The 144,179-nt window shown below is 42.0% G+C and overlaps 1 protein-coding gene across 2 annotated transcripts; it reads left to right on the forward strand.

The window, feature by feature from the left end:
• Positions 1 to 230: 230 nt before the first annotated feature.
• Positions 231 to 102,923, forward strand: NPR3 (natriuretic peptide receptor 3). Of its 2 annotated transcripts, none has more exons than XM_070743487.1 (8): positions 231 to 1,497; positions 21,635 to 21,757; positions 34,762 to 34,928; positions 84,193 to 84,328; positions 89,548 to 89,642; positions 96,231 to 96,363; positions 99,294 to 99,381; positions 102,602 to 102,923. In XM_070743487.1, exons 1-8 carry the CDS (start codon positions 753 to 755, stop codon positions 102,711 to 102,713), a joined length of 1,599 nt encoding a protein of 532 aa, XP_070599588.1. In that variant the 5' UTR covers positions 231 to 752; the 3' UTR covers positions 102,714 to 102,923. The 2 variants fall into 2 exon arrangements, with proteins under 2 accessions (XP_070599588.1, XP_070599589.1); XM_070743488.1 differs by having other exon boundaries at positions 99,297 to 99,381.
• Positions 102,924 to 144,179: the final 41,256 nt, after the last annotated feature.

A 144,179-nucleotide genomic window follows, 5' to 3' on the forward strand; every position in this document is an offset into this window, starting at 1 on the left:
CCAATCATGCTAGCTCAAGAATTCTGGAAGTTGAAGTCCACAGGTCATTGCCTACCTCTGTAGCCAGACAGAACAAAAGCGGCCGGGAAAAACAACAACCAGAGGGCAAAAGGCAGCGTGTGAAGCGGGGCGGGGAGGAGCCAAAGAAGGCGAGGGGGCGTGGCCAGCCGAAGCAAGGAACGTTTGGGAATGGCTCCTCCTCACCCCCCCGCCCCCCACCAAGCGCAAACCCGGCCTCGCCGCGCCGCGTGTGTGGCGACCGGGCGCGCGGGCTGCCGCCGCAGTATTTAAACAGAGGCTATGAGGCCCGGAGCGGCGAGGACGGTGGAGCCAGCTCACTCGGGAAGCAGCGAGACTGGGGAGGCGGGCGGGGACGACGAGGAAGAGGAGGAGGGCGAAGAAGAAGGAGGGCGAAGAAGAGGATGAGGATGCCGGCGCCTCCGTCGGCTCTCCCACTCCGACGGTTCCATGGAGGACGGAGCGCAGGAAAATCATAGCGGGGCGACCAACTGTCCCTTCAAAAAGGCGCGAAGCCAATTCACCTTCTGTTCCTGACTAGCCTCGAAGAGGGGAGACGCAGAGCGCCCCTTCCGAGCGGAGCCCTCCCAAAACTTTCCCGCCGCGCTCGCTCGCTCTTTCCTTAGCGGTCGCTCACCTCAGGCGTCTCTTTATCTGAATAAAAAATTTTAAAAAGAGGAGACTATAACATTTCACGCGCCCGCTCTGTCTTTGCCCCCCCTCCCCCGCGCGCCATGTCTTCGTCCCTTCTTTTCCTCAGCTGCTGCTTCTGCAGCCTGACGGCTTGGCTGCTCTTGGCCGCCCCCGGCAGCGGCGCTCCGGGCGCGGAGAAACAGATGGTGGCGGCGGCGGCGGCCGAGGAAGAGGACCAGACGACGCTGCGGGTGCTGGTGCTGCTGCCCAAGGACGACGCGTACCTGTTCTCGCTGACGCGGGTCAAGCCGGCCGTCGAGTACGCGGTGCGGAGCTTGGAGGCCAACGCCTCGCTCCTGCCGGCGGGCTACAAGTTCCGCCTTTTCTACAGCGACTCGGACTGCGGCAACCGGGCGCTCTTCAGCCTGGTGGACCTCATCGCCTTGAAGCGGCAGTGGCTCGACCTGCTGCTGGGGCCCGTGTGCGACTACGCCGCCGCGCCCGTCGCCCGGCTGGCTTCCCATTGGAACCTGCCCATGATCACGGCCGGCGCGCTGGCGGCGGGCTTCAGCCCCAAGACGGGCGAGTACTCGCACCTGACCCGGGTGTCGCCGGGCTACGCCAAGCTGGGCGAGATGTTCCTGGCGCTCTTCCGCCACCACAAGTGGAGCCGCGTCCTCCTGGTTTACCACGACGACAAGGAGCAGCGCGGCTGCTTCTTCGCCGCCGAGGGGGTCCACCTGGTCTTCCGGGAGGCCGCCTTGCACCTCGACGACTACGCCTTCGAGGAGAGCGGCAAGTACGCCGACGACGTGGTGCGCTCCATCCACGCGGGCGGCGAGAGAGGTGAGGATCGGCGCGGGTGGGGGAGGATCGCTCGCGGAGTTTTTACGCGCCGGGTAAACTTTTCCTAGCGGGCTGCAAACAAACCCCCAAAACAACGGAGCGTCCGGTGGAAACGGCGCGCAAATCGCGAGCATGATCGAAATATTGAAATATGTGAAAGGGTTAAATAAGGTCCAGGAGGGAAGTGTTTTTAATAGGAAAGTGAGCACAAGAACAAGGTGGCACGATCTGAGGTTAGTTGGGGGAAAGATCAGAAGCAAATATTATTTTACTGAAAGAGTCGTAGATGCTTGGAACAAACTTATTGAATAAATTGAAATTGAATAAATAAACTTCCAGCAGACGTGGTTGGTAAATCCACAGTAACTGAATTTAAACATGCCTGGGATAAACATCCATCCTAAGATAAAATACAGGAAATAGTATAAAGGCAGACTTAGATGGACCATGAGGTTTTTTTCTGCCGTCAATCTTCTATGTTTCCTACCGGTATGGCTAATTGCGCGCAGCTCTGGCCCGCAAGTGTGGGATCGTCGGCAATTTTGCTGAAAAATCTCGCACGGGGACGCAGGTGTGCGCGCGTTTGAAGAGGGGTTTTTATTTTTTATTTTTTGCTTCCCCGCCCTGCGAGGTTTTGCTACTTGCACAGGTGCGGGAAGCAAATTTGCACCCGATCCCGCACTCGCACGCCAGAGCCGCGGAGCTGCGCGCAATTAGCCTTACCGGTAGGAGTCCACTGCTGAATTGGAGAGGCCACCGCTCCCGCGCCGGATACGTAGGTGGGGGAGCGTGTGGATGGGAACTTGAATCGAGGATCGTGCGCACGGTGAGCCCGAACGAGCTCGGGAACCTGCATCCCTCTCGATGGATTTGAAGACCAGAACCGTTCCGATACGCCAAAGGGTTTTCGGAGTTGTAGTCCAAAAAGTCTGGAGAAGCATCGGCTTGACCTGCGGTTCCTCTCCATTTTAAGCGTGGTGCTATATTCATCCTTGGGAGGGTGCCACCTCTAGCCGTGTTTGCAGAGCTGCTTGCAAATATTTACTCAGAAGGCACTCGGACCGAGTTCAGTAGGTCAGACTTATTCCCAGGTAAGAGGACCCGTAGCCATGGCAGCTTCTGGGCTTCTGACAAATTCTCTGTTGGGGTAACTCGGGCTCCAGCCTCCAGGTAGGTAGGTGGGAAGGAAGGAAGGAAAGATTTATGATTTACAGAAAGCTGAAATATGAACAGAGATGCACCTTGAACCAGACTCAAAGATCTCATTCAAATACACCTGAGAATTCATGGGATTCTCCTTTATCCTTCATCTGTTACTCTCTAGGGATGCTAAGTGTGAAAAAAAGGTTTCCTTATCAGATTTAAACACAATAGGGGGTATTAATTAGCAAGGTTTTATTTCAAAAAGAAGGAAAATGGAATTTATGACAATAACAGGTTGCTTCTTTTTTCACATTTCGTATAAAGGTGTCTTGATAGGTGCCTAACCAAGGAGGAAACATGCACTCAGTAGGAGCATTGGTGCAAAACAGGAACTCAAATTTATACTGTAGCAACATGGGTATTACGAGAGTAGGAGTATAGCATCACCAGTTGCATCTTTCTCCCAAACAAGGCACTTTGCATTGAATTATCATTCACTGAATTCACATTAATGCTGTGACTTGCATGACCCAATAGGGGTTCTTGATGGCTTGATATTCTATGATGCCACGTAGAATGACAGGCTGAAGTAGATATGTCCTATGACATCAAGTCTTGTGTATCACATAACCCATTAACTATTCCTATTGGATTGTGCATGTAGCATCACTGATGTGATTCAGTGAATGTGAATTCAGTGGCTAGTGCTTTGCTTAAGATAAAGATGTGACTTGTACACCATAGTAACTTTGCAATTGTTAGCAAGCAGAATAGTTATTCAAAAAAGGCTAGAGACTGTCAGCATGTCAAAATTTGTACTTGATATTAGCATTTGATTTACATATTTATATTTTATTTACATTTGATTCGATGTATTCTATTAGAGTAAATAAAGAACATGAAAAAATGTCTTCAATAACTGTTGTATAATTTGCCTTAAATTACCTTGTATATAATTTCCAAAATCCCTATCCAGTACATTTTTGTTTTACTTATCTCCTCCATTTAATTTGTTCACGCCAGAGATAGGTGGTGATCTTTTATCAAATTCTCAACATGACTTATGAGAAAATATAAAAAACAAAGGTATGCTGATTTTCATGCAATGTTGCCATATGCCCGTAGCTCCATCAAGTTGCCCAAACTCTACCTCCAATTAAGGGACTACACAGAGTCATAAAACAGAAGGTTTTTTTGTTATATGCCTTTTTTGTTTACAATGAAAAGTGATCTCCAATAAGATTGACTATTCATTCAAATGCTTGAAATTAAGGGTGCAGATAGATTATAATTTTTATCCAGTTATTTTTTTAAAAAAATCACTGTTCTTGTATGCTGCTCCAATCATATGATTCTGAGCCATACCAAGTTGGAATTCTGGTTTATACTTTTCATAATGTGCCTGCATTTATAGAGTTGGTACAATTCGAACTACAAATGAAGAAAGTCAAAAACACCAATCAATGGAGAATTCAGTAAATTGTTTCAAAAAGCCAATTCTTAAGAAGCCAAGTTTAATTCTGTCTTTGTAAGGAGGAGGGAGAAAGTACTTTTGAGGTATTGTAAGGGATTGCAGTAAGATAATATGCATATGTAAGTGACTATATTGTGCAGATGTGTGTGTTAACTCCTTCATGTACTTTTCCCTTTTATAGTGCATTATGCTTCTGTATCTTGGGAAATAATAGAATGGGAAATATTTGGAGCTGATCATTTGGAAAAATGCTCTGGGGTTTATGTTAGGCTTATGTTAAGCTATTACTTATGAGAGGTGCTTCTCCATGACTACTTTGAGTTCCATTACATATTAGGAATGTTCAAATGGAAAATTGAGAATTCTTATTTATGGAGTTCCACTCTGAATGTATTCGCCATTCATTTGACTGAATTTTTATTATGAATAATTTTAAGAAAACTTGTATATTTCTCATTTCATAATGGATTCTGTTCATTTGTATCATTGTTATTTTTATCCATGCTTGTTTACAGTTCTATTTAATAGCATTTAGATTGTATGAAACAAGTGGTTAAACATAAACAATTGCTATGAATTTCCACCTATAATCGACACGGGATAAGCCTCTCACTGTCTCTAAACTCAAACAAAATCCCATAATTTCAGATAAAAATCCGCTTCTGCCTTTCTTTCCATTTTTTTTTCTTTTGGGAAGCTTGCTTTGAAGTGCATAGTTCCTCCCCCACCCCCCTTTTATTGCTTTGTTACACAAGTGGAAAACCAGAAATGTTTGCACATTTACAAGAAGTACACTTGGATTATGATCAGTAAGCTCTCTTGCTCCCTGCTTTATAACACAAGTGGTAGCTACAATAGCAATTTCCTGGAGAAGAAACTGGCTCTTATGAGACAACAAGATAGTAAAGCAGTCTATCTCATCAAGAAGAAATCACAAAGAGAATCCTATTTTTTTTTTTAAAAAAAAATGTTCCGGATGATCAGATAAGACGGAGTTAACTTCAAAGTTACATTCCTTTCCTTCCTGTGTTACCACCTCAGAATTCCTGTTCCTCCCTTTGCTGTCTTCTCCTATTTCCATTTACTGTTTATATTTGTCAATGAAGAAGTGAGCAGGATTTCCCTCCGTTTCTTCCTGTGCTTGCCCTTGGCATCTGGCAGATACAACAGGCTGAGTTCCCCCAAAGCTTAGCTCATTGTCATGTTATTTACCTGCCTGGATGTCTTGCCCAATCTCCTGCCATTCAGATGCGATGGATGACATCCCAACTGTAGCAGGGCTGTGATACCTGGATCAAGACCAAGGGTGGGCTACTGCCTGGACAGAGGGGGGTAATGCAGGGGGGTAGCAAAAATGGAGCTCTACCCCAGAGCACCCAATTTGCACCGAAAGATGTTGAAAGAAAATACAGGGCGTCCAGCGGTGGGCTACGAGCCAGAATGCTAAATTACACTCGCCGCCGTGGTTCGTAAGTTCTTGCAGAGCCAGCGCAATTTTGCTGCTACACCAGTGGAGGCAGCAAAATCGTGCAGGTGTTTCGGCGAGGTTTTTTTGCTTCTGCGCATGCCGAAACATGAGCACACCTGTGGCTCCATGCGTGATTTTGCTGCCTCCGAAGGTCAGCAGCAAAATCGCGCTGGCCCCGCAAGAACTTATGAGCCGCCACGGCGAACGCAATTTAGCGTCTCGGCTTGTAGCCCACCGCTGAGGGTGTCCTGCATAAGCCAAACCCACAGTGTGGTAGTAAAAATTTTGATAGCCCTTCACTGATCAAGATGATGCAAAGAGTACCTTCTGAAAACCATATTATTATTTGCCTTTGCTTCAAGTATTTCTATCAGTCTTTGTTTTCCTCCCCCTGCCTCCGTTTTTCCTGTTTTTATTCAAAATAGGAAGTTGTTCTCCGGTAAGTCAGACATGGATGACTTTTGGGCTCCTTTAGTTCAGCAGGCGAAATAAGCGAGGAAGTCAGTTTTACAATAAATGGCAGATTCTGCTGGATAGTTCGTCGCATGGGCTTGTCAACCGATTGCCTGAAATAATAACTCTTTCCAGAACAGCCCTATTATTTTGTTGCAGCTGAGAACAAGGAGCAATCTTGGTTCATCTAAATACTCAGACATTTATTGAAGTGTAAACAACTAAGGAAGTGGACTGTAGTTCACAAAAGCTTGTGCTGTAATAAATATGTTATTCTTTAAGCTCCCCGGGAGTCCTTTTATTTATGAAATGTGGATCAAGTCACAAGGGTTGAATTCATAGCTGCCCATAGAGCCCATATCTTTAAAAGGAGTCTCCCAAACATCAGACTATAAGAAAGATGCAGTAGTATCTGACACATATCTTATGCTCACTATATCCCTTGAGTAAGCCAGCCATTTCTTCCCACAACTAGTTTAAAGTTGTATCCACATCCATTAAAATCTACAAAAGGTTTTATAAGTATCTGGAATGGATTTAAATTGCAGGTAGGCCTCAATTCACAACCAATTGTTTAGCAATTGGTTACAATTGAAAAAGACAGACAAAATGGGCCAAGAAAAGCTTTGACCATTCATGCTTAACTGTCTGGATGAAAGTTTTCTATTATTATTATTATTATTATTATTATTATTATTATTATTATTATTATTATTTATTGGATTTGTATGCCGCCCCTCTTCGCAGACTCGAAGCTTGAAGCTCAGACTATGAAATAATTGGACACATTTCTAAACTTTTGCAAATATGACAGATCTTGGCAGAAGCAATATTTGCCACTGTGTGGTTTGTCTAGAGCAGTGTTTTTCAACCTTGGCAACTTGAAGATATCTGGACTTCAACTGCCAGAATTCCCCAGCCAGAGTTGAAGTCCAAATATCTTCAAGTTGCCAAGGTTGGGAAACACTGGTCCAGAGCCATGATGGCAAACCTATGGCATGTGTGCACTTTTTAACAGAGCCAGCATATTGCCCCCACAATCCGGGTCCTCATTTTACCCACCTCGGAAGGATGGAAGGCTGAATCAACCTTGAGCCGGCGATGAGATTGGAACTGCTGACCTACAGACCTACAGTCAGTTTCTGTGGCCTGTAGTACAGCTCTCTACCTGCTGCGCCACCTCTGCTTTTTTTGGGGGCAATATGCTTTACTCTCTGTAAAGCGCTTAGAGCAGTGTTTTTCAACCAGTGTGCCGCGAGACATGGTCAGGTGTGCCACGAAGCTCAGAGAGAAAGAAAGCAAGAGAGAGAGAAAGAAAGAGAGAAAGAAAGCAAGAGAGAGAGAAAGCAAGAAAGAAAGAGAACAAGAGAGAAAAAAAGCAAGAGAGAGAAAGAGAACAAGAGAAAGAAAGAGGGAGAGAAAGAGAGAGAGAAAGAGAGAAAGAAAGCAAGAGAGAGAGAGAAAGACATAGAGGGACGTAGGGAGGGAGAGAGAAAGAGAGCAAAAAAGAGAGGAAGAAAGGAAGAGAAAGAAAGAGGGATGGAGAGAGAGAGAAAGAAAGAGGAAGGAAGGGAGAGAAAGAGGGAGAAAGAAATAGAGCGAAGGGGAGGAAGAGAGAGAGATAATTTTTTTGTCCAAACTTTTTTTAGCCCCCCACCCACCCACGGCTCAAAGTGCCCCAGGGTTTCGTAAATGTAAAAAATGTGTCACGGCTCAAAAAAGGTTGAAAATCACTGGCTTAGAGAGGCTGTGAAGCACTTTGAAGCAGTATATAAGTCTAAATGCTATTGCTATTGTAGGTCGTCTAGTCCAACCCCCGCACTCAAGCAGGGGTCCTTACACCATTTCAGACAAATGGCAGTCCAATTTCCTCTTGAAGGTCTCAAGTGCTGGAGCTCTCACAACCAGGCAAACTGTTCCTCTGGTTGATCTCTCTCACTGTCAGAAAGTTCCTCCTTATTTCCAGGTTGAATCTCTCCTTGTTCAATTTCCATCCATTGTTCCTTATCTGGCCTTCTGGTGCCTTGGAAAACACTGACCCCCCCCCCCCCTCCTGTGTATGGCAGCCCCACAAGTATTGGAACACTGCTATCATGTCTCCCCTGGTCCTTCTCTTTGCTAGACTGTCCATGTCCAATTCTTGCAACCGCTTTTCGTATGTTATACACTGGTACCTCTACCTAAGAGCGCCTCTACCTAAGAACTTTTCTAGATAGGAACCAGGTGTTCAAGATTTTTTTGCCTTAAGAACACAAGCCCGGAAAAATTTCCCAGAAAATTTGAGAGCGGCATTAAGGCCCGGCCAGTTTCCTGCCATTCCCCCTGGGTTTCTCTCTTTGGCGCAATGTATGGGAAGCAGCCTCGGGCCGGGTGTATGGGAGGTGCATGCTCCTTGCTGCATCAGAGTCCTCTTTTTTTTTTTAAGCCTTAAAGTTTTGGATTTTTTTTTATTCCCCTTACTTCACCTTCTTCCTTCAGCAGCGACTGTCCTCCTCCTTTTCTTCTTCCTCCTCTTCCTCCCACCCAAATTCCAAGCTTTTATTTCTTTCCTAATGGGTTTGCACGCATTATTTGCTTTTACATGGATTCCTATAGGAAAAATTGCTTCTACTTAAGAACGTTTCTACTTAAGAACCTGGTCACGGAATAAATTAAGTTCTTAAGTAGAGGTACCACTGTAGTCTCCAGTCCCTTGAGGCTGAAAGGTTTCGTCATCACTAGAGGAAGATCAAGGTTTTCAAATGATATGTGAATTTATCATAGAATCATAAAATTAAAACTGATCTCAAGCATAATAATCTTTGTCTGGGGGCCAGTTCTGCTAAAGGATTTTGATTAGCCGGCCTCTTTTTACACCTCCAAGGAACAGGAACACAACTGCTTATGAGGCAACCAATTCTTGCCACAAGAAAATTCCCCCTGATGATTCCTGCTGTATGGCAGGAATCTCAACTCGTTGGATCTCAACTCGTTGGATTTGCATGGCTTGCATGACACTTGTATTAAGATATATGAATACTGTTCTGCCTCGGTCGACTCTTCTGCAGGTTAAACATAGATTAGATTAGATTACTAGAGTTGGAGGGGACCTTGTAGGTCATCTAATCCAACCCTCGCCCAAGCAGGCGACCCTACCATTTATGACAGATGAACCTATTAATAAAAAGGGCTAGAAGTTCTGATGTTGTCAGGCTCATCCCAAGAATGACATAGAACAGAGGTGTCAAACTTCCAGCCTATGGGCCAATTCGTCACATGCTGGCCAAGTGCATGCCCAGTTTAGCAATGGGGGGGGGGAGTCACGATATGTCATGTGATGATGCTGTGACGACATAAGTTTGACACCCCTGACATAGAACAGTATAGTCAAAGTTGAGTTCTCTATTTGCTTAGACACAATAATATAATACCTTCCATTGTTCCTTATAGCAGGGGTCCCCAATCCCTGGCCCAATGGGCTTGCAGCCCATTCAGAACTGTGACATGGAAGTGGTGGGTAAGCACACTCATGCATAAAGCTGCATTTGTAAAAGCAACATGCACAAAACTATCGCCCCCCCCCCCCCCCTGCCCTGCCACCTCTGCTTGGTCTACTGAGCAAGAAGACTGGGAGACTGCTGGCTTATAAGATTTGTTTGTTTGTTTGTTTGTTTATTTAATTGGATTTGTATGCCGCCCCTCTCCGAGGACTCGGGGCGGCTCACAGCATATACAAAAACAGAACAATAATATAAATTCAATTAATGCTACATTCAAAACAACCATTAAATTCAATTTAAAAGAAAGTAAAACCTGTAAAACCAATCATTCAACACTCATAACATTCATTGATCAGGGGGAAGATCTAAAAGTCCCAAGCCTGGTGGCAAAGATGAGTTTTTAAGCTCTTTTGGAAGGCGAGGAGGGTGGAGGCAGTGCGAACCTCTGGGGGGAGCTGATTCCAGAGGGTCGGGGCTCCCACAGAGAAGGCTCTTCCCCTAGGTCCCGCCAGCCGACATTGGTCGACGGGACTCTAAGGAGGTCAACTCTGTGGGACCTCACCGGTCTCTGGGATTTGTGCGGCAGAAGGCGGTCTCGGAGATAATCTGGTCCTATTTGATTTCCAGTCTCTTCATTATCTTGATGGCTCCTCTCTGAACTTAATTTATTGAATCCTTTTTAAAGCTGCAATGCCCAGAAGGACTGACCAAGGCAGAGGGGAGAGTAAGACAATTTCTGTACTTCCTATGTTCTGATTCTATGCTCCTGCATTTTAAGACGGCATTTGCCTGTTCAACTACAGCACATGGTTCAAATTGTGGTGTACAGGACCCAACACCCAGATCTCTTTCGCACATATTATTGCTAAACCATCCTACTTGGCTGTTTCATTTTTTTTTCTCCCTAGTTGCAAAACTTTGCATTTCTCCCTGTTAAATTTTAACCTGTTCATTTTGACCTTGTGTTCAAGTCTATCTACTCGTTATTTTTAATCTTTTTCTCCTCTTAAATCATTAGCCATTCTTCCTAAGTGATCTGCAAATCTGGTGAAAATCCCCACAATTCCTCTATCCAGATTGATTGCAACTTTATACCACTTGGAAAAGTTTGACATTCTACTTGGGGCTGCTCTGATCTTGACGTGCTGGGTGGACTGTTTGAAAGAGTACTCCATTGGTGTGATCAGTCAGATAGGAATCCATCTAATAGTTGGATCATATAGTCCATATTTTGCCATTTTATTAATGGGGATATTCACAAAATGATGATGATGACACAATCCATTCAGTTGCATCCAACCCTTGGTAATTCTATAGGCCAAGTCTCTCCACATCTTCCAATCTTGGACTTTTTTTGAGTTATTCTACGCTCTGGTTTAGGACGTGGTGGTTCAGTGGCTAAGACGCTGAGCTTGTTGATCAGAAAGGTCGGCATTTCAGTGGTTTGAATCCCTAGCGCCGCATAATGGAGTGATTTCCCATTATTTGTCCCAGTTTTTGCCAACCTAGCAGTTCGAAAGCACATAAAAATGCAAATAGAAAAATAGGGGCCACCTTGGTGGGAAAGTAACAGCGTTCCATGTGTCTTTGACATTTAGTTGTGCCATCTACATGGCCATGGAGATATCTTTGGACAGTGTTGGCTTTTCAGCTTTGAAATGGAGATGAGCACCGCCCCCTAGAGTTGGGAACGACTAGCAGGCATGTGCGAGGGGAACTTTTACCTTTACCTTATGTTCTGGCTGGTGTCAGCTTTGATGGTGTCCAGCCACTGTGTTCTTTGGTGGCTTTTCCTTTTACCACTAGCTCTTCCAAGCATAATTGCTCACTCCAGTGAATTTTCCTTCATGACATGGCCAAAATAAGCAAGATGCAGTTTTGTAGAGGGTTTTGCCTTCCGGTGACGTGTCTGGTGGATATTCCAAACATTTTATCAAATGTTTTGCTGAGATCCTCCATGTTCAGAACATAACCTAAGATAGTAACTTGTTCGAAAAAGGAGATAATGGTAATCTGGAATGCCTTGTTGGTGACAATCCCATGCTGGTTTTATAAATAGCCATTCTACCCAAGTGCTCATAAATATTTATTTATTATTAATCAGATTTCTATGCTGCCCTTCTCCTGGGACTCAGGGAGACTCACAATAAACAAATATTAAAACGGAGAAATCTAATATTAAAGTATATTAAAATATCATTACTAAAACACACAGAGAAATCTAGTTTAAATAATATTCTAAAAACCTTTACATATTTTAAAAACAAGCATCCACATTCATTCTAATATTCTTCACTCATCGGCCGGGGTAGGTGTTTAAAAATTCTCAGTGACCCCAGGCCTGTTGTCAAAAATGCATTTTGAAGGCCTTGAGAAAGACTGGGAGGATGGGGGCAGTAAGAATCTCCGGGGCGGGGAGTTGATTCAAGAGGACTGGGGCTGCCACACAGAAGGCTCTTCTAGACCCCGCCAGGCGGCACTGCCTGCCTGACGGAACCTAGAGAAGGCCAACTCCGGGACCTATGCTTGAGGACTATAGTCATCATACTGACAGGCCTCTAATTTCCTGATTCCTTCTCCTTCTCTTTTCCTCAGGCAGGGACAATAGTCTTCTGAGCACTTACCAGTTCTCCAGAAGTTGCCAGAGATTACAATTAGCGGTCTTGCAATCATCTCAGATAGATTAGAATTGCCCTCACAGTCCTTGTCTTTCATAAACTACACAAGACCCACCTATACCGCCAGGCATGGGGGAGTTGTTTGGTTTTTAAATATGATAGGGTTTTATGTGCTTCTTTTTTAATATTAGATTTGTGTTGCTATAATATTGGAGAGGGGTGGCATACAAATCTAATAAATTATTATTATTTATTATTACACGAGCCCCCACCCATTGCTCTTCTGTTTTCCAGTGCGCCAGCCAGCTGGTCTTCATGTGCGCGGGAGCACCAAAAACTGGATGAGCAGGTGCATATGTGCGCTGGGAAGATCATCTTCCGATTTCCAATGGGCACCAGCCAGCTGGTCTTCACGCACACATGTGTGCCAGAGGGCAGAGGACCAGGTAGTCAGTGCGCATGCGGGTGCCGGAAACCGGAAGATCATATTCCCGGCACACACATGTGCACTCGGTGCCTGCGCTTTCATTTTCCAGCACACGCATGTATGTGCCTCCATTTCAGCACTCAATGTTGAAAAAGTTCACGAACACTGCCCTAAGAATATATAGTGGTGCCTTTACTTACGAACTTAATTCATTCCATGACCAGGTTCTTAAGTAGAAAAGTTTGTAAGAAGAAGCAATTTTCCCTATAGGAATCAATGTAAAAGCAAATAATGTGTGCAATTGGGGGAAACCACAGGGAGGGTGGAGGCCCTGTTTTCTCCAGGAGATGATGATGATGGTGATGATAATGATGATGATGATGATGATGATGATGATGATAATAATAATAATAATAATAATAATAATAATAATAATAATAATTTATTAGATTTGTATGCCGCCCCTCTCCGAGGACAAGGAAATTGTCCCCTCTTTCAAGGAAATATGAAAGCTGTTAAATGCAGAAGATTGAACAAAGGAAGAAGACATATATGTTCACCGGTGCCTCTACTTACGAACTTAATTCATTCCATGACCAGGTTCCTAAATAGAAGTTTGTAAGAAGAAGCAATTTTTCCCATAGGAATCAATATAAAAGCAAATAATGTGTGTGATTGGAGAAACCACAGGGAGGGTGGAGGCCCTGTTTCCTCTCAGGAAATTCCTGGAGAGGCCCCACGGAGGCTTCTCCCCACCTTTTCCGGTCCTGTTTCCTCCCAGGAGATTCCTAAGAGACCCCACGGAGGCTTCTCCCCGCCTTTTCCGGCCCTGTTTCCTCCCAGGAGATTCCTACTTTGTAAGTGGAAAATGGTTCTTGAGAAGAGGCAAAAAAATCTTGAACACCCGGGTCTTATCTAGAAAAGCTTGTAAGTAGAGGCATTCGTAGGTTGAGGTACCAGTGTAATTCTTCTGGCCCAAGAAACTTAAATTACAGTAGCTTAAGTTAGCTAAATATTATTTTGCTCACCACTTTGTAAATAGCTTAAAGATAAACACAGATAATATAGTGCCCGCCAATTAAAGCAGGTATTTTTAATAAGAGCAGTTAATTTATACCAGGTTCTTTTTATCATCTGAATCAAATACAGTAGAGATTAAGATTGGTGTTGAGGGCATCTCATTCCTAACACTCCTGAACTTAGAAGCGTATAGATAGTTCTCAACGTACGACCACAATTGAGCCCAAAATTTATGGTGTTAAGTGAGCAAATTTTAAAAGTGAATTTTGCCCCGTTTTTATGACTTCTCTTGAGACTTTCTTGAGTTAAGTGAATCACTGCAATTGAGTGAGCCTAGCTTCCCTGTTGACTTAGGTTGTCAGAAGGTTGCAAAAGGGGATCACCTGATCACAGGGCACTGCAACCGTTGTAAATATGAGTCAGTTGTCAGGCATCTGAATGTAAATCATGTGACCATGGGGATGCTACAATAGGCATGAGAGTGAAAAATGGTAATAAGTTAGTTTTCTCAGTGCCGTTGTAACTTGTATGAGCCGGGGTGGCGCAGCAGGTAGAGTGCTGTACTGCAGGCCACTGAAGCTGACTTGTAGATCTGAAGGTCAGCGGTTCAAATCTCATCACCGGCTCAAGGTTGACTCAGCCTTCCATCCTTTGGAGGTGGGTAAAATGAGGACCCGGATTGTGGGGGCAATAGGCTGGCTCTGTTAAAAAGTGCTATTGCTAACATGTTGTAAGCCGCCCTGAGTCTAAGGAGAAGGGCAGCATAAAAATTGAATGAATAAATAAATAAGTAAGCAAGCAAGCAAGCAAACAAACAAACAAACAAACAAACTTCCAACGGTTCTAAGCCAACCGTTGTAATTCAAGGACTACCTTTATTGTACATTGTGACAGCTACCTCGAGATGGGAATTTCTGGGTGCAATTCAAGGTACTGGTTATTATTATAGATTATAAGCCTTTGGGGCGCATTGGTTAGAGTGCAGCACTGCAAGCTGATTCTGCTGACTGCTGGCTGTAGTTCACTAGTTCAAATTTCACCTGGCTCAAGGTTGACTCAGCCTTCCATCCTTCCAAGATGGGTAAAATGTTGGGGGCGATATACTAACTCTGTAAATCACTTAGAGAGGGCTGTAAAAGTACTATGAGTACAGTAAGTCTAAATGCTATTTCTATTGCATATCTTCAGTTCCATGCCAGGACATTATTATATTAAGTGGAATAACCTTATTCCACTTAATTAAGTGTGGTCTGGCGGTAGGGAAAGCAAGTAGGATGCTTGGCTGCATAGCTAGAGGTATAACAAGCAGGAAGAGGGAGATTGTGATCCCCTTATATAGAGCGCTGGTGAGACCACATTTGGAATACTGTGTTCAGTTCTGGAGACCTCACCTACAAAAAATATTGACAAAATTGAACAGGTCCAAAGACGGGCTACAAGAATGGTGGAAGGTCTTAAGCATAAAACGTATCAGGAAAGACTTAATGAACTCAATCTGTATAGTCTGGAGGACAGAAGGAAAAGGGGGGACATAATCGAAACATTTAAATATGTTAAAGGGTTAAATAAGGTCCAGGAGGGAAGTGTTTTTAATAGGAAAGTGAACACAAGAACAAGGGGACACAATCTGAAGTTAGTTGGGGGAAAGATCAAAAGCAACGTGAGAAAATATTATTTTATTGAAAGAGTAGTAGATCCTTGGAACAAACTTCCAGCAGACGTGGTTGGTAAATCCACAGTAACTGAATTTAAACATGCCTGGGATAAACATAGATCCATCCTAAGATAAAATACAAAAAATAGTATAAGGGCAGACTAGATGGATCATAAGGTCTTTTTCTGCCGTCAGTCTTCTATGTTTCTAACCTGGGGTAAGTTTTTTATTTATTTATTTATTACTTAGATTTGTATGCCGCCCCTCTCCGAAGACTCGGGGCGGCTCACAACATGTAAAAACAAATCATAAGCAATCAGACAAATTTAAAATATTTAAATATTTAAAAACCCCATATGCTAACAGATACACACACAGACATACCATGCATAAATTAAACGTGCCCAGGGGGAGATGTTCAGTTCCCCCATGCCTGACGGCAAAGGTGGGTTTTTACTGTTTTACTGTTTTACTGTTGTTTTTCAAACTAAGGATAGCTTCTTCTTGACCTAAACCATTCCTTTGGTTGATCTACTTTCACATTTCTTAGGCCTTCTTTTTTAAGGCCTTTGGTTCAAGGAATGTTAAAACTCCAGGCGCTTACCCAAAAGGAAATGTTGGAGGGACAGCACAAAAATGTGATGCTTAACCTTTCATTCTTTTATAGTGATGTTGCTCAGAAAGAGGGTGTGAGGGATGCTTCCTTTTGGCACTTCTGAATAGGGAGTTTTCCCCTCCTGTCAGTCTGCAATATCCCACAAAGTATTAATAAATAACAAAAGTATTTTGCGGAAACTGAGTGGTGACATGGTGCAAACCATGTCAGAGAGGGGACAAAACGGCATTTTTCGGCATTTCATATACAGCAAAATAAAATATGTGCACTTAACGTTGTTGTTTTTTTTAAAGACTTTATTAAATATATACATTAAAACAGAAAGATAACAAAGGACAACAAAATGACAATATATACACAACATACAAATAGAAAAAAGAATAAAGCATCTTGCTTTATACATGGACTATTTGGTATCATAGCTTAGTGTCTTCACCACCTAAAAAGTGGTGTGATTGGTTTGCAGCTTATATATAATACAAAAAGGAATATCTTCCTTTTAAAAGTTATTACATATATACAGTGATCCCTCGATTTTCGCGATATCGTTCTTCGCGAAACGCTATATCGCGATTTTTCCCACCCGATGACGTCACTCTCTTATTTATTTATTTATTTATTTATTTATTTATTTGTTGGACTTGTATGCCGCCTCTCTCCGAAGACTCGGGGCGGCTCACAACATGTAAAAACAGTCACAACAATCCAATTAATTAAAATTTAACGATTTAAGAAAAGAAACCCCATATGATAACAGACACACACACAAGCATACCATGCATAAATTGACGTGCCCAGGGGAGATGTTTAGTTTCCCCATGCCTGACGACAAAGGTGGGTTTTGAGGAGTTTTCGGAAGGCAGGAAGAGTAGGGGCAGTTCTAATCTCTGGGGGGAGCTGGTTCCAGAGAGCCGGTGCCGCCACAGAGAAGGCTCTTCCCCTGGGACCCGCCAACCGGCATTGTTTGGTTGACGGGACCCGGAGAAGGCCCACTCTGTGGGACCTAATCGGTCGCTGGGATTCGTGCGGCAGGAGGCGGTCTCGGAGATATTCTGGTCCGATGCCATGAAGGGCTTTAAAGGTCATAACCAACACTTTGAATTGTGACCGGAAATTGATCGGCAGCCAATGCAGACTGCGGAGTGTTGGTGAAACATGGGCGTACCTAGGTAAGCCCATGACTGCTCTCGCAGCTGCATTCTGCACGATCTGAAGTTTCCGAACACTTTTCAAAGGTAGCCCCATGTAGAGAGCATTACAGTAGTCGAACCTCGAGGTGATGAGGGCATGAGTGACTGTGAGCAATGAGTCCCGGTCCAGATAGGGCCGCAACTGGTGCACCAGGCGAACCTGGGCAAACGCCCCCCTCGCCACAGCTGAGAGATGGTTTTCTAATGTGAGCTGTGGATCGAGGAGGACGCCCAAGTTGCGGACCCTCTCTGAGGGGGTCAATAATTCCCCCCCCCAGGGTGATGGACGGACAGATGGGATTGTCCTTGGGAGGCAGAACCCACAGCCACTCCGTCTTATCCGGGTTGAGTTTGAGTCTGTTGACACCCATCCAGGCCCCGACAGCCTCCAGGCACCGGCACATCACTTCCACCGCTTCGTTGACTGGGCATGGGGTGGAGATGTAAAGCTGGGTACCTCTTCCTTCCTTTCTCATCTTTCTTTCTCTCTCTCTTTCTCTATCTTGCTTCTTCCTCTCTCACACTCTCTTCCTCCCTCTCTCATCTCTTTCTTTCCTTCTCTCTCTTTCTCTATCTCTCCCCCTCTTGCTGGCGGGCGGCGGGCGGGCGGGCGAGCGGGGGCATCAGCGAGGAAGACCCAGGGAAGGTTCCTTCGGCCGCCCAGCAGCTGATCTGCTCGGCAGCGCAGCGAGGAGCCGAATCGGGGTTTCCCCTTTGCGTGGGCGGCGGGGAAACCCCGATCTTCGTCTGCTCGCTGCTGCTGCGCTGCCGAGCAGATCAGCTGCTGGGCGGCCGCAGCAGCAGCGAGCAGACGAAGATCGGGGTTTCCCCGCCGCCCACGCAAAGGGGAAACCCCGATTCGGCTCCTCGCTGCGCTGCCGAGCAGATCAGCTGCTGGGTGGCCGAAGGAACCTTCCCTGGGTCTTCCCTGCCGCCCACGCAAACTCCACCATCTGCGCATGCGCGGCCATGAAAAAAAAGGGCGCGCATGCGCAGATGGTGTTTTTACTTCCGCAACCCTACATCGCGAAAAATCGATTATCGCGAGGGGTCTTGGAACGGAACCCTCGCGATAATCGAGGGATCACTGTATTACATATATATATACAACCTTTTGGTTTTCTTGTTAGTGTATCCATTTTATTTCATTTTCTCAATGGTATAGGGATGCTTTGTATTATTAATATTTTTTCTTAATATCAATTTGATTTTTCTCTCTAAATTTAATTTTTAAGTTCCCAATTTTATGTGCACTTAACGTTAATGACAACAACGTCAAATCAAGTTATACAAGTGCTGACAGCAGATCTGTTAGGTTAAGCAAAGGTCAATTTTACTTATTTTGTATATTTCTTTTACAGTACAGATCCAATCAAAATTGGACAGTGAATGGGGTACACAACAAAACAAAAACATAACATGAAAACTAAGAAATCATCTGGTTAACCAGGATGTTTTTTAATGACCGGGCCAGATGGACAGAATTGGGTTCAGCAAACCATTGCACAATTTATCCTGGGGCTGAACATCAAAGGGCTCTCAGAGGAATAACCATCACTTTCAGGTGGACCTTGAAGCCTCTTAGCATCCAATGCAACAATTTCAAAATCAATGTCTTTTCTGGTTTGAGGGCATTGTTCCCTGAAGGGTTTAGCTGCTGCTTTTTGTACATGCAGTATAGCAATAGCACTTAGACTTAAATACCGCTTTACAGTGCTTTACAGCCCTCTCTAAGCGGTTTATAGAGTCAGCATATTGCCCCCACCAATCCGGGTTCTCATTTTACCCACCTCGGAAGGATGGAAGGCTGAGTCAACCTTGAGTCTGGTGAGATTTGAACTGGTGAGCTACAGCCAGCAGTCAGCAGAAGCTGCTTGCAGTACTACACTCTAACCAATGCGCCACCAAGGCTCATCTTCCAAGTTGCCTCCAGTGGCATTCCTGTAACTAGGACATGTCGCTCTAGTCTAGTCCAACTAAATGATGAAGAAGATATGACTCTTGTTGTCAAATGGCATCATAAATTGGTGTGCCAGCAAAACCAGAGAAAGCCTTCCCTTGCTGTGGCTTCTACTTGTTGCCTAAATAGGTGAGAGTGCAGGAGAATTACAAGTCACTAATCCACTATTTTACTATTCATAGTAACTACCAAGACTAATATTAATAGATCATTTTGATGTTTGTTGACAGCAAGCAACTTCATAGTCTTCGGAGAGGGGCGGCATACAAATCCAAATAATAAATAAAATAAATTATTGGCTTCATGTTTATTCTGGGGTTGTTTTCCTTCAGCAAGATTCTCTGCTTTAGCTGATTCTTCAACTATTAAATGTCCAACTTAAATGTTGTGAAAGTCATTATTTACCAGATAAATTGTCATATAGTTAACTATGTTAAGACCAAGTAACTTGGAGTCATTGAGTTGACAAGCCCCCAAAGTTTTTGCTCAGGTGAAAACAAATTCTAACAATCTATTTTGAGATTTAACTCATCTTTTTCCAAAACATACTTTTCCTTTGGCTATGCCTTTAGCCATAGATATGAAAACTGAAAAAGCAGATTATAGTAGTTGTTGGTATGTCTCGGTATAGCTAGGCTATGAGACCTTTGACATACACTGAGCAGAGAATTTTAACAGAGTGTGGATGTGTGGTAAAGCCAAAGAAAAAGACACAGACTTAGTTATGCTTAATAAGTACTATTTACATATATACAAAATAGAAACAAGCCATAACAAGCACTAAGCCATCCAATATAATAAGTACTAAGCAAATACACTCCCCCCTCAAGGCAAAGCAAAAGTGAATGAGCGTTAAAGGAGTACTGAGGGAAGGGAGTACTGGCGCCCTCTTATGGTGAACCAGCCCAAAATATTTAAAGTGATAGTACAAGAGACTACAATAGGTAGTTTACAATGGCAAACCCTAACAACCATGTACCTTGTACTAACAGTAGTGTTAGAGGGAGGACACAAATCTGAAAATAAGTGGTACAAGGCAAATCCTGGGGAGCACTGGGCCATGAGGGCAATCTTGTCCTTCTCCAAGGCTTGTATTCCTTGGGAATGACAATGACGTGGCCTTTTTTGTGTGGCTGTGATGGTGCTTGGGCTGAAGTCGAGGCCTGGGCCTGGACTTCAGGGTTGGCCTCGTCATTGCCACCAAGTGCTCTGCTGTTCAGGATGGCCTTGATGGAGGGGAAAGAAATCATTATTTTCTCATTTCTTTTTGTTTTGTTTTTTTTCTCTTTCTCTGTTTGTTTGTGTGTGTGTGTGTGTAAAACAGAGACAGAGAGACATGCTAGCAGGGTCTATCCACCTTAAAAAGAATCCAAACCGCACATACGAACTGAATAAACAATCTCTCACTGCCAACCCACACTCAGTAAAAGACCTTGGAATACTAATATCGAATGACCTAAGTACTAAAGCCCACTGCAACAATATCGCCAAAAAAGCTTCTAGAGTTGTTAACCTGATCCTACGCAGCTTCTGCTCAGGCAATCTCACACTACTCACAAGAGCCTACAAAACTTTTGCCAGACCCATCCTAGACTACTGCTCATCTGTCTGGAACCCATACCACATCTCAGACATCAACACCCTTGAAAATGTCCAAAGATATTTCACCAGAAGGGCCCTTCACTTCTCCACTCGAAACAGAATATCCTGCAAAAATAGACTAACAATCCTGGGCCTAGAAAGCCTAGAACTAAGGCGCCTAAAACACGGTTTGCGTATTGCCCACAAGATCATATGCTGCAATGTCCTACCGGTCAATGACTACTTCAGCTTCAACCGCAACAACACAAGAGCACGCAACAGATTCAAACTTAATACGAACCGCTCCAAACTTGACTGTAAAAAATATGATTTCAACAATCGAGTTATCGAAGCGTGGAACTCATTACCGGACTCAATTGTGTCAACCCCTAACCCCCAACATTTCTCCCTTAGATTCTCCACGATTGACCTCTCCAGGTTCCTAAGAGGCCAGTAAGGGGCGTACATAAGTGCACTGGTGTGCCTTTGGTCCCCTGTCCAATTGTCTTTCCTTTCTTTCACCTATCATATATATTCTCTTCCTTTAATATGTCCTCTCCTCTAAATTCACTTTTACCCTTATATATATTACCACATGTCTATTTTTCTTCCTATGTATTTGTGTATTGGACAAATGAATAAAATAAAATAAAAATAAAAAATAAAAATTGCCTTTCCTTCTTCTTACTAAACTTTGCCAAACATGTTTTTTTCCCTCGAGTCCATCATCTGTTCATATCGCAGGTCCAAATAATGCTTCATCTTTATTAATATTTATTTTATTTTAATACTTGCATAAAATCAGGTGCTTAATGTTTGGTTAACTTAGGAACTGCCATCCTGGTGAAAGTTGGCCTTTCATTGACTGTGTTTTTTTCACATTTAATATCCTGGTGTTGTCAATGTCCTTTGTATAGCCGTGAATTAAAAACTAAAAACAAAACAACCAGAGGACCGTCTATGTCATTGTCTCCAGCTTTTCAGAAACTTGACAGTCTGTTTCTGGTCTTTGAGGAATGGCTCCTTATCTCTGTTTTCCATTTATTTCCACCAGTTGTGATCATGTGTGCCAGCAGTGACGCAATACGGAACATCATGTTGGCTGCACATCGGCAAGGAATGACTAGCGGAGATCATGCTTTCTTCAATATTGAACTTTTCAACAGTTCGTCATATGGTAATGTAATTTCTGTCTTCTACTGGATTGCAAGATTTTTCTAAACATGCTAACGATTTTAGTGATGGTGTCAGTTTTTAAGCAAGTCGTGGTAACTTTTCAAACAAGCATTTGAATTATGACATTTGGCAAACATGAAAAGAAGCAAAAGTAGGCAGACAGATCCATGGTTAATTCAGTGAAAATTAATTTTGTTCATGGTTGCTTCCCATGTTGTTTTCAGAAAATTGAGCTATTCTGTAAAATTGTTTTTTATCTGAATCCCAGCCTTCTCAAGAAAGCTGAACCCTGAAACAATTAACATTTCAAAAGTAACTTTTATTGGAAGGCAATGATAGCAAAGACACTGTATCACACTCTGATTGACTGAGGCATCATTTGGTCTTCTTAAACTATAAGAATTATTTGTTTGTTTGTTTGTTTGTCCAATACACAATAATACACAATGAAGGTTATACAGGATATAGTAGAGAAGAAATACGAGATATAGGAGAGACTATAGGACAGGGACGGAAGGCACTCTAGTGCACTTATGTACGCCCCTTACTGACCTCTTAGGAATCTGGAGAGGTCAACAGTGGATAGTCTAAGGGTAAAATGTTGGGGGTTAGGGGATGATACTATAGAGTCTGGTAAAGGAGTTCCACGCTTCGACAACCCGATTACTAAAGTCATATTTTTTACAGATGTTTTAAAAGGCCCACCAGATTAGCTTCCCCTAGTTAATGGGCACAACTTTTCCGTTTGCTTTGTAGCAATATGCAAGTGATTTGTGTTTGTCTTTCAACTTTTCAATTTGCCTGTACTCTTGGACGTTCATTGTAGTCTCCTCCAGATGCTAACCAGGGCTGATCATGCTTAGTTTCCAAGCCAAGAGAAAGGCAGGTGATGTCATCTGCTGAGACCTGAATACTGATTGATGGATTGATTGGTTGGTTGGTTGGTTGATTACCATTAAGTTTGTTTATTTATTTATTTATTTGTTTATTATTTATTTATTGTTAGAGTTGGAAGGGACCATGTGGGTCATCAAGTCCAACCCCCTGCCTAAGCAGGAACCCTATAGCATCCCAGCCAACTGGCAGTCCAATTTCCTCTTAAAAATGTCCAGAGTATTGGAGTTCACAACGTCCGCATAATCAAGTTAATGTTGATTATTAGCAACTACATCGATTGAGTCTCTCCAGAATGATCTGTCCCAACCTGGCTAAGATTTTTCAATGGGGACTTTTCACTGTTGCAGTCAAGTTCATCTGCCCTGCTGTTGGTGGTCATCTTATCTTTCTTCTCCCAACATTGTGGACATCTCTAGAGGAACGGGGGCACTCTCATAGTGTGTCCAAACTTTATTACCGTAGTCTGGGCTTGTCATTTGTGCCTTAAAGGATAGCTCTAGATTAATTCCCTCTGTTCTCCTGTAATGGTTTGTGGGAATAACCTTGGGAGACAGGAGATAGTGATGGTTGGATAACAGGTCAGCAATTGAGCCCACAGAAGGAATGGGGATATGGCAAATGTCTCAGAAAGGATTTTATCCCCCTCCCCCGCAAAGAACAAACGTACTTTCAGATTTTCAAGATTCTGTTAATGCAACTTTGGGATAAAGATGGAGCTAATACTTCTGGGTAGGTTTCTTGTTTGGACTACCTTGCAAGGCTGACATTTTTAGCGATTTTTAATTATTAGATTTGTTTTAATTATTAGTCACTCATGCCCTCATCACCTCGAGGCTCGACTACTGTAACGCTCTCTACATGGGGCTACCTTTGAAAAGTGTTCGGAAACTTCAGATCGTGCAGAATGCAGCTGCGAGAGCAATTATGGGCTGCTCTAAGTATGCCCATATCACTCCAACACTCCGCAGTCTGCATTGGTTGCCGATCAGTTTCCAGTCACAATTCAAAGTGTTGGTTATGACCTATAAAGCCCTACATGGCACCGGACCAGAATATCTCCGGGACCGCCTTCTGCCGCATGAATCCCAGCGACCGGTTCGGTCCCACAGAGTTGGCCTTCTCCGGATCCCGTCGACTAAACAATGTCGTCTGGCGGGACCCAGGGGAAGAGCCTTCTCTGTGGCGGCTCCGACCCCCTGGAACCAGGTCCCCCCTGGGATTAGGATTGCCCCCACCCTCCTTGCCTTTCGCAAACTCCTTAAAACCCACCTCTGCCATCAGGCATGGGGGAACTGAAACATCTCCCCCTTGCCCATGTTGTTTTGGTGTTAGATTGACTGTATGCATGTTTTTAATATTCTGGGGTTGTTTTTTATGATTTTTTTAGTTTAAAATTGTAATTGGATTGGTGGGTATTGGATTTGTTATTATGTATTGTTTTTACCTTGTTGTGAGCTGCCCTGAGTTTGCGGAGAGGGTCGGCATATAAATCCAATAAATCTAATCTAATCTAATCTATATATTGTATTATTACTGTTGTGAGACGCCCCGAGTCTACGGAGAGGGGCAGCATACAAATCTAATAAATAATTAAAAATAATAATAATTTCCAGATTTTTAATTTATTTCCTTCTGGAGAGTTAAGAAAAACTATTATACGTGATGAAGCAAAATTTGAAAGTCTCACTGGCTACTCATAAAAACCTTGGTCAGAAAAGCACCATTTATTCATTTCTATTTGATGACTTTATGCGGAGAATTATAACTATTTTGCCCTTTAATATCTTGTTTGGGTTATACTTTTAAACTTGCATTACTGGAAATTAGCTGAGTGTTCGGCAAAAAAAAAAGTTTAAATATTTGAGTTTTGTTTCATTTTTACTAGCTCCTTCTTTTGATAGTAAGTTTCAGTGGAGCGATATCCATGGTGCAGTTTGAGGAGAGAGACCGGGTCATTTAACAAATAAAACTTCACTTTAAATAGTGTACTTGCACAGGAATTCCCCAAGGTAGCATGTTTAGATGCAGGAAAAACTTGCCATCTAAGCAAGTGTGTGTGCGGTTTGTGGGTCTTGCAAGTTATTTAATGGACAATATCCAAGGCTTGACTTTAGTGTTTGGCTTCATTGAAAGTTATTTCTAGGAAGTGAGCTTGTTTGCTTATGTATGTATTTATTTATTTATATCATATTTATAAATTACCCTTCATTAAAATATATCACAAAAATGTGTGTGTGTTTCTCTCTCTGTGTTCTTGTACATATATAAATAAATTGCATACCTATGCGACACCATTACTTTGAGTACTTTGCAAAATAAATACCTTAGCAAAAAAAATAAATCATAAATTAAAAGGCAATGAAAATACCGTTTGGTATAAACCCTACCATCTTAAAATGTACCAGGCAAATAATAACAAATTGATCAAAGCTGAAACGCTTGAAAAGACTGCTTTAGTTTTGCTTCTGTAGGACAGGTGTTCTATTAACATTTTGTCAAAACCAAGAGAGCTCTCTTCCTGTCAGGTAATATATACCAGCTGAACCGTTTTGGTTAGTGGTTAAGGCAGCAGGCTAGAAACTAGGAACCTTGGAGTTGCAGTCTTGCCTTGGATATCAAGCTAGCTGGGTGACCTTGGACCAGTCACAGGTTCTCAGCCCTAGGAAGGAGGAAATGGCGAACCACTTCTGAAATCTTGCCAAGAAGATACTTGTCCAGGTAGTTGCCAGGAGTCAAAAGCAGACTTGATACCCCAGTATGGCTTAAACACACTTTATCAAGGCAATTCTATACGCCATCTGTTCTTGCAATCCAGTCCTAAATCCAGGGATGAAATGCTCTCGGTTTGCTTGTGCCTATCAGTCGTCGGAGAATCAGTCGCGAAGGGAGTGCAAGGCTTCACCCAGGCGCCGCCATTCTTTTAACCTCTGTGCATGCACAGAATGATTTTTGCATGCGCAGAGGGTAAAAGAACCCATATGGTGGCATCCGAGTCAGTGGGCGGAACCTTGCACTACCTTTGCGACCGGCTCTCCAACTAGCGATAGGCATGAGCAAACCAGGAGCATTTCACCTCTGCCTAAATCTACTAGGCCACTGGGTACTATGGCCTTACTATTCCTATGGACAGTTTTTTTGGAGAAAAACCACATAGTGCCGCTCAAATTACAGTGGTACCTCTACTTAAGAACTTAATTCGTTCCGTGACCAGGATCTTAAGTGGAAAAGTTTGTAAGAAGAAGCAATTTTCCCCATAGGAATCAATGTAAAAACAAATAATGCATGCGATTGGGGAAACCACGGGGAGGGTGGAGGTCCTGTTTCCTCCCAGGAAATTCCTATAGGGGCCCTCTGGAGGCTTCTCTCCGCCTTTTCCATTTATTTATTATTATTATTTATTACTTAGATTTGTATGCCGCCCCTCTCCGAAGACTCGGGGCGGCTCACAACATGTAAAAAACAAATCATAAGCAATCAGACAGATTTAAAATATTTAAATATTTAAAAAACCCCATATGCTAACAGTCACACACACAGACATACCATGCATAAATTAAACGTGCCCGGGGGAGATGTTTTAGTTCCCCCATGCCTGGCGGCAAAGGTGGGTTTTAAGGAGTTTACGGAAGGCAGGAAGAGTAGGGGCAGTTCTAATCTCCGGGGGGAGTTGGTTCCAGAGGGCCGGGGCCGCCACAGAGAAGGCTCTTCCCCTGGGGCCCGCCAACCGACATTGTTTAGTTGACGGGACCCGGAGAAGGCCCACTCTGTGGGACCTAATCGGTCGCTGGGATTCGTGCGGCAGGAGGCGGTCTCGGAGATATTCTGGTCCGATGCCATGAAGGGCTTTAAAGGTCATAACCAACACTTTGAATTGTGACCGGAAATTGATCGGCAACCAATGCAGACTGCGGAGTGATGGTGAAACATGGGCATACCTAGGTAGGCCCATGACTGCTCTCGCAGCTGCATTTTGCACGATCTGAAGTTTCCGAACACTTTTCAAAGGTAGCCCCATGTAGAGAGCATTACAGTAGTCGAATCTCGAGGTGATGAGGGCATGAGTGACTGTGAGCAATGAGTCCCGGTCCAGATAGGGCCGCAACTGGTGCACCAGGCGAACCTGGGCAAACGCCCCCCTCGCCACAGCTGAAAGATGTTGTTCTAATGTGAGCTGTGGATCGAGGAGGACGCCCAAGTTGCGGACCCTCTCTGAGGGGGTCAATAATTCCCCCCCCAGGGTGATGGACGGACAGATGGGATTGTCCTTGGGAGGCAGAACCCACAGCCACTCCGTCTTATCCGGGTTGAGCTTGAGTCTGTTGACACCCATCCAGGCCCCAACAGCCTCCAGGCACCGGCACATCACTTCCACCGCTTCGTTGACTGGGCATGGGGTGGAGATGTAAAGCTGGGTATCATCCGCATATTGATGATACCTCACCCCATGTCCTTGGATGATCTCGCCCAGCGGTTTCATGTAGATGTTGAATAGCAGGGGGGAGAGGACCGACCCCTGAGGCACCCCACAAGGGAGAAACCTAGGAGTCGACCTCTGGCCCCCCACTACCACCGACTGCGACCGGCCAGAGAGGTAGGAGGAGAACCACTGAAGGACAGTGCCTCCCACTCCCAACCCCTCCAGCCGGTGCAGAAGGATACCATGGTCGATGGTATCGAAAGCCGCTGAGAGGTCAAGGAGCACCAGGACAGAGGATAAACCCCTGTCCCGGGCCCGCCAGAGATCATCCATCAACGCGACCAAAGCGGTTTCCGTGCTGTAACCGGCCCTGAAACCCGACTGCTGGGGACCTAGATAATCGGCTTCTTCCAAGGACCGCTGGAGCTGGAGTGCCACCACCTTCTCGACAACCTTCCCCATAAAGGGAAGGTTGGAGACTGGACGATAGTTGTCAAGTACGGCTGGGTCCAGAGAGGGCTTCTTGAGGAGGGGGCGCACAAGCGCTTCTTTATAGAGTGATGGAAAAACTCCCCTCCCCAAGGAAGCGTTGGTAATCTCCTGGGCCCAGCTCCGTGTCACCTCCCTGCTGGCCGAAACCAACCAGGAGGGACACGGATCCAGTAAACAGGTGGCGGAACTCACAGCTCCGATGACCTTGTCCACTTCATCAGGTGTCACCAGATCAAACTCTTCCCAGACAGGTGGACAAGTACGTGCCCCAGTCACCTCGACTGACTCGTTGTCAGTCGACTCTGTTACACATCCCTGTTTCCTCCGAGGAGATTCCTAGAGAGGCCCCACAGAGGCTACTTTCCACCTTTTCCAGCCCTGTTTCCTCCCAGGAGATTCCTAGAGAGGCCCCACGGAGGCTTCTCCCCGCCTTTTCCGGCCCTGTTTCCTCCCAGGAGATTCCTAGAGAGGCTCCACAGAGGCTTCTGTCCACCTTTTTCATCCTTGTTTCCACCCAGGAGATTCCTAGAGAGGCCACACGGAGGCTTCTCCCTGCCTTTTCCGGTTACAGTTTCAGAGGCTTGGGTTTGTAAGTTTGTAAAAGGGTTCTTGAGAAGAGGCAAAAAAATCTTGGACATCTGGTTCTTTTCTAGAAAACTTTGTATGTAGAGGCATTTTTAGGTAGAGGTACCACAGTTCTTGGCAACATTATTCCCGAGTTACACAGCTGATATTTTTCAACTTAATGGTCTGTTATCCCAGACAAATGATTTAAAATGCTATTTTCTTTTGGAATAAATAAAGTCATTTTGGAATAAATACTTAGGCAATGTAGACAGTCCTTGCCTTACAACTACAGTTGGGTCCATAATGTATGTTGCTAAGCAAAGTAGTTGCTGAGTGAATTGTGCCTAATTTTCTAACCTTTTTTTTTTGCTGCAGTTATTTAAGAGAATCATGTGGTCATTAAACAAATCCAGGTTTCCTCCTTAACTTTGTTTATCGGAAGCTGGCTGGGGAAAGTCATAAATGATGATTATATGATCTCAGATTGCTGCATGCATCATAAATACATGCTGGTTGCCAAGCACCCAGATTTTGATCATGTGATCAGAGAATGCTGTAAGTGTGAGAATTGGTTGTAAATTACTTTTTTAGTGCTGTTTTAACTTCAAATGGTCATTAAGTGAGTGGTTGTAAGTTAAAGTTGCCTATAAATTGCAGTGCCTTGAGTGATACATGTTATGCCAAGCCATAAGCTGGTTGGGTTCACACATTTATTTTATTCCAAAAACAGCAAACCGTATTATGATTTATTTTATTTATTTTATTTTGTTGGTTTTGTCAAGTATTGATGGTATACAAAGATATAATAATATTTATATACATGATACTAGTAAAAGAGAAACATTAGGACAGGGGATGGAAAGCATGCTGGTACACTTATGCACGCCCTTTACTCTGACCTCTTAGGAATCAGGAGAGGTCAACAGTGGATAGTCTAAGGGTAAAGTTTTGGGGGTTAGGTGATGATACTACAGAGACTGATAGTGAGTTCCATGCATCAACTATTTGGTTACTAAAGTCGTATTTCCTGCAGTCAGGTTTAGAGCGTTTTACTTTAGGATTGTATCTGTTGTGTGTGCTTGGGCATTGTTGTGGTTGAAGCTGAAGTCGTCGTTGACAGGAAGGATGTTGTAGCAGATTATTTTATGGGCCATGCTTAGGTCATGTTTAAGGTGACGTAGTTCTAAGCTTTCTAAACCTAGGATTGTAAGTCTAGTTGCGTAGGATATTCTGTTGTGAGTGGAGAGCTCTTCTAGTAAAATATCTCTGGACATTTTCTAGAGTGTTTATGTGCAAAATATGGTGTGGGTTCCAGACAGATGAGCTGTATTCAAGGATTGGTCTTGCAAAAGTTTTGTATGCTCTGGTTAGTAGTGTGAGATTACCGGAGCAGAAACTACATAGGATTAAATTAACAACTCTGGAAGCCTTTTTGGTGATGTTTCTGCAGTGGGCTTTGGCACTTAGGTCATTTGATATGAGTATTCCAAGGTCTTTTACAGAGTGAGGGTAGTCTATAATGTCTTGTTTATTCAGTTTGTATTTGGTGTTCTGATTCTTTTTGCCAATGTGTAGGACAGAGCATTTTTTGGTTAAATCCAGAAATGAGTTCTTTAAAATGCTTCTCTGTATACAGACTGGATTTTTGAGTTTATAGATATTTGTGGAAATACTCTTGCAAGTTTTGGACTGAATGCTTTTTTTTTGAGTTACTGAATGGACGGAACAAATAGGAATAGTAGCAGAAAGGCAGTTGCAACATGGTTAACCATGTGTCAGCATTAATTTGTGATTCTGCAACTAACATCTAGTGGCACTTAACACTTAACATTGTTTCAGCAAACTAAGCATTCAGCATTTGCATACCTTTATTTCTAAGTGGTATCTCATGGTCATTCATAATCATGCTCTTTTACAAAAAAATAAAAAATTCAAAGCATGAAGACAAGATGAAAGAATTCATACCGCAATATTTTGGTAGTGAAATTATGCTTTCTGTATAACTGCATCTTTATTTCTCACATGGCTTGCAAGGTTTCCACGTCTGTAATAAGCTAAGAACAAGCATAAAGTTTTGCAATACTGTATTAGGAACCTATTGGTGTGTTGTGAGCTTTGCCTGCCCGCTCACATGGTCTTCTGTCTTAATAGAAAATAGCTCACATGAAAGAATTTTTGCAATAACTCCATTGGACCTGCCCATTTCTGGCAGTTGATATAAGACACACAACTCTACCACATGACAGGCCTTGCTAGTGAGAATTATTTTAATTATGTATTTGATGGATTTTAAGGCCACCCAAGTCAAACAATGTGACTCTGGGTGGCGTGGAGCGAAAAGCAAACAATAAACCAAAGAAATAACCACATAACTTTCAAAACCCTGGGCAAAATATAAATTGATGGCCAAACATGCTAATTAAACAACTCCATTCAACTGGATCCAAACACTAAAAAAAAAGCCAGGTCTTAATAGCTTTTCTGAAAGCAAACACAGGTGAGGCCTTTGATGTATTGGAAGCAAGATCATGCCAGAGCACAGGAACAGCCACCGAAAAAGCAACATGGTAAATTCCATGAGATGACAAAATCTAAAAGAGGGATCCCGTAGCACAGGGATGTTAAACCCGATTGCGTCACGGACTGTTTTGTGACGTATCGGGATGCCTTTTGCCATTGTGGAGCAATTCCTTGTGTGTCCAATCACACTTGGCCAATAAAGAATTCTGTTCTGTTCTAGTCTATATTGAAGGCCACTGAAAGATTAAGGAAAGCCAGGATGGGCAGAGGCACAGCTGTCTATAAAAACATGGCACACTATAGAGTCACGGTGGTGCAGTTGTTAGAGTACAGCACTGCAGGCTACTTCAGCTAACTGCTAGCTGTAGTTCAGCAGTTCAAATCTCACCACCGGCTCAAGGTTGACTCAGCCTTCCATCCTTCCGAGGTGGATAAAATGAGGACCCAGATTGTTGGGGGGCAATATGCTGATTCTGTAAACCACTTAGAGGGGGCTGTAAAAGCACTATGAAGTGGTATATAAGTCTAAATGCTGTAATTCTATTGCTATGCTATATTTTGGAGGAACATTAAACGTTTTTGAACTTTCCATTTCAAAAAATGTTGAGATTCCACCAAGGCCAGTGGAATTGGTATAGTGAAATTTAACCATTGTGGATGCATCAGAGAGGGCCAAATTTTGGAGGAAATACAGTGGTACCTCTACTTACGAACTTAATTTGTTCCGTGACCAGCTTCTTAAGTAGAAAAGTTTGTAAGAAGAAGCAATTTTTCCCATAGGAATCAATGTAAAAGCAAATAATGCGTGCGGTTGGGGAAACCACAGGGAGGATGAAATGCCCTATTTCCTCCCAGGAGATTCCTAGAGAGGCCCCACGGAGGCTTCTCTCCGCCTCTTCCAGCCCTGTTTCCCTCCCAGGAGATTCCTAGAGAGGCCCCACAGAGGCTTCTCTCCGCCTCTTCCAGCCCTGTTTCCCTCCCAGGAGATTCCTAGAGAGGCCCCACGGAGGCTTCTCTCCGCCTCTTCCAGCCCTGTTTCCCTCCCAGGAGATTCCTAGAGAGGCCCCACAGAGGCTTCTCCTTGCCTTTCCCAGTTACAGTTTCAGAGGCTTGGATTTGTAAATGAAAAATGGTTCTTGAGAAGAGGCAAAAAAATCTTGAACACCCGTTTCTATCTAGAAAAGTTTGTAAGTAGAGGCGTTCTTAGGTAGAGGTACCACTGTATCTTATTTTTCTTCCCAACTGTGTATATGAAACTAGGAAGAAAGTAAGGGACTATCCTTGACTTCATAATAGAACAAGTACTCTATTATCCAGATGGTCTCTCTCACGCTTACCCTCACTTGACCTAGGTGGGATAATACTTCAGCAATAGGAACAAATGACTGTTTTTCGTACCTGGACTGCTGATTGCAACCTCAGTTCATTCTGTTTTGACACTTGAATCTTGGTATTTTTAGACATGTCTGGAGTTTTATGTCCAAAGGTATTAAAGAGACAGTGTGACCTTTTCTCTTAATTTTTTTTTGAAAGGACACTTTATCCCCATATTAAACTCAAAGCCTCTTCTCTGCTTCTTTCTGATTTTTTTAAATTTAAATGCATGGCTACCCACTGTCAATCCTGTATTTTATTTTGCTTAATGTAGGAAACAATTCACAAGGATTTTCCATTAGACTGAAGATAAAAAGAATCATTTCCTGTTTTTTCCTCTATTTTTTTCTTCTTAATTGGAACAATTTTACCTTATAACCGCCCCGTCGCCTTTTGGCAAGATGGGCAGCAAAATAAGTTAATAATAAATACATTTTACAAGGTTAGAAAAAAACCCTAGACTTACAGGTCCAATAAATCCAATAAATCTAAATCTACAGGTCACTCTTTCTTTTCTAGTCCTAGAGGATATGTATGCTTCTTTTCATTCGTATTTTCTTTTCATCCAGAATTTTCTGCAAATAATGATCCATTATGATCTATTTTGCAAATAATTACCTAATGATCTCTTTTTGAAGTCATTAAACAATTCCTTTTTGATACAACTCTTTATTTCAGGAATCCATTATGAATTAATCTCATTGGAGATAATTACAGTTAAGGAATATGTAATTTAATTGCATTGAAGTGGATTGAATATGGACCAGTTTAAATTAATACATTTAAATGAACATGGATTCTGCTCTTAGAGCAGGAAGGAGAATCTTTGGCCCAAAGGTGATAGATAGAACTGGTAGTGGCTGCAGGAAACACTCTTTGGGGACCCTGAAATGCTCCCATCAACTTCACAGCCTCCAGAGATTCACTTGGAGCAATGCTCTCTACATGGTGCTACCTTTGAAAAGCGTACAGAAACTACAAATTGTGCACAATGCAGCTGCGCAAGCAGTCATGAGCTTGCCCAGACACTCACATATTTCTCCAACACTACGTGGTCTGCATTGGCTGCCCATTGGTTTCCGGACTCAATTAAAAATGTTGGTTATGACCTATAAAGCCCTACATGGCATCGGGCCAGAATACCTCCGAGACCGCCTTCTCCCGCATGAATCCCAGCAACCAGTCAGGTCCCAAAGAGTCGGCCTTTTCCAGGTTCCGTCAACCAGACAGTGTCATTTGGCGGGACCTAGGGGGAGAGCCTTTTCTGTGGGGGCCCCAATCCTCTGGAATCAGCTGCCCCCAGAGATTTGCACTGCCCCCGCCCTCCTCGCCTTCTGCAAGAGTCTGAAGACTCACTTATGCCACCAGGCCTGGGGCTATTAGATCTTTGCCCCCTGCGCAGCATATGCGTTGAGAGTATGTGGAGTGAATGGAATAATTGTTTTCTATGGTTTCTGGTTTTTTTTTTAGATTTTTAATTAGATAATTGGATTTAAGATATTGTGTACTGTATACAGTATTTTATATGTTGTGAGCCGCCCCGAGTCCCTGGAAAGATTAATTTATCCAATTAATAAATAATAAATAATTAAATAAATTCAAGCTTTAATCTGAAGCAAGTCTCCTAGCATTTCCCAATGTGTTATCGGTTACTTCTTACTAAGCAAAGCAACACCTGGGAAAACACAGTCAAAGGAGAAAAGAGAAAAACAAGCTCTTTATAGTCCCTGGTATGGAATTTGTTAGAATAATAATAATAATAATAATTTATTAGCTTTGTATGCCGTCCCTCTCTGAAGACTCGGGGCGGTTCACAACAATAATAAAAACAATGTTACAGTGGAACAAATCTAATATTAAAAGAGAAAAAACACATAAAACCCCATCATTTAAAACCAAACAACACATACTATTATTATTATTATTATTATTATTATTATTATTATTATTATTTATTAAATTTGTATGCCGCCCCTCTCTGCAGACACGGGGCGGCTCACAGCAGCAATAGAAAACAATATGCAATACAAATCTAATATTACAAAGTTAAAAACCCATAATTTAAAAAACATGCACACAACATACCATACATAAACTATATAGGCCTGGGGAAGATGTCTCAGTTCCCCCATGCCTGATGGCAGAGGTGGGTTTTAAGAAGTTTACGAAAGGCAAGGAGGGTGGGGGCAATCCTAATCTCTGGGGGGAGCTGGTTCCAGAGGGTCGGGACCGCCACAGAGAAGGCTCTTCCGCTGGGTCCCGCCAGACGACATTGTTTAGTCAACGGGACCCGGAGAAGGCCGACTCTGTGGGACCTGACTGGTCGCTGGGATTCGTGCGGCAGAAGGCAGAATATTCATGAAGTGGAAGAGCCAATGGTAAACAAGATCAGCCAATGAATAGGCTTAGCAACTAAGTCAGCCAATGGGTGCTCCACATATCTGAGTTTGTGCAGAGAATCGAAACTGAAGCTAGAAGGCTGGGTGTGGCTGAGCCCACTCTGTACTCTTTCTGTCCATTCTGAACTCTGAACTGAAAGCTTGTCTGCTGCTGGAAATGAAACTGTTTGTAACTGTTGCTACATTGAAGAAACAATCTACTTGTGGTATTGTATATATATATTACTATGTTCATAAATAAGTTAATGAATCCAGCTGAATCAGTGATCTGTGTATGTGTCTGGTTTTGATTCATACAACAAACTGATAGCATTATAAATATTTTCATTTCTCTCTTAGGGAATGGTTCATGGAGGAGAGGAGACAAATACGATCTCGAAGCCAAGCAAGCATACTCATCCCTCCAGACAGTTACACTACTGAGGACAGTGAAACCCGAGTTTGAAAAGTTTTCTATGGAAGTAAAAAGTTCTGTTCAGAAACAAGGAATCCATCATGACGATTATGTAAGTACCTGATCAAGAGTATCAGAATTTTAGCATCTCTAAAATACTACTTAAATTAAATCCAGGATGATAGTGTGGTCTTTTCTAAACTGAATCGAAGTGTACTTCTATTAGTTTTCCCACGTCCTTGCTTTTTTAAAAAAATGCTATTTCTTGTTCATAGTCATTTTTAATAGACACTGGTATCAGTGAGATGGGTGGCATACAAATTTAATAAATAAATATACTACTTCTTCTCCACCCCAAGAAATGGGCCTTCTAAGATATGAAGTCATGAAGAGATAGAGTCCATAACCTAAAGTACAGTGATACCTTGTCTTACAAACTTAATTGGTTCCGGGACGAGGTTCTTCAGGTGAAAAGTTTGTAAGACGAAACAATGTTTCCCATAGAAATCAATGGAAAAGCGATTAATGTGTGCAAGGCCAAAATTCACCCCTTTTGCCTGCCGAAGTGCCCGTTTTTGCACTGTTGGGATTCCCCTGTGGCTCCCCTCCATGGGAAACCCCACCTCCGGACTTCTGTGTTTTTGCGATGCTGCAGGGAAATCCCACCCCATGCCCAGTCAACGAAGCGGTGGAAGTGATGTGCCGGTGCCTGGAGGCTGTTGGGGCCTGGATGGGTGTCAACAGACTCAAACTCAACCCGGATAAGACGGAGTGGCTGTGGGTTCTGCCTCCCAAGGACAATCCCATCTGTCCGTCCATCACCCTGGGGGGGGGAATTATTGACCCCCTCAGAGAGGGTCCGCAACTTGGGCGTCCTCCTCGACCCACAGCTTACATTAGAAAACCATCTCTCAGCTGTGGCGAGGGGGGCGTTTGCCCAGGTTCGCCTGGTGCACCAGTTGCGGCCCTATCTGGACCGGGACTCATTGCTCACAGTCACTCATGCCCTCATCACCTCGAGGTTCGACTACTGTAATGCTCTCTACATGGGGCTACCTTTGAAAAGTGTTCGGAAACTTCAGATCGTGCAGAATGCAGCTGCGAGAGCAGTCATGGGCTTACCTAGGTATGCCCATGTCTCACCATCACTCCGCAGTCTGCATTGGCTGCCGATCAATTTCCAGTCACAATTCAAAGTGTTGGTTATGACCTTTAAAGCCCTTCATGGCATCGGACCAGAATATCTCCGAGACCGCCTTCTGCCGCACGAATCCCAGCGACCGATTAGGTCCCACAGAGTTGGCCTTCTCCGGGTCCCGTCAACTAAACAATGCCGGTTGGCGGGTCCCAGGGGAAGAGCCTTCTCTGTGGCGGCACCGGCTCTCTGGAACCAACTCCCCCCGGAGATTAGAACTGCCCCTACTCTTCCTGCCTTCCGAAAACTCCTTAAGACCCACCTTTGCCGTCAGGCATGGGGAAACTAAACATCTCCCCTGGGCACGTTAATTTATACATGGTATGCTTGTGAGTGTGTTTGCTATTACATGGGGTTTTTCTTAAATCGTTAAATATTTTAATTAATTGCATTGTTGTGACTGTTTTACTTGTTGTGAGCCGCCCCAAGTCTTCGGAGAGGGGCGGCATACAAGTCCAACTAATAAAATAAATAAATAAATAAATAAATAAATCCCACCATCACAAAAACGAGCGCTTCGCTGGCAACGGAAGTCCAGAGGTGGGGTTTCCCAGCGAGGGGAGCATCAGTGAAATCGCAGCATCGCAAAAACAGCGAAGTCCTCGAAATCCCACCTCCGGACCTCTGTGCTTTTGCGATGCTGCGATTTCACTGAGGCTTCGCTGGGAAACCCCACCTCTGGACTTCCGTTGCCAGCGAAGCGCTCGGTTTTGCAGGATTCCCCTGCAGCATCACAAAAACACAGAAGTCCGGAGGTGGGGTTTCCCATGGAGGGGAGCTTCAGGGGAATCCCAGCACTGCAAAAACGGGTGGTTCGCTGGCAACGGAAGTCCGGAGGCAGTGCATCCCAGTGGCGGTGGTGGGTTTGTAAGGTGAAAATAGTTTGTAAGAAGAGGCAAAAAAATTTTAAACCCCAGGTTTGTATCTGGAAAAGTTTGTACGACAAGGCATTTGTAAGACGAGATATTACTGGACTTTCCTAGTTCCATTTTGTTTTTGTTTTCAAATTTGTTACCAAATTGCCTGGGGCACATGTCTCCAAATACACCTGCAAACCTATCGGAAGAACTTTGCCAGAGCATAAATGATAGAGAAGAAACTTACCTAAATGTGGTCCAAGGGAGATGTATGGGTGGTTTGCAATGAGTTGACAGCGATTTATGACTTCTAGTGCTTTTACAATTGAAGCAAGAAAATGTTTCCTCTTTGTTTACATTATCATGTATTTGGGGTAACCATGAATGGATTGTTATGCAAATGGAACATAAGTTCCAATTAGTATTGATCTCCTGTACACAGATTTAAATCAAACACTTAAAGAGTGTGGCTTTAGGACTAGGCACAGTTGACAGATTTTAACAGTATAGTAGAACAACAATAAAACAGATTCTACAAATATGACTACCTAGCAGTAGGGGAGAATTCTACTCTCCAGGAAGAGAATGGGGAGTTCGTGCCTCATGCTAAGTTTTAGTGTGATTGTTTGTGTTTTAATGTGTTCCATGAACTGAGTTAGTTGTGATGTATTAAAAGAGCCTTGCTGGCACAGTGGTTAGAGTGCAGTAATGCAAGCCACTTCTGCTAATCACCGGCTGCCAGCAGTTTGGCAGATCGAATCTCAGTAGGCTCAAGGTCGACTCAGCCTTCCATCCTTCCAAGGTCGGTAAAATGAGGACCCAGAGAGGACTGTAAACTACTGTGAAGCAGAATATAAATCTAAATGCTATTGTTATATGCTATTGCTATTTCTGTTAACCATGTCGCAAAGGTGCTTTTTCAACTGGACTTTCTTTGTTTTTCCTTGAAAACGTTTTGCTTCTCATCCAGAAAGCTTTATCGGTTCTGGATGAAGCTTTTTGAATGAGAAATGAAATGTCTTCAAGAAAAAAACAAAGGAAGTCTAGCTGCCTTTTGAAAAAGCACCTTTGAGACAACCAGGACCTGGATGACTGAGAATTTCCATAGATTTGTTAGCCATATCTTCACTTAATACAGTATGTGAGCCAAGTCAGTAGCAGTTGGCTATTAGGAACTTGACGCAAAAGATTGGGAAGCCAAGTGCATAGACTTAGAATCACTTACTGAAGAGCACCACGCACAATGTATGATGCAGCCATGGAAGGAAATTAGAGCTTGAAGAAATGATAGTGGATAGCATATAAAAATGTTTCTCATGGCAGATTAGTAGACAATGTATGATGTGAAAAGGGGACATCTATTTGAAGTCAAGCTAAATTCCAAGTGATGTGATGGATGCATCCAATTTTCTTAGCAATAATATGGACGTTACCATATTTATCATTTCCTTCTTTGGGGATATTTCTTTCAGCTACTCAGCCTAGCTTACAACTTAGAATTACCTGGACATTCTTATGCAAGTGCTAACTTTATTTGATACAGTAGGGTTATGAGCCCAAAGTCAACAAGATGTTTCCACCATTTAATAGCTTCTATAGGTTCTATGTTCTATTGGAGCTCCATTTTTGTGTTCATGAAAATAGAGCAAGTGTGTCAAACTCTATTTCATTTAGAGCTGCATCACGGTTGTGTTTCACCAGGATAGGCATGGATATCACTCATGTCTGATGCATCTGTAGTAGCCCAGGGGGCCACCCTAGACTCCATTTTCAGCTGGGACAGCCTCCTGCAGCGTTCCGCCAGCGAAAATGAGCACTTCTCCGAGCTCTGTTTTCACTGGTAGAGGACTACATGAAGCCGCCAGAGCCGAAAATGGAGTCCCGGGTGTGTGTGCATGCATGAGGACCCCCCCTGAGCTTTGTTTTCATTGGCAGAGGCATTGCAGGCCGGTTCTTTGCTGTTTCCAGGGCGACCCGCAGGCCAGATGTAAGCACCCCATAGGCCTTGAGTTTGATACCCCTGAAATATAGCATTATATTTTGGGTAACTTACTGTTTGATTTGCTTTGTGAAGTTACATCTCTTCATACCCTACATACATTGGACCAGCTCCCATAAATTTTACTCCTATGGCTTAAATTTAACCTGATTTAAGGACAGTAGGTTCATATTTATGGATTTAAATTGTATTACTGGGTAATGGAGTGCAATAAAATATAATAATTGGCATCCATGTATGATAAATATATTTTTAGATAATCATTTAGCAAGCAATCGACTCAATAACAGTGACAATGGGTGCCACATTTGAAGAGCTGAAGGATCAGATTGTCTTGAACAAACTCTGTAAATGTGGTTGTTAAGAGGTGACGCTTGATGCTACCTTGATGTCACAAAATCAGTACACAGTTTAAAAAACAGTAAATAACAGATTTCAAATATTTAAAATTAAATCAAATTAAATCAAACTTTGGTTCTAATGCACCTTCAAGTGCACCATCTCCATTTTTGCTGCTATAAGACAATTGTTGTAATTAACCTTGGCTTTGTATTTGATTCCCCAAATGTGCTGTATGAGAAAGAAGGTGGCTGAGATTTTAAAACAATATCTATATCAGAGTTTTTGCCTATTCAAAAGACATTGAGATGTAGTCCCTGTTATTTCACATTTCACACATATAATATCTTTTGAGCTTCTTCAGGTGTAAAGTTTGATGGCATCATGGGATGGCCTCCTTTAAAGACTTTCATTTGCTTGGAAGTAAAAACCACTTTATATAGACTACACAAAAGATTACTGTATTTTTTGGAGTATAAGACGCTCTGGACTGTAAGGTGAACCTATGTTTTAGGGTAGGAAAACAAGGGAAAAAATCTGCCTCTGCCTCCCAACAATTTGTCTGCTTGCAGCAAACAGCCTGTTTCAGTTTCAATTTCAGCACAGCCTGATTAGCACAAAGGGGGGGGATTTGCTTCTGCCTCCCAGCAACTTGCTTCCTTGCATCAAACAGCCTGTTTCAGTTTCAATTTCAGCACAGCCTGATTAGCACAAAGGGGGGGGGGGATTTGCTTCTGCCTCCCAGCAACTTGCTTCCTTGCATCAAACAGCCTGTTTCAGCATCAGCACAGCCTGATTAGCGCACACACAAACACTGTGGGGAGGCGGCAATAGTCAATCCCTGCAGCCTGAAACAGCTGCTGGCCATCCAAATCAGCTACTTGTGTTAATCAGAGTGTGCTGAAACTGAAACGGGCTGTTTGCTTCTTTGCTGCAAGGAGGCAAATTTATTTATTTATTTATTTATTTATTTATTTATTTATTGGATTTGTATGCCGCCCCTCTCCAGAGACTCGGGGCGGCTAACAGCGACAATAAAACAGTGTACAATAGTAATGTGGTATTGATGATTAAAAATCTATTAATATAAAAACCAAACATACATACATACATACCATGCATAGAATTGTAAAGGCCTAGAGGGAAAGAGGATCTCAATTCCCCCATGCCTGGCGGCAGAGGTGGGTTTTAAGTTGCTTACAAAAGGCAAGGAGGGTGGGGGCAGTTCTAATCTCTGGGGGGAGTTGGTTCCAGAGGGCCGGGGCCGCCACAGAGAAGGCTCTTCCCCTGGGTCCCGCCAGGCAACATTGCTTAGTTGACGGGACCCGGAGAAGGTCCACTCTGTGGGACCTAACTGGTCGCTGGGATTCGTGCAGCAGAAGGCGGTCCCTGAGGTAATCTGGTCCAGTGTCATGAAGGGCTTTATAGGTCATAACCAACACTTTGAATTGTGACCGGAAACTGATCGGCAACCAATGCAGACTGCGGAGTGTTGGTGTAACATGGGCATATTTGGGAAAGGTTGACTCAGCCTTCCATCCTTCCGAGGTGGGTAAAATGACGACCCGGATTGTGGGGGCAATAGCCTAGCTCTGTTTAAAAAGTGCTATTGCTAACATGTTGTAAGCCGCCCTGAGTCTAAGGAGAAGGGAGGCATAAAAATCAAATAAATAAAGCCCATGATTGCTCTCGCAGCTGCATTCTGCATGATCTGAAGTTTCTGAACATTTTTCAAAGGTAGCCCCATGTAGAGAGCGTTACAGTAGTCCAGCCTCGAAGTGATGAGGGCATGAGTGACTGTGAGCAGTGACTCCCGGTCCAAGTAGGGTCGCAACTGGTGCACAAGGCGAACCTGGGCAAACGTCCCCCTCGCCACAGCTGAAAGATGTTTCTCTAATGTGAGCTGTGGATCGAGGAGGACACCCAAGTTGCGAACCTTCTCTGAGGGGGCCAGTGATTCTCCCCCCAGGGTAATGGACGGACAGATGGAGTTATCCTTGGGAGGTAAGATCCACAGCCACTCCGTCTTGTCTGGGTTGAGTTTGAGCTTGTTGACACCCATCCAGACCCCAACAGCCTCCAGGCACCGGCACATCACTTCCACTGCTTCGTTGGCTGGACATGGGGTGGAGATGTATAACTGGGTATCATCGGCGTATTGATGATACCTCACCCCATGCACTTGGATGATCTCACCTAGCGGTTTCATGTAGATATTAAATAGCAGGGGGGAGAGGACCGACCCCTGAGGCACCCCACAAGGGAGAGACCTAGAGGTCGACCTCTGACCCCCTACTAACACCGACTGCGACCGACCAGAGAGGTATGAGGAGAACCACTGAAGAACAGTGCCTCCCACTCCCAACCCCTCTAGTCGGTGCAGAAGGATACCATGGTCGATGGTATCAAAAGCCGCTGAGAGGTCAAGAAGCACCAGGAGAGAGGACAAGCCCGTGTCCTGGGCCCGCCAGAGATCATCCATCAATGCGACCAAAGCAGTTTCCGTGCTGTAGCCGGGCCTGAATCCAGACTGCTGAGGACCTAGATAATCGGCTTCTTCCAAGGACCGCTGGAGCTGAAGTGCCACAACCTTCTCGACAACCTTCCCCATAAAGGGAAGGTTGGAGACTGGACGGTAGTTATTGAGTATGGCTGGGTCCAGGGAAGGCTTCTTGAGGAGGGGGCGCACAAGTGCCTCCTTATAAGGAGCCGGAAAGGACCCACTCCCCAAGGAGGCGTTGACAATCTCCCGGACCCAGCTCCGCGTCACCTCTCGACTGGCCGAAACCAACCAAGAGGGACTCGGATCCAGTAGACAGGTGGCGGAACCCACAGCTCCAATGGCATTGTCCACTTACTTAGGTGTCACCAAGTCAGACCTCTCCCAGACAGATGGACAAAGACGTTTAGCCCCAGTCACCTCGACTGACTCGTTGTCAGTTGACTCTGTTTTACAATTGGAGTCGAGGTCCGCTCGAATCCGAGCAATTTTATCAGCGAAAAACGTGTTAAAATCCTCGGCACTACTCTGCAAGGGCTCGCCAACTCCCCCCTGGTTAAGAAGGGAGTGGGTTACCCTGAACAGAGCGGCCGGGCGGGATTCCTCTGATGCAATCAAGGTGGCATGATATGCGGGGAGGCAGAGGCCAAAGGGTGGGGGACAGTGGGTGGGCAGGACTACATTCGGTATATAAGATGCACCTAAATTTTCACTCTCTTTGCGGGGGGGGAGAGGTGTGTGTTATACTGTGAAAAATAAGGTACAGTGGTACCTCTACTTACGAACTTAATTCGTTCCATGACCAGAAAAGTTGGTAAGAAGAAGCCATTTTCCCCATAGGAATCAATTTAAAAGCAAATAATGTGTCTGATTGGGGAAACCACAGGGAGGGTGGAGGCCCTGTTTCCTCCAGGAGATTCCTAGAGAGGCCTCACGGAGGCTTCTCCCCATCTTTTCCAGTTACAGTTTTGGAGGCTCAGGTTTGTAAGTGGAAAATGGTTCTTGAGAAGAGGCAAAAAAATCTTGAACACCCAGTTCTTATCTGGAAAAGTTCGTAAGTAGAGGCGTTCGTGGGTATAGGTACCACTGTACTCTGACAGTATATCTCTGCATTTCTGATACTCTTCAAATGCAAATCACTTTCACTTGTAACCTTTCAAACCTGCCCCTCCCTTTCTTTTGCAATATAACAATCTTGGGTTTTATTGCATCCAAAGAGAATCTAAAGGCTACCCCAGGAACTGTGACTCTTTCTCCTGACTCTTTCTTAGCAAACAAGAAAAAAGTTTTATTTTTCCTGCCTCTCAGCCAGAGACATTAATGTTTGTATAGAGACAGAATTGGCCACTTAGGCTGTGCTTCTTAAAAATGGGGCTTCAATTAGATCTTGGGGTTTTTAGGTGCTGTTATAGGATGTAGCATAAATACCCAAACTGGTAGAAAAAGGAATCTTGAAATGGATCGACCTATACTTTTTACAGAAAGAGAGAAATGGCCCTTTGGAATCCCACATCTAACCATTCAGATTAAAGCAGTTAACATTATCCTGGGATAGGTATATTTGCTTTCATTCATAAAGACTTGAATGTACAATGTTGTAGATTAGGGGTGTCAAAATCTTGTCATCACGGCAGTGTCATCATAGTTCCCTCTAAGCTGAGCAGTGAGCAATCGCTCACTTAAAAATCATCATCAACTCAGAGTTTTTCAAACCTGCCCAGAAGCCGAGAGGGAAAGAGTGAGAGGGAAGGAGAGAGAGAGAGGAAGAGAGGAAGAGAGAGAAACAGATAGAAAAAAGAGAGGAAGGAAAAGAGAAAGAAAAAGAATGGGAGTAAGGAAGAGAGAAAGAAAATCAAAATCTAGTTTGAAACTAGCTCAACTATTTAAGTGGCATTTTGATATTGATAGAGTTGCCCTATTATGAGCTCACTGTTATAGACACACAGTACAGTATTTTATTTTGAAATTCTCTGAGGCAAAACAGGGTGGGTTTTTTGTTTGTTTGTTTGTTTATTTATTTAATATTTCTGTGCCGCCCAGTCCCAAAGGGACTGCCGCTCAGACACTATACTTTTCCGCCCACCCCCCAAAAAAATTAGAGGGAACACTGAGTGTCATGTGACATATTGGGACTTTCTCTCCCCCCTTTGCTTAACAGGGCAGGGGCGTGGCCAGCATGCGCATCATGTGACATATTGGGACTTCCCCGCCCCTTCACTACACGGGGCAGGGGCGTGGCCAGCGTGGGATGCATCTGGGCTGCGACTTTGACAGCCTGCTGTAGATTGAAACTACAGATACACCACAATCTATGAGAGTAATTGAGCTTGCCCATCAGGACCATAAGTCATGGTGGTCGTAAAATGGGCCATCCCTGAGAGAACCCAATTTTACGCCCTTTCTTGAAGCAGTTGTTAAACAAAGGCTGCAATCATTAAGCAAAATCCACAGTTACCACAGTTGTTAAGCAGACCAATGGTTCACTGTGGGCTGGTTTTGCTGAAAAACAGAAGTAAATGCTGGTGTTCAGCAGATGTATCGTAAAATTGTCTGACCACAAGATGCTGCAAAATGGCTGAAAATGCCAAGCAACTAAAATGAAGTCATGAGGCCACAGGAGGGGAGTGGCTGCTGGAAGTTTGGGACCAGGTGTCAGTCCTGAAGCTGGCCTGACCGAGGCCATTTTGAGGCTTCAGTGTTGCCACACTGGAGCTGAGGGATAGGGAGAGGAAAATAGAGATAGCTGGAGTTTGTAGCCAAAACAAAATACTTTCTCCTGGGAACCAAGGACATTCCCATAGGTGGTTGGAGAGAGGAGGAGTAAAGTTACTAGGCATTCGGATAATAACTTGATTGGACCATGTGACTGACTGGTTGGGGAAGGAGAAAAACCTTTACTTTTAATTAGGTGAAAACCATGGGAACATTCAGGGTTGGTTTTCATCAGCCTGTGTGAATATGATATACCAAAAATAAAACTATTCTTTGAGGAATCATCCTCCCTTGTGGTTTTATTTGCTATGGGTGTATTACAGTGGTACCTCATCTTACCAACGCCTCTTCTAACGAACTTTTCAAGATACGAACCCGGTGTTTAAGATTTTTTTGCCTCTTCTTCCGAACTATTTTCACCTTACGAACCCAAGCAGCTGCTGCTGGGATGAAGGGATTTCTTCCCCCCCCTTTTTTTTAAGAAAGAAAAGGGAGGGGCAGCTTGGAGGAGTAAAGATTTTGCATGCTTGCAAAAGCACTGAAACGGTGTCTTTTTAAGAAAGAAAAGGGAGGGGCAGCTTGGAGGAGTAAAGATTTTGCATGCTTGCAAAAGCACTGAAATGGTGTCTTTTTAAGAAAGAAAAGGGAGGGGCAGCTTGGAGGAGTAAAGATTTTTCATGCTTGCAGAAGCACTGAAACGGTGTCTTTTTAAGAAAGAAAAGGGAGGGGCAGCTTGGAGGAGTAAAGATTTTGCATGCTTGCAAAAGCACTGAAACTGTGTCTTTTTAAGAAAGAAAAGGGAGGGGCAGCTTGGAGGAGTAAAAATTTTGCATGCTTGCAAAAGCACTGAAACGGTGTCTTTTTAAGAAAGAAAAGGGAGGGGCAGCTTGGAGGAGTAAAGATTTTGCATGCTTGCAGAAGCACTGAAACGGTGTCTTTTTAAGAAAGAAAAGGGAGGGGCAGCTTGGAGGAGTAAAGATTTTGCATGCTTGCAAAAGCACTGAAACGGTGTCTTTTTAAGAAAGAAAAGGGAGGGGCAGCTTGGAGGAGTAAAGATTTTGCATGCTTGCAAAAGCACTGAAACGGTGTCTTTTTAAGAAAGAAAAGGGAGGGGCAGCTTGGAGGAGTAAAGATTTTGCATGCTTGCAAAGGCACTGAAACTGTGTCTTTTGAAAAAAGAAAAGGGAGGGGCGCCCCCCTTGCTTTTCTTCCTTCCCACTCACCCTTTAGCCTAGCCTTGCTTCTTCCACCCGCCCCCTTTAGCTGCTCCTCCCTGCCCTCTGTTCGCCTCCCTTCTAAAGTTTGGGATTTTCCTGAAGGATTTGCAGGCATTATTTGCTTTTACATTGATTCCTATGGGAAACATTGTTTCATCTTACGAACTTTTCACCTTACGAACCTCCTCCTGGAACCAATTAAGTTCGTATGATGAGGTACCACTGTACTTGGAACCCTGATACCAGGTGTACGTACCCGTTGTCTCAAGCCAACGACTGTGTAGCTCCACTAGTATGAAAATTACTTGATGTAAGCTGCCCCGAGTTCCAGGAGAAGGGCAGCATAGAAATCAATCAATCAAATAAATAAATATATAAATGTCTATTTTTATTTTGTTATATAAGAAATTGTCTTACATTATTATATTTTTTGTGATGCTGATGTACGTTGAATATAATTTTGTTTTCAGCTCCATTGTGCTAAGTGGTAACTCCACAACAAATAAAGTAACTATTATGAGTAAACTATTAGCTATAGGCATATCAATACCTGCATTAATTCTTTAAATGTCACTTGAAGGTGCCTTAGAGCAAAAGTTCTCAGAAATCCTACCCAAGTTATTCTTTGACTTTCCTGCAGGTTAAAGTTTCAAGGCATCTGATGTAAGATGTCTTACATTGGGGAAAGGCAGAATTTACTTATTTATTTATTTGAATTTATTTGCCGCCTGTTCCGTAACAAAATGACTCTAGGCTGGAATACAGAATAAAACGCCCTTGGTCTCCAAATTATAGCCCTCAAAGGCACATGAAACAAGGAAGAAAGTAATGAGGTCAAGGCAGGACACATACAAATTACTATGGTACAAACAAGTAATTAACAAGCCTCACCTTGATTCTAAAAACAGTTTGCACAAACTGTGATTCAAATAAGTGTGATTTGAAGGCTTGGTGTCAGATTTAGATTTGGAATTCTGAGGTCAATTTAACTGAGATGCCTAAGAGAGCATACTTCCCAATTGCCACTGTGCCTTCTAAAGAAAAATCAAGGGTCAAACCCCCCCCCCTCCCAAATATAGCCATTTGGCCAATACCTTATTATTACTCTTTCATCAGACCACAGATTGTGGGGTAGTCAAATTTTGACATTAACATGTTTTTCTGACTAGCCCTGCTCTCAGAATGTCCTTTGCTTGTATGCAGAATAGGAACACTGTATTCCTATGTTAAGCAAATGTAAAGCCGATCTCAGCTGCAATTAGAGTAGATACCTGTTTTTAGCTGCCTGTGAAGGAGGCTTCTTGTATCAATCTCCCCATGTTGGAAGTGGAAGTGATGTGCCGGTGCCTGGAGGCTGTTGGGGCCTGGATGGGTGTCAACAAACTCAAACTCAACCCAGACAAGACGGAGTGGCTGTGGGTCCTGCCTCCCAAGGACAATTCCATCTGTCCGTCCATTACCCTGGGGGGAGAATCATTGACCCCCCCCTCAGAGAGGGTCCGCAACTTGGGCGTCCTCCTCGATCCACAGCTCACATTAGAGAAACACCTTTCAGCTGTGGCGAGGGGGGCGTTCGCCTGGTGCACCAGTTGCGACCCTATCTGGACCGGGAGTCACTGCTCACAGTCACTCATGCCCTCATCACCTCGAGGCTCGACTACTGTAACGCTCTCTACATGGGGCTACCTCTGAAAAGTGTTCGGAAACTTCAGATCATGCAGAATGCAGCTGCAAGAGCAATCATGGACTTTCCCAAATATGCCCATGTTACTCCAACACTCCGCAGTCTGCATTGGTTGCCGATCAGTTTCCAGGTCACAATTCAAAGTGTTGGTTATGACCTATAAAGCCCTTCATGACACGGGCCAGAATATCTCAGGGACTGCCTTCTGCCACATGAATCCCAGCGATCAGTTAGGTTCCACAGAGTGTGTCTTCTCCGGGTCCCGTCAACCAAACAACGTCGCTTGGCGGGACCCAGAGGAAGAGCCTTCTCTGTGGCGGCCCCGACCCTTTGGAACCAACTCCCCCCAGATATTAGAATTGCCCCCACCCTCCTTGCCTTTCGTAAGCTGCTTAAAACCCACCTCTGCCTCCAGGCATGGGGGAAACTAAGATACACTTTCCCCCTAGGCCTTCACAATTTTATGTATGGTATGTTTGTAGGTATGATTGGTTTTTATATAATGGGTTTTTAACTGTTTTTTAGTATTGGATTTTGTTGTACTGTTTTACTGCTGTTGTTAGCCGCCCCAAGTCTGCGGAGAAGGGCGGCATACAAATCCAATAAATAATAATAATAATAATAATAATAATAATAATAATAATAATAATAATAATAATAATAATGTTATCCCTGCTTTGTCAGTCAGCTAACAGTAGACAGAAGATGAACAGATGAACATTATTCGTGTTATAAATATTTGCTGGGGGGTCTTTATATCCATCTGGATCTCCAGAGTTTACGACAGACAACAACCGTCTCATAATGTGAAGTGTTAATACCACTTTATAAGGCCACACTGCATTCAGTTTTGGTTGCCACGATGCAAAAAGGATGTTGAGACTCTAGAAAAAGTGCAGAGAAGAGCGACAAAGATGATTAGGGAACTGGAGGCTAAAACAGTGGGCCTTCTCCGGGTCCCGTCAGCTAAACAATGTCGGTTGGCAGGCCCCAGGGGAAGAGCCTTCTCTGTGGTGGCCCCGACTCTCTGGAACCAACTCTCCCAGAGATTAGAACTGCCCCTACCCTCCTTGCCTTTTGTAAGCTCCTTAAGACTCACCTTTGTTGTCAGGCATGGGGGAACTGAGACATCTCCCCTGGGCTTATACAATTTATGCATGGTATGTTTGTGTTTGTTTAGTAAATGGGGTTTTTTTAAAATCAAACCGGGTTTTTTTAAATATCTTAAATAATATTTGGATTTGTTATAAATTGTTTTTTATTCTGTTGTGAGCCGCCTCGAGTCTGCGGAGAGGGGCGGCATACAAATCTAAATAATAAATAAACAAACAAACAAACTGATGCAGGAACTGGGCATGGCTAGTTTAATGAAGAGAAGGACCAGGGGAGTCATGATAGCAGCGTTCCAATATGTTGGTTATGACCTATAAAGCCCTTCATGGCATCAGACCAAAATACCTCCGGAACCGCCTTCAGCCGCACGAATCCCAGCAACCGGTTAGGTCCCACAGAGTTGGCCTTCTCCGGGTCCCGTCAACTAAACAATGCCGTTTGGTGGGACCCAGGAGAAGAGCCATCTCTGTGGTGACCCCAACCCTCTGGAACCATCTCCCCCCCCCCCGGAGATTAGAACTGCCCCCACCCTCCTTGCCTTTCGTAAAGTTCTTAAGACCCATCTCTGCCGTCAGGCATGGGGGAACTGAGACATCTCCCCAGGGCCTATACAGTTTATACATGGTATGTTTGTGTGTCTGTTTGCTTTTAATAATGGGTTTTTTAGAGTTTTTTAAATTATTAGATTTGTTCTTACATTGTTCTTGTTATTGTTGTAAGCCGCCCCGAGTCTACGGAGAGGGGCGGCATACAAATCTAATTAATAATAATAATAATCATCATCATCATCATCATCTCAGGGGTGGCCACAAAAAAGAGGGAGTCAACCTATTCGCCAAAGCACCTGAGGGTAGAAAAAGAAGTAATGGGTGGAAACTAATCAAGGAGAGAAGCAACTTAGAACTAAGGAGAAATTTCCTGACAGTCAAAACGGTTGATCACTGGAACAGCTTGCCTCCAGAAGCTGTGAATGCCCCAACACTGGAAGTTTTTAAGCAGATGTTGGATAACCATCTGTCTGAAGTAGTATAGGGTTTCCTGCCTAAGCAGAAGGTTGGACTAGAAGGCCTCCAAGGTCCTTTCCAACTCTGTTGTTGTCGTTATATGAATCCCATTTCGTCATTCTGCTGAAATTATTGAAACTGTGAACTTTATCTTGCTCTGTCTCCAAACTTAATAGAAGCTCCTGTGAGACCCAGCTAGTAGCAAGAAATTGTGGCCAAAAACCCTTGAAGAACATCTACAAGTAGACAATGGAATTTTTGCACATAGATGTGCATAGTAAGTCTTGCAAAATCGGCTGGATGTGTGTAAAACTGAAATGTATTATACTAGATTACAAATAGTCCTGAACTTATGACCAGCCATTTAGCTACTGATCAAAGTTACGATGGACCTACCTGGGCGTACTTATCATCGGAGGTTTTGACAATTAGACCTTCCCTCCCCTCAAGAGCATTTTGGATGCTTCACAACTGACTTACAGCTATTTGCAGTATCCCTGGGGTCACATGACTGTTTTATGACAGTTTTTGGCTGAAAATTGACAAAACTGGCGGATCGCGAACCATGGGTTTAATTTATGATCACAGCATTTGCTTAACAAACCCTGGAAAAAAAGGTGATAAAATTGCATCAGTCATGTGACTGACTGGATTTACTACCGTTACACCTTACTATAGTTACAACTGTAATGCGCAGACTCCATTGCAGTCACAACTCAAGGACTACCTGTAATTATTAATTTCTTGATTAGCTATTTCTGCATCAATACATTCCAAGAATGCTGTCAAAAATGGCCCTTACTTTTGAGATAGGATATACAGTGTTCCCTCGATTTTCGCAGGTTCGAACTTCGCAGAACGTCTATACCACGGTTTTTCAAAAATATTAATTAAAAAACACTTCTCGTTTTTTTCCCCTATACCATGGTTTTTCCCGCCCGATGACATCATATGTCATTGCCAAATTTTTGTCTGCCTTTAAAAAACATTTTTTTTAATACATCTTAATAAATAAACATGGTGAGTAATAATCTAAATGGTTGCTAAGGGAATGGAAAATTGTAATTTAGGGGTTTAAAGTGTTAAGGGAAGGCTTGGAATGCTGTTCATAGCCAAAAATAGTGTATTTACTTCCGCATCTCTACTTCGCAGAAATTCAAATTTCGTGGGTGGCCTTGGAACACATCCCCCGCGAAAATCGAGGGAACACTGTACTCACAAGTGCCTTAGAATAAATTGCGCTTCTGAGTTTTATTTCCAAATCATGTACTTTCAAAACAGGAAAATATTAAAGCAAAACATTGTTGGCGGAAGTTACTACTTCTTTAGTAATACTCTGTTCTATTACTGTGTCTTACATCCTGAGAAGAGTCGTGGGAAATTGATTTATGGCACTTCTTCCATGACTTGGCGCCTACATTTTGGAACCCTTCACTTAAAAATAATGGTTTTAAAATGGAACTATGCCCAGAAGGGTAGAGACATCTGACTCTAACCCAAGCTACAGTACATGCATGGTCTCTTTCAAACATCATACAGGTAGTTCTCAAATTACAACTGCTGATTCAGCAATTGTTCAAAATTACAACAGTGCTGAACAAGAGGAGTTACGACCAGTAATGGGCAGTCAAAATTTTTACTGCCACACTGTGGGTTTGGCTTATTTTGTGGGTGTGGCTTGAGGGTCATGTGACTGGGTAGGGGTGGCTTGTCTGCCATGTGACCGGGTGGGAGTGGCTTGAACGATCATCATCGTTCAAGTGAACTGTTATTGCTGCACGATGCCTTTTCATCTCAGCTGTGGGCCAAGTGAGGGTTTCACGAGGGGAAAAAGACCGCCCTGACTGCTTCGGCGCGGTGCAGCTCTCCTGGCCTTGGGAGGTGGCCGCGTGAGGCTGGAGGGGAGCCGGGCAGGAGAGAGGGAAGCTCATCTGAGGCCAGGAAGGAGGAAAGAGGAAAAAAGCAAGGAGCGCACAGCAGGGGATAAAGGGAGAGCCGAGCTGAGACCGGTAATCCAGGAAGTTACTGCCGCCGGTCATCTGGAGCTGTGCATGCAGCTTCATTTCTGCCAGTGGAACTGCATTCCACCCTGTCCTGCCTGCTGCCCACTCCTGGTTTTGACCCCTGCTGACATAACGGCGGTTGCATAGTCCCCACAGTCACGGGAACAAAATTCAGGCACTTGACAATCTGCCTGTCCTTATACCAATGCTTCTCAAATAGTGGGGGGCGCCCCCCTGGGGGTGGCAGAGCAATGCTAGAGGGGGCACGTGTGACCCCAGGTAATATGTGGGGTCCCTCTCAATCAGTTCCCCTGGACAGGGAGTGTTTTCCCTGTTGCACGCTGCTCCAAGCCTGAAAGAGAAAGTGGCCAGGTGGGGCAGGGTGGCTATGTGGGTTCTTGTTTGTTTGTTTGTTTTTTATTTAAGTTTGTATGCCGCCCAATCCCATGGGACTCAGGGCGGTTTGTTCTTGGCGGGTGCCTTGGTAGCCAAGAACAGTGTGGTGAACCTGCTGCTGGAGGGATTGCCGACTTGCCAATCTCTTTCCAATATCTCATCTAGCCAAAGCTGCCTCGGCCCTAAAGGCTTTGACTTGATCCTTAACTACTATTCCTAATCACAGCACACGTTTCACTCACTCACTCATTTATTTGATTGATTGATTGATTTTTATGCCGCCCTTCTCCTTAGACTCAGGGCAGCTTACAACATGTTAGCAATAGCACTTTTTAAACAGAGCCAGCATATTGCCCCCATAATCTGGGTCCTCGGAAGGATGGAAGGCTGAGTCAACCTTGAGCCGGTGACCAGCTTTGAACCTCTGACCTACAGATCTACAGTCAGCTTCATTGGCCTGCAGTACAGCACTCTACCTGCTGCGCCACCCCGGCTCCTTTCTATTGTTCTCCAGTTGCTGTCAGGTTTCTTTTTCCCCCTCCAAATCTCTGCTTAAACAACCCACACGATCACTTAATGACCGCAAAGGACTGCTGTGTTTGACGCTGCTGATGCGCTCTCTGAGGCCATCATGGGCACACGCCTGTTGGCACGAGATTTGGCTTCTGTGTATGCACAGCAAGCAAAATCCTATGCTAGGACACATAATACGAGCAAGATTTCGGTGATTTTCGCCAATATTTTTGCTTCTGTGCATGCGCAGAAGGAAAAAAATGGCAAACATCACCAAAATCTCGGTCGCGTGAGCATCTTCACGCAAGATTTCACTTGCTGCGCATTATTTCCATGTACAACAATTATACTTTCTTCAAATATATGTTATATACGTTCTGTTCGGGAATGCTGCAAAACGAAACGTCTCCTACGTCTTACTTTCGGGGGATGCCTTATATTGGGCAATTCTACGAAACCTCTCCTATGTCTTACTTTCAGGGTTGACTTATTTTCGGGGAAACGGTAAAACGGGTCATCCTTAGGACTGACTTGATTTTGCAGCCTATTTTGCATTGGTCAATAAGTAAATGCCACAGTCGTAAATCTAATGCTGGAGTCATTAAGTAAATCGATGGTGATTCACTATGGGTCAATATTGCTGAAAACCAGAAAGAAACGCCAGCTTTTGGCAAAACAGTCATAAAATATGACCAGCTGAGGATGCTGTAAAGAGCCGTAAAGGTGGGGCTAGTTGCCAGGTGCCTGACGTGTAGTCATGTGATCAGGGGGAGTGTTCATTGGAACTTTGGGAACAATTTGTAAGTACCCCTGTTGTGGTTAGCTCTGGCCCAGCTCCTGCCCCAAGGACTGTGGATGTGGGGGAGACATCCACATGCTGCAGGCCTGTTTTGCCCCCGGTGGAATCTGCTGATGAAGGCTCCTCTGACCAAGAAGACATGAGTGACAGGGAGGAGGAGAGTGTGGCAGACAGCTCAGAAGGAGATCAATTATCTAGCTCCTCCTTGGAGTCAGAAAAAGAGTTAATGATACAGCCACGCATGCGGAGAGTGATGCATAGGCAGCAACAACTGAGAGATTATTATCAAAGAAAAGGAGGCCACCTGTGGTTGGATGGGGCTGTGGTAATTAGTGAGGCTGCTATAAATAGCCTGTGGGTTTGGCCATTGTGGAGGATTATCTGATCGTTGTGTTTCGTGACTGCTTTACTGACTTCAACCTTTGTGTGCTGACTTTTTCCCCGCTTTGAAACTAAACCAGAGCAAAGTGTGTTTCACTTTGTGAAAGAAGAAGGACTGTGAATTGCCTCCCAGCTGCAAGCTAAGTATCACAGAACTGATAAGGGACTTGTACATGGGCCTACCTAGGTATGCCCATGTTTCACCAACACTCCGCAGTCTGCATTGGTTGCCGATCAACTTCCGGTCACAATTCAAAGTGTTGGTTATGACCTATAAAGCCCTTCATGACACGGGCCAGAATATCTCAGGGACTGCCTTGCTGCCGCACGAATCCCAGCGACCGATTAGGTCCCACAGAGTGGACCTTCTCCGGGTCCCGTCAACTAAACAATGTCGGTTGGCGGGCCCCAGGGGAAGAGCCTTCTCTGTAGCGGCCCCGACCCTCTGGAACCAACTCCCCCCGGAGATTAGAACTGCCCCTACTCTCCTTGCCTTTCATAAGCTCCTTAAGACCCACCTGTGTCGTCAGGCATGGGGGAACTGAGACATCTCCCCTGGGCATATACAATTTATGAATGGTATATGTGTATGTATGTGTGTTTAGAAAATGGGGTTTTTTAAATGTTTTTAGTAGAAATTTAGATTTGTTGTAAATTGTTTTTTCACTTGTTGTGAGCCGCCCCGAGTCTGCGGAGAGGGGCGGCATACAAATCTAAATAAATAAATAAATAAAATAAATAAATAAATTACCTGTTTGTTTGGAGACGAGTGCTCTTTGCTATACCAAAAGAGGGCTTGGTTTAAGTGAATTTTCATTATAAAGAACATTGTTTTGAATTTTCAAACGTGTGTGTGTGTCTGAAATTTGTACCTGTGAATTTTTGGGAGGAGTCTGCCAGAGAGCCCGACAGAGGCAACTTCAAGGAGGTATGAGGCAACTTCAAATGGTTAGTTGCAAGTCAAGGTCTGTCTAAATCAAATCTCATTCATTCCAGCTCAACCTTTCTACGATGAAGTTAATTTTTGTATTTCAGTGGCTCAAGGAAGGCCAATAAGATTAGAGACAGTGCTCTAGAAAGTTAGATTCTGGGATGTGCAATTATTAAAGTCAGATTTGTTCCAGTTCTAATGCACAATTGTGATTGGACATTAAAATAATTGTAACTTGGCTAGACTTTTCCTTAATAAAATATTGTGTAATGAAATCGGTTCACTTTTATTTTATTTTATTATTAGAGCTGGAAGGTATCTTGCAGGTCATCTAGTCCAATCCGCTGCTGGTGCAGGAGACCCTACATCACACTAGTCCAATAGCAGTCCAATCTTTTCTTGAAAGTTTCTAGTGTTGGAGCATTCACCACCTCCGCAGGCAAGCCGTTCCATTGGTTGATCGTTCTTTTTGAATAACCATGTATTAATTAATTAATTAATTTATTATTTATTTATTGGATTTGTATGCCGCCCCTCTCCAGAGACTCGGGGCGGCTAACAGCGACAATAAAATAGTGTACAATAGTAATCTGATATTAGAAATTATTAAAAATCCATTAATATAAAAACCAAACATACATACATACATACCATGCATAGAATTGTAAAGGCCAAGGGGGAAAGAGGATCTCAGTTCCCCCATGCCTGGCGGCAGAGGTTGGTTTTAAGTTGCTTACGAAAGGCAAGGAGAGTGGGGGCAGTTCTAATCTCTGGGGGGAGTTGGTTCCAGAGGGCCGGGGCCGCCACAGAGAAGGCTCTTCCCCTGGGTCCCGCCAGGCGACATTGCTTAGTTGATGGGACCCGGAGAAGACCCACTCTGTGGGACCTAACTGGTCGCTGGGATTCATGCAGCAGAAGGCGGTCCCTGAGGTAATCTGGTCCGGTGCCATGAAGGGCTTTAAAGGTCATAACCAACACTTTGAATTGTGACCGGAAACTGATCGGCAACCAATGCAGACTGCATATTTGGGAAAGCCCATGATTGCTCTCGCAGCTGCATTCTGCACGATCTGAAGTTTCCAATTCCTATAAGAGCGTTGTTTACTTTACTTTGCTTTCATTTACTTATTCAAAGCTATCTTGGATTAAAAGCCTGTTTATTTAGCAACTAGATCTACATTTTTCATCAATAAATAATAAACCATTTTTACCACTCTAGTCTTTGCTCCTAAAATTGCTATCTATTTTGAAAAGTTAGCTCCAAGTGTTATATATACCGTACTTGTAGTGCAACAGTTAATTCCCAGGAAGGCAGTTTCATAATAGAATTTCATTTATTTAAAGAATTTAGCCTAAGTCACATGGCTTTTGTTTTAGAAGGTCTTATTGTTCTGCTGAGAAATGGAACGATAACAAAACTAAATCTGATTTCCTCCAGATTACATGTACCAATTGTGCCATTATAATTTGAGAGGTTTTTAATCCACAGATTTAAAGAGCCGTCTGAATAGAAGATATAACAACACAGAGATTTTAATTGAAATAGAAATAGCCAATTGTTTTTCTTCTTACATGCAGGAGCCGAAAGAGACATGGCAGATTTAGAAGGACCACTTTTTGAACTTCCTTCCTTCCTTCCTTCCTTCCTTCCTTCCTTCCTTCCTTCCTTCCTTCCTTCCTTCCTTCCTTTTTTGCATATTAAGAAAGATGTGTATATATTTACTGCTGATAAAGTACAGTGTCTTCTGCAAGTGAAATAAAACATTGGGAAAGTATTTGAATCTTAGCAGATATTGGTTGGATGCATTAAGCATGACAACCTAGTTACTTAAAGTTGTTTCTGTATTACATGTTGAATCCGGTGCAGTTTAAATGTTTTATAAACTCCATCCATTTGATAAATATGGGTGAATATGTTATGTGATCACAGAAAATGGGTTAATTTGGTCAATTTAAAATGTTATATGATATGAACCCAACCAATGGTTGTTGAGAAGGAAAAGTACTTCCCAAAATTTGTTCTTAATTATGTAATGCTGCTATTTGAGACCTTAGGAGTAAAAGCTGATATATTAAATAGTGAAAAAGGGGGAACTTCCCCCCATTAATTGTGCTATTCCTAACACAATTGAATTACATATAATAACAGAGTTAGACAATCTTCTTTGGAGTATTTGAGAAGATAATGTCACCAAATGGATATGTGGAAGGATAGAGAAATGAAAACATTTCAAGAGAACAAACTTAGAACTAAGAGAAATTTCCTGACCGTTAGAACGATCAGTGGAATGGCTTGCCTGCATAAATTATAAGTGTCTTGTCCCTGTTGGTTTTTAAGAAAAGATTACACAGCCACTTGTCTGAAATTGTATAGGACTCCCAGGTTCCTTCCAACCTGTTATTCTAAGTTATTCTGTTATAATTATTTACAGAATTGTTGCCATGGCTGCCAAGCCAAGTCTTATGAACCCATTATCCACAAAGTAAACAAACTACTTATTCTCAGGAAGCTTCTTATCATTGGAGTTATTAATAGTTTCTCTTCATAGGCTGAGAAAGTGCTGGCTGAAGCCACTGGCTATTTATTGTTTTCTATGAGTGCCAGTGGGGCCAATACCAGATCCAGAAAAAGCATTGTAAACACATTTCATGCAACCTGCCAGCTCTCCCTTTTAAAAGTTGGAAGCATTTTTTTACAATTGGTATCCAGAACGTGATACATAGCAAAGGAAGGGTTTATGGGGATCTTGTTGTCCATTTTTATTTTACAATGAACAATGTACGTAAAAGTAAGGTAGTCCCAGGGCAAAAACAGATGCTGTCGTATCTGATTGGCCAAAATTGTTTTTCAGGTCAAGTTCAGGCACAGCCTGCTTTTTATTAAATAATTCTGAACTTTTGCAGAAAATTGGCTTGGGCTTTACTTTTTCAAAAGTTTTTAATGCCACCTCTGTTACTGGTTTCAGGGGGTTGGACTTAATAAATGGTCCTTTTATTTATGACTCAATATCCTGAGCTGGGATGGTTTTATAACCTTGGCTATTTGGCCTTCTGAGGTTAGCAGGCAATCCATAGCTTGTTTTCCCTCCTCATTTAAAGCTAATGGAATTAACTAATTTAACACTGTTTTTGGGATGGAGAAATAAGTCGATTTTGGTAAGATCAATTCTTATTCCTCGGTGAACAGCATCCTTTTATTATTCTCAATAATGGTGAGTCAGAATAATGAGAATTCTATATCCGATGCTCTTTTTTTTAATGAACCAACTATTCCTCCATGAAAGAGGACAAAACTGACATTTTTGTGAAGCAACAAATAGTTATAGAACTTTGTGATCATTTTGCCCTCTAGTCCTAATATAATCTTATCTAGTTCGTGTTCTTCTTTCTGGAATCCATATTGTTCTGCGTCTTTTTTTGTCTAGTTTGATAAAAAGAAGAACTAGGGGTGACATGTTAGCAGTGTTCCAATATCTCAGGGGTTGCCACAAAGAAGAGGGGGGGTCAAGCTATTCTTCAAAGCACCTGAGGGTAGAACAAGAAGCAATGGGTGGAAACTAACCAAGGAGAGAAGTAACTTGGAACTAAGGAGAAATTATCCTGACGTTAGAACAATTAATTGGTGGAACAACTGGCCTCCAGAAATTGTGAATGGTCCAACACTGGAAGTTTTTAAGAAGATGTTGGATAACCATTTGTCTGAAGTGGTGCAGGGTTTCCTGCCTAAGCAGGGGGTTGGACTAGAACAGTGTTTTTCAACCAGTGTGCCGTGGAACATGGTCAAGTGTGCCGCAACAGGGGAGAGAGAAAGAGAGAGAGAAAGAGAAAGAAAGCGAGAGCAAGAGAGAAAGAGAGAAAGAAAGAGAGAGATAAAGAAAGCAAGAGAGAAGGGAGGGAGAGAAAGAAAGAAAGCAAGAGAGTGTGTGTGTGTGAGAGAGAGACAGAGATAAAGAAAGAAAGAGAGAATGGGGGAGAGAGAAAGAGAGAAAGAAAGAGAGAGAAAGAAAGAAAGCAAGAGAGAGAGTGTGTGTGAGAGAGAAAGAAAGCGGGAGAGAGAGAAAGAGAGAAGGAGAGAGAGAAAGAGAGAAGGAGAGAGAGAAATGAGAGAAAAAGGAGAGAAAAAAGGAGAAATGAGAAAATGATTGAGGCAGAGAATGAGAGGAAAGAGAGAGAAACAAAAGAGAAAGAGAAGTGACTCTTGATTTAAAGCATGTGATAAAAAGCACCCAAAGAATAAGAGAGAGAAAAACCCCAGCCCTCACCTGTTTTGGGAAATGGTTCAAGAGTGTGTATACACACACACACACACACACACAATGCAATATGTATAATATGTACTGTCTTAGAGTGTCATTTTGGTTGGTGGTGTGCCCCGGGATTTTGTAAATGTAAAAAATGTGCCGCAGCTCAAAAAAGGTTGAAAATCACTGGACTAGAAGACTTCCAAGGTCCCTTCTAACTCTGTTGTTCTATAGCTGCCTAATCGGCTGGATGGATAACTACCAAAATTAGCAAGCTCATGACCTGATCTGTGATTTTTCATGCCAAAATCTCCACTTCCTTCATCTTTTATTTTCCTCTCTAGCTATCTATCTTTTTTCCCACGTACAGAAACAGAGTTTATTGGGATTTGATTTGTCTGCAGATGGGAGCTGCAAAATAAGGGAGAAATTGTATCACTGAAAGAGAACACTAAAACACAACATGTTCAGTGGTGTGTGTGCACGAGCCTTTCCCCCAAACTTCCTAAGTCCCCCATTCATGACAGGCAGGCCTTTGTGTCCTGGTTTGAATGCATCAGAAGTGAAAAGAAAGAATATTTTAAAAGACTGTTGCTAAGGGGTAATTTGTCCAAATGAATAGGTCCATTCAATATCTAGAGTGGGTTTTTTTTTCTAATTGTCTCTGAGTGGGAGCAAGAGAAGAGGGAGGAAACAAGTCAAGCTTTAAACTCATGAAGAAAAGAAGAATTCTTCATGGTAATTTACGTATTGCTGAGTGAACCAATCTACTGGTCATTATAAATTTGAGATTTGACCCTGCAGTCATTAAAATCGCAGGACTTTTCTTTGTTGACATCTTTAGAACAGTTAAGCCAGAGGTTTTGCATGTTGTTCAACAGCGAAGATAATAATGTGGCTCTGCGGTTGTTTTTTGTATTCTGGTGTTTCTTTGTCCCTTGATATTTTGTTTATTTTAAAACAAAAACTGACATCCCCACTAACTGGCTGCCTTCTCCCCGGAATAGACTGATCTACTAATATATTTTTTTTAATTTTTATTTATTCATTTGTCCAATACACAAATACATAGGAAGAAAAATAGACATGTAGTAATATATATAAGGGTGAAAGTGAACTTAGAGGAGAGGATATATGAAAGAAAGAAAAGATATATGATATATGAGATAAGGAGAGACAGTTGGACAGGGGACGAAAGGCACACTAGTGCACTTATGTACGCCCCTTACTGGCCTCTTAGGAACCTGGAGAGATCAATTGTGGAGAGTCTAAGGGAGAAGTGTTGGGGGTTAGGGGTTGACACAATTGAGTCCGGTAATGAGTTCCACGCTTCGATAACTCGATTGTCGAAATCATATTTTTTACAGTCAAGTTTGGAGCGGTTCGTATTAAGTTTGAATCTGTTGCGTGCTCTTGTGTTGTTGCGGTTGAAGCTGAAGTAGTCGCCGACAGGCAGGGCGCTGCAGCATATGATCTTGTGGGCAATACTCAAATCGTGTTTTAGGCGCCATAGTTCTAGACTTTCTAGGTCCAGGATTGTTAGTCTATTTTCGTAGGATATTCTATTTCGAGTAGAGGAGTGAAGGGCTCTTCTGGTGAAATATTTTTGGACATTTTCAAGAGTGTTGATGTCTGAGATGTGGTATGGGTTCCAGACAGATTAGCAGTAGTCTAGGATGGGTCTGGCAAAAGTTTTGTAGGCTCTTGTGAGTAGTGTGAGACTGATCATTATCTACTAGTCCCTTAATTGCCATCAAAGTGACTTCAAAGCTTGTTTTTGTGCTCCATCTAAAAATACACTTTCCCGCATTATATTGTGTTCAGCCCGCTTGCCTGATTTGGAATACATGTTTTAGTTTGTTGGAGGTTGACACCAGCAACCTCTGGCCAATGAGTATGGAGTATGTTTGTGGTCTGAATCTGAATGAATTATTTTTAATGTTTTAATTTTTTAGAATGGTTTTAGATTAGTTATTTATATTAATTGGATTTTAGATGTTTCATTGTAGTACCTCTCCCAAAGAACGCCCTTACTTAAGAACTTTCGGGCTCGGGTTCTTAAGTAGAAAATGGTTCTTGAGAAGAGGCAAAAAAATCTTGAACACTTGGTTCTTATCTGTTCTGCCGGGCTCTCTGGTAGGAGCCTCCCGAAAATTCAAGGGTACAAATTTCAGACACACACACGTTTGAAAATTCAAAACAATGTTCTTTATCCCAAAATTCAAAATAAACTAAGCACTCTTTTTGTATTGCAAAGCACACTCGTCCCAAAACAACCGGGTAGTCTGTACAATTAACCTTAAGCAGTCATTAAGTACTTAGGTAGCAGCTGTGAAGAAACTTCACACCCCTTCTTCTTCCAACAAGGTGGGACACACACACACACACACGTTGCTCTGCTTTGTTTTCAAAGGCATGAAAAATCAACAAAGTCCAGCAACACAGGATTCCTGACAAACTGCAATCAGATACTCTTCCACAACGGCCAAATCCACATGCTGCTATTTATAGCAGCCCTAATTAGTGGAGCCCCACCCAAACACAGGTGGCCGCTCTTATCTCCTGTAATATGTCCTTACTTGGTCTCTTCTACGCATAATTCTGTGCTTGCATGGGTCCAAAACGTCTTCATTCGAATCAATGGAAGATAAGGGAGATTGACTGCCTGGGCTGTGTGCCAAGCCCCCCTCTGCCGAGTCACTCCCACCTTCTTCTTCGTCCGAGGAAACTAAACTCTGAACTGACTCTGTCGGCAATAACACAGGCCTGTGACATGTTGAAGTTTCCCCTGCATCCACCTCCACATTCCCTGGGGCAGGAGCTGGGCCAGAGCCAACCACAACATTATCTAGAAAAGTTCTTAAGTAGAGGCATTCCCAGGCAAAGGTACAACTGTATACAGTGTTCCCTCAATTTTCGCGGGGGATGTGTTCTTAGACCGCCCACGAAAGTTGAATTTCCGCGAAGTAGAGATGCGGAAGTAAATGCACCATTTTTGGCTATGAACAGTATCACAAGCCATCCCTTAATACTTTAAACCCCTAAATTACCATTTCCCATTCCCTTAACAACCATTTACTCATCATTATTACTGGCACTCACCATTGAATAAGACACTTAGTGATCCTGATATTTATAAACATAATTATTTATTAACAATAAATTTTTTTTTGTTATTCATTTGCAAAAATTATTAGTTTGGCGATGACGTATGATGTCATCGGGCAGGAAAAACCGTGGTATAGAAAAAAAACCTGTGAAGTATTTTTTAATTAATATTTTTGAAAAAACCGTGGTATAGGCTATTCGCGAAGTTTGAACCCGTGGAAACCGAGGGAACACTGTATATTTAAAATCAAAGCAAAAAGGGAGTAGTGGTTGAACCCAGGGCTGAAATGCTCCCAGTTCGCTTTTGCCTATTGGTTGGTGGAGAGTCGGTCACAAAGGGAGTGTGAGGCTTCACCCACACCACCATTTGGGTTCTTTTACCCTCTGCCTGTACAAAAGGCTTTGTGCATGCGCAGAGGGTAAAAAAACCCAAACGGTGGCATCCGGGCAGATGGACGGAGCCTTGCACTCCCTTCACAACTCCCAAAAACTGAAAGGCATGAGCGAACCAGGAGCATTTCATCCCTGTTTGAACTTCTCAGTCCAGTCTGTGTATGAACCCATCTATTCAGGATTTGCAGCATTGGGATCGTGCCCACATCTATTCTGCAGAATAATCTACCATTTATGGAAATGGCAAGATGGGTAATGCGATGCAATGAAATTGTGCCTTCTGTAGTACTAGATGTTAGAAGAGGCCAGAAGCATGTTACTTTGTGTGGCATTCATGCACTTAATTCCTGCAGCGTTTACTTCTGACCTAGTTGGAAATTTGTACTTAGCCGAGTGGTCCTGGATTTGTTTCTGTTCTTGGAAGGAAGCCCTGCAGTGAGATTTTTCAGTACTGTATGAACTTTGCTTACAGCCCACTGAAAAATATTGTAATGAGTGAGAGGTCAAAGCATGCCAGAATGTTCCAGCCGAAATTACGACAAAACAAAAAGAAAAGTTGTATGTATTCATGCAGTCATAGGATCATAAAGTCCAGGATTCTTAGGAGAAATTTTCATTTCAGAAGAAGGATCTTTGTTATTCTCGACAGACAAAATCAAGGATTACTTAATTCATCTTCAAGCAAAATTGAAAACAGACCAGGATGCACACAATCATTTGACAAACTTACTAGGACTGTGCAGAGATCAAAATTTGATGCACATGAAGGCCTGTATATAGTACCTGCACCATTTTCTGGGTTTGTGTACCTCCTCCGTAGCTGGCATCAACTCCCCCCCCGAGATCAGAACTGCCCCCATCCTCCTTGTCTATCATAAATTGCTTAAGACCCACCTGTATTGCCAGGAAAGGGTGGAATTGAGTTGAGACACCTCCCCCAGGCTTATATAGTTTATGTGTGGTATATTCTTGTTGTATGGTTTTAATGATGGGTTTTAGATGTTTTTTTTAAAATATTAGATTTGTTATATTGTTACTATTCTTGTGAGCCGCCCCGAGTCTTCAGAGAGGGGCGGCATACAAATCTAATATATTATTCTTGTTGTTGTTGTTGTTGTTGTTGTTGTTGTTGTTGTTGTTGTTATTATTATTTCCTAGGATATTTCATTTTTTTTAGGAGAGGGGTGGGTGCTAACTTCCTACAGAACCTAACCTGGAGTTCTGATGGCTCTCCCTCCCCTTACCCGAATCTCTTTGATCAGGGAGAAGCAAGGAGGCCAGATGTGAAAGAAGTGAGCCACGGCTTCCACCGTTCCTCTTCTCTCCAGAGAAACAACCTAACTGTTATTGATAGAACTGATAAACTGAGCTTTCCTTTGTCTCATTATGATGCCCGCTTGAGAGAGAGAGATGGAGCCCAAAAGTTTTATTACCTCTCATTGACTTTGTCTCTGGTCCTAAATCTGATGAAGAGGCCACTCAGGTTTCATCACCAAGTCAATAGACAGAACTTGGAGTGGAGAATTAAATTGACTGGTTGTTTGGCAAGTTGGCAGGGCAACTGTTGCCAGGATTTTACAGACATTTACCGGTTGTCTGATCCTTTTGAAAAGAATGTAGCAAATTGAAAAAAAAGGATTCAACGAGGGGGGGGAAGGGGGTGCTAATAAGATCTACTGTTTGTTCAGAAGGGAATTTGCATCCTCCTTTGTAAGCCATTTGTCACTGTGATATATTCTCCACATTTATTCTGCACAGTACTATTATTAATGAGAAGCAAGATGAATGCCTATTATTATCTGCATAAGAAAGACACCAGGGCTAAACCAAAAATTTGTCTGGTTCCTCCAAGTGGAGATGCACAGTCATAGAATGTAGAATAATAGAGTGGAAGCCCTCAAAAGTCTTCTAGTTCAACCCCCTGCTTGAGCAGGAGACCCTCTACCACTTCAGACAAATGCTTGTTCAGTCCTTTTTTGGAAAACTTTCAGTGATGGAGCACCCAAAACATCTCAAAGTAACCTATTCCACTGGTTGATTCTCCCATCGTTAGGAAATTTCTCCTTAGTTCTGCTTCTCTCCTTAGTTATTTTCCAACTATTGCCTTGCTTTGGGGAAATAGTTTTATTCCCATGTTTTTGTAAGAGCCCCTAAAACAGTGGTTCTCAACCTTTCTAATGCTGTGCCCTCTTAATACACCTCCTGTTTTTTTGGTGACCCCCATCAATAAACCTAGTGCCAACTCTTCCAACAGAGCTTTAAGCTGATTTGCAGGAAGGTCATTGTAAACACCTGATTGGTTGGATTGTATAAATATGTTCCAAGACGCCAGAATAGAAGCTTTAGTTTCTAACACCATGGGAAAATTGTATTTTCCCAGGGTCTTAGGCGACCCCTGTGAAATGGTCGTTCGACCCCCAAAGGGGTCCCGACCCCCAGGTTGAGAACCACTGCCCTAAAATATTGGAAACACTGCTGTCATGTCTCCCCTACTCCTTCTTTTCACTAGAGTAGACATACACAGTTCTTGCAACCATTCTTCATATGTTTTAACCCCCAGCCCCTTAATTTGTTGCTGTCCTCTATTATTAGCTTATATATTAGCTACATATTAGCTAAGTGTTCCTGTAAATTGTTGGGCCGCGGGATTGGGCGGCAAAAATCGGCAAAATCTCTCACGCATGAGCTTCCTCGTGTGAGATTTTGCCTTCTGCGCATGCACAGAAGCCAAATCTCATGCAGGCGCACACATGCACAAGTCAGGAACACAGAGATGCATGCGTATCTCTGTTTTTCTAACCAGGACTGTGCACTGGACCGTCCATGCAGCAGCCCACTACTGCAGACAGCCATAGTGTCAGGCCGAAAGCCATCATGTGGAGTTAGAAACTTTGGCCTGCCACTGTACAGTGCTCCTTTGACTTTCGCAGGGGTTGCATTCCGAGACCGCCCGCGAAAGTCAAATTTCCGCGAAGTAGAGATGCGGAAGTAGTTACACTATTTTTGGATATGAACAGTATCACAGGACATCCCCTAACACTTTAAACCCCTAAATTACAATTTTCCATTCCATTAATAAACTTTAGATTATTAATCACCATTATTACTGGTACTCACCATTGAAGAAGATACGTAATGATCCTGATAATTATTAACATAATGGCGGACGAAAGTTTGGCGATGACATATCAGGCGGGAAAAACTGTGGTGTAGAAAAAAAACTGTGAAGTATTTTTTAATTAATATTTTGGGGGAAACCATGGTATAGACTTTTTGCGAATGTCGGACCCGTGAAAGTCAAGGGAATACTGCATTAGGGCAATTGGGAGGGGTAGCTGAATAAGAAAGGAATTTGTTGTTAGTAGCCACAGCAAATTCCTTTCTTAGAGCCCAAGGTCATCTTTTGTTCTGCAACAACTGAAGACAAGAGGAAGTTGGTAGAATCTCTGCACTTGGACTGGTCCTCATGATGAACTTGTGGGTGTGAGGATGGAGGATAAAACTTAACCTGGGTGGGATACCGGAAAGAAGTTAAGTATCGGAATGGCAGTTACATGATCAACATGGCTATATTAATAAATCGAGAATTGGAGTGGAACCTGGTTTATTTCTCAGATGCTATTTGGGGCGTTGACACATACATGTGGCCCGACTGTCAAGCACCCAAAATGCAGTCATGATATATTGGAAAGGGGGGGGGAGTCAACCACCAGAACTTCACTGTCCAGTTTGTAAGTACCCCCAAGGAGCAGTGTTACAACTTTAATTATAAGTACCCACAGGGAGGTCTGTCATATGTAAATCAGGGATTCCCTATGGGTCATCAAATTCAGTAATTTGTTGTTTTAGTTCAGTAGCACATCTCCAAGGTCTTGGACCAGCCAAGACCCAGATCCTCCTGGTGCACCAGTTGCGACCCTATTTGGACCGGGAGTCACTGCTCACAATCACTCATGCCCTCATCACCTCGAGGCTCGACTACTGTAACGCTCTCTACATGGGGCTACCTTTGAAGAGTGTTCGGAAACTTCAGATCGTGCAGATTGCAGCTGCGAGAGCAATTATGGTCTTCCCTAGGTATGCCCATATTACTCCAACACTCCACAGTCTGCATTGGTTGCCGATCAGTTTCCGGTCACAATTCAAAGTGTTGGTTATGACCTATAAAGCCCTTCATGGCACCGGACCAGAATATCTTCGGGACTGCCTTCTGCCGCACAAATCCCAGCGACTGGTTAGGTCCCACAGAGTCAGCCTTCTCCGGGTCCCGTCGGCTAAACAATGTTGTCTGGCGGGACCCAGGGGAAGAGCTTTCTCTGTGGCAGCCCCGGCCCTCTGGAACCAACTCCCCCCAGAGATTAGAATAGCCCCCACCCTTCTTGCCTTTCGTAAGCTCCTTAAAACCCACCTCTGCCGTCAGGCATGGGGGAACTGAGATACTCTTTCCCCCTAGGCCTTTACAATTTTATGCATGGTATGTCTGTATGTATGTTTGGTTTTTATATTAATGGGTTTTTAATCATTTTTACTATTGGATTATTTTATATATTGTTTTATTATTGTTGTTAGCCGCCCCGAGTCTCCAGAGAGGGGCGGCATACAAATCCAATAAATCAAATCAATCTACCTACCTATGAACAACTGGGTAGAGGCTTCCCTCTCCGTCACTGAAGATCAATGTTTCTCAACCTAAGATATGTGGACTTCAACTCCCTTCAACTTCAACTCAGTTAAAGGTGAGGGTGAGAAATACTGCTATAGATGGAATTTCTGAGACTGACCTCAGCTCACCCGCTGGAAATCTTGAAAATAAACTGCTGGAGGAAGTGCCTCTGATCTTTAGATGAGATAAGGCTCACCGACACCCATGGAGAATGCCAAATAAATCGTTTTGAGTTACCACAAAAATGTTGCAGTTAACATCACAAACGAGTGGGGCAGCATACAAGTCTAATAAATAAATTTCTTTCAGTGTGTCTGAATACATAACTCTCCCGCATTAAAACGGTTGGATTATTATTATTATTATTATTATTATTATTATTATTATTAATTAGATTTGTATGCCACCCCTCTCCGAAGACTCGGGGTGGCTCACAACAATAAACAATTTAGCGCAAATCCAAAAATTAAAAAACTGAAGCTAAAACCCACTATTATTTAAAAACAGTCAATACTACTCAGTCATACCACACATAAATCTTACTAGTCAACAGGGAATAAATCAATTACCCCATGCCTGGTGACATAGGTAGATCTTCAAAGTCTTGAGGAAGGCGAGGGGGGGACAGTTCGAATCTCCAGAGGGAGTTGATTCCAGAGGGCCGGGGCCACCACAAAGAAGGCTCTTCCCCTGGGTCCTGCCAGATGACATTGTTTAGGGACCTGGAGAAGGCCAACTCTGTGGGACCTAATCAGCCGCTGGGATTCGTGCGGCAGAAGGCGGTCCTGTAAGTATTCTGGTCTGATTCCATGTAGGGCTTTATAGGTCATCACCAACGCTTTGAATTGTGTCCGGAAACTAATCGGCAGCCAGTGCAGGCTGCGGAGTGGTGACAAGACTTGGAGATTTTCTGTTTTGAGTGGCCCCTTATTAAAAAAAAAATCCCTGTAAAACTAAATATCACTAGAAAGTTTTGTTTGGCTTTTTTTTCTTTTAATGCTGATTTTCTATATGGCGCTTTTGGCGATGGAGGGTAATAAACCCAGACCTTTGGCCCAAGCCACACTTCAAAGGTTTCTGGGAGAGGAAGGTGTCATGCAGAGATTTGCAGGATGCGAAGACAATTTTGGAAAAGCTTACAAGTGTTTTCTGCTTTGTTTTTTTCCCTTCACTCAAGGCCAGGGTGTTCCTGCTGTTGGCAGCCATTAAACCATGCTTTTAAAGGGGGTCTGAACTTTTTTACTCCATCTTACTGCTTCCTAAAAGCTATTTTTTCCCCCTCTCCCTGTTTTCAAACTGCACAACTAGGGCAGCAGCTGAGTTTCAACCTGCTAAAAGGCGTGAAAGACACAGGCCTTGGCATGGCTGTAAGAACATTCCTCAACAATTTTATAATCAGCAAATATTATTATAGATCATTCCCCCAACTCGGAACTTCCCCTATTGTCAATTCCCTCTTTGGTAGATAGACAGCAACAGCCAGCAAAGATAAACCCAGACGACTTAATTTGAAATGGCACACATTTCAAGTTAGACTTTGGCAGCTACTTCAACTGCAAGTAATTCTTCCAACTCCCAGAGCCTCATTTAACAAGATTTATTGAGCTAGGAAAGAGGAGGATTATTGGAATTTCATCAGCTAAATTAAATTACTTAGAATTTAATCTAACTCTGAAATATTCTTACAGTGGAGATTTACGCCGTTTCTTCTTAATATCTTTCTCATAAAGTTGCAAGAGTTTTCTTTGCATGTAATGGAAACTCTTGCTGCTGTTTACTAAGCTATCTCTAGAACCTTTATCAATCTGTGAAATTGTGTACAATTTCCAGGTATTTTCTCATGGCGAGAAGAGTTTTACTGCCTAGCTAAAAGCGATCTCTGGTTGCATTGGATAATACAACAGAATAAGGATCTTTAGCCTTTCCGAAATTTCAAATTGCTGCAATTACACAACAGAACCAACAGAATTCCACATAACTGTATCTTTTATAATCTACTTGCACCTGATTTGTTACTGTTAGGAGTTAAATAGGGAGTTTTAAGGTTACTCAATTCCACCACTTTCAAAAGTCCTCTATCTGAATTGGTTATGGGGCAGCTTTTTAGAGGTGGCACGCTGTATTGGGATCTTGCCGTTCTGCACTTGGAGATGATTCTGGATCACCTTAGCTGACGGTGATTGGCTGTACGCACATCTGTGCCAGGGATGAAATCCAGCAGGTTCTGACAGATTTCAGAGAACCGGTAGCGGAAATTTATTTATTCAATTTATTTATTCAATTTTTATGCCGCCCTTCTCCTTAGACTCAGGGCGGCTTACAACATGTTAGCAATAGCACTTTTTTTTAACAGAGCCAGCATATTTCCCCCACAATCCAGGTCCTCAAATTTTACCCACCTCGGAAGGATGGAAGGCTGAGTCAACCTTGAGCCGGTGATGAGATTTGAACCGCTGACCTTCAGATCTACAGTCAGCTTCAGTGGCCTGCAGTACAGCACTCTACCTGCTGCGCCACCCCTGCCCATTTTGAAATTTTGAGTAGTTCAAAGAACCGGCAATTGCTACCTCTGGCTGGGCTTGGAATGGAGATTTTGTAGTATCCTTCCCCTGCCACGCCCACCAAGCCACACCATGCTCACCAAGCCACGCCCACAGAATCAGTAATTTTAAAAAATTGGATTTCACCACTGACTTGCATAAGGATGCTAATGCTACCTAGAGTGAGCTTTCAATGGTTTTAGTAGCTTTGATATTTTAAAAAACCAACAATAACGGCTGTTGCAAAAGAAGAAATAAATTGTAAATGTGACAGAGAAGTCAAAAATACTGTACACTATAAATTTTATAGCTATAAATCTTTTCTAAATTTTATAGACTGTTCTTTCCTACTATAATAACAGAATAACAGAGTTGGAAGGACCTTGGAGGTCTTCTAGTCCAACCCCCTGCTCAGACAGAAAATCCTATTTCATACAAATGTTTGCCCAATTTCTTCTTTAAAAACTTCCTGTGTTGGAGCACCCACAACTTCTGGAGGCAAGGTCATTCCACTCATTAATTGATTAGACTAACTAATTGATTGTACTAACTGTCAGGAAATTTCTGCTTTTTTCTAGGTTGCTACATTCCTTGATTAGTTTCCACCTTTTGCTTCTTGTCCTACCTTTCAGGTGCTTTGGAGAATAGGTTGACCCCCTTTTCTTTGTGGCAGCCCCTTAGATATTGGAACACTGCTATCATGTCATAATAATAGATGTATTTGAATAAAAATACCATTGAGCATTCTTCAAGAAGGAAGGAATCTGATTAAACCTTTCCCTGCAATTCTGTTTTTAATGCAAGAGGGTCCACGAGATACCTGCTTTACTCTTAGAGCCGTGATGGCGAACCTGTGGCACGCTTGCCACAGGTGGCACGCAGAGCCATATCTGAGGGCACGCCAGGCGTTGCCCTATGTCAGCTCACATATGCACTGGCCAACCGATTTTGTTTTTTGCCTTCTACAGGCTTCGGAAGCTTTCCTGAAGCCTGGGGAGGGCAAAAAGAGCCCAATGGGCCTACCAGAAATTTTTTTACGAACTTCTAGTAGGCCTATTTGGCCCATTTTGGCCCTCAGGCTTCAAAGTCTTTCCTGAAGCCTGGGGAGGGTAAAAACGGCCCAATGGGCCTACCAGAAATTTGTTTCCGAACTTCTAGTAGGCCTATTTGGCCCATTTTGGCCCTCAGGCTTCAAAGTCTTTCCTGAAGCCTGGGGAGGGCAAAAAGAGCCCAATGGGCCTACCAGAAATTTTTTTCCGAACTTCTAGTAGGCCTATTTGGCCCATTTTGGCCCTCAGGCTTCAAAGTCTTTCCTGAAGCCTGGGAAGGGTAAAAACGGCCCAATGGGCCTACCAGAAATTTGTTTCCGAACTTCTAGTAGGCTTATTTGGCCCATTTTGGCCCTCAGGCTTCAAAGTCTTTCCTGAAGCCTGGGGAGGGCAAAAAGAGCCCAATGGGCCTACCAGAAATTTTTTCCCGAACTTCTAGTAGGCCTATTTGGCCCATTTTGGCCCTCAGGCTTCAAAGTCTTTCCTGAAGCCTGGGGAGGGTAAAAACGGCCCAATGGGCCTACCAGAAATTTGTTTCCGAACTTCTAGTGGGCCTATTTGGCCCATTTTGGCCCTTGGGCTTCAGAGTCTTTCCTGAAGCCTGGGGAGGGTAAAAACGACCCAATGGGCCTACCAGAAATTTGTTTCCAAACTTCTAGTAGGCCTATTTGGCCCATTTTGGCCCTTGGGCTTCAGAGTCTTTCCTGAAGCCTGGGGAGGGTAAAAATGACCCAATGGGCCTACCAGAATTTTTTTTCCAAACTTCTAGTAGGCCTATTTGGCCCATTTTGGCCCTTGGGCTTCAGAGTCTTTCCTGAAGCCTGGGGAAGGGAAAAAACGGCCCAATGGGCCTACCAGAAATTTGTTTCCAAACTTCTAGTAGGCCTATTTGGCCCATTTTGGCCCTTGGGCTTCAGAGTCTTTCCTGAAGCCTGGGGAGGGCGAAGAACTGCCCAATGGGCCTACTGGAAATCCAGAGGCTTTAGTGAGGCCTGCACACATGAGGTAGGGGGACAGTATGGGGGGGGGTTTGCACGCATGCGTGGGGGAGAGCATTGCATTATGGGCATGCACATGCGCCCTTTTGGCACCCAAGCAAAAAAAGGTTTGCCATCCCTGTCCTAGAGCAGTTTTTCCCAACCTTGGCAACTTGAAGATATTTGGACTTCAACTCCCAGAATTCCCCAGCCAGCGAATGCTGGCTGGGGAATTCTGGGAGTTGAAGTCCAGATATCTTCAAGTTGCCAAGATTGGGAAACACTGTCCTAGAGGAACAGTAATAATAAGCCTTGCGTGTTTTAGGTTTAAACAGGTTTTTCCCACATTCTCACCTGCAGTCTTCTCAGATCATTTTGAGTTAAGTGGATCAAGTCAAAACACGTACATAAAGTATGAATGACGGCATTTACTTGATGCCTATGTTGGATTTATTACTAGAGAGATTGACTTTGAAAGGCAGTCAATACCAGCCCAGGTCATAAGTGTCTCAGAGTCCAAAAATCACTTGGTTTGTGTTTGTTCTAGGAAACAGGACAAGGTCTCTTTCATAATATGCACTATCCTCTGGTTTTTTTAAAAAAACTTTTGCAACAACCGAATGCCTTAAATTCTTGGCTATTGAGAATATTTGATCAAACACCAATTGTTGCTAGAGGAATCCTGGATAGACAGCAGTGATGCCTTGGCACATGTTTTCTTTCCATCCCTGTCGCTTTCCATGATCCTTGTTCAGATTTAACATTTCTAGAAGATTGATTCATTTATTTCTTGTTATCCAACAATGGGAAAAAAGGAGAGCAGATCTTAACTTGCAAGTAAGCGTTGAAATTGACTTGCATTTTTAGCAAAACAATGAATGTACAGCAGAGATGTATAGCCTGCAGCCAAAGAACCCTTAATAGTTCTATAGAAGTTCTATAGATATACAGTGGTACCTCTACCTAAGAACGCCTCTACTTAAGAACTTTTCTAGATAAGAACCGGGTGTTCAAGATTTTTTTGCTTCTTCTTAAGAATCATTTTCTACTTAAGAACCCGAGCCCGTAAAAAATTCCCAGGAAATTTGAGAGCGGCACGAAGGCCCAGCCAGTTTCCTGCCATTCTCCCTGGGTTTCTCTCTCTGGCGCAGTGTATGGGAGGCGCGGGCTCCTCCTCGCCGCCTCAGATTCTCTCTTTTTTTGTTAAGCCTTAAAGTTTTGGATTTTTTTGATTCCCCTCAGCTCACCTTCTTCCTTCGGCAGCAACTGTCCTCCTCTTCTTCCTCCTCCTCCCATCCAAATTCCGAGCTTTTATTTCTTTCCTAATGGGTTTGCACGCATTATTTGCTTTTACATGGATTCCTATAGGAAAAATTGCTTCTACTTATAAAAAATTTTCTACTTAAGAATCTGGTCATGGAATGAATTAAGTTCTTAAGTAGAGGTACCACTGTACTGCTCTTAAGTTAAAATGGTATACAGTGGACCCTTGACTTTTGCGGGTCCAACTTTCGCAAAAAGTCTATACCACGGGTTTTAAATAAATAAAATAAATAAAAAAATTGAAAACCCGGGGTATTTTTTTTTAATTTTTAAAATTTAAATATTTAATATATTTTAAAAACTGCGCTTCTGCCACAGCCTCCTGAGTCCTCCCCTTTAATTCTCGGAGCGTTGGTACGCTCCTCTTGAAGCCAAGCCTTGCAGGTGCACAAGACCACCCTAACTCGCCCGAGGGGGGAGGAGCTGAGGGCATTGTTGGGTCAGGGGGCTGCGTTGCCTCTTTTTCCACTGCCGTCACTTACTGCCGCCTGCCGCCGCCACTTCTTCCCCCACCTACCTAAGCCGACCAACCTCCCAGCTGACCGGCCTGGAATCCCGGCTTTGAGTCCTGGCCTGGATCCCTCTTGCCTTGAGTTTCCCCTGCCCTGACCCTGAGCACCAGTGCTGCCCCCGCAGCCATGGGAGACGCTGACAGCGAGCACAGCAAACCCCCAGGTTGCCACCCTGTTGCCCCTGCGGTTTCTGGGGCTAAGTAAAACCAGGAATGGAGGAGGGAGGGGGAGGAAGGAAGGGAGCGTCGCTACTTAGTGGAAATTTGACTTTCGTGGGCAGGCTTGGAACGTATCCCCCCACGAAAGTAAAGGGACTAGTGTATAAAAAATATACCCCCATTTCATTTATTCATTTATTTATTAGATTTGTATGCCACCCCTCTCCGTAGACTCAGGGCGGTTCACAACAATAACAAAGACAATGTAAAAACAAATCTAATAATTTAAAAAACACTAAAATCCCCATTATTAAAAGCAAACATACACACAAACATACCATGTATAAACTGTATAGGCCAGGGGAGATGTCTCAGTTCCCCCATGCCTGATGGCAGAGATGGGTCTTAAGAACTTTACGAAAGGCAAGGAGGGTGGGGGCAGTTCTAATCTCCGGGGGGAGCTGGTTCCAGAGGGTCGGGGCCGCCACAGAGAAGGCTCTTCCCCTGGGTCTCGCCAAACAACATTGTTTAGTCAACGGGACACAGAGAAGGCCAACTCTGTGGGACCTAACTGGTCACTGGGATTCGTGCGGCAGAAGGCGGTCCCAGAGATATTCTGGTCCGATGTCATGAAGGGGTATGGTGGAGGGGTATGAATGTTGTTTGGTAGTGGGCACTCTGAGCATTAAGCGCACTGTTATGTGTTGTGTGAATGCTTTACTGCTATACTGTTAATATAAAAATCAATTTAAAAAATTATTTAAAAAAATTAAAAAATAGTTCTATAAAAGAAAGAATTGCAGTGGCCATAACTTTTGTGCAAACAACATTTGCTGAAATTCAGGTGGGGGTTCCTACCTTTCGGCACTATCGGAACACTCCTGGAGACCAGTGCGCAAGATTCAGTTTCTGCGCATGCACCAGAAGCCAAATCTCGTGCGAGTATGCACCCATGAACAAGATTTCGGCACTTTTCACCGATATTTTAGCTTCTGTGCATGTGTGGAAGCAAAAAAATGCCAAAAATGGGTGAAATCTCACACACGAGTGCATCTTCGTGTGAGATTTCACTTCCGGCGCATGCGTAGAAGCCGAATGTCACACGGGCGCGTACATGCACGTGTCGGGGGCACAGAGATTCATGTGCATCTCCATTTACTTACTTACTTACTTACTTACTTACTTACTTACTTACTTACTTACTTACTTACTTACTTACTTACTTATTTATTAGATTTGTATGCCGCCCCTTTCCGTAGACTCGGAACAGTCTAACAGATTGCCCATCCCACCCATGCCAGCTGCAACCCATTACTGCCGAAATTCCATGTTTTATAATAGAGTTAAGAGAGGTCAAGAACAGTTCCTCCTTTTCGCACCTGGCCTGCCACTTTTTTTTTTTTTACTCCCGAAGTAGATAAGAAGCACAGTTATTTAAAACTGAAAGTAGACAATCGATCAGTGTGCTTTTGAAAAGTAAACTGCCTCAGGCAAATAACCAATCAGACAGTTTAATTCCTTTCATGCCACATTCCTGAAGAAATCCCTCTTCGGAATTTGATTCTTCTTTTTGGCCGTTTCTTCTTCCTTGCTCCAGAGGACTCCAGCCAAAAATATTGTTTGTCAGTGATGAAAAGCTTGCTGTTCTTTTGGGAAGCGGGGTGGAATGAATTCAAATTGCTCTATCCAATTTTGAGAGTACTCGGTGGATTGTGCTGCCCCCTATAGGGTGGATGACATTATTGCTTTTTTTACTGTCTGCTCCTCCACCAGATTTGATAATAATAATATTTCCAAATCATTTCCTAATTTTCCCTGGGAAATTAAGTGGGTTATATTAATTAGATCTTTAAGGAATTATCTGCATTAAGAGATTGGTTTGCAGTGAGTATTTTCCTAGTAAATTCCAGTTTCCTATTAGGTAATTCCTATTAGGTTCTGGGAGGCGAGCAGGGAGCACAGGGGCGTGGGCGAGGGGTGCAGACCCTGAAATAGGCCTGCAACCCCTCCCCTCGCTCCCAGAGGCCCCTGCAAGCCAACTACCGCTCATGGGGGCACTGACGCGTGGCGCCTTGCCAATCAGCTGGGAGGCGGCGCTCCGCCCCTCCCAGCTGCAACGGATGTCCGGCCGGGGCGTTTTGCTGCAAAAGGCAGCGTGTGGGCGAGCCCCTCCCCACCATTGCAACTATCGGCCAGGCGAAAATCGGCCGGCCTCTTAATTTTTTAAAAGATTTACTTAACTAAGGAAGAGGATACATTCCATGTGCAGTGGTAGCTCTACTTAAGAACGCCTCTACTTAAGAACTTTTCTAGATAAGAACCGGGTGTTCAAGATTTTTTTGCCTCTTCTTAAGAACCATTTTCTACTTAAGAACCTGAGCCCGTAAAAAATTCCCAGGAAATTTGAGAGCGGCACGAAGGCCCGGCCAGTTTCCTGCCATCCCCCATTTAATCCTGGCCATCTCGGGCTTTTCTGGGCTGCCAGAGGAGTTTGAAAGCACGTAAAAAATGCAAGTAGAAAAATAGGGACCATCTTTGGTGGGAAGGTAACAGAGCTCCATGCGCCTTTGGCATTTAATCATGCCATCCGCATGACCACGAAGACGTCTTCAGACACCGCTGGATCTTCCCCTTAGAAATGGAGATGACCATCACCCCCTAGAATTGAGAACGACTATTATTATTATTTATTAAATTTGTATGCCGCCCTTCTCCGTAGACTCAGGGCGGCTCACAGTAATAGTAAAAAAACAATGTACAATACAAATCTAACACGTATGTGCGAGGGAAACCTTTACCTTCTACCTGCAGATAAATGCATGGTCACTCTTTTGGGGTACATGATTGTACACTTATACTGTAATTGTACACTTACACTACATATTGGTTCTAAGTTTCACGCTCACTCTCATGTTGGAAGCACCAAGGCACTTGTGGGTTGAAAGATTATTTTTTCTTTTATGTACACTGAGAGTGTATGCACCAAGACAAATTCTTTGTGTGTCCAATCACACTTGGCCAATAAAGAAGTCTAGTCTAGTCTAGTCTAGTCTAGGAGCCCAAAGTCTATTAATAATAATAATAATAATAAATAATTTATTAGATTTGTATGCCACCCTCTCCGAAGACTCTATTCGTAGTGTTTTAAAATCATGAACTGATGTTGCACTGTTTTAGCAGAACTTTGGATATACAGTGATCCCTCGAGTTTCGCTATCTCGATCTTCGCGAAACGCTATATCGCGATTTTTAAAAAAATATTAATTTTTTAAAAACCCACTTCCGCGTTTGGCTTCGGGAGTCAGCTGGGAAGTGGCGCGGCTGTTTTAAAAGGTCGCAGCCGGCCTGGGGGGCTTCCCAGCACCCCTCCAAGCCCCCAACCTGGGTCTTCCCGGCCGCCCACGCAAAGGGGAAACCCCGGCTCCTCGCTGATACCCGCCGCTCGCCCGCCCGCCAGCAAGAGGGGGAGGACCCAGGGAAGGTTCCTTCGGCCGCCCAGCAGCTGATCTGCTCGGTAGCGCAGCAGCAGCGAGGAGCCGAATCGGGGTTTCCCCTTTGCGTGGGTGGCGGGGAACGCAAACTCCACCATCTATGCATGCGCGGCCATAGAAAAAAAGGGCGCACATGCGCAGATGGTGTTTTTACTTCCGCAACCCTACATCGCGAAAAATCGATTATTGCGAGGGGTCTTGGAACGGAACCCTCGCGATAATAGAGGGATCACTGTATCCTTTACTTATTTTTTATTTATTTATTTATTTTGTCCAATACACAATAATACACAATTAACGTTATAGAGCAGAGGTCCCCAACCTTTTTTGCACCAGGGACCGGCTTTAAGCTAGACCAGTTTTCCATGGCCCGGTGGGGGGGGGGAGCTAGCTGTCAGCGGCGCCGTAAAAGGGGCGATCAAGAGAGGAATGGGTGAATGAATGGACGGAGGGTGGGAAGGAAGGAAGGAAAGAGGGAAGGGACAGGAACAGAAGAAGGGTGCAAAGGAAGCAAGGAAAGGTGTGAAAGGGGAGAGTAAGAGAGGAAGGAGTGAAAGAATGGAATGAGGGAGGGAAGAAGGGAGGAAGGAAAAGGAAAGCAAGAAATGGAGGGAGGAAAGGAAGGAAGGAAAGAAAGAAAGAAGGGGGGAAGGGACAGGAACAGAGGAAGGAAGCAAGGAAACTTATGAAAGGGGAGAGTAAGGGAAGAAGGTAGGAAGGAGAAAGAAAAGAAGAAATAGAGGAAGGGAAGGTAAAAGAGAGAAAGAAAAAGAGCAAGAAAGAAAGCAAGAAAGAGAAAGAAAGAAAGAAAGGCAACTTCAAAGAAAGGCTCACTGAGCATCTCTCACTCTCTCTCACTTTCTATCCCTCTTTCTTTCTTTCTCTTCCTTTCTCTCTCTCCTCTTCCTTTATCTCCTCTCTCTCTCCCTCTCTCTTTCTCTCCCCCCTCTCTCCCCTTTCCCTCTCTCTTTCTCTCTCTCCCTCTCTTGCTATCTCTCCCCCCTTTCCCTCTCTCTTTCTCTCTCTCCCTCTCTTGCTATCTCTCCCCCCTCTCCCTCTCTCTTTCTCCCTCTCCCTCTCTTTCTCTCTCTCTCCCCCTCTTTCTCTCTCTTCTTCTCACTTTCTCTCTCTTGTTTTCTTTCTGTCTCTTTTGCTTTCTCTCTCTCTCACTCTTTCTTGTTTTCTTTCTCACGCTCTTTCTCTCTCTTGTTCTCTCTCTTGCTATCTCTTTCTCCCCCCCTTTCTCTCACTCTCTCTTTCTCACTTTCTCTCTATCTTGCTGTCTGTTGCTATCACTCACTCTCGTTCTCCGTTCTTCTCAGCGGTGACGCGCGCACGCCCTGCCCGCCTCACCTTTGCGAGAGCACTTTTGCCCCGGGCTCTCAGCAAGGGGGTTTGCAGGAGAGGTGGGGCCGGCGAAGGTGATATTCAATGTCGGGGGCGCACAGGCGGTTGCACGCGCTCCCTATCTCCCTGCTAGCCCACTCGGAATATTCAAAATAAGAAAAGCCTTCGCCGGCAAAGGTTTTTCTTATTTTGAATACTCCGAGTGGGCTAGCAGGGAGATAGGGAGCGCGTGCAACCGCCCGTGCGCCCCCGACATTGAAGACCTCCGCTGAGAAAAGCCTTTGCCGGCATTTCCTCTCGGCGTCAAGGAGGCGCAGCGGCGGGCGGAGAGAGGGAAGGGGGGGCAGCGGCGTCCCTCCTGGCCTTGGCGGGCCGCCCGACCCTCCCCACCTCCTGCAAACGCGGCGGGCGGCGGGGGGAGAGCGAGGAGCCGGTTCCGGCGGGCGCGGGGCTTGGCTGGCTGGCGGGGGGAGCGCCGCTGGTGGTGCGGAAAGGCCGAGGGGGGCCCTGGCGCCGCGGACCGGCTGAAAACCCCAACGGCCCGGTGCCGGTCCGCGGACCGGCGGTTGGGGACCTCTGTTATAGAGGATATAGTAGAGAACAAATACGAGATAAAGGAGAGACTATAGGACAGGGGACGGAAGGCACTCTAGTGCGCTTATGTACGCCCCTTAAGAGACCTTCTGAAGCCTTAATGTATAAATCACTTGTTAATCATTTGTGCAACTCTGTTGCATTCATATTATAAGAAACTCAAGAGACCGGTTTCTGGAATTAATGTGGGTGAACTTATAAAGCTCCCTTTAATGTGTTCCTTTGTCCACCCAAGCCATCCAGCTTTCATTTTCTCCTATTCAGATACACGAACCATGCATGAATGCATGCCTTTTAATGTCTGTTGCTCGGAGAAGTTACTCTCATTAGCCTTTCTGTTTTTAATTGCCCAAAGAATACGACAATTAGCTCTTTTTTTTTAATGCAACTTTCTCTTTCGGTTGCTCCAAAATGGACATGCATTTGAAAAGAGGGACAGAAAAGAATTCTGGTTTTTTTTTTAAAGCAAGCGGAAGTGAAAAGGGTGCCCACCAGTTCGGCATAGAAGACAGGCCTATTCATTTAAGCTGGCTGCTCCCATTCTCTCTGGATCTACAGATGGCCAGCAAACAGGACAGGCATTGCAGCCCAGGGAGAGCAGCTACACAGCTGGATTCCTTGCAACACAGCATTGCCGGTATTTCCCCAAGACACAAGGCTGTTTATACGCTTTTTTGCACTTGTATTGGAAAAGGACATTTCATTTAGCTCATGCCATTGACTGAAAGAGCCACAAAAATGTGGAGATACATGGGCACGCACAGGGCAGTCTTTAGAAAATGAGCTACAGGATGGAATTGTTGCGCCATTCAAAATTCTGCCAAGATGGTTCTGCCAAGAACAGGTTTCTAGCATCCGTAGGAAGGTAGAGAACTAGGGGCAGCCAACCCAACCTGGGGGACAAAAATACTTCTCTTTTCTCCTCTTACAAAAGCCTGGGGTTTTTTTTCCTCCTTTTCACTGCTCTTCCTCTTTCTTCTTTTTCTCTTTTTTTTCTCTTTTCCTTTTTTTTTTAATGATATTTGACTTTGCAAATGTATTAGATATGATTTTACTTTTACTTTTTTGTTTCTTTTTTATATTCAAAACTAATAAAGATATTTTAAAAATAAAAAATAAAAATAAATTAATTAATTAAAAAAACAAAAGCCTGTTCTATTTATGATAAAAACCTGTTAAAAGCAGTTTAATAAATATTTGTTATTTCTGAGTCATGGGCAATGGCAGAGTATTTGGATCCCTCGATTTTCGCGATCTCGTTCTTCGCGAAACGCTATATCGCGATTTTTCCCACCCGATGATGTCACTCTCTTCCTTCCTTTCTCATCTTTCTTTCTCTCTCTCTTTCTCTATGTTGCTTCTTCCTCTCTCACACTCTCTTCCTCCCTCTCTCATCTCTTTCTTTCCTTCTCTCTCTTTCTCTATCTCTCCCCCTCTTGCTGGCGGGCGGCAGGCGGCTGGCGGGCGGGCGGGCGAGCGGGGGCATCAGCGAGGAAGACCCAGGGAAGGTTCCTTCAGCCGCCCAGCAGCTGATCTGCTGGGCGGCCGCAGCAGCAGCGAGCAGACGAAGATCGGGATTTCCCCGCCGCCCGCGCAAAGGGGAAACCCCGATCTTCGTCTGCTCGCTGCTACTGCGCTGCCGAGCAGATCAGCTGCTGGGTGGCCGAAGGAACCTTCCCTGGGTCTTCCCCGCCGCCCACGCAAACTTCACCATCTGTGCATGCGCTGCCATGAAAAAAGGGTGCGCATGCGCAGATGGTGTTTTTACTTCCGCAACCCTACATCGCGAAAAATCGATTATCGTGAGGGGTCTTGGAATGGAACCCTCGCGATAATCGAGGGATCACTGTATACAGTATCTATAGAATAGATATTATACAAAAAGAGAAAGGAAACATCTCAGGCCAGACCATATTAAATTTTGTATGATTTTGCTGATAGAAATATATGTTCCCCTTTTAGTATAAGCTGAATAGCTATATTGGTTTATTGTTGAGGACGATCAGCAGAATAATAACTTCCTTTTCGTGAGTTCTGTTTATCGGCCAGTGTCTGTTGCTGGATTCAATTGAATATTAAATTTATCCAACACTATCATATCATAAGGAGTTACTATATCATTCTAGAATTCATACATGTCTTGCAGAATTTCAGAGACATCCAGTAAACCTCCCCTATCCTATCAAAGAAAAACAGAGATTGAGATTTCTTCTCCAACGTTTTTCAGGTATCTCTACAAAAGTTAGCATTTAACATACTGAAATAACTGCTTGAAGACTACCGCATCCTTAGTCCTTACAGGCAAATGCAAACTTTTTAAAATGCATTATATAAGAATTGTGGGAATATTGTATTCAAAAGCACACTTTGTATACAAACAAAATCATGTTATTAGCAGAGTGTGAAGCTCAACTAAGAAGTAGGAATTCAGTACCATAATCAAGACTCCTAAACTCTTATTAAATACAAACGACAAATGATATTTACTGGATCTATCTTTCTTTATTCAATATGATACTTAAACATATATTTTCCACTAAGAAAAAGACAATCCAGTTTTATTTTACAATTTTCTAAAAGGTTATAATTTAGCCTAACTTTTGTTCTGCTTTTAATAACCACTGTATATAGCAGCTTCTATACCAAGCCATGGTGATAATCAAAATGCTGGCATGTTTTTCATAATGCTACATAAAACTACCTGAGAGACCGGCTGTCTCCAATTGTGTCTGTCTGTGTCCCATATGTAATATTATTATTATTATTATTATTATTATTATTATTATTATTATTATTATTATTGGATTTGTATGCAGCCCCTCTCCGCAGACTCGGGGCGGCTAACAACAATGATAAAAAAACAACATGTAACAATCCAATTTAATAAAACAACTAAAAACCCTTATTATAAAAACCAAACATACACACAAACATACCATACATAACTTGTAATGGCCTAGGGGAAGGAATATCCTAACTCCCCCTGGCGACAAAGGTGGGTCTTGAGTAATTTGCGAAAGACGAGGTTGGGGGCCGTTCTAATCTCTGGGGGGAGTTGATTCCAGAGGGCCGGGGCTGCCACAGAGAAGGCTCTTCCCCTGGGGCCCGCCAAGCGACATTGTTTGGTCGACGGGACCCAGAGAAGGCCAACTCTGTGGGACCTTATCGGCCGCTGGGATTCATGCGGTAGAAAGCGGTTCCGGATGTATTCTTGTAATGTAATGATGGTGATGGTGATGATAACGACAACAACAACAGAGTTGGAAGGGACCTTGGAGATCTTCTAGAATCCAATCCAACCCTCTCATAGGCAGGAAACCCTACACCACTTCAGACAAATGATTATCCAACAGCTTAGAAACTCCCCAGTGTTGGAGCATTCACAATTTCTGGAGGCAAGCTGTTCCACTGATTAATTGTTCTAACTGTCAGTTCTAAGTTGTTTCTTTCCTTGTTTAGTTTCCACCATTGCTTCTTGTCCTACCCTTAGGTGCTTTTGAGAATAGTTTGACTCTCTCTTCTTTGTGGTAACCTTTGAGATATTAGAAGACTTCTATCATGTTCTGGAGACCTCACCTACAAAAAGATATTGACAAAATTGAACGGGTCCAAAGACGGGCTACAAGAATGGTGGAAGGTCTTAAGCATAAAACGTATCAGGAAAGACTTCATGAACTCAATCTGTATAGTCTGGAAGACAGAAGGAAAAGGGGGGACATGATCGAAACATTTAAATATATTAAAGGGTTAAATAAGGTCCAGGAGGGAAGTGTTTTTAATAGGAAAGTGAACACAAGAACAAGGGGACACAATCTGAAGTTAGTTGGGGGAAAGATCAAAAGCAACATGAGAAAATATTACTGAAAGAGTAGTAGATCCTTGGAACAAACTTCCAGCAGACGTGGTAGATAAATCCACAGTAACTGAATTTAAACATGCCTGGGATAAACATATATCCATCCTAAGATAAAATACAGAAAATAGTATAAGGGCAGACTAGATGGACCATGAGGTCTTTTTCTGCCGTCAGACTTCTATGTTTCTATGTCTCCCCTAGTCCTTTTCTTTAAACTAGACATACCCATTCTTCATATTGTTTAGTCTCCAGTAGCCTAATCATCTTTTTTGCTCTTCTCTGCACTCTTTCTAGAGTCTCAGCATCTTTTTTTACATCGTGGCAACCAAAACTGATTGCAGTATTCAGTGTGGCCTTCCAAAGGCATTATAAAGTGGTATTAACACTTCATATGATCTTGATTCTATCCCTCTGTTATTGCAGCCTAGAGCTGTGTTGGTTTTTTGACAGCTGCTGCACATGGCTGGCTCATATTTAAATGGTTGTCCAGTAGGACTCCAAGATCCCTCTCACAGTTACTGTTCCAGCAGAGTTGGTGGGCTCCAAGGCTCCTTCATTAAATATTGCCATCTTTTGGGACCTAGGAAGTGTGTATTCCATTGTTAGGTCCCCAGCCTCTGAAAATGCTCCAAAAAGCTTAGAAAACCTGGCTTTGGATCTGTTTATTATTATTATTATTATTATTATTATTATTATTATTATTATTATTATTTAGATTTGTACGCTGCCCCTCTCCGTAGACTCGGGGCGGCTCACAGCACAATAAAACAACTCATAACAAATCTAATAATTTAAAATTTAAAATATTTTTTTTTAAACCCATTATTAAGCAAACATACATACAGTCATACCATACATAAATTGTATAGGCCCGGGGGAGATGTTTCAATTCCCCCATGCCTGACGACAAAGGTGGGTTTTGAGGAGTTTACGAAAGGCAAGGAGGGTAGGGGCAGTTCTAATCTCTGGGAGGAGCTGGTTCCAGAGAGTCGGGGCCGCCACAGAGAAGGCTCTTCCCCTGGGGCCCGCCAACCGGCATTGTTTAGTTGACGGGACCCGGAGAAGGCCCACTCTGTGGGACCTAATCATGTTTGTTGTTCATTTAATGGGTCTTATTTTGTTTTGTGGATTTTGTTATAAAAGCATTTTAGTCCAGGTTGCTGTTGATTTAATATTTTGAGCTGATTTTATGTCTTTTCGACCTGCGTGTACCATCCAGTGTCAACCGGAGTTGGACGGCTAATAAATTTAAGCAAATGAATGAATGAACGAATGAGCAAAGAAGTAAATAATACCATCATGCAAATTTTGGGACATCTTTACAAGTACAGAGGTCATGTCATTTCAGGCTGATCGCATAACATGTGTATTATAATTTGCCCCCCTGGCTCCTTCTTAGGGATATCTATGAAGATGCATAAAATTATTATTTTTCTGAATTTACGGGCCAAATCACCAATGAAATGTTGTTCTGCTTTTAGGTGAACATGTTTGTTGAAGGCTTCCATGATGCCTTAGTTCTCTATGTTCTGGCGTTACGAGAAGTTCTGAAAAACGGCTTCACAAAGAAAGATGGAGATAAGATTGTTCATCAGACATGGAACAGGACATATGAAGGTACATCCAGTCACATATTCCGTGCTTTTTTATAAATACCGTATTTTTGGAATATAAGACGCACTTTTTTCCTCCCTAAAAGAGGCTGAAAATTCAGGTGTGTCTTATACTCTGAATGTAGCTTGTTTTCCAATGCTTTTCCCCCCTAGTCCTAACTAGGTGCTAATGATCTTTCCAGCTTGCAGGTTCTTTCATTGTTACTCTTTGCAAAGAATGTTTTCCAGCCCTAAGTCTTTGCATGATTTTTTTTTCATTGCTCTAACTTGCTCCAAATGTTTCTTTCCAGCCCTAACCAGGTGCTAACGATTTTCCAATCTCTTATTGGCTTGCAAACTCTTTCATTGTTACTCTCTCTGAATACTTTTTTTTTAAAGTCCTAACCAATGGATAAAATAATAGGCTGAAGCTGACCAAACTAAGGATGCTAGCCAGATGCATATTTGGTAAACAGATTCTTTTCCCTATTTTCCTCCCCAAAAACTAAGGTGCATCTTATAGTCTGGTGCGTCTTATACTCTGAAAAATATGGTAGTTTTGTTTTAGTAAAAGATGCTAATTTTCATCCTTGTTTCTTCATAGTAGAGATTGTGATTGCTGGGTTTTGTTGATTAACCTTTCTAAATAATTGAAATAAAAAGCCAATTGTTTTTGCTAATACCATATTCTGAAAGAAGATTTTGTGTTTGGTTGGTTGGTCGATTGATGATTTTTAAAACATTTGTGTCATGCAAAATCTTATGCTGGCACCATAAAGTACAGGACCAGCAATCAGTTCAGAAGCTTCAAGTACCAACAAAGTCACAGGGCTTAAAGAGAGAACAAAAGAGGTCAGACTGTAGTGGTTATCAGAGGAAAAATTCGAGATAATCTTCAAGACAACAACAATCAGTTTCTATGGAAGGAAGTTTCTGTGAGAAGGAAACACTCCGTAGGGTTACACAGTTTGAAACCAACCGTTTGAATCGGCCATGGAAACAACCAAAACCCCGAGAGAGTTAAAATCGAGCACTTTAAAGAATAAATGAATGCTTTGTTTAGATCAATGTTTTTTTTAGACTCGGCAACTTGAAAATGAATGGACTTCATGCTGGCCTGGGAATTGAAGTCCACACATCTTCAAGGTGCCAGGTTCGAAAAGCACTGATTGAAATAACCTTCACCCCTCAATCTACCTTTAGTCCCCACTGTCCTGCCTGAAAATGCTTTCTCCTGCAGAGAATGGAGAATATTGATTTTACCAGTAGTCACAATATGTAGAGCACTGCGTAGAACTCATGAGCCGCCGCGGCAAGCACAATTTAGTGTTCCGGCTCATAGCCCACCGCTGGGGAGGGGTGTCTTATGAAGCAAAAAATATGGTAAATGTACACAAACATTTATTTATTTATACAGTGGTACCTCATCTTACGAACGCCTCTTCTAACGAACTTTTCAAGATACGAACCCGGTGTTTAAGATTTTTTTGCCTCTTCTTCCGAACTATTTTCACCTTACGAACCCAAGCAGCTGCTGCTGGGATGAAGGGGTTTATTTTTTCCCCCTTTTTTGAAGAAAGAAAAGGGAGGGGCTGCTTGGAGTAGGAAAATTTCGCCGAGAACAAGGTGCTTGCAAAGGAATTGAAAGGGTGTCTTTTTAAGAAAGAAAAGGGAGGAGGGAGGGGCTGCTTGGAGTAGGAAAATTTCACCGAGAACAAGGTGCTTGCAAAGGAACTGAAAGGGTGTCTTTTGAAGAAAGAAAAGGGAGGGGCGCCCCCCTTGCCTTTCTTCCTTCCCACTCACCCTTTAGCCTAGCCTTGCTTCTTCCACCCGCCCCCTTTAGCTGCTCCTCCCTGCCCTCTGTTCGCCTCCCTTCTAAAGTTTGGGATTTTCCTGAAGGATTTGCACGCATTATTTGCTTTTACATTGATTCCTATGGGAAACATTGTTTCATCTTACGAACTTTTCACCTTATGAACCTCCTCCTGGAACCAATTAAGTTCGTATGATGAGGTACCACTGTATATTTATTTGGATTTCTAGGCAGCCTTTCTCTGTAGACACAGGGTGGCGTACAAAGCAGGATCCAGACATCCACATAGAGCTAAACTTTATAAAAAAAGCAGGACATTCCTGGTAAAATCAGCAGCCCTTGTCAAATTCACCCATCATTATGTACTGGGCAAAAATTACCAGGCTTTTCAGTGGAAGTCCTTAAAGAAACGGAAATGTTTCCTTTAGATAAGAACCCAACAATGAGTTCAGAAACTGGAATGCCTTTGAAAAACACCATCAGCCATTTTCTCAGCTGGTGTTACTTTTTTCTTTAGGAAGAGAGCATTAAAGGAAATGCTTTAGTAGAAGGGAAATATTAGATTGACAGTAGAATTGCAGTGGAATATCATTTCATCTGGTATGCATTTTGAAATGAACTTCCTATTCCATATTTCTTGGATGAGCAATTATGTAGACGGTGCTCCTCTCAAAATTGGATAATGGGCTTTTCGGGAACCCAAGTTATGCAAAGGAGCTTGTATTTTGGGAGAAATGGTCCAGGAAAAGGAATTTTCTTTTTTCTACATGCAAAGAAATGCACAGTATATATACAATTAAGCACATAGATATTTAGCATAGTCCAGTAATGGTGAACCTTTTTAGCACTGGTGCCCAAACCAGAACATATGTACATGTGCACGCACCGAAACCTGAAGACCCACTGGCAGCACGCGCATGCCTATTTTTTGGCCATCTTCTGGGTTGTTTTCAGGTCCAGGAAATGGCCTGGGTTTGGACCATTTTCAGGCCATTTTCCAGTGCTCTGGCACCCGCAAAAACCAGCTGGCTGGCACGCATATGCATGCTGGAAACCAGAAGAGCAGCTGGCGATGGTACCAGTAGTGGATTGCTGCATGGATGGACCGCTGCATGGTCCCAGTTGGAAAAATTGGGATGCACACTCAACTGTACATCCCCATGCGAGATTTTGCTTCTGCGCACGCTCATGCGAGCGTCTTTTCAGCAATTTGTTTTCAGCGCATGCACAGAAGCCAAATCTCATGCTGACACCTACCCATCTGCCCCTGCGCACTTGTACCGGAATGATTGATTGAGCAGTGGAACAGCTGGCCACTGGAAGTTGTGGGGGGAAGGGCAGCTCCAAAGATGGGGTTTTTAAAGAGGAGACTGGACAGCCAATTGTCCTGGATGGTCAAGGGTCGTCTCCGGCTCGAACAGGGGGTTGGACTAAAAGACCCCCAGGGTCTCTTCCAACTCTGCGATTCTGTATTTTAATTTAGTGCCTCACATTACAAAGATAATAGCACACAGCAGATCCATTGGTTTCTCCATAGTGGGTGGAGCTATTATCCAGGATGGAATGATCCCGTCCAATCAGATGAGAACTGAATGTATTCATTTTAATTTGAGGGCTCCGTCTTGCCTTGTTTGAAATTTTACTAGCATAAACAACTTACCAACATATAGATTACTTTAGGAATCAGTTTGCGGTGGAACCCCTTTGGGGGTCAAATGACCGTTTCACAGGGGTCACCTAAGACCATGGGAAAAGACCAATTTCCCGTGGCGTTAGGAACTAAAGCTTCTATTCTGGCATCTTGAAACATATTTTTTCAATCCGATCAATCAGGCGTTTACAATGGGAGTGTCCCTCTGACCTTCTTGCCAATCAGCTTAAAGCTCTGTTGAGAGAATTGGTCTTAGACTTATGGTTGGGGGCCACCACAACATGAGGAACTGTATTAAGGACCTTAGGAAGGTCTTCGGAGAGGGGCGGCATACAAATCCAAATAATAAATAAATAAGGTTGAGACCCACTGATAGGGATACAACCAGCAGTACTAGTACAACTAGTGTAGAATATTACACGAGTGGGAGAAACAGGGAACTGTTAAGTCAAGAGTTTCTGGATATTTGCTATCTCTTTGATAGGTTTCTGCATGAAAAGAAGAGAGAAAGGATTATTCATTGTGATTTCTACAGATTTTTTTTTAAAAAAATGTGTTCTCAAGTCAGTGTAAATTCCCAGTGCCTGGTTGAATTAGTCCCTGGAATTTTTTTTTTGCAACATTTTTCGGAAGTGTTTTGCCATTGCCTCCATTTTAGGGCTGAGAGTGTGTGCTGGTTTCATATTTAAGATGGGACTAGAACTCCCGGGACCCTAGTTTCCAGCCTGGTGCATTAATCATTATCCCAAATCAGCTCTCTAGTTCTACCGATAGGGATCCTTAAAATTCATGACTTCAAGTAAGCAACAGTGAACATCCTGTGGGAAATGAGATTTTTCTGAGCAAGATTTTTCGTTGTTCATTAATTTTGTTGAAGCTTTAATATATATATATATATTTAAAAATGGTTAGGAAGACAACAAAGAATTCCAGTGTTCAACAAGTACATTTGCTTTCCAATATTATTATCATTATTATTATTATTATTATTATTATTATTTATTAGATTTGTATGCCGCCCCTCTCCATAGACTCGGGGAGGCTCACAGCAATGATAACAACAATATGCAATGACAAATCTAATACAGTAGTTAGAATCTAAAATAACAATAATACATTTAAAAAGTGTAAAAATACAAGAAACCCCAATATATAAAAAACATACATACAGTCATATCATACACAAAAAAACTACAGAGGGAGGGGGAGATGTTTCAGTTCCCGCACACTTGACGACAGGGGTGGGTTTTAAGGAGTTTACGAAAAGCAAGGAGGGTGGGGGCAGTTCTAATCTCTGGAGGGAGCTGACTCCAGAGGGTCGGAGCCGCCACAGAGAAGGCTCTTCCTCTGGGTCCCGCCAGACGACATTGTTTAGTTGACGGGACCCGGAGGAGACCAACTCTGTGGGACCTCTGTGTAAGCTATGATTCCTCTGTGTAAGCTATTCAAAGCTATTTATCTCCTGCTTCTTTTAACCCAGGGCAAAGGTTTTAAGAGCCAGGAAGCCAGTTTCTAATTACGGAGTGTCAAATAAGAGACTCGGTTACTTTCATTTCTACTAATAAGCTGAAATAATTTACCCTCTTGAGAAGGAAATGTTACATATTCTAGGAATGTAGACACAATCGGAATGCCAGCCAGAAGTCTGCTAGGGTTTCTTATCATATCAGTCTGTAAAAATCCTGCCCTCTTTATTTTGTTTTTCTTGGAAACATTCAATGTTTTCAATTTAAAATATACACACACACATAATACAATATATATGTATGTATATATTCAGGCATTGCAGGGCCAGTATCTATTGATGCCTCTGGAGAAAGATATGGAGATTTTTCTGTGGTTGCCATGACTGATCCGGAAACTGGAACTCAGCAGGTGAGTAAATTGTTTCTAAATCAGCTTTGACCACGTTTATTTTTGTGTTGAATGAGCTCTTCACATGGATATCAAGATACCCAGGCTTGGGAGCTGAAGGCCAACACCTCTGGAGTCCATCAACTTCAGGAAATCTGTTCTAAATTATAAATCAGATTGAAATATATTCTCGTCCTATTTCATTAAATCTTTAAATGTCATTTAGGTTCTAGAAATTTTAGGTCTAGCAATCATTCTCCCTACTGAATAGGAATTTGAACTACAGTATTCCTTTCCTGCACCAAGTGTAATCTTGTCCCAAAGATGCTTCAGTTTTATGTTTGGTTTGGCAACAGAAATCTGCTAGGAATTTAGAAAAAAAATCAAGGGCAGCAATTATGAACCCAAGAAAGGGAGTGAATTCATTTCGCTTTTATCCAGCGCAACCTAAATTACAATTAAATTAAGCATAATTCAAACAAAACCACTTGCCTGAAAGCAAGAACTGGTAGAGCCACAAAATAGACAAAATAATAGAAAACCAAGAAGCTACAGTGTACATGACCACATTTCGTGTGGCTCTACCCTAAGAAGAGTGTTTTGAATCAGCATATTGCCTCCAATAACTTGGGTCCTCGTTTTACCCACTTGGGAAGGATGGAAGGCTAAGTCAACCTTGAATTGGTGGTGAGATTTGAACTGCTGAACTACAGCTAGCAGTTAGCTGAAGTAGCCTGCAGTGCTGTACTCTAACCACTGTGCCACCCCAACTCTAAATTCAACTATAATACATGCATGAAATGCATTTCTCATACAATCCCATATTTTGTCACTTAAAAGCTAGTATCATTAGTAATAATTTGGGAAGATGAAGAGAAATAGAGAAGGCAATCTGCTCACTTCCCAATGTTTTGAATTACCCTTGCAGTCTCTTGCAAGTAATGAACAGTCAAGCAATAATTTAAATTACAGGTTCCTCTCTTTTTTCCCCTCCCAAAGGGAAAAATCTAGAATCAATTTACTAAAGGTCAGCATAAGAAGAAGCTTCCAAAATAGTAAGAGTGGTCCAGCAATGCATGCAGTTTGTTTAAACAAGGTGATAAACACTATTATCATGCCAATATTTCATCAGAAGTGGAAGGCCACCTGGAGGAGTGTTGTACAAGCAAGATTCTTTTCAATACTATTCCAACCAGTTTCTTAGTGTTTGAGGTCTGCCTAAAGTCAAATGCAGATTCCTGTTTCCTGTTAATTTCAAGCAGACTTTGAAACCAAATAAATCTGCAGTTATAGAGCCTGGCAAATTAGAACAAATCAGGTAACTATTTCCTGTTTTCAACATAACGGGGAAATATTTTATTTAATCAGGGCTGCAGTATTGAAGCCAGTCCTCTCAGAGAGGGGAAGTAAGTGCTTTTCTGGGTTCATGACGCCAGCATCATTACATCCAAACTGTCAAGAGTCTAAGAATCTAGAAAAGATGCCATCCTGTTGAGCTTCTATTGGGGAAATAGCCCCCATTAATACAACGGAAGTCATTACTGTCGGGTGATTGTAATCTGCTACTCAAAATGTTAAAATTAGGGAAATCATTATTATGCCACATTGCTGAACCACAAGTTCAGTGAATTGGTTTGATTTGGCATGGGTGAGCATCTTTGTGCTATTATCTTATACAGTGGTACCTCTACTTAAGAACTTAATTCGTTCCGTGGCCAGATTCTTAAGTAGAAAAGTTTGTAAGTAGAAGCAATTTTTCCCATAGGAAAATTATTTCCCAAGCAAATAATGCGCTCAAACTCATTAGGAAAAAAAAATAAAAGCTCGGAATTTGGGTGGGAGGAAGAGGAGGAAGAAGAGGAAGAGGACAGTCACTGCTGAAGGAAGGTGAGGTGAGGGGAATCAAAAAAATCCAAAACCTTAAGGCTTAAAAAAAAAAAGAGGGACTCTGAGGTGGCGAGGAGGAGCACGCGCCTCCCATACACCCGGTGCAAGGCTGGCTCCCATTCACTGCGCCAGAGAGAGAAATGGCAGGAAACTGGCCGGGCCTTCATGCCGCTCTCAAATTTCCTGGGAAATTTTTTCCAGGCTCAGGCTCTTAAGTAGAAAATGATTCTTAAGACGCAAAAAAATCTTGAACACCTGGTTCTTATCTAGAAAAGTTCTTAAGTAGAGGTGTTCTTAAGTAGAGGTACCACTGTATATAGTTCCTTGGAGAAGGGCAGCCTAGAAATCCAAATCAATCAATAAATATTACAATATATGTATTAACCTTTTTGGCTGCATTTATGAAACCATGTTTCCCCAAAAACAAGATAGGATCTTACTTTCTTTTGACCCCCGAAATAAGCGGTTCACCTGATTTTTGGGAAGGTCTTATTATTTCAACCCAGAAGTGCCTTGTTGCTTCTGACCGGAGTGCTATATCATGGGTCCCAACCCCCTAGTGGGCCGCACCTCGCTTGAAACCGAGCCATGGGAGAAATGGGCAAGCGTGTGTATGTGAAGCTCCATTCATGCAAATGGAAGGCACTCACACTCACTCACAAAAAGCTCCATTCATGCAAATGGAGCTTTGTATGCAAGCGCACAAGCGCCCTCTGCTCAAACACCCCGTGGTCACCTGAATGGAGCTTTGCGTTCAAGCAGAAGGGCTAGCCACTTGCGTGAATAGAGTTTCACACAAACGCTCAAGCACCCTCCGCTTAAGTGTGAAGCTCTATTTGTGCCAGTGGAGGGCGCACTTGTGCACCACTTGTACAAATGGAGCTGTGCATGTGCCTGCCACTTCCGCAAACACCACCCAGCACTGGGCCAGGCTGCCGAGTTGGAAAGGTTAGGGACCGCTGTGCTATGTTATGCTGTTCCTCTATCACATGCCAGCCTTCCTAACCGCCCACATTTCCTGCTTGAAAGAAATCCCAGATAAGAGTTCCTTCACTGATTCTTTCTCCAGAATTTCCGTGGAAAATGGGAAGTTTGCATTTGGGCAGTAATTAATGTATTAGATTTGTTTTGTACGCTTTGTTTCTATATTTATTCTGTGAACCGGCCCGAGTTTTCGGAGAAGGGCGGCATACAAGTTTAATTAATATAATAATAATAATAATAATAATAATAATAATAATAATAATAACAATAGGTATCTCTTTGCATTGGGGAGACAGGTTTGAGGAGTGAAAGACAGATTTATTTATTTATTTATTTATTACTTAGATTTGTATGCCGCCCCTCTCCGAAGACTCGGGGCGGCTCACAACACATGGAAACAAATCATAAATAATCTAACAATTTAAAATATTAAAGATTTAAAAAAGACCCCATATACTAACAGACATACACACAAGCATACCATATATAAATTAAACATGCCCAGGGGAAGATGTTTCAGTTCCCCCATGCCCTTAATTACTGCCCAAATCCAAATCCTGCCCAAATTTAAGAGAGTTTTGACTTTGCTTTGTCAAGCAAGCAAACCTTTTTCATCAAGTTGGTTGAGAAATGTTAACAAAAGAACTGAGTAATAAAATATTGAAATAGAAAATTTATTTATTTATTTTATTTGGATTTCTAGGCCGCCCTTCTCCAGCGGACCCAGGGCGGCTTACAAAGTACAGTGGAACCTCTACTTATGAACTTAATCCCTTCCGTGACCAGGTTCTTAAGTAGAAATGTTTGTAAGAGGAAGCAATTTTCCCCATAGGAATCAATGTAAAAGCAAATAATGTGGGCAATTGGGGAAACCACAGGGAGAGTGGAGGCCCTGTTTCCTCCCAGAAGATTCCTAGAGAGGCCCCATGGAGGCTTCTCCCCACCTTTTCCGGCCCTGTTTCCTCCCAAGAGATTCCTAGAGAGGCCCCACAGAGGCTTCTCCCTGCCTTTTCCGGTTACAGTTTTGGAGGCTCGGGTTTGTAAGGGGAAAATGGTTCTTGAGAAGAGGCAAAAAAAAATCTTGAACACCCGGTTCTTATCTAGAAAAGCTTGTAAGTAGAGGCGTTCTTAGGTATAGGTACCACTGTAATATCAATACAAAATATAAAATTTATGAAACCCAAGCATAAAGCCTACATTTTAAAACCAGAGACATTTAAAACCATTTCAAGCAAGTTTATCCCAGTCACAATCATACTATCAGCCGGAGCAGGATGTCAACGCTCAACAGCTCCAGGCCTGCCAGCAAAGGTGCATTTTTAAAACCTTTTGAAAGGCCAGGAGGGTGGGGGCAGTGCGAATCTCTGGGGTGAGTTGATTCCAAAGGACCGGAGCTGCCACAGAGAAAGCCCTGCCGCTAGGCCCCACCAGGCCACATTGCTTAGCTGACAGGACCTGGAGAAGGCCGACTCTGTGGGACCTGACCGTCCGCTGGGATATGTGAGGCAGGAGACAGTCCTGTAAGTAATCTGGTCCTAAGCCATGTAGGGCTTTATATGCCAGAAGAGAAACTATAAAGTTAATTAAAAGTCCAGAGGACATCTGAGGAAAGACCAAAGGATTCAGCATCTTAAACCAGAGCTTTAAATATGTGTGTGTGTGTGTGTGTGTGTGTGTGTGTGTGACATGTTTTTTTTTTTGCTGAATTTGAGAATTAAGGGAGACTAGGATAGATCTATTTTGGCCTTATTTTGTGGCCTCATCAGCTAGCCATACCCACTGGGATTTGAACCTGCAACCTTTGCCTTGTATGGTAGAGAATTATCCTCTAGGCTACAGTATCCAATCCCTTCAGCTCTGCACCAGGGAAGGGTTACATATTTTTGTGTCGAATCACCCTGGTGTATTGAAGGAACATCACAGCTCCTTATTTGCCTCTCAGCCCAACCCAGGGCTATTTCCAAGACAGTTAATTTTATTGATAGACGACAATTCTATCTATATGTGTCACATGTCTTTTTGCTGACTTTGAAAATTAAGGGAGACTAGGATAGATCTATTTCGGCCTTATTTTGGCCTCATCAGCTAGCCATACCCACTGGGACTTGAACCTGCAACCTTTGCCTTGTAAGGCAGAGAATTATCCTCTAGGCCAGTGATTTTCAACCTTTTTTGAGCCGTGGCACATTTTTTACATTTACGAAAGCCTGGGGCACATTGAGCCGGGGGGGGGGGGCTAAAAAAAGTTTGGACAAAAAAATTCTTTCTCTCTCTCTCTCTTCCTCCCCTTCGCTCTATTTCTCTCTCCCTCTTTCTGTCGCTTCCTTTTTGTTTCTCTCTCCATCCCTCTTTCTTTCTCTTCCTTCCTCTCTTTTTTGCTCTTTCTCTCTCCCTCCCTACCTCCCTCTATGTCTTTCTCTCTGTCTCTTGCTTTCTTTCTCTCTTGCTCTCTCTTTCTTTCTCTTGTTCTCTTTCTCTCTCTCTTGCTTCCTTTCCCTCTCTCTTGTTCTCTTCCTCTCTCTCTCTCTCTTGCTTTCTTTCTCTCTTTCTCTCTCTCTCTCTTGCTTTCTTTCTCTCTGAGCTTCGCGGCACACCTGACCATGTCTCGCGGCACACTAGTGTGCCATGGCACACTGGTTGAAAAACACTGCTCTAGGCTACAGTATCCAATCCCTTCAGCTCTGCACCAGGGAAGGGTTACATATTTTTGTGTCGAATCACCCTGGTGTATTGAATATATATATATATATCCATGAATAAAAAGAATTATATTGAATTCCATTCTCTGCAGATGTTGCTGTTCTGCTATCGCTTCGGACAGAAACAATCATTGAAGAGCTAGCAACCATTTGTTAACTTTATGTTGGCCTGTGCAAACCTCTCTCTTTTCAGATTCTGATTGCTTTCCCTTTTGAGTGGACATAATTCATTTTACTGTTCTCAGAGAGGGGTGGCATACAAATCTAATAAATTATTATTATTATTATTATTATTATTATTATTATTATTATTATATATATATATATATAATATAATAATAATAATAATATTACTACTACTACTACTACTACTACTATGTTTAACCCAGCCCTGATTTATAATATTCTAATATTCCCCTCTTTTTGATGATGCTACTGAGAGTGTTTATTTACTTGGGAGATTCCTTCCCATTGCTCATGAAAAGTTTATTTCCTAAGTGGAACTAATGCCAAAGGAACTTAGGCCTTGATCTGATCACTTGGCTTCTTGTAAAATTAAAAACTGTACACCAGTAGCCAAAATGTATGAGATGGTAATGACACCCTGATAGTTCCTCTCTTATAAGTGCAGGAAGTTACTTTGTATGTCGATCCACAAACACAGATGGGTTGCAAATGTGATTTATTCCCAAAGTCTGTATAATTTCAGCAACTCGGTTTTGCACCAAACAAATTTTAGGACTTTTGGAACAAGCTAGAATTGTTGCCATCATTACTTTTACCATTGTTAGCTTCTTGCAGATGCTCAATAGACTTTCAGTTTTTTCGGGGTAATTTTTCCCGCTATAAGACAGAGCGAAGGGAATTACAGGGTTTACCATCTCTGTCCTCAGTCAATAAATCTTAGAATCCTTAATGCTCTTTAATAGACTTCTGATGTAGATGTGCAAAGAGAGGGAGGGAGGGATAGAGAAAAAGAGAGAGACTCTCTTTATCTAGCAGGACATTGTTTTCATTTTGTAATTATTTTTATATTCAGGTAATTGGAAACTATTATGGAAAACAGGGACGACTTGAAATAATTCCAAGTGCAAATTACCTCTGGGAGCAAAAACTGAAAACAGATGATAGCCGAGGATTGGAGCACACGAGCAATGCAGCCTGCAAATCTTGTAAGATAAATGAGGTTAATGTATGAGTTTCAGGCCTAATAAAACTTAACTGATAGTCTTTGTTTGTACCTCTGTATTCATATATAACAGGGGTGGGTTCTAACTTGCCTCACTGCTGGTTCGCTTCTTCCCATACCGGGAAAAAATCCTCCCCCCAAAAAAGCCGAAAAAAGGATGGCAACACATGTGCAATGCTGGAAAATCGGCTTCTGCACAGGCTGAAAAGAAAAAAAAACAGGAAATAATTCCCCCCCAAAATAAATCTCCCCCGACAAAAAATCCAAATAAAAGATGTCAGTCTCAATGGATCGGCAACAACCAAACCGGTTCGATGACAACATCATGATGTCACCAGCAGGTTGCTATGAGTTCAGGCGAACCGGTATGAACCAAGAGGAACCCATCCCTGATATATATATACAGTGGTACCTCATGATACGAACCCCTCGCCATACGAACAACCCGAGATACGAACCCGTGGTTTGGAAATTTTTTGCCTCTTCTTACGAACTTTTTTCGTCTTACAAACCCGCCACCGCCACAGAGAAAGTTCGGCAAAAGTTCGGGTTCGAGAGGACGCTGAGAAGCCCCGCCGCCCAGCTGTCGCTGTTTGAAAAAGCCGGGGGGCTTCTCAGCGTCCTCCTGAACCTGAAAGCCATACCCGAACTTCCGGGTTCGGCGTTCGGGAGGCCACCAAGAAGCCCCCAGGCTGTTTCAAAAGGTGACAGCCGGGCGGCAGGGCTTCTCGGCGGCCACCCGAACCCGAACTTTTGTCGAACTTCCGGGTTCGGCACGCTGAGAAGCGCCCAGCTGTTTCAAAAGGTGACAGCCAGGCGGCGGCGGTTTTTTGCATTGCACGCATTAATTCAATGTTTCGTCTTACGAACTTTTCGCCTTATGAACCTCCCCCGGGAACCAATTAGGTTCGTAAGATGAGGTATTACTGTATATCCATGAATCTTCCTCATATCTCAGCTATTGGTTATTTATTTATTATTTATTAATTGGACTTATATGCCACCTCTCTCCGAGGACTCAGGGCAGCTTACAACATATGGAAAACAATATATAACATCCTGAATCCAATTAATAACTAACAACCTAAAAACCCAAAGACCATAAAAACACTCAGACCCATTCAGTCCACTAACTCGCATAACTTTCGTTGGCCAGGAGGCAGAAGTCTAATAGCCCCAAGCTTGGGGTCATAAATGAGTTTTGAGACTCTTACAGAAGACAAGGAGGGTGGGGGAAGTACGAATCTCCGAAGATGTTGTTACATCATGAAACAAAATGTGTAGAAGACAAATGTCCTCTTAGGAATATTAGTAGTTTTTTCTCCCCTGTAATTCCAATAACTGGATGTCAGACCACAAAAAATAAAGCAAGTTGTGCATTAGAATAACCAGCCAGAGGCCAGGCATGGACTATTCCTGATCTGAGCCAAGTCAAGTCCTGAGTTCATCAGAATTCCTCTTATCTGCTTAAGGCTGTGTTTACTCAGGCACAGCTAGCAGAGGGCAGCTGAATAGAGCTAAAGTGATAAAACTGCATTTTATCATTTTAGACAAGCAAACTCTTCCCTTCTGATGGAAATAGCAGGAATAAGGGGAGATCTTTCTAAAACAGGCCTGTCAAACTCGAGGGCTGCCTCAGGATTGTGTTTGACCTCGGGGGCAGGAGGCAAGGTGGGCATAGTCAGCTGGACATCACTCATGTCGGAGTTCCTGTGGAAGCCTGAGCACTCTGCCAGCAAAATTTATTTATTATTAGAGTTGAAAGGGACCTTACAGGTCATCAAGTTCAACCCCCTGCCTGAGCAGGAAATCCTACAGCACCCCAGCCAAGTGGCAGTCCTATCTCCTCTTGAAAATGTCCAAAATTGGGGAGTCCACAACCTCTGCTGGGAGGCCGTTCCACTGGTTGATCGCTCTCACTGTCAGGAAATTCTTTCTTATCTCCAGGTTGCATCTTTCCTTGGTCCGTTTCCAACTGTTGTTCCTCATCCGGCCCTCTGGTGCCCTGGAAAACAGTGTGTCCCCCTCCTCTCCGTGGCAACCACTTAAGTACCTGTATACAGCTATCATGTCCTCCTTAGCCCTTCTTTTTACTAGACTATCCGTGCCCAGTTCCAACAACCTTTCCTCGTATGACCTGGTCTCTAGTCCCTTTATCATTTTAGTTGCTCTTTTCAGGCTCCCAAGTTCCATTTTCTCTTGCGATGGCTTCCTGCAACCCTCATCTAGAGTAAATAGAGCTCGGGAAGGCTCACGAGCACCTTTTTTGGCTGCGACAGCATCCTGCAACCGTCTGCCAGCAAAAACTGAGCTCAGGAGGACCGTATGTGGCTCTCATGAGCTCCATTTTCACTGGCGGAGACACCACGGGCCAATCCTTCAATGTTTCCAAGACGGCCCTGCGAGCCAGATCTAAGCACCACAGGGACCAGATCTGGCCCCCGGGCCTTGAGTTTGATACCCCTGCTCTAAAGGGATGACCTACTATTCATAAATTTAGTTAGGTTAACTGTTTCATTTAATAGGTATATGCACGAGCTACTGGAATTGTACAAGAAGATATTGTGTGGATACAAAAAAATGTTTGCAAGTCATCCTAAAATAATTCACCAAGACTTATAAATCTATATGTTTCAGATAAAGATATATGCTTATGTTAAAATGAGTCATTTCACTATTAGAGTGAACAGGGAGTTTCACTGATTTGGGAAAGTGATCGTATGTCAACAATGAATCCAAAATAAACATAATTTGTAAAAGTGTGTGAAGCCAGAGAAAAAAGAACATTTCAACCTCAGCTAAAAACTAAGCTTCAAACAAATCTGTGCATTCAATTACAGATTGTAATTCAATCGTTCTGCGAGGTTTTATTGTTAACAGATTCCTTTGGTTGATTTCTGTTTATTTTTCAAGCAGGTGGCGTAGGAGAATCAGCAGTTACTGGAATAGTTGTAGGTGCCTTGCTAGGAGCAGGATTGTTGATGGCCTTTTACATTTTCAGGTGAGTTTAATTTTAACACCCAATATCTTTGAATGTTGGTCTCATTTCTCCTCCCAAAGAAAGCAGTAGCAGAAAGTCTGCAGTCTGATACAGAGGGGTTCCATCAGATAGAGAAAGTTCATAAATCTCCAGAACCTGTCAGAATCTGCTGGATTCCACCCCTGCTCCTGGCCATTCCTTCTTTCTTTCCAGCTTTTCTATTTCCCTACTTTTCATCCCACGCCAAACAATTAGCAAGCTAACAAGCAGTGTCCTCATTTTCCTTGTTTCATGAGAGGTTTGCCGTGTTAGTGTTTCTTTTTCTAAAAAGCATTTTCCTGCTTCTGCATACTGCTGACCCTCCTCTTTCTTTCTTTCTTTCTTTCTTTCTTTCTTACTTACTTACTTACTTACTTACTTACTTACTTACTTACTTACTTACTTACTTACTTATTTATTAGATTTGTATGCCGCCCCTCTCGGTAGACTCGGGACGGCTAACAACAATAATAAAAACAGCATATAACAAATCTAATATTTAAAATAACTAAAAAAAACCTTATTAAAAACCAAACAACCACACACACAAACATACCATGCATAAATTGTATAGGCCTAGGGGGAAAGGATATCTCAGTTCCCCCATGCCTGACGACAGAGGTGGGTTTTAAGGAGCTTACGAAAGGCAAGGAGGGTGGGGGCAATTCTGATCTCTGGGGGAGCTGGTTCCAAAGGGCCAGGGCCACCACAGAGAAGGCTTTTCCCCTGGGTCCCGCCAATCGACATTGTTTTGTCGACGGGACCCGGAGAAGGCCAACTCTGTGGGACCTAACTGGGTCATTCTGGTGATTCCATTCTGGTGATTCCATTTTCATCAAAGTTCAGGAGGGAAGTGTTTTTAATAGGAAAGTGAACACAAGAACAAGGGGACACAATCTGAAGTTAGTTGCCGGAGAGATCAAAAGCAACATGAGAAAATATTATTTTACTGAAAGAGTAGTAGATGCTTGGAACAAACTTCCAGCAGACGTGGTTGGTAAATCCACAGTAACTACATTTAAACATGCCTGGGATAAACATATATCCATCCTAAGATAAAATACAGGAAATAGTATAAGGGCAGACTAGATGGACCTTGAGGTCTTTTTCTGCCGTCAGTCTTCTATGTTTCTATCATTCAACATTTGAGCTTCCTGTAAAAATAATTCCAAGAGCAAGAAACAGAGTTGCACAATATATTGATTTAATTAACAGAATGGACAAACAATTTAAACTGCTTCACAGACTTTTTAATGCAGATGTGATTTTAATTCTCACTGGATATAAAGAATCCTCTTATGTTTAAGGTCATTTTGTTTCATATTTGTAAATAAAGCAGAAAAGCTTATCTGAAATCATTCAGCATGCCTTAACTTGTATGTGAGGCAAAAATGGTGGGAGGCACATCCCTTTAATCTTTTGGCAGTGATGCTCATTCATGCAACTGATTATGCCAAACCCAGATGTTCTTTTGTAGTGGGAGTTTTCTTTCTTATCTCAAATTGCTGAAGGAATAGAGTGGACGAGGCCATGGGAGCTGTGAGCTCCGCCACCTGTTTATTGAATCCTCCTGGCTGGTTTCGGCCAACAGGGAGATGACACGGAGCTGGGTCCAGGAGATTGTCAATGCTTCTTTGAGGGAGGGGTCCTTTCTGGCTCCCTGCAAGGAGGCAGTTGTGCACCCCCTCCTCAAAAAGCCTTCCCAGGACCCAGCTGTTCTGAACAACTATCGTCCTGTCTCCAACCTTCTCTTTGTAGGGAAGGTTGTTGAGAAGGTGGTGTTGCTCCAGCTCCAACAGTCCTTAGATGAAGCTGATTATTTGGGCCCTCAACTATGCAACTTACAGCCCTACCTGGGCAGGGAGCGTCTACTCACAGTCACTCATGCCCTTATCACTTCGAGGTTCGACTACTGTAATGCTCTCTACATGGGGCCGCCTTTGAAGAGCTTTCAGAAAGTACAAATCGTGCAGAATGCAGTCACACAAATGGTCATGGGCCTTCCTAGGTACACCCATGTCTCTCCAGCACTCTGTGGGCTGCATTGACTACCAATTGGTTTCCAAATGCAATTCAAAGTGTTGGTTATGACCTATAAAGCCCCATATGCCATTGGACCAGATTACTTACAGGACCGCCTTCTGCCGTATGAACCCCAGCAATCATTTTAGTTAGTTAGTTAGTTAGTTAGTCCAATACACAATGAGGGTTTTAGTGGGTATATGTCTATATACACATAGTGAAATACATGACAAAGGTTATAGAGGAGATACTCATAGTAAAATATATCTAAGAAATAATAGAAAAGAAGATATAGTAATAGAACGTATCAATGAAAGAATAGAAGAAGAGATATAGAAGTAGAAGAAAGGTATAGGAGATATAGGAGAGCAATAGGACAGGGGACGGAAGGCACTCTAAGTGCACTTGTACTCGCCCCTTACTGACCACTTAGGAATAGGGATAGGTCAACCGTAGATAATCTAAGGGTAAAGTGTTGGGGGTTTGGGGATGACACTATGGAGTCTGGTAATGAGTTCCATGCTTCGGCAACTCAGTTACTGAAGTCATATTTTTTACAGTCAAGTTTGGAGCAGTTAATATTAAGTTTAAATCTGTTGTGTGCTCTTGTGTTGTTGTGGTTGAAGCTGAAGTAGTCACCGACAGGCAGGACGTTGCAGCATATGATCTTGTGGGCAATACTTAGATCTTGTTTAAGGCGTCTTAGTTCTAAACTTTCTAGGCCCAGGATTGAAAGTCTAGTCTCGTAGGGTACTCCATGTCCCATAGAGCCGGCCTTCTCCAGGTCCCGTGACCTATACAATGTCACGGGGTGGGACCTAGGGGAAGAGCCTTCTCTCGGGGCTCTGGCCTTCTGGAACCAGCTTCCCCAAAAGTTAGTTTAATTTTAAAATTGGATTTAGGATATTTTTTATTGTTCTTTTACATGTTGTAAGCTGCCCCGAGTCTTCGGAGAGGGGCAGCATATAATCCAATTAATAAATAAATGCAGACGTGGTAGATAAATCCACAGTAACTGAATTTAAACATGCCTGGGATAAACATATATCCATCCTAAGATAAAATACAGAAAATAGTATAAGGGCAGACTAGATGGACCATGAGGTCTTTTTCTGCCGTCAGACTTCTATGTTTCTATGTTTCCATGAAATAATATTAATTCTTACTTTCTGCCACTCAGGAAAAAGTACAAAATAACCATTGAAAGAAGAAATCAACTGGAAGAGTACAACATCGGCAAGCACCGACAATTACGAGAAGACTCCATCAGGTCTCACTTTTCTGCTGCATGAAATAGAAAAAAAAGAATTGCTCTTGTGGGGATATCTGTAGACAAATGGACGCTACCAAAGACTGCCACTGAAAAAAAGACTCCGCCTTTTAAAAGTAGAGTCGCTTGTCTTAATTTTTTTTTCCCCCCCAGAAACTCAGGAATGATTTAATAGCCACATTATGCCACATGGCCTTTTTTATCTCATGGAAAGATTAAAAAAGAAAAGATACCTGTTTTCTCACGACAAGACATTATTAATACTTTGTGGATATCTCGAGGTAGATTTGGGGTCTTGATGATGTAAACATTCCTTCGTGTTGCCAGGTGGTTCCTCACTGACTACATCACACACCAGATACTTAAGTTCTTTCACAGACAAAAGGGCAGCTTCCCATAGGGAACAAAACATGTTCTGAATTGAGGGTGGAAATGGGGAATAGGGAAAAAAGAGTGTGCAGCTTGTTCGGTGCAATATAACTTTGGAAAACAAACAATCATGCATCTCATCAACAGTGGAAGAAAACGAGGATTTAATACTGAACACCAGTTTGCGTCTCACATTAGTTTTGAAATTGTTCGATGGTGATTCCTAGGGTTATTCTCTCACTACTCTTGTTATTAATACGAAGAAAAAGAGCTGTATCCTAGGGGTAGTGATTTCTGACAGTCTCAAAATGGGTGAGCAGTGTGGTCGGGCAGTAGGAAAAGCTAGTAGGATGCTTGGCTGCATAGCTAGAGGTATAACAAGCAGGGAGAGGGAGATTGTGATCCCCTTATATAGAGCGCTGGTGAGACCACATTTGGAATACAGTAGTACCCCTAGATACGAGCATAATTCGTTCCATAAGGGAGCTTGTATCCCGAGGCAACTCGTATCTGGAACAAATAACTTTTTTCCCCTCCGAGATAACCAAAAGCAAGGATTCTTGTGCCACCTAGTGGACGCTTGGCTCGTATCCCGAATTTGAGCTCGGGACTAGAACAGAAATGTCTCTTCCCTCGTGGCTCGTATCTTGAAATACTCGCATGTAGAGCAACTCGTATCTAGAGGTACTACTGTACTGTGTTCAGTTCTGGAGACCTCACCTACAGAAAGATATTGACAAAATTGAACGGGTCCAAAGACGGGCTACAAGAATGGTGGAAGGTCTTAAGCATAAAACTTATCAGGAAAGACTTAATGAACTCAATCTGTATAGTCTGGAGGACAGAAGGGAAAGGGGGGACATGATCAAAACATTTAAATATGTTAAAGGGTTAAATAAGGTCCAGGAGGGAAGTGTTTTTAATAGGAAAGTGGACACAAGAACAAGGGGACACAATCTGAAGTTAGTTGGGGGAAAGATCAAAAGCAACGTGAGAAAATATTATTTCACTGAAAGAGTAGTAGATCCTTGGAACAAACTTTCAGCAGACGTGGTTGGTAAATCCATAGTAACTGAATGTAAACATGCCTGGGATAAACATATATCCATTGTAAGATAAAATACAGGGAATAGTATAAGGGCAGACCAGATGGACCAAGAGGTCTTTTTCTGCTGTCAGTCTTCTATGTTTCTATGTTTTTATCCATGGGAAGGAAAAATTAGTTTTCAAATAAGTTCCCCTTTATTTGAGTCCTTTTGAAGAAGGCAGCTTATAAATCTAAATAATTAAATTAAATTTACCCTGACTTTTTATTTTGAGAAAGTTTCCCCACCCACATTGCTTCCTGATTTTAGATCCATTGTCTCCACCTTGATGTCCTCCGCATGTCTGAGGCTGTAGCTCCCTAAATTGTCAGATTGCTGTTAGGAACCCAACCAGTTATAATCATACTTTAAGAGCCAATGTAGAACAGTGGTTTAGACATAGCCTAAGAATTAGGAGACACCAGTTCAAGTCCATCCATGGACCTCTTTCAATAAATTTTCACAATTTTGTCTAGGTCCTACCTGCCCTATAAAGATTTTCCCATATGGCTAAAATTAGAAGAATTGATATTAAATATCACAAGAGCTGATAAATGATAAATTCATAATCAGTCTAGGCAATCTAGGTTATTTTAGGAATTCAGTATAAGATTCACACAAAAGGGTTTTGGAGGAAAGAGATGCCTTTTTAGGCCAGCAAGCATAAAGCGGTGGAATCCTGAAGCTCAGCTTTTCTACTTCAGAATGCAAATGACCTGAATATTTTTCTAGATAAGAGGGGGGAAAAGTTAAGGTATTTTGAAATATTTCAGAGGAGATTGTTCTAGCTCCAGGGTATCAAACTCAAGGTCCGGGAACCAGACCCGGCCCATGGGGCGCTTAGATCTGGCCCGCGGGGCCACCCTGGAAACAGCAAAGGACTGGTCCGTGGTGCCTCTGCCAGTGAAAAGAGAGCTCGGGAGGGCCATGTGTCGCCTCCCAAGACCGTTTTCAGCTGCAATGGCCTCCTGCAGTCCTCTGACAGTGTAGGAAGCTGAAAATGGAGCTCAGGAGCCCATTTTTGCTGGCAGAGAGAGATCAAGCCACCACAGGTGCCCCCCCTTGATGAGTGACATCAAGCTGGCCAAGCACACCCTGACACCCCCCCCCCCCGAGGTCAAATACAACCCTGATGCAGCCCTCAATGAAATCAAGTTTGACATCCCTGTTCTAGCTAATCCTCTCAGAGGTGAATTAGCAGGTGTGAACTGGATTTCTGTAAAGCATTTAAAGATTGAAAAAGTCCAGCAGGTTCTACCATCTTGTAAATATGTAAATTCTTCGGAGACGGGCGGCATACAAATCTAATAAATCTTACATTTTAAATTGCCGTCCCGCCCCAAGTCCTCAGAGATATTAAATAAATAAATCCAATTTTACAGCTGCCGTTGACTCAAATCAAAATCTCTGCTCCTGATCAAAGCGCATGCTGCTCTCTACACAAGTAGTTCTCAACCATTCGTTTAGTGACCACTGGAAGTTACAACGGCCCTGGAAACACTGACTTACCACCATTTTTCTGACGGTTGTTGGCAGCATCCCCAGGATCACCTGATCAAAATTCAGGTGCTTGGCAACTGGCAAGGATCGATGATGGCTGCAAATCGCCTTTTGCAACCTTCCGACAAGCAAAGTCAAGTCGAGATGTCGGATTCGCTTACCAACCATGTTGCTAACCGAACTTCAGTGATTCACTTAACAACTGTGGGAAGAAAGATTGTAAATGGGGCAAAAATCACTTAAGAGCTGTCTTGCTTGTTGGAAATAGAAATTTTGGCTTCGGTTGTAATCGTAAATTGAGGATTTATCTGTATGGGCATGCTTGATATAAATGGACACACATATGTGCCTACCATTGGAAATCCAGGTGAAGTTGTTCTGTGACTGGTGTTGGTCCTTATGTCTGTAGCTGCCACTGCTGAATTTAAACTAACAAGAAGAGGGGACCTCAGTGAATGTAAAATGACAGCAAACCTCCTTTGATGATGTTTCCTAGTGTGGTGTATGAAACGTCTGCAAGAAAACAACCGAGCTCGGAAAGCACCAACAACTTCTCATTTCAACCCTGAGCTACAAATATTTTTTTCTCTAGCGCAACTAATAAGATGTTTGTCCCCCACAGTTGTGTACTGTGGGTCAGAATTCCAAGTAACATACCCCGCAGCAAACAAAACTTCAAGGCAAGTAGATTCTCGCAGAATAAATTTATTTGATACGTCATATTGGCACCAACCAGTGAAAACTGATACTGAAGGTCCTCGCAGTTTTCACCTAATTAAAAATAAAATCCAATTGCAATACAACATCTACTCTGCAATTTTTCATAGGATGCAGATACCCAACTGCCAACTTGGAGCCTTGGGTGCAGCCCAGACTGTGTGGCAGAATAGTTGTGCACAGCAATGGAAGTCACAAGTCCTTGGCTGTATAAAAATGATATTAACATTCCTATTTAGGCATTCCTATATTTTTCTATAAGAAAAAATAGTTATCTATTTGGGAGATCTCTTCCGCTCTGGAAAAGATATCTGTTTGGGCTCTCTGCTTATGTTGGAAAATCAAATTCATTTTTCTGAAAGGTCACTTTTACTAGTAGACATCGGATTAATCCATGCAGCACTCTTAACCATACTTAAGAAAATCCATTTCTGAGCAAACATGCATTGAATTGCACTATTAAATGCTATTTTCCCCTTTGGTATTTTTTAGAACCAACTCCGAGACATGAAATTCAAGAGACTCCACCCCAAAGTAGTGAATTGGAGTGTTTCCATTTCAAATCAGTGCCTATACTTATATACTGCAAAATGTTCTGGCCAACACTAAGTTTGAAAGTGATTTAATTATATCGTGGCAATGCAGAAAGACTTTTAGCTGTATAGTTTTTGAGATATAGCCAAAGTAACTGTGGTAAATACAAAAATACAATTCTGCTTTGAAAAAAGTGCTTGCATTTAATAATGATAAAATTCAGATACTTATTCCTACTTGACTTGGATCCCAACATACTCAGTGGGGCTTTAGACAAACCTAACCGAAGTTTCCCTGATTTCAGAGACCTGTTTTAAATCTGGCTTAATCTAGTCTTGACATTCCAACACTAACAGCAAAGTAAGACTGAGGAGAAGGACTGTTGAAAAAAATTAACAATATTCAGAATTACTCTACAATGTATATAAATATTAACCCTTACAAAGTTGATCCTGGGATGTGGGTGTCATAAGGAGAAGACCAGTAGATTTAGCGGAAGAACAAAAATAGTGAACATAAGTCTTCTGTTAAGAATTCATTGCAGCTTCTTTAGTAAATAGTTGACATGCGACTTTCTAAAACCAGTAACTTGGTTTTCAAATACAACATTCAATTAATACTATTTAATTGATGCACATTTTAGAGCACTAAGAACAATGATTAAAGCTGTTCCTTGCACATTTTACATTAACCACTATTGTTAATGCTGTTCACCAAAGATAACGTTTCTAAACCAGCAAGAAAAATGACACCAGGTTATATTGTAAGTTTACTAAACAAATGCAGACATCATTACACAAAATACCCTCAAAATTTTGATATTGCTCAGTCACATACTGTATTAATCCACAGTACCTTTAATAGAGGGATTCATAATGGCAGAATGTGTTGCATGAATAACATGCTTCCTTAGTGTATTTACTGTGTTATTTTTCTAAAAGTGCACTTAAGTCTGTTTTAAAAAATGAGTGAAATTTTCTTTTTTATAAAAACTGTTCTACATTTTTAAAAAAACTAAACTGACATAGGCAGAATTCTATTATGCCATACACAATTGTCACATATACAATACACAACATACAATACATTTTTAACTAAAAGTTCTTACTACATGCTGTAACGACACTATGACATGGAATCCAAGTGCAGTATTAAATGTTTAGAACTGCTTTTCCCAAAATGTTACCTCCAAAGACATTAAAGTTGGGTTAAAACTGGCATTTTTTGTTCATATATCTCTGGAGAAAAACCATTCTGGGAAGAACTAAATAATTACACCATCTCAAGTGCTGTTTTAACAAATTATAGAGTTCTCAAACTCTATTCCAGAACAATTTGAATAGCTAGTGAGATAAACTCTATAGAATTGTACAACATGTCATCAAGCTCAAAGATTCATCCAAAAGAAGAAGCTATCAGGAACTTCTATGTTCCGGCATATCTTAGGCCAGTGGTTCTTAACCTATGGTCTGTGGACTCCAGCACAGGAGGTCTACAAATGCTTGAAAAGATTATTTAAATCGAGTTAAGTCTTGGGGAGCTATGGCAGTGATGGTGAACCTTTTTTTCCTCGGGTGCTGAAAGAGCATGCATGTGCGCTATCGTGCATGTGCGAGTGGCCACACCCATAATTCAATTAATGGGGAGGGCGAAAACAGCTTCCTCTACCTTCTGGAGGCCAGAAATGGCCAGTTTCCCAGCTTCTGGTGGGCCCAATAGCTCATAGTTTGCCCTCCCTAGGCTCCAGAGCCTTCCCTGGAGCCAAGGGAGAGTAAAAACGACCGTCGGAGGCTCTTTGGAAGCCAAAAACACCCTCCCAGAGTCTCTGTGAGCCAAAAATCAGCTGGCCAGCACACATGCACGTTGGAGCTGAAGCTAGGGCAACGGCGTATGTTCCAGCAGATATGGCTCCATGTGGCACCTGTGCCATAGGTTCGCCATCACTGGTCTATTGCCACAAAGATATTTAAAGGAGATCCATGTTCAAGAAAAGAGTGAGAACCACTTTCTTACGCTATTAGAGGAAAGCACTACATTTTTACCTCTCCTTCAGTGGCAACAAATGGAGAAAGTAGAGAAGAAAACAGCTGAAGAGGCATCTTTCTTGATACAGTTAAAATAGTTATTTTTCTAGGAAACCTCTGTATATTCTGAGACAAACTAGAAAGCCTCATTCTGTGTATTTAAGTGCAGCTTCTCACAGTGGCTTAATCGTAAGTGGACAAGTGCAAACTGTTCTCAAGTTTTTATTACACCTTGAGAATGATCGGTCAGAGCAAGAGAAATGGTAGACTAGAAGCAACCCTCAAAATGCAATCCCCACACTACATCAACATCTGTTTATCTTGTCAGTTATGACAAAGGAAGACTGAAAAATACAAGTCCAGTCTTACAGTTTCTCACGATACATCAAGTAAGACCAGTTTCAAGCCTAAGGGATGTCTACCCTCACAACAGATCTCTCCCAGATGTTATTGAATGTTTTCCTAAAGGGAATATGAACTATGAAGAGCTTTCCTTGTTTGCTAGATTAGAAAACAGTTGGATTTGAATCATGAAATGATTTTGAGTGGTGCAGATTATGCAATTTATCACAAAAACCTGAGGAAATCAAAACTCAAGACTGGAGATTTCACTTTGCTCATATTGTGATTGTAAAAATATATATGCAGTATAATCTAGAATTGAAATACTGGGGTGGTTTTTAAAAAGGTGGAAAAACAAAAGGAGGGCTGCATAGTATATTGTACTGATGTAAGTAGAACTATGTGCATATGATGTGATTTTTATTTATTGCATTTCTGTAGAAATGGAATTTACAACTGTGGATATAACCTCATTGTTATATTTTTCCTTTGTTTTACAAGTTGCTCATTTAAATTTTTATTGATGCCCATTGACAATTAAATGTGTTGATTTTCTTGTAAACATTTTAGGTAGGTCAGATGGTCATATTCTCACATAACTAAAAAGGCTTCCATTAAAAAGAGAAATTATACATTTGATATGATTTCATGGTGTTCACAAACTTCTTCACTATTTCCTACAATCCCAAGAGCCATTCCATGAAGTTCATTCATTTTGGGGTTACTATATAAAAGAGACATATAAACATCTACTTTCTATCAGAACATATAATTATAGGTTTAGCATATATCCAATGTTTACTGCCAGTTCTACTATCCAACTGTTCAGTCTCATCAGATACACAGCTAACAAATATTTAGGAATTGGATATTTCTCAAACCACAATGGCCACCAATGAAGTAAAACAAGCCAACTCAATAGTACCAAACAGATTATTATGAATAATAAATGAAAAACAATATTTGTTATCACCTACAGTTCAGGTAAAACTATCACAGTAGTATTTCCCTCTTGCACTGTGTGGTAGAGACATACCAGTACTTATTGCCAACCATTGTTGCCTATGAAAATTCCCATTATTTTTTACTTAAATTTTATCCTCAATTTCCCTTTTGATTTTCCTTCTTTCCATCTCCCCCAACCACTAATTTAATTAGATAAACCTATTTTAGGACTATACTACACATCCCACAGTGCAATGGTTTTGTTATTAATAGGCCCCAAATTTGTTTGTAGGTTTTTCTATGACAGACTGCCTCCCTAGAAGTCTCTAAATGCGTGCAAGACTTTTTTATTCCACAAGATATCTGTCTCACCTCTGGATATCTGTTCATCCATTGAGCACTGGATAATTTTCAAAGTCCAACAATACAAAAATAGGTTTCAAGTGAACAATATTGGAGGGGGAGAGACTGTGTGTGTGTGTGTGAGAGAGAGAGAGAGAGATACAAAAATGGTGGAAGGTCTTAAGCATAAAACTTATCAGGAAAGATTTAATGAACTCAATCAAGACAAATTCCTTGTGTGTCCAATCACACTTGGCCAATAAAATTCTATTCAATTCTGTATAGTCTGGAGGACAGAAGGGAAAAGGGAGACATGGTCAAAACATTTAAATACATTAAAAGGTTAAATAAGGTTCGTGAGGAAAGTGTTTTTAGTAGGAAAGTGAACACAGAACAAGGGGGCACAATCTGAGATTAATTGGGGGATAGATCAGAAGCAACGTGAGAAAATTTTTATGTATGGAATGTTTGTATGTATGTTTTTATATAAGGTTTTTTTTAGTTTTTTAATGTAAAATTGTTATTTTAGACTTAATATTAGATTTGTCATTGTATACTGTTTATCACTGCTGTGAGCCGCTCCGAGTCTCCAGAGAGGGGCGGCATACAAATCCAATAAATAAAATAATAATAATAATAATAATAATAATAATAATAATAATAATAATAATAATTTATTAGATTTGTATGCCGCCCCTCTCCGAAGACTCGGGGCAGCTCACAACAAAGTATAAAACAATATATATAGGCACAAATCTAATATTAAGAAAAAACTAGAAACCCTATCATGATTAAAAAAACCGAACAGCACATACATACCAAACATAAATTATAATAAGCCTGGGGGAAAGGTGTCTCAAATCCCCCATGCCTGGCGGTATAAGTGGGTCTTAAGTAGTTTACGGAAGACAAGGAGGGTGGGAGCAGTTCTAATCTCCGGGGAGAGTTGATTCCAGAGGGCCGGGGCCGCCACAGAGAAGGCTCTTCCCCTGGGGCCCGCCAGATGACATTGTTTAGTCGACAGGACCCGGAGAAGGCCAACTCTGTGGGACCTTATCGGCCGCTGGGATTTGTGCGGTAGTAGGCGGTTCCGGAGGTATTCAGGTCCAATGCCATGTAGGGCTTTAAAGGTCATGACCAACACTTTGAATTGTGACTGGAAACTGATCGGCAGCCAATGCAGGCCACGGAGTGTTGTAGATACGTGGGCGAATCTGGGAAGCCCCACGATGGCTCTCGCGGCTGCGTTCTGCACGATCTGAAGTTTCCTAACACTTTTCAAAGGTAGCCCCATGTAGAGAGCGTTGCAGTAATCAAACCTCGAGGTGATAAGGGCATGAGTGATTGTGAGCAATGACTCCCTGTCCAAATAGGGCCGCAACTGGTGCACCAGGCGAACCTGGGCAAACGCCCTCCTCGCCACAGCCGAAAGATGATGTTCCAATGTCAGCTATGGATCGAGGAGGACGCCCAAGTTGCGCACCCTCTCTGAGGGGCTCAATAGTTTTCCCCCCCCCAGGGTAATGGAGGGACAGATGGAATTGTCCTTGGGAGGCAATACCCACAGCCACTCCGTCTTGTCTGGATAATAATAATAATAATAATAATAATAATAATAATAATAATAATAATAATGATGGTTGGTAAATCCACAATAATTGAATTTAAACATGCCTGGAATAAACATATATCCATCCTAAGATAAAATACAGGAAATAGTATAAGGGCAGACTAGATGGACCATGAGATCTTTGTCGTCAATCTTATATGTTTCTATGAGAGATTGATCCTATTTAAAGTTATTAGGAATCACAGCATGTATATTTCTGTCATCATCAGTATCTGAATTTTTCAGTTCAGAGTTGTCTTAGTGTGTGTGTGTGTGTGTGTGTATTTGTGTGTATGAAGAGATACTTCTTTCATATAATGAAGAAAATGCAAGCCAACATGATGTGTATGGGCCACAAAAAAACTACATTAATCACACTTGGTCACTAAACTCATTTTATGAATTTGAATGGCATTGTGGGCCTGTAATTTCAGCTGCAGTACAAATGATCTGCCTCCATGACAATGAGATTAGGAATAATAAAAGAAAGATATTGTCACAAGATCGGTAGACTCAGTCCAGTTTCGACCATGCTTGAGAGATTATGGCTTTAGCAGCAAAACCATATCATCCCATTGGGAAGAAGGCAGCTGTACACAAGCGAACATAGATTATAGCCAGTGGAATTCTTACTAATTTTTGGCTCAAATTATGTTATCACACCCTAATTATTGCATTATTAGTTGAAAAGATCTTTAGAGCATATTGCAAGCTGTGTTTTGGTAGAACTTCCTGTTTACTTGAAGAATACTTTATTTTTTTTGCTTCCTAGACCACTTTTATTTATATTATAGGTTGCGTAGGCATGAACGTTTTAAACCTTTCTGCCGCTTTTAAACTTGTATTTTTATGAGAAAGCTCAGATAATTGTTTAAACTGCCCTGCTCATGTTTTATAAAGGAAGAACTCCATATAAGTATTTAAAGTAAACACACTTTACAGACCTGAAATACATAAAAATGCTCTTAACACTTGAAATTAAAAACCAGATTGGGATGCAGGAAAGATGGTATCAGAAGTTTCTTTGTTGTTGACAAATATCACTTCCATTGTATTTTACAGATCCAAGCACTTAACAAAAGTTTCATAACTAATGTAGGAAGTTAGCACCCATCCCTCCCCTAGGAAAATGAAATATTCTAGGAAATATTAAAAAGGCAGAATATTATACATCCCTGGATGAGAAGTGTTTTTTTTAAAGACAGGAAGCTGACTCACTCTTAATAGCCCCCACCTTCCATTAAGTGATGTCAGCACTTAAGAAATAAAGAGATAGCTAGGTCTATTCATAAGCAAATACCTTTACCCAAGATTCAACAAAGGTAGGATTAGCCCTCGGCCATAATAGGAATTGTCCAAAGCCCTTTCATTACATCATCACCAAGCAAGATTCAACCAAGCGTGGTACTCAAGACACTACAACGTTACCTCTGCATGGTCCTATGGTAGCGGTGAAATCTCGTTACCTTTCCTACTAGTTTGGAAGTGCACGCTATGTGTGTGTGCTTTTTCACCCTCTGTGCATGTGCAGAACACTTTGAGCATGTGCAAAGAGTTAAAAAAAAGAAAATGGCAGTGTCTGGGTGGGTGGGTGGAGCTTCAAACTGCTGCCACTACTGATTCTCCAAATCACCAGCAGCTGCTACTTACTGATCTCTTAGGAATCGGGTGAAGTCAACAGTGGATAGTCTAAGGATAAAGTTTTGAAGGTTAGGTGATGATACTACAAAGTATGGTAGTGAAATCCATGCATTAACTACTCGGTTACTAAAGTCGTATTTCCTGCAGTCGTGTTTGGAGCAGTTTACGTTTGTTTCTGTTGTGTGCTCTTGTGTTGTTGTGGTTGAAGCTGAAGTAGTTGTTGACAGAAAGAACGTTGTAGCAGATGATTTTATGGGCTATGCTTAGGTCATGTTTAAGACGACATTGTTCTAAGCTTTCTAAACCTAGGATTATAAGTCTAGTTGCATAGGGTATTCTGTTGCAGGTAGAGTGCTTTTCACCAAATCCACAGATTTCTATTCAAAGCTCACAGAAATGATGGTTTTATGCAGTGGTTACAAAGTTTTGAATTGCTATTATTTAACAGGCGAGCTGGTCAAAAACTAGAGAAAAGCGAGTCACTGTGAGCAACAAAAAGGGAGAAAACTAAAGTTTGAACGAATCATGGTTGTATTTTTAAATAGAATGAGGCCTTAGTATAGAACCAATCAGCAGTGGAGAACAACACATAATTAATACATGTCTTGAGCAATAGTTCTCCTAATGCGCTGCAAACAACTTGCTTCATCCAAACAAAATACCCAAATATACACAATCTTGGCGTCAGTAAAAAATAAGACAAAACTAAAACTCCTACGGATGCCCTTTAAAGATGCCACTGACCCAAACTGAATGACTTGAAATATACATGAGGATAGGTGATGTTGTTCTGTCCACTCGGTCACTTTAAGACTTGTGGACGTCAACTCCCAGAATTCTGGGAGTTGAAGTCCAAAAGTTTATTTTATTTTATTTTATTTTATTTTATTATTTTATTTTATTTATTTTGTCCAATACACAATGAGGGTTTTAGTGGGCATATATCTATATATACACATAGTAAAATACATGATGAAGGTTATAGAGGAGCTACTCATAGTAAAATATATCTATGAAAGAATAGAAAAGAAGATATGGTAATAGAACATATCAATGAAAGAATAGAAGAAGAGATATAGGAATAGAAGAAAGGTATAGGAGATATAGGAGAGCAATAGGACAGGGGACGGAAGGCACTCTAGTGCACCTGTATTCGCTCCTTAAAAGTCTTAAAAGTGGCTGAGTTTGGAGACCCCTGTTCTATCATCCACTGAGTTGGCTCCCACAGATGTATGTTACATAATGGAGGAAGAAAATGTTGCATTATAAAACATGCACTCGTCAGTACAAACAAACCAGCAACATCTTTTGCTGCTGCTGCTGCTGCTGCTGCTGCTGCTCAGGTCTTCATCTTTGGGTTTTCTTGCAGCTGTTTGGATGAAAAAACTCCTTGTTTGCCAGTGGGAATTCCTTGTTGAACATTTTGACAAACAAAGCTTATGAACAAGACTTTGAGGCTGGGCTGGGCTGGGCTGGGCTGGGCTGGGCCGGGCCGGAACGGAACGGAACGGAACAGAACAAAACAGAACAGAATAGCTTTATTGGTCAAGTGTAATTGCATACACAACGAATTTGTCTTGGTGCATATGGTCTCAGTGTACATAAAAGAAAATATAGATTACTCAAGAATCATGAGGTTCGACACTTAAAGATTGTTACAGGGTACAACTAAACAATCAGGAAACAATATATTACTATAAATAATAAGGAGACAAGCAACAAGTTACAGTCATAAGTGGGAGGAGATGAGTGATAGGAACAATGAGAAGACTATTAGTAAGAGTAATGCAGCCTTAGTGAATAGTTTGACATTGGTGAGTAAGAATCCCCACACTGAATGCAGTAAAAGGTTCTGCTCTTTATTCTCAGCCTCTTCGCTAGCCATGACTCTTCCTCATCTCAAGGACTCTCTTGCCCAAGTGGTTTCCTCCAGATGTTGGAATTTTAATTTCCAGAATCCTATTAGCCATTTGGCTAGAGATCAGAAAAGCATTAAATAGATATCATTACACTCAGCTCCAAAAAGATGGGTGAATAAATAGAGTTGGAATAAAAAGAGTACAAGAAAGAGACAAAGGGAGAAGTTTACTTAGATGCGTGGGTATGTTTTTCTCTTGGCAATCATATGGAAATAGTTGCCATTACATTCTTTCATAGAGTTTATTTAACTACCCAGAGCTGGGATTGATATATTAAAACTAGTATTTTACTTTACTTTACCTTTCATTTTATCCTCAATTTGTTGGAGGTAGAGCTGCTGTTTTCTTATTTCTTTCATACTTTGTGAGGCTCCCTTATTATTAATAAACCTCCAACTATTATTCTCTTCTCCTGTTTTTTAACTCTGCCATTTTAATTTCTCATTATTTTACTAATTATTATGCAATTGTTTTAATTACTGATTACATCATTTACTGCATTGTTACATGTGTCCAGAGTCATTTTCTGTAAGATGGGCAGCCATATAAATTTGTTAAAGTTATTTTTTAAAAAGAAAAAGAAACAGGGGGATATAGATAGATAGATGGATGGATGGTAGGTAGGTAGGTAGATAGATGGTAGGTAGGTAGAGAGAGAGGGAGAGAGAGAGAGAGACAGACAGACAGACAGACAGACAGATAGAAAGAAATTGATAGAGAGAGAGAATAATTGTTAATTTTTACTCTAGGAATAATAGCAGTCTGTATAGGGCAAGCAGATTGCGAACACAGTCAAAGCTTCTTTGTTAGAAGTAAAGTCGTACGTAACTATGGCATAATGCCATGTTTCTTTTGATGAGGAAGATTAAATCTGAGTTACTTTCTAAAAACAGGAAAGCATGGCAAAAATTTTCTTTCAATTAAATAGTTCCCATATAAACACAGGAATTCCACTGCCATCGACCTCAGGAATCTCAGACTTGGTAAAAGACCTGTTTTCAACAAGCACATCATAAACATGAGCCCGACCTATATCCTCACAACCGGTTTTTACATTGTTCAGATCTTCTGCTTTTTCTGCTCAGTTACAGATGTTAGATACCTTTGATGTGGTACAGATACTTAACTGATTATATCAAAGCATCAACATTTTATAGGCACAAGCATGTGGTTTTCCTATTAAACTGGATGAATAAAACCTTGCATTCAGAATGCCATAAATGATTTTTTGGGAAGTGTAGAACTGATGAGCTGAATTGACCCATTGCATCCCTATTCTCTGTCCTTCTAATCATATTCAAATGCATGCAAGATACATTCTGGAATGCTACATAAATCCAATAAAGCTGTTTTTATTGTGGTTTTAATTCTCAAGCCACCTTAGCCATCAAAATTCTTTCCACTGGAAAGAAATATTTTCTGGTTCCAGGTGGTTATTCACATTGTTGAGTCTGAGTAGGTATGAAATCAGCTCAGACCTCTTATAAAGCATGCTGAATGCTTTTGAATTTCCAAATGTTGTTTGAGATATGGAAGGACATAAAACACCAGGAATATTTCCCCCAGTTGTCATGAAATTTCACAAAAAGTTTAAACAACATTGTCTTCCACTTTCTTTTGTTAAGTTTTGCAAACTTTTGTAACCTGGTTACAAAATTCTTGGTTTAGATAACTTACAGCTCTGTCGTCTCCGTTCCGACTTAATTATAGTTCATAAAATCATATACCAAAATGTCCTACCTGTTAACGACTACTTCACCTTCAACCGCAACAACACACGAGCATGAAATCGATTTAAACTAAATGTCAACCGCTCCAAACTTGACTGCAAAAAATACGACTTCAGCAACAGAGTAATCAACGCCTGGAATGCACTACTTAATTCTGTGGTTTCTACTCCTAACCCCAAAACTTTTAACCTTAGACTATCTACAATTGACCTCTTCCCCTTTCTAAGAGGTCTGTAATGGTGTGCATAAGTACACCATTGTGCCTACCGTCCCTGTCCTATTGTCTACTTTTGTTACTTTTTATCATTACTTATCTAATGTTTAATTTGTACAAATTATCACCCTATAACTGTTTGACAAATAAATAAAATTAAAATTAAATTAAAAATTAACTTTTCTTTATTTCCAATTTCCACTTCTTGCACTGTAACCCTTAACAAGTCGATTAAAAAGAGAAGGAAGAAATAGCCAGTCCATCAAAAAATATTAGAACCAAGTATGCAAAAAAATTATCAATTTCTTCTCATGCTTTCTCTATAAGGAAAAATTTGATGGGAAGAGAGAGCGAGGAATAATAGACTATAGTTTTACATTTCATAGATCTGGCTACTATTCACACTAATGGGTTCTACAGAGCTGTGGCAAGTGTGTAAAATTAATACATCTCAGATGATGCCTCAGGAACAATCTTACTCCAATGGGATTAGCCTGCTCCAGTCGGTCTGGCAGAAGGGGAATTCTGGCTGACAGAGTGCAGGAAAAGGGCCTTTTCTGCTGTGGCCTCCATCCTTTAGAATGCCGTGCCCCCTCTAGATGAGACCTGCCTCCATCCTCTTGGCTTTCTGAATAAACTTGAAAACTTGGCTCTACCAACCCATGGTCAAGTGCAACCCAAAATATTGGGGGAGGTTTTTAATTATTTGATCTCTCTTTATTTAATATTTAATGTTTTGATGTTTTATACCTTTGTTTTTTTTATTATTGTAAACCACCGAGGGTCATTTGACAGTGAGATAGGTAGCATATAAAATCATAACTAAAGATTAGGCCACTTAAATATTAAATAAATATTAGGCCACTTAAACCTGCATTGATAGAAGTTGTGGAACTTCAGTGGTTATTGTGCTGCAGGAAGGTTGGAAGAAAATTGTATTTTCAGGTCTCTGTTTTAAATACAATCTCCATATTTGTCATATTTGCCAAAATATCTTTCCTGTTAATGACTAATTCACCTTCAATCGCACCAGTACACGAGCACATAATAGATTCAAACTAAATGGAAACAGCTCCAAACCCAACTGCAGAAAATATGACTTCACCAACAGAGAAATCAATGCCTGGAATTCAATACTTGACTCTGTGGTTTCTTCCCCAAGCCCCAAAAACTTTAACCTTAGATTGTCTACAGTTGACCTCTCCCCCGTTTCTTAAGAGATCTGTAAGGGGTGTGCATAAGCACACCATTGTTCCTACCTCCCTGTCCTACTGTTCTACTGTCCTCTTTTATCATTACTTTTTACTTAGGTTATGTTTATACAAACTACTATCCTATACATGTTTGATAATTAAATTAAATTAAATTAAATTAAATTAAATTAAATTAAATTAAATTAAATTAAATTAAATTAAATTAAATTAAATTAAATTAAATTAAATTAAATTAAATTAAATTAAATTAAATTAAATTGCTTGTTTGAGACATTTTATCATTTTGTTTTCTGGGCTCAAAAATATTTAATTTAATTTAATTTAATTTAATTTAATTTAATTTAATTTAACTTAACTTTAATTTAATGAATTTAATTTAATGAATTTAATTTAATTTAATTTAATTTAATGATTTAATTTAATTTAATGATTTAATTTAATTTAATTTAATAATTTAATTTAATTTAATTTAATTTAATTTAATTTAATTTAATTTAATTTAATTTAATTTAATTTAATTTAATTTAATTTAATTTAATTTAATTTAATTTAATTTAATTTAATTTAATTTAATTTAATTTAATTTAATTTAATTTAATTTAATTTAATTTAATTTAATTTAATTTAATTTAATTTAATTTAATTTAATTTAATTTAATTTAATTTAATTTAATTTAATTTAATTTAATTTAATTTAATTTAATTTAATTTAATTTAATTTAATTTAATTTTTGAGCCCAGAAAACAAAATGACAAAATGTCTCAAACAAGCCCTCCCTGTTCACATGAACATAAGAGAAGGGAAGGAAAATCCATTCAGACTTGCAAAATTCTGTTATTCTATCACAAGGGTGTCAAACTCGAGGCCTGGAATGTGGTTGGATCCGGCCCACGGCGCCATTTTGGTCTACCCAGTACAAAGAGGAAAGTTCAGGCCAGTGTGGCTTCGGCCCAGTCTATACAATTTGAAGAGGAAACATCAGTTACAATAAAAGTAATCCTGACATGTATGTTATTGATTTCCAGTTTGGCTTTACTTGTGGCGCTCACACACAAACACACACAGGCCTTTAAATTATTCATTTTCATTCCTCACATCACCTCAGGTTCTGGGTCCTGAAAGGGTTAAGGTTTCTTTCTCCATCCGCTAATTGCGGATGGAGAAAGTGTAAATGGGGAACTCTTATTTCCAGGATTTGAAGATTCGCCTTCTAAAAATATGCTCCTTTTTCAAACTTTGCAGATTTCTCAAATATAGGGCATTACATAAGGTTCTGTATTATTTTCTTGACAACTGTCCACAAAGAACCCCACAGGGAGATAAATGAATCCTTTTCTGTTCATCCTTCAGATGAACCACCCGTTAAACATGGGTGGAGAACAAAATTGGGCCAGATGAGGTAATCTGGAAAAGCGTCATCCCTTTGTAAGGGAGATAATACATTTCATTCCAATCAATTCTGTTTAAGACAAAAGAAAAAAGAACACAGACCCGACTCATCTATTGATTTTAGTGATATGAGTCAAAAGCATGAAGCTCTCTAGGGACAATCAGCCTCTGAAATTATTTAAGCCAAATTGGTTTCAAATGATTGATTTGGGAAATGTGCCAAATCCTTTGATCGTTCGCAGCCCTAGTACAGTGGTACCTCTACCTAAGATCGCCTCTACTTATGAACTTTTCTGGATAAGAAGCGGGCGTTCAAGATGTTTTTGCCTCTTCTCAAGAACCGTTTTCCACTTACAAACCCAAGCCTCCGAAACTGTAACCAGAAAAGGCAAGGAGAAGCCTCCGTGGGGTCTCTTTAGGAATCTCCTGGGAGGAAACAGGGCCAGAAAAGGCAGGGAGAAACCTTTGTGGGACCTCTCTAGGAATCTCTTGGGAGGAAACAGGGCCGGAAAAGGCAGGGAGAAGCCTCTGTGGGGCCTCTCTAGGAATCTCCTGGGAGAAAACAGGGCCAGAAAAGGCAGGGAGAGGCCTCCGTGGGGCCTCTCTAGGAATCTCCTGGGAGGAAACAGGGCCAGAAAAGGCAGGGAGAAGCCTCTGTTGCGCCTCTCTAGGAATCTCCTGGGAGGAAACAGGGCCAGAAAAGGTGGGGAGAGGCCTCTATGGGGCCTCTTTAGGAATCTCCTGGGAGAAACAGGGCCAGAAAAGGCAGGGAGAGGCCTCCATGGGGCCTCTTTAGGAATCTCCTGGGAGAAACAGGGCCAGAAAAGATGGGGAGAAGCCTCTGTGGGGCTTCTCTAGGAATCTCCTGGGAGGAAACAGGGCCAGAAAAGGCAGGGAGAGGCCTCTGTGGGGCCTCTCTAGGAATCTCCTGGGAGGAAACAGGGCCAGAAAAGGTGGGGAGAAGCCTCTGTGGGGCTTCTCTAGGAATCTCCTGGGAGGAAACAGGGCCTCCACCCTCCCTGTGGTTTCCCCCAGCCGCACACATTATTTGCTTTTACATTGATTCCAATGGGAAAAATTGCTTCTTTTTACAAACTTTTCTACATAAGAACCTGGACACGGAACGAATTAAGTTCATAAGTAGAGGTACCACTGTAATGGGTGCCTTCAGATTCTAGACAGTTTATCTGAGAGTTAAAAGGTAGAAAGAATTGCAGATAATGCTAAGTTTGAAAGTGATGCCAAATCACAGAAAAAGCCCTACCACAACTAAGAAGAATCTTATGGTTGCTCATAGTTACTAACATTGTCCAGATTCTAAACATTTGTTTCTAGAAGTAGGCGCTTAAGTGACTGCAGATGGTCTTCAGAACTGGTTCAGAAGTAATCGGATCAACCCCTTCTGAGATCTTCTCTCCACTCAAGGGTGATTTACATTTTCAACAGGACTCAAGACAAAACAGAGTAATGCAACATCTATATTCCTTATGGACTGTGTATGTTTTCTTGAAGGGGAGGAAGGAATGCAATCATCTAAATTAAATTATCACAAATTATATCTGCGATGTTAGGAATATCTCTCAAAGGACAGTTAGTCAAAGCAACTGTCCATGTTCTTTTATAAACAGGGTTAGAGAAGGATTGTGCATGATTGATTTGCTGAAATGACTTCCTCTGATGTCATGAAATGTTTAAAAACCAGCCTTTCCCTTTGCAAAATAAACAAACACACCATTCACATCAAGGTAATTTGCGTCAGTGAATCCTTGTAGACTTATAATTTTTTTTTTTGTAATGTGAAAATGGGATCCTAGCACTAAAGAGTTGACATATCTTCAACATCATATTTGACATGGAACATCATATTTTGGAAGAATGTGTAAACAGAAATCATTCATAAATAGATAGTTATCACTAGACTGCTTGTCTAGTGGAATAAAATAATAATAATTCACCCCCAAAGACACATTTCTCTTTATGTGGTACATACTGTATGTTCACTGGGTCTTTCAGAACATCTTGATTTAAACCTCTCATCTCTCTTAGCCAGCACCGCTAACAGTGATGGGGAGTGGTGCCTATTTTATTTCATTTTATTTATTTAGTTATTATTTATTTATTTAGTTCAATACACAATACACATAGAAGAGAATAGACAATTAGTAATATATATATAAAGAAAAGGATAGAAGAAAAGATATAAAAATAGAGGAGAAGATATATGGGGTTTTTTAAATATTTAAATATTTTTAAATTTGTCTCTTTACTTATGATTTGTTTCTACATGTTGTGAGCCGCCCCGAGTCTTCGGAGACGGGCGGCATACAAATCTAAGTAATAAATAAAATAAATAAATAAATAAATGAAAGGAAGGAAGAAAAGATAAATGAGATAAAAGAGAAACAATTGGACAGGGGACGAAAGGCACACTAGTGCACTTATACACACCCCTTACTGACCTCTTAGGAACCTGGAGAGGTCAATCGTGGATAGCCTAAGGGAAAAATGTTGGGGGTTAGGGGTTGACACTATTGAGTCAGGTAATGAGTTCCACGCTTCGACAACTCGATTGTTAAAGTCATATTTTTTACAGTCAAGTTTGGAGCGGTTAATATTAAGTTTGAATCTGTTGCATGCTCTTGTGTTGTTGCGGTTGAAGCTGAAGTAGTCGTTGACAGGTAGAACATTGCAGCATATGATCTTGTAGGCAATACTTAGATCTTGTTTAAGGCGTGGTAGTTCTAAGCTTTCTAGACCCAGAATAGTGAGTCTAGTTTCATAGGGTATTCTGTTTCGAGTGGAGGAGTGAAGGGCTCTTCTGGTGAGGTATCTTTGGACATTTTTGATGGTGTTGATGTCCGAGATGTGGTATGGGTTCCAGACAGATGAACTGTATTCAAGGATGGGTCTGGCAAAAGTTTTATAGGCTCTGGTGAGTAGTGTAAGATTGCCGGAGCAATCTCTATTCATCTATTGCTAACGAACCTCTGTAGCAGTGTTGGATTGCTGCCGATTCAGACCAATTTTTCTGAACCAGTGGTGGAAATTTGCCCCACTTGCCGAATTGACAGCGATGGCCGGCTGCCCATGCCCCCGAACTGGTCCTCCGGTCACCGCTCCTTTAAAGCAACTGTCAAAAACCCTCTGGGCATGCACAAAGGCTTCTGCATATGCGCAAAGGATCATTTCTGTCAGTACTACATACTTCACCAGTTGAGTTTCTCAATATATGAACTAACTAGCAATATGTTTGGAGGAATTAGTATAACATTACTTTAAGAGCTAGGGCTGCAATTAGCCATAAAAGGGAGTCAGATGTGTTACTCCATGGTGGTTAATGTGGTTAGTCTTGCTAATGACTGCTGGATTTAGAAGCCACAGATTCAGAAAGCTTGCCTTAAGTTAATTGCAGGATAAATATTTTATGCAGATGTAGGTGTTTCCAGATTTCCAAATGCTAATATACTATTGATATAACTGTATTTGTGCTACACTGCAAGAATTTTTTTTAATGCTTTTGGAGCAGAAATTTTCTATGTCTTCTGCACCGTCATTTGCATAGTTCATAGATAGTCAAGGCTTGTGACAGTTGCAATCTAAAATATTTGAGGAATTTGAGATATGTTCACTGCTTTCAGCTGTTTATAAAAATAATTAAAAGGTGGGAAATAAAAGAAAGGGAAAGGGAAAAGGGAAAAGAAAAGGGGAAGGAAGGAAGGAAGGAGGAAAGAAAAGGGGAAAAGAAAGGAGAGGAGGGAAGGAGCCTAATAGATATCAGTAACTGGTTACATTGTGAAACTGCTTTTAACATTTTACAAAGGTAAGAATGGCTTCTGCCATTATTCAGTTTTTCTTTTCCAGGGGATGTTATATACCTTTAAAAAACAAAACCAAGACGTTCCATTTGTTGCCACTTTGCTTTGATTCAACATTTATAAAACAAGTGCTCAGTACATTTCATTCCGTACAGTATATGTGGCTGCCTTTTCCTTGAATCATCATTCCCAATTGATGCCAGCTGTGGCACAGTTAGGTATTTCAACTATGTTGAAATCAACATAGGAAGCTGCATATGGCATAGATTTTATATTTATTTCCTTTGTCAAAATTATAGAGCGCTATTTCTCTTAGCAAATTTATGCCTTTTGTAGGTCAGGCAATTATCAAAGACCTCACACAGATTGGGAGTAGAAATATGCCACCCACGTGGTCCTGAGGTTATGAGCAGGGCAATAATAATAACCTTTATTCATGTCTAAGGTCATGGGAAATACTGTCAGATCAAGTTCCTAGACTTGAGGAAGTAATGTCAGAAAACACGATCACTATTGTTTCTTTGTTAATCAATTATTCCCCTTCAAGAACACCAACTGGGGTGTCAGAATTTTCAATTATTGTATCTTTCTTATTTTTACTGTTCTCAGTATGAATCCCATTAAGTTCATTTGCCCGCAGCAAAAATCGATATCTCAATTGTATATTAAATTAGTATGAAGCAGTTAAATTCAAAACTTTAGGTGCAATCATGGCTTATCGACACCAGTGGAATCGCTTAAGAGGAATCAAGTCAGAGATATTGTTTTGAGAAATGTAACCAGCAAAAGTCAATATCTTTATGAAATTCTAAGAACATCGTACTTAATGAAAATAGTTTACCATCTGAGACAGTGATGGGCTCCTATGGGTACGGTCAGGTACGCAGAACTGGTAGAAAAAATTTGGTCAGGTACGCAGAACCGGTAAAAAAAAATTGAATTGTTTTGGTTTTTTTCCCTTCTGGGCTCTGGGTATGTTTTTCCTATAGCAGTAAATGAGGAAGAATGTTTATAATTTTAGAAAAAGTGTGTGTGTGTGTGTGTGTGTGTGTGTGAACATATACATACATATATAGTAGATAATGTACACTGCTCAAAAAAATAAAGGGAACACTTAAAAAACACAATATAACTCCAAGTAAATCAAATTTCTGTGAAATCAAACTGTCCATTTTTAATTAGACGTTTGTTAGTTTTTAAATATTAGATTTGTATTTTACATTGTGTTATACTATTGCTGTGAGCTGCCCTGAGTCTACGGAGAGGGGTGGCCTACAAATTTAATTAATAAATAAATAAGCAACACTGATTGACAATCAATTTCACATGCTGTTGTGCAAATGGAATAGTTGTGCAAATGAAATATTCAATGAGAATATTTACTTACTTACTTACTTACTTACTTACTTACTTACTTACTTACTTACTTACTTACTTACTTACTTACTTACTTACTTACTTACTTATTGTTAGAATTGAAAGGGACCATGCAGGTCATCAAGTCCAACCCCCTGCCTGAGCAGGAAACCCTATAGCACCCCAGCCAGATGGCTGAAAGTGTCCAGAGTTGGGGAGTTCACCACCTCCGCAGGCAGGCTGTTCCACTGGTTGATTGCTCTGACCATCAGGAAGTTCTTCCTTATGTCCAGGTTGAATCTCTCCTTGGCTAGCTTGCAGCTGTTGTTCCTCGTCCAGTCCTCTGGTGCCCTGGCAAATAGAGTGACCCCCTCCTCTCTGTGGCAACCCCTCATATACCTGTATACTGCTATCATGTCCCCCTTGGCCCTCCTTTTCTCTAGGCTATCCATGCCCAATTCCTGCAATCTCTCTTTGTAAGTCCCCTAATCATTTTGGTTGCTCTTTTCTGTACCTTCTCCAGAGTTTCAATGTCTCTTTTGAAGTGTGGTGACCAGAACTGGATGCAGTACTCCAGATGTGGTCTGATCAGGGCATAGTAAAGTGGTATTAATACTTCCCTGGTTTTGGAGTGTATTCCCCTGTTGATGCAGTTTAGGATTGTATTGGCTTTTTTGGCCGCTGCTGCACATTGCTGGCTCATGTTTAGTTGATTATCCACCAAGACTCCGAGATCTCTTTCACAGTTGCTACTGCTAAGTGGAGTTTCTCCTATGTGTGTTTAGGGGATTTTTTGCCTAGGTGAAGGACATTGAATATAATTTTGTTAGTGTGGGCCCACAGTGTTAATCTGTCTAGGTCTTTCTGTATTTTAAGCCTGTCCTCCAGGGTGTTGGCTACCCCCGCCAGCTTGGATATTTCATTTCCAAAAACATTTCATTCATTCAGATGTGTTATTTGAGTGTTCCCTTTATTTTTTTGAGCAGTATATATTTTTGTGTGCCTGTGTTTAATATGTATGTACATATATGGCATATATACATAGAATTAAATAGTATTTTGGATATTCAGTAATAGTAAATAGATAGGGAAGGAGGCGAGGAGAGGCCAGACACTCTAATCCTAACCTTTGACACGAGTGACGTCAAGTTGGCCACCTTTAAGCCAGTCGCATGACCTTTAAGCCACCCCATCACATGATTGCCAAGCCACTCCCACCTGGTCACATGGCTGGCAAGCCACACCCACAAAATAAGCCATGCCCAAAGTGTGGTAGTAAAAAAATTGCAGCCCTTCACTGATCTGAGGTACAGTACCTCTTGAAAAGAATGTGTATTCTGCAGGGAATTTAGCAGACTGAATATCTAGGTTATTCTTTCGATTGAAGAATTCTGGTTTGAAATTTCCTTGTCCAACAAATGGATGATGTAATTGAAATACTTAGAACAACAATAATTGGGAATTGAATGTTTGAACTAATATAGATACTTGAGTATGCATATAGAATAGAATAGAATTTTATTGGCCAAGTGTGATTGGACACACAAGGAATTTGTCTGGGTGCATATGCTCTCAGCGTACATAAAATAAAATGTACATTTGTCAAGAATCATGTGGTACGACACTTAATGATTGTCATAGGGGTCAAATAAGCAATGAAGAAGCAATATTAATAAAAATCTTAGGATATAAGCAACAAGTTACAGTCATACAGTCAACATGGGAGGAAATGGGTGATAGGAATGATGAGAAAAACTAGTAGAATAGAAGTGCAGATTTAGTAGAAAGTCTGACAGTGTTGAGGGAATTATTTGTACATTACAGAGTCAGACAGACAGACATATCCATCTCTTTCTATTTTTGCAATATTATGCAGAAAGGAAAAAAGGAATATGACACCGTAAGCCAAATAGTACAATTTTAAAATGTACTATATGCTTTCTCATCTTCATACCTTTTGATATCTTCCTTAAAAGAAAAAAAAATATCTCAGCTGTATAACCCCCTATTTAGCACAAAACCTCACCAAGATTTCACAAAATTTACTTCTTGTAACTTCTTGTACCTTTCTAATCATCATTCCACCATATCCCTTCCCAGCCATCCAATTAATGTTCCCACTAACTTTGTGGTTGTATTTCCTCTTCTGCTTTTCTTTTTATAGGGGAACAATCGTAGCATTCTTCTCATAATCAGGTGCAGGTGCTGTCTTCATGGACTCATTTAACAAGTCCTATGGCTTGGCCCTTAAGGGAACAACATCACTATTTGAACATTTCTACAATTACTATTTCTACATCTGCATCCATTTTTACATCCATTTTTCAATAGTCTCACAGCATTTATGACTTACTTTTCAACAAGTTATTTTTGACTTATAGCTCTTGTTTCATTTCCAGTTTTATATCACTATCATGCTGAATACAAATCTCCAAAATAACCTCATCCAGCATTCCTTTATTTCAGTTCCCTTACAAATTGTTTCCCCACTTTTATGGTAGTGCAGGAGCTTATTGCAAGTAGACAAATGGGTATGGCTTCCCTGGGGGAAAACCTAGCGATGTTCATGTGTGAGAAGAGAGGAAGTCAGTGTTTTATTTTATTTATTTATTTTGTCCAATACATAATACACATTGAAGAGAAAGATATGTAATAATATAAGTAAAGAAAAGAATAGAAGAAAAGATATAAAAGTATAGGTGAACATATCTGAAAGGAACAAAAGATAAATGAGATAAGGAGAGACAATAGGACAGGGGACGGAAGGCACACTGGTGCACTTATGCACGCCCCTTACTGACTTCTAAGGAACCTGGAGAGGTCAATCGTGGAAAGTCTAAGGGAAAAATGTTGGGGGTTAGGGGTTGACACTATTGAGTCAGGTAATGAGTTCCACGCTTTAACAACTCGGTTGCTGAAGTCATATTTTTTACAGTCAAGTTTGGAGCGGTGAATATTAAGTTTGAATCTGTTGCGTGCTCTTGTGTTGTTGCGATTGAAGCTGAAGTAGTCATTGACAGGTAGAACGTTGCAGCTTCTGATCTTGTGGGCAATACTTAGATCGTGTTTTAGGTGTCATAGTTCTAAGCTTTCTAGACCTAGGATTGATAGTCTGCTTTCGTAGGGTATTCTGTTTTGAGTGGAGGAGTGAAGGGCTCTTCTGGTGAAGTATCTTTGGACATTTTCAAGGGTGTTGATGTCCGAGATGTGGTATGGGTTCCAGACAGATGAACTGTATTCAAGGATGGGTCTGGCAAAAGTTTTGTAGGCTCTGGTGAGTAGTGTGAGATTGCCAGAGCAGAAGCTGCGTAGGATCAGGTTAACAACTCTAGAAGCCTTTTTGGCAATATTGTTGCAGTGGGCTTTGGCACTTAGATCATTTGATATTAGTATTCCAAGGTCTTTTACTGAGTGGGGGTTGTCTGTGAGATTTTCTTTATTCAGTTTATATATGAGGCTCGGATTCTTTTTGCCGATGTGGAGGGTAGAACATTTGCTGGTTGATATTGGACTTCCACACTTCGCACACATGAGACAACACAACATGATGAAAGGCAATATTATTCTTCTCCGCACTTATTCCAGCGTCTCAGCATCTTTTTATATGATGGTGCCAAAATTGGATGCAGTATTCAATGTTGGAAACCATGTACAAGACTTTGTAAACTGGTACTATCGGTAATACTTCACACGATCTTGATTCTATCTCTCTATTAATGCAGCCTAGGATTGAACTGGCTTTTTTTGGCGGCGGCTGCACACATTTGGCTCATATTTAAGTGATTGTTCACTAGCACTCCAAGACTTTAGAACTTGGGAACCTTGGAGGACTTTAATCCAACTCCCTGCTCAAGCAGGCAACCCTATAGCATTTTAGAAAAATTTGAAAAATCTCTGTCTCTCTCGCTCTCTGTCTCTTTCTCTGTCTCTTTCTCTCTCTCCATCTCTCTCTCTCTCTCTCTCTCTGTGTCTTTTTCTCTGTCTATCTATCTATCTATCTATCCATCCATCCATCCATCCATCCATCTACTATCTATCTGTCTGTCTGTCTGTCCGTCCGTCCGTCCGTCCGTCCGTCCATCCATCCATCCATCCATCCACTACTATAAGTCTGTCTGTCTGTCTGTCTATCATATATCATATGTCTCTATCTATTTTCAATTTATTTATTTATTTATTTGATCACAAAATAAATAACAGGTCATAAAAAGGTCATGGTTGCCCACCCCTGACCTAGAGACTATTTTGCAAGCCAAAATATTGTTTCAAATAAAGAAATATATGTACTGACATGTATTCAGAATGCATATACTGTATTCAAATGGATACAGGAAGTTACAACTGACCCAAAAAGAGGATTTACAACCCAGTTGTATAGTTTCAACAGTTGGTCTCTGTGATCAAACCTTGGGTGCTTGACCATTTGCAATGTCCTATGGTCATGTGATTGTAATTTATGACAGTTCTGTGAAAACATGTTGCATATTCAGGACTTCCTGTAATGAAATTGAGATAGATAAATAATTAAACACGACAGTTTGTTTATTTGTATCCAGTTTGTTTATTATTTTTACAAAGAACCCAACACATTTTCTCTTATTTTTCCCACAACAACAACAACTCTGTAAGGGCGTTGGATTAAGAGAGATGATTGGCCTGAAGTCACTCAGTCGCCTTTCACAACTAAGGCAGGATTTGAACTCATGATCTCTTACTTTCCAGCTTGGTGCCTTGCTACAAATTACAAATTTCGCAAATAACTTCATTTCAAAGATATCTTTCTGACAATAGGAATACTTCCACAAAACTCCTTAAGAAATATCATCCACCTCCATCACTCACATGCACAAACAATCGCCCAAGAAGACATTTTGGAAGTTACCAGAATTGGACCTGAGCACAAGTATAACGATGGTTCAATAGTCCCCCGCTTCTGCAAAGTAGTATGCAAAAATGAACAAATAAAACAGCAATTCATCAGGACAATTAACCACATTGCCAGAAATAACAAATCCTTCAACAAACTCAGATCCAGACCAGATCTTTCTCTCCTCCAATGTATTCGCTCTCGCGAACTACGGGCAGAACTCAAGACACGCTATGAACTTGGTGAAACAAACCTTTACATAGATTACCGCACAGAAAGCATGAAACCCCAAACCCATAATTCTCCCCACATTTTCCGGTCTAACTTTCAACCTACCATCTCACAACATCAAACTGACACCTGCCAGACCACCATCCCACAACAAAAAATAGACACTTTACCCTTAGATTATCTACGGTTGACCTATCCAGATTCCTAAGAGGTTAGTAAGGGGCGAGTACAAGTACACTAGAGTGCCTTCTGTCCCCTGTCCTATTGCTCTCCTATATCTCCTATACCTTTCTTCTATTACTATATCTCTTCTTCTATTCTTTCATTGATCTGTTCTATTACTATACCTTCTTTTCTATTATTTCTTAGATATATTTTACTATGAGTATCTCCTCTATAACCTTCATCATCACCACCCTCCTTGCCTTTCGTAAACTCCTTAAGACCCACCTCTGCCGTCAGGCATGGGGGAACTAAAACACCTCCCCCTTGCCAAGTTGTGTTGTTGATTGATTGACTGTGTGCCTGTTTTTTTATATATATTGGGATTGTTTTAGGAAATTACTAATTTTAAATTGTAATTAGATTGGTGGGCATTGGATTTTTATTATGTACTGTTTTTTATTATTGTTGTGAGCCGCCCCGAGTTTGCGGAGAGGGGCGGCATATAAATCCAATAAATCTAATCTAATCATGTATTTTTCTATGTGTATACAGTGATCCCTCTATTATCGCGAGGGTTCCGTTCCAAGACCCCTCGCGATAATCGATTTTTCGCGATGTAGGGTTGCGGAAATAAAAACACCATCTGCGCATGCGCGCCCTTTTTTCTATGGCCGCGCATGCGTAGATGGTGGAGTTTGCGTTCCCCGCCGCCCACGCAAAGGGGAAACCCCGATTCGGCTCCTCACTGCTGCTGCGCTACCGAGCAGATCAGCTGCTGGGCGGCCGAAGGAACCTTCCCTGGGTCTTCCCCCTCTTGCTGGCGGGCGGGCGAGCGGCGGGCATCAGCGAGGAGCCGGGGTTTCCCCTTTGCGTGGGCGGCCGGGAAGACCCAGGTTGGGGGTTCAGGGGGGTGCTTGGAAGCCCCCCAGGCCGGCTGCGACCTTTTAAAGCAGCCGCGCCGCTTCCCAGCTGAGTCCTGAAGCCAAACGCGGAAGTTCGCCTTTGGCGTTTGGCTTCAGGACTCAGCTGGGAAGCGGCGCGGCTATTTTAAAAGGTCGCAGCCGGCCTGGGGGGCTTCCCAGCACCCCCCCGAACCCGGGTTGGGAGTTCGGGGGGGTGCTGGGAAGCCCCCCAGGCCGGCTGCGACCTTTTAAAACAGCCACGCCGCTTCCCAGCTGACTCCCGAAGCCAAACCCGGAAGTGGTGTTTTTTTAAATTAATATTTTTTTAAAAATCGCAATATAGCGTTTCGCGAAGATCGAGATCGCGAAACTCGAGGGATCACTGTATAGATATATACCCACTAAAACCCTCAGGGTATTGGACAAAATAAATAAATAAAAAATAAAATAAATAAATATGCTGACTCTGTAAACTGCTTAGGGAGTTTACACAGTTGTACTGTGATGTGGTATATAATATAACAAATGGACAACCCTACCACCTCAAACCAAGAATAGGAAAGCCTGCCCCTTACTTCCTCTAACCACCCCAAAACCAATCCCCAACACAAGACCAATCTCAAATGTAAACTATTAAATGCTAGAAGTTTATTCAACAAGAGATCTGAATTCCTCCTTCTACTTGACACCTCCAATTTTGATATAATTTTTATATGCGAAACATGGCTAAATGCTTCCTATCCTACCCAGATTCATCATTCACCAAAAATGTTTCTTTTTCTCCTATTTTACGTGACTATGATCTTTATGTTCCTAGCCACTGGCACCACCTATTGATTTGTATGGGCATCTGCAAGGAAAGCAGAAGAACTAAGGACATCCCAAATGTCATGACATCGTTGCCCAAATAATGTACGGTAACTTGCATCATTGGTATGAAGATGTCATGACATAAATGATATTTAATGTATCTACTGGGCATCCAGGTTAGTTTATCTCAGTGATGGGCTCCTACGGGTATGGTCAGGTACGCAGAACCAGTAGAAAAAAATAGATTTTTTTTCTTTTTTTCCCCTTCTGGGCTCTGGGTATGTTTTTCCTATCACAGAAAATGAGGTTGATTGTGTATAATTTTAGAAGAGCTGTGTGTGTGTGTGTGTGTGTATTTGTGTATGTTAGTATGTCACGGCGCAGCTTGTGCAAAACCGTTGACATACACACAGCAGAGTTCTAGCAAGGGTGTAGATGTGTGATCCAGCCAGTAAAAGACACAGGCTTAGTATTTAACAAAGTATTATTTACATATATACAACACAAAGTAGCAAAAGATAACAAACTGCACACAGCTAAGAATATTTCAAAGTAAACTCCCCCCATAGGGAAAGCTGCTGGCGCCCTCTTATGGTCAAACCAGCCAAAGCTCTTAAAGATATATTGCATCTTTATAGTTATAAACTACCATTTGTAGTTCAATACATGGCAACCCCAAAACAGATGAGCACTGTGTACTAACAGTGTACATACACTTTATAAATTAGATAATGTATATTTTTGTGTGCCTGTGTGTAATATGTATGTAAACATATGGCATACATACATAGAATTAAATAGTATATTTTGGATGTTCAGTAATAGTAAGGGAAATTATATCTATTTGAGATGAAGAGAAGCCAGGCATCCTAATTCTAACTTAAACCTTGGATGTGAGTGACCTCAAGTTGATCATCTTTAAGCCAGTCACATGACCTTTAAGCCACCCCAGGTCGCATGACTGTTAAGCCACTCCCACCTGGTCACATGGATGGCAAGCCACACCTACAAAATAAGCCACGCCCACAGCGTGGTAGTAAAAAAAATTTGCAGCCCTACACTGGTCTACCTACAATGAAAAGCAGGCAACTTCTTTGAGGTTCAAAGCCAACCTTTTATTTTAAATGATTTTTTTAATCACCAGGAGTGACAGCCTGCATGGAAATACGGCAAGGAAACCTCCTTGCCTTATTTCCATGCATTCTGTCACTCCCGGGGAAAGGGCTTGGAAAATGGCATTTTTGTCTTTGTTTTTATTATTTTATGTGTCATTTTTAAAATTAATAATTGTGTTGAGCATGTTGGAGTCTTGGTTACCTACGTTTTCATGTTAGGAACTGTGGCAAACATGCAAAATGTCGGTCATTTTCCTGCCAGAGTTAATAACATAAATCTAGCCCACTCAGGAGCCATGGAACAGGAATCCTTCCTGATCTACAATCTTCTTTCAAGGATTTCCCTGCAATAATAAATGATCCCTGTCGGTTGAATTAGCTTCGCTGGCCTCAGACTGCATCAACACAGGAATACAAACACACCTATTTTGAGTCACAGATGAAACATCAGGAGGGGAATCACATCCCCCAGATCACAAATCCTGCCAAGGAATCAACAGGAATGCACTCCATTAATTTGGAAGCCGAGAGAAAGAAAAGCACCATATTAGAACATTTATTGCTGACATGCTACAGTACAGCGGTACCTCTGCTTATGAACTTAATTCGTTCCGTAACCAGGTTCTTAAGTAGAAAGGTTTGTAAGAAGAAGCAATTTTTCCCATAGGAATCAATGTGCGCAATTGGAGAAACCACAGGGAGGATGGAGGCCCTGTGTCCTCCCAGGAGATTCCTAGAGAGGCACCACGGAGGCTTCTACCTGCCTTTTCCGGCCCTGTTTCCTCCCAGGAGATTCCTAGAGAGGCCCCACAGAGGCTTCTCCCTGCCTTTTCCGGCCCTGTTTCCTCCCAGGAGATTCCTAGAGAGGCCCCCTGGAGGCTTCTCCCTGCCTTTTCCAATTACAGTTTCAGAGGCTCGGGTTTGTAAGTAGAAAATGGTTCTTGAGAAGAGGCAAAAAAAATCTTGAACACTCGGTTCTTATCTAGAAAAGTTCGTAAGTGGAGGCGTTTGTAGGTACAGGTACCACTGTATTTTGGTCAGCACAGTGGTGTAATCATTTAAACTGTCGGGTCCTCAGGGGAGAGCCTTCTCTGTTGTGACCCCGGCCCTCTGGAACCAACTCCCTCCTGGAGATCTGCATGGCCCCCACTCTCCTTGCCTTTTGAAAGGCATTAAAACACATCTATGCCGGCAGGGCTGAGGACCGTGAGCAAAAGCTTTTTTGTGCAGGGAAATAACATATGTACTGGGAAATAACATATGTGTAAAACATGCACTTCAATCGAAATGTGAACCGGTGAGGAAGTTAAGCAGAACCGACACCTGGTGTGCATACACACATATAAGTGTGCACTCTGAGATAGACGTGTTATACTTAAAAGATGAACATATAATTTCATTCAATCTTGTGCAGTTATAAAGGAGTACAGCCACACAGCATCTGTTTTGTAGAGAATATTGGGCTGATGGTGGGTATCTATAAGATCGCTAAGATAAGATTAATTAACATGATAACACCCAATTTGATGAAATATTACCAACCAGTCAATGATTGAACAATATTCTGAGATGGTGATGATTATAAATGCAATAGATCTCCTTTCCACATACAGGTAGAAAGTCTCTGTGAGAGTTTACAATCCTGTTTTCCCAGGCTCTAGATTCTTGTGAAAAATCTTCACAGATGTGAAGGGTTTACTTGTCAATAGACACTTTTTACAAAACAGTAGACATGAGAACAAAACTGGAAAGATCATGTTACGATGCTTACCTTGGCTTTCCCTCCTGGTGTATAAACCTTTCCATCAAGAAAAACAGGTGAACAGGATTTTAATTAATGGACTTGTTTTCTTTAAAAGGCTGATCAGTTCCATTTGGGAAACCAGAATAGATAGAATAGAATAGAATTCTTTATTGGCCAAGTGTGACTGGCCACACAAGGGATTTGTCTTTGATGCTTATGTTCTCAGCGTACATAAAAGAAAAGATACATTTATCAGGAATCATAAGGTACAACACTCAATGATTATCATAGGGGTCAAATAAGCAATCAGGAAACAATCTATATTAATATAAATTGTAAGTACGCAAGATACAATTAGCAAACTTACTTATTTAAAACAACTTTTCCCCCCCTGAAATGTTTGGTAAACATTGAAAGTATAATAAGAAAGTACACTGGGTGTTAAATTGGAATTATTAAATTTTCTACAGGAAACCTTTTTTCTTTAATTAAACTCTGCAACTAATGTACTTTCTTTTCAGGGCAATGTTCAGATTCAAGTATTACAGGGATCTACAGTCTGATTCATTATTAAGACTATTATTCCAAGCAAACTAAACCCACCCTTCAAAACATCTCTGTTTTGGAAGTCTTGTATCTTCAGTAGAAAAATGTAGAAACTGGTCCAACTCTGACTGTTTTTGGATTGATTTATTCCACACGATCCAGTTAAAAATTACACATGACATATTCCATATGTGATGGTTCCAAAAAGTTAGCAAATTCTTCCAAATATGGGGGCTTGGGGAGTGCCTGTGGTTTCCATCAGGAAATGGATACAAAAACTGTTTTGAATCATAAGAATATATCAGTGTTGGATTAGATCAAAGGCAATTCGGTCCAACATTCTGTTCCACAGTGGCCATCCAAGTGTCTTTGGGAGATCTGCAAACAAGATATAGTGCACAACACTGGCTTTCTACTTGTGCTATCAAATACTGGTCCTAAGAGATATTCCGTCTTTAATCTGGAGATAATCCATAGGTATCACAATTAGTAGCTGCAAAGCTTTAATTCTCTATGAAGAAATCTAACCCTGTACAAAACAGACGGTCATCCCAACTTTTCTTGTTAAATAATTTAATAAACTTTTCCTGTTCCATAATTCAGTTTCATTGTTCTACAGAACGAGGCTGAATTAGCAAAGAAAGGAAGTCAACTTTGTAGATATACTGGACAATATGATCCATGGCTTTTTTTGTTTTTTGTATCTGTACATGGTGGATCATATTCAGTTTGAGATTATGGATAAGAGGATGAGTTCGGCCAATGAAATTTATCTGCGGGAACTGATGGGACAAGGTAAGAGGACATTAGTAGAATTGGTTAGTAGAATTCAAGACCAGGGTATAAAGAATAAATTAGAATTACTTTATAATATGTAAATAGATATATTGCTCTTGAGTTAAAATGGTATATAGAAAATATGCCCCCATTTTGGTGGAAGGGTATGAATGTTGTTTGGTGGTGGAAACTCTGAGCACTGAGCACATTGTAATGTGTTGTGTGAATGTTTTTGAATACTGTATATTGTTATTATAAAAATCCATTAAAAATGAAATTTAAAAAGACAATATGATCCATGAAATTAGACAGTTTACAACTACAATGCCTCTGAACTGATCTAACCATAGTTCACAAAATCATATACCAAAATGTCCTTCCTGTTAATGACGATTTCAACTTCAACCTCAACAACACACAAGCATGTAACAGATTCAAACTAAATGTAAACTGCTCTAAACTCAACTGCAGAAAATAGAACTTCAGCAATAGAGTGATCAACGCCTGGAATTCACTACCTGACTCTGATGTTTCTTCCCCAAACCCCAAAATCTTCAACCTTTGATTGTCTACAGTTGACCTCTTCCCTTTTCTAAGAGGTCTGTAAGGGGCGTGCATAAGTGCACCATTGTGCCTACCGTCCCTGTCCTATTGTCTTTTTTATCATTACTTTCTATGTTATGTTTACATAAACTACTATCCTAAACTTGATTGACAAATAAAATAAATTAATAAAAAATTAATCAACAGGCACCAAAGCAGGGAGAACAAATGATTTCTGACTTCCTGCTGTCTTCCCATTGTACATGGGGATCTTGAGCAGAAAGAGAAGGCAGAACCCTCCCTTTCCCTTGACCCCCAACAAATGGTACCCAAGGGAATCCTGCCTGCCTCAACCAACATTGAGGCGGCACATGGACATCCATTTCAATAATTACCGATACATTTGGCATCCATGAATCTGTCTAATCCTGCCTTGAAGCTATCCAGGCTGACAGCTGTCACAACCTCTTCTGGAAGGGAATTCCATGAACCAACCACCCTTTGGGTGAAGAAATATTTCCCTTTATTTGTCCTCACTTTCTTACCTATGAGCTTTAGGGAGTACCCCCTCGTCCTAGTATTGTGTGATAGAGAAAATATTTTTTTTCTATCCACCTTTTCTATCCCGTGCATGATTGTATACACTTCAATCAAGTCACCTCTTAAACCCCATCTTTGAAGGCTGAAGAGACCAAGGCGTTGCAACCTGGTTTCATAAGGGAGGTGCTCCATTTCCTTGATCATTCTTGTTGCCCTTTTTTGCACCTTTTCCATAGAAGATTCCATGAAGCCTCCAGAGAGTGAAAAACAGCACAAGGGGCAAACTAGAGGTCCATTTTTCCAAACTTCCAGTTTGCCCATTGGGAGGTTTTTCCCTAAAGCCTCCGGAAGGCTAAATGGCCTTCCCCAAGGCCAAACATCAGCTGGCCAATACATGCATAGGTGCTGTAACTGATATAGGGCAATGTCTCATGTGCCCTCCAATATGGCTCTGTGTGCTACCTGTGGAACACGTGCCATGGGCTCACCATCACTGGACTAGAACAACTTTTCCCAAAGTCTAGCATTTCTGGAATCTGTGGTCCCACCACACCAGGTTTAAGAAGGTGACTTGGTTATACGAGTAAGACATAACAAATTTTTTTTTTCTCTAAACTGAGCCAATCTGCTCCTTTCAAGGTCTAGTAAGGTTTTCCTGCTAGTAATATAAATGAAACCCCAATCATTGAGTCTGTCATCTGCACCTCTATAACTGTCTGGTTTGGTGCTGCAATCGAACAGGATCGACACAGACTTCAGAGGAGAATCAGAACTGCAGAAAAAACAATTGCGGCCAACCTGCATTCCATTGAGGACCTGTATACTGCACGAGTCAAAAAGAGGGCGGAGAAAATATTTAATGACCCCTCACATCCTGGACACAAATTGTTTCAATTCCTACCCACAAAACGTCGCTACAGAGCACTGCACACCAAGACAACTAGACACAAGAACAGTTTTTTTCCGAACGCCATCACTTTGCTAAACAAATAATTCCCTCAACACTTTCAGACTTTCTACTAAATCTGCACTTCTATTCTACTAGTTTTTCTCATCATTCCTATCACCCATTTCCTCCCATGTTGACTGTATGACTGTAACTTGTTGCTTGTATCCTAAGATTTTTATTAACATTGCTTCTTCATTGCTTATTTGACCCCTATGACAATCATTAAGTGTTGTACCACATGATTCTTGACAAATGTATATTTTATTTTATGTACACTGAGAGCATATGCACCAAGACGAATTCCTTGTGTGTCCAATCCCACTTGGCCATAAAAATTCTATTCTATTCTATTCTATTCTATTCTATTCTATTCTATTCTATTCTATTGAATCCACACCTCAGAAGGTTAACACTAACCAGAACACAACAATATCTAGGTTTCTGCTTCTTTATAAACAGGGACTTTCCCCCTTTTTGTGAGTGTGTTAAAATTGTGCTGGGTGCTTCTAATTGCAGTGATGTTTATGGACTACTTGACCTTTATGTTTTCTGAGAGCTGCCATGAAATGAAAAATCCTCCTGAAAAAAAACCCTGCATGGGAAAAATAAAGAAGGCCCAATTAAACAAGGTTAATGGGAGACAGGGCCAGTTCACAGATGGCCCAAGCATTTTGATTCTGCTTGCAAGAAGCTGTGGAAGTGAACCTGCGGGCCATTCATTCATAGACCCCTTAATGAGAGCCATATGAACAGAACTGCCGACTCAGCAGCCATGTGCTGCTTAAACAGTCCGAGGGCACGGCAGTAAATTCGTGCAGACTACAAGATAGAATCAGGCCCGTTCATATAAACTCCTCCACTCGAAACAGAATACCCTACGACAGTGGTCCCCAAGGTTTTTTCCACCAGGGACCAGTTTCAGCAAGACAATTTTTCTATGGCCCGGTGGGAGAGGAAAGGGATGTGGTTGGGGGCGGGATTAAGCATGGGGGTGCTGGTCCTCCCCACCCCTCTTTACCGCCATCGCTCTATGGCTGGCAGAACCTGTCTCCCAAGCCCTCTTGCCCAGCGGGAGCTAAGCGCTGGAGAGAGGGGGTCAGGCTGGCCCTCTTGCCTCTCCCCAGCCAAAAACGCAAAAGTGCCCCGCGGCAGAAGCCAAAAGAGGCTTGAGCCTCTTGGTCCTTCCCGCCCCTCTGTCCCGTCCATCGTCCTGTGGCCGGCAGAACCTGCCTCCTGAGGCCTCTTGCCCGACGGGAGGCGAAGCGCTGGAGGGAGGGGGTGGCGGCATGAGGGCCGGCAGCTGCTGACTCCACGGACCGGTGCAACATGCCCCGCGGCCCGGTACTGGTCCGCGGCCCGGTGGTTGGGGACCCCTGCCCTACGAGACTAGACTTTCAATCCTGGGCCTAGAAAGTTTAGAACTAAGACAACTTAAACAAGATCTAAGTATTGCCCACAAGATCATATGCTGCAACGTCCTGCCTGTCGGCGACTATTTCAGCTTCAACCACAACAACACAAGAGCGCACAACAGATTTAAACTTAATATTAACCGCTCCAAACTTGACTGTGAAAAATATGACTTCAGTAACCGAGTTGTCGAAGCGTGGAACTCATTACCGGACTCCATAGTGTCATCCCCAAACCCCCAACACTTTAACCTTAGATTATCTACGGTTGACCTATCCAGATTCCTAAGAGGTCAGTAAGGGGCGAGTACAAGTGCACTAGAGTGCATTCTGTCCCCTGTCCTATTGCTCTCCTATATCTCCTATACCTTTCTTCTATTCCTATATCTCTTCTTCTATTCTTTCATTGATATGTTCTATTGCTATACCTTCTTTTCTATTATTTCTTAGATATATTTTACTATGAGTATCTCCTCTATAACCTTCATCATGTATTTTACTATGTGTATATAGATATATACCCACTAAAACCCTCATTGTGTATTGGACAAAATAAATAGATAGATAGATGGATGGATAGATAGATAGATAGATAGATAGATAGATAGACAGACAGACAGACAGACAGACAGACAGACAGACAGACAGACAGACAGACAGACAGACAGAAGAGAGTCAATTTCCAGTTGCTTAAGATCCAGGTGTAGATGCTTTTCCTCTATATTCCTCCAGGTCCTGGAATAACTCCAAATTTTCTGCCATTTTCAAGGTCCTACAGTGGCTTGAAATTGGCTTTGCTCGTTTGTCATTAAGGGATACAGATCAGGGGATGTCAAACCCGCGTTGTGACATTGCCATCACATGACGTATCGCAACTTTCCCCCACTTTCCCTAAACTGGGCGTGGGCATGGCCAGTGCGTGCTGCAACTGGCCCCCGGACTGCAGGTTTGACACCCATGATATAGATTATTTCAGTAGTGGGTGGCTATCGGAACAGTTGAGGATGGCACACCTGTAGCGCTCGATGCTCTACGAGTGCAGCTTCAGTTCCCATGTACGCATGCGCATGTGTCATAGTGTGAGGGGACATGTACGTAAGCCAGGGGTGGGCTACCAATCGCAGCCCTACCAGAACGCGCTGAAGCGTGTTCGGATTCCAGGAAGTGATCAACTTGGCGTCCTTAGCAACCTGCTGGTATACATGACGTTAAAGCTCCGCCCCCGGAATCTCTTCGTGGGATTCCCCAGCTCCTTTTGCTTGTGGCGCCGCAAGCAAAGGGAGGTCTTTTCATGTAAAAATATTTTTTTTATTTTTACGTGAAAGGACCTCCCTTTGCTTGCGGGGCCGCTGCGGCATTCTTTTTCGTAAAAATATACATAAATAAAAATAAAAAATCCGTTAAAATAAAAAACGATGGGATTCCGGGGGCAGAGCTTTGACGCCACAGACCGTTCAGGTTCAGACGAACTTTCTTCATCCGAACTCGCCGAACCCAAACACTGTTGGGTTCGCCCATCACTACTTGCGACCAGCAAAACAAGATAAGAGCTGCCAGTCCTTGCCGCGCCGCTTGCCCTCGATCCACCCGCCATGCCCCCTTGCCCTCGTTCCCCCACCGCACCCCTCGCCCCTGCTTACCTGGATCAAAGGGCAAGCCACGCGGTCAGAGGTGGGGCAAGCCGCTTTTGCTGCAGGCCACAGCTGCTGCTCTAGGAAGCAAAACGATCAGTGATTTTTGCTGGAATTGCACCTTTGCGCGAGCATAGCATGTGAATGCCGGACGGCAATGGAGCGAGCCTCCATTTCCATCAACAGAACGGGCGTTCCCCTGTTCCACCTAGTAGCCCACCCCTGGCGTAAGCGAGATTTGGGCAATTTTTTGCTTCTGCTCTAACTTGCTCTGAATAAGTTTCTTTCCAGCCCTAACCAGGTGCTATCGATATTCCCAGCTCTTACCAGCTTGCAAGCTCTTTCATTGTTACTCTCTGTGGATAATGTTTTCCAAGCCCTAAGTCTTTGCAGGTTTTTTTCCATTGCTCTACTTGCTCTGAATGTTTCTTTCCAAGTGCTAATGATGTCCCAAACTCTTACCTGCTTGCAAGCTCTTTCATTGTTATTCTGTAGGAATAAGGTTTTTTTTAAGTCCTAACCAGGGGATAAAATACAGTAGTCCCTCGCTATATCGCGCTTCACCTACTGCGGCTTCACTTCATCGCGGGTTTTCAAGAAATATTAATGAGAAAAATCATTCGTGGATCTTCGCTGGTTCGCGGGTTTCTGAGGAAGTCGATCGGCAGATTTAAACAGCCCGCGGAACTCAATCGGCAGGTTTTTCAAAAAAAATATATCTAAAATTGTAAATACTGTATTTAAATACTGTATCTAAAATAAATACTGTGTGGGAAGGGTTTATAAACACTTAAAACAATGAAAACTTACCAAACAATTACAATATAAATACTTAAATAAGTACTATCAGTCGATAAATTCCCCATCGCGGATTTCACCTATCGCGGCCGGGTCTGGAACGTAACACCAGCGATAGGTGAGGTCTTACTGTAACATGATGAAGCTGACCAAACTAAGGATGCTAGCCAGATGAATACCTGGTAAGCAGATTCTTTTCTCTATTTTCCTCCCCAAAAACTAAGGTGCATCTTATACTCCAAAAAATACAGTAGTTGACTAGAAAGGAGGCAAGAATGAGAGGCCAAAAACCTCCTCTATCCATGCATCACCATTCCAAATACAACTGCATCTTTGTGAATTGACCAAATACAACTGCATCTTTGCGCATTGATTTACAATGATTTACCATCCCAAATACAACTGCCTCTTTGTCAATTGCCACTTGCTCTTGTTTTTTTTCCAAACTGGAACTAACTACCGTATATATTTTTGCAAACTAGTGGGCTCCAGATGTGAATTGGTTTGGTGATCTCCATATAGACCTCACTCCCTAGGGATTGAATCCTTTATGGTGTTATTTTATTTAAGCACTGTGGAAGTGACAGGGCACATTTCTCTTTCGGTAGTAGGTCCCCATTTCTCTGCGGGAGCCTTAAGGCAGTGGAACATCAGCTAAAAGGTCACTAATTGGGACACTTCCATCTGTACAACCCCACTGAGTGCGTAGGAGTTGAGTAACAGCAAAGATATTCCCATCCCTTCTTCAAAGGTAGGTGCACTCTGACTAACATCTTCCCTCTATACAAAACTCGTGCTTTGGATTCTTCCTCTCATCGTTTTCCATCACACAATCTTTGCTTGCCACAAATATTAATAACCTGGAAAAAAACTCCAGAAGGAATTTGTTTTGTCTTCTGGTTTAATGTTAAGATGATTTTTTTTTTAAAAATGTAAAAGTGGAATATTTGCTTTATTTAATCATTTTTGCCTTAGGGAAGAATAAATAAGTTGCAGAACTAAATCCATGAAACACAGTCCAAAACTTCAAAAGAGAATATGAATGTTCAGGCACACTGTACAGCTGCATAAGGCATGCTCATTAATTCAAGACACGAAATGTCAGCCTCATGTAGCATTTGCCTGCCTAACATCTTCTGTTGGAGAAGCATTCGCTTCCCTATTATTAATTTAATTTAATTTAATTTAATTTAATTTAATTTAATTTAATTTAATTTAATTTAATTTAATTTAATTTAATTTAATTTAATTTAATTTAATTTAATTTAATTTAATTTAATTTAATTTAATTTAATTTAATTTAATTTAATATTTAATTTAAGGCACTGTCCAACTCTAAACAAATCAGCGTGGCTCACAATATAATTGTGATATAATGCAGATATAAAACACAATCCAGAAACATAACCAGCAAAAAAACCCAAATAAACACACACACAAAAACAAACTGAATCTGGCCAGCAACAGAACTTAACAACAGCTCCAGCAATTACAGAAATGAAAAGCCAAATCTTTAAGGCCCTCCAGAGGTGAAAACCACCCAACTTGCAGGAAGAATTGAAAGGATCATGAACTTGTGGACTGCGAATCACATTGAGATGCACACCATATACAGTTAGGATAGAATAGAATAGAATAGAATAGAATAGAATTTTTATTGGCCAAGTGTGATTGGACACACAAGGAATTTGTCTTGGTGCATATGCTCTCAACGT

The sequence above is a fragment of the Erythrolamprus reginae genome, chromosome 2, assembly GCF_031021105.1.
Source record: "Erythrolamprus reginae isolate rEryReg1 chromosome 2, rEryReg1.hap1, whole genome shotgun sequence".
NCBI classification, from domain to species: Eukaryota; Metazoa; Chordata; class Lepidosauria; order Squamata; family Dipsadidae; genus Erythrolamprus; species Erythrolamprus reginae.

Bases quoted from the DNA above. Each gene is read 5' to 3' on its own strand.
- NPR3 (XM_070743487.1), top strand. From the start codon at position 753: ATGTCTTCGTCCCTTCTTTTCCTCAGCTGCTGCTTCTGCAGCCTGACG. The intron at 84,329-89,547 runs GTACATCCAGTC...GTATATATTCAG, and splicing joins ATGGAACAGGACATATGAAG to GCATTGCAGGGCCAGTATCT. The intron at 99,382-102,601 runs GTGAGTTTAATT...TCTGCCACTCAG, and splicing joins ATGGCCTTTTACATTTTCAG to GAAAAAGTACAAAATAACCA.